Here is a 144,179-nt window from a genome sequence, read left to right as displayed (position 1 = left end):
ATTCCTTTTGTTTGTTTTAAGTTTATTTTATACAAAAGCTTAGGTCTTTTATTTATCGATTGAGGCACTACGAAGTCTGCCGGGTCAGCTAGTTAATAATATAAATAGTATATTGGAATGTATCTAGGAATTTGACTTCACACTAAATATTTTACAAGTATGTAATATTATGTACATTAAAATGAATATTATTATTAAATCAGAATTTGGTCAACATTGTACATTAATATAAACAACAAGTTAGTAATATTATTTATTTCTTATTGGTGCATAAAAATATCAGCTTTTTTACTTTTTCTACCGAAAGCCTGTTACATCGGTCAGAAATAAGTTTAGAAATTTTGAAAATTTTTTTTGAAAAATTTTTGAAAAAGTCCTCTCACATGGTACTGAGGTGGCTAGTGGGTACACAACATCTATAATATTATAATCCACGAACCGTTTGTTTAGAAAGTCATTTCGATTCAAATCAAACTTAATAAACAAAAATCAAAAAAATCAAACTTTTATTTAAATTTTGAGAAGTCCGTAGAAGATAATTAAATACCACCGCAAAAATATATTGTCATCATAATTTATTACATAAAAACACTTAATTTAGTTGTGGCAGTATTACATTTTGTGTAAAAAAAAATTAATTTATGAAATTGGTAAACAATGTCAACTACCGTACCTACTTTCGTTTTTCAAATCATCGTTTTAAAACCAACTAATTCAAAGGAAACAGAAAATAAAATTAAAATAATGAAAATAAAGCTCACCGATTTTATTCCAATAAATGTAAAAATGCACTATTTTGCCTTGAGTAGAATCTTTAGTTGAATCAAGAAATGAAGGTTCAAACAATAAAAAGTAATGCATTTAAAAATTCCCACTAGCATCTTTGACATGTAAAAAGTTGAATTAAAAAATAGTCCTTATACTCATAATGATCATAGACCTATATAGTAGGGACACGACCAATGAAGTAGGAAACCTATGGAAATGAAACGTCAACCAAAATTTCGTGCCGCTGTGACGTCATCTGGCCACAAAACATGGCGGCTTTAGTGCTGTACAAAAGATTTCAATGTTATCAGGTTTTATCGATAAACGTTCTTGGCTCATTTTATTTTAAATATTGTTGAGTATTATTTATTTGTAGAATTTATACTTTAATGGGAAGTAAGTAGGTATATTGTTATGTGCAAATATGATATGATTTAGATGGGTGAAATCTAAGACAAGTTCGTCCTTCGAATTTGCCAAGTAAACGATATGATGATTTTTAAAAGTTGCTACACTGATTTTATAAAGTTGTCGTTTGTCGCAAAACATAAAGATATGGCGTAGTTCAAAGCCATCAGCCCATTTCTAGCATGCTAAATGTTATCGTATTTTGAGTACGTGTTTTTCTTAGACTATTACAATCTATTTTAATTGTTTTGCTGACTCTAAAGTCCGTAACATACTACCGCAGCGCACCCCAAGGAAGGTGCGCCGCACCATTTGAATCACTTTCGCTTGAGAGTGATTCAAATTTAAAACTTATCAAGGGACCGCGTGAAAAAAAAAACACCTACAGAACATTTATTCATTAATTACAAACGTCATTCCTTGTGACTTCCTCACTAAAATCACTTAATTATTAAATATTTAACAAATTTACAATAGTGTTTTACTCACTGCGGAATAAAACTATTTTATTTAAATAGTTCCGAAGAGATTTTGTCGGTAGCCTTTTTCCCGAAATATCTAAACAGAATGTCTAAATATGTTTTGATGACATATTTTAAAGTGGTATTTATGATTAGTGTCATGATCAATAGATTCCGACCGAAAAATGGATTTTTCGGTCGGAATCCCTACTATATAGGTCTATGGACACGACATATTGTTCTATACGTACAATTGCTTATATAAATAGCACCCATTTTGAAGGCACATACATAAACATATATCTATCTCGTTCTTACTCAGCACTTTAACTCGCAGGAAAACAATATAACAGTATTTCAGTGCGTACATAAAATGAAACATGAATATACGTAAATGTCTCCGTCTCCGTCTAATGAGGCCGAAAATCCGCCATGTTTAGCGCGCCAAATGTCATTGTCACGTCAGTTCGGCCGTCTGTTTTGGGTTGTACATTATTTATTGACTTTGATATCGATTTAATATGATTGATTATATAAAATTTCATAATTTATCATGCTTAAAACATACAAAAATAATAATTAAAACGTATTTTATAGGATCTCAAGAAAGTCGATGCCCTAAAACTATTATCTATATGTATTTAAATTCATTATGGAGCCCTCATCCGAAAAATCCATTTTTTGGTCGGAATCTATTGATCATGACACTAATCATAAATACCACTTTAAAATATGTCATCAAAACATATTTAGACATTCTGTTTAGATATTTCGGGAAAAAGGCTACCGACAAAATCTCTTCGGAACTATTTAAATAAAATAGTTTTATTCCGCAGTGAGTAAAACACTATTGTAAATTTGTTAAATATTTAATAATTAAGTGATTTTAGAGAGGAAGTCACAAGGAATGACGTTTGTAATTAATGAATAAATGTTCTGTAGGTGTTTTTTTTTTCACGCGGTCCCTTGATAAGTTTAAAATTTGAACACTCTCAAGCGAAAGTGATTCAAATGGTGCGGCGCACCTTCCTTGGGGTGCGCTACAGTAGTATGTTACGGACTTTAGAGTCAGGAAAACAATTAAAATAGATTGTAATAGTCTAAGAAAAACACGTACTCAAAATACGATAACATTTAGCATGCTAGAAATGGGCTGATGGCTTTGAACTACGCCATATCTTTATGTTTTGCGACAAACGACAACTTTATAAAATCAGTGTAGCAACTTTTAAAAATCATCATATCGTTTACTTGGCAAATTCGAAGGACGAACTTGTCTTAGATTTCACCCATCTAAATCATATCATACTTGCACATAACAATATACCTACTTACTTCCCATTAAAGTATAAATTCTACAAATAAATAATACTCAACAATATTTAAAATAAAATGAGCCAAGAACGTTTATCGATAAAACCTGATAACATTGAAATCTTTTGTACAGCACTAAAGCCGCCATGTTTTGTGGCCAGATGACGTCACACTGGCACGAAATTTTGGTTGACGTTTCATTTCCATAGGTTTCCTACTTCATTGATAATGATATGTACTTATTTTCATTGCTCAATATGTAAACATGTAGTTTATCTCACTTACTCTTAGCGCATGCAGTATTGTTATGAATGTGATAGACAGATATCCGCGGGACACGTACAGCGTATGCCAGTATATTTTCGAGTGATAGATACAACCCGACCGATGTGAGTTGGCTAATATTATGAATAGAGTAATACGGAATATTAGCATATCAGAATTCGACGGATTACCGATACACGAATACAAGCTGTATTACGAATATCATAATGAATACTAATATAACGGTCTCACCCTTAGTCAATTTAGTGTTTCTTCGGGTTTAAATGTGTAATAACGGTGATTTATTAATTGTTTAATATCTGTGAAAGTGCACAAATGGGGGAAAATGAAACAAAGCCGCTGGATGTAACTTCTCGGGATCCTTCAAAAAGTCCACTGAAAAAATCTCAATAAATGACTGTTGTGTATTACAAATGAAAGTCGGAATTCCAAAGCAGACTGATTTATTTTTGAACTACCTGCCCTTTTATAATGTGACTTAATATCTATACATAACATTGTCCTCCTCTTAAATTAATGAATACAAATTCCCGAATGCTGAATAAATGAGAGAACATGGTTGAAACAACGCGTTATATGATATTGCTTACACATGACAGTAAAAACAGGCAATTTCAAAAGTGAGTGTTCACAAGAAACAAATATCGTATGATTATAACTAACATAAAAATACATATAAATGATATGCGAACAATAACCCTATAAGGCTCTAAACACAATTTTCACGTTGTTCTTATTCTCAACATTTAGATTACTAGTTAGATTACTAGTATACCTGTCATAAATACATGTATATACTCTTATACACACATATGTAAATATATTTAGTAATTTTGGTCCTTAATTCTCTGAATACACGTTAAAGCAGCTTTACGGCGCTGACGCGATGGTTGCAAGACATTCGGCGCGGCGTCGGCGAGTGACTAGGAGTCACAGGTTGTGGACTTTCCGGTCCCGTGTCATAGCTGGAGTTGAGCTCCTTTTCTCCGATCATACCCGGACTTTCCCGAACTTCACCCACACTATCATTTACTAATTTTGTCTCGAAATCAGTGTTTAATTTGGATAAAGAATAACGTGATTTTCGACTATTATTACTTATTAAAATCTGGTCGATGTGACGTTTGTGTACCCGCCCGTCATCTGCTGTTACCCTGTATGTCACCGGACCTGAGCGGTTTTTTATTGTTCCTGTGGTCCATTTCTTTTTTCCCTGTGTGAAATCTTGCAATAGGACCGAGTCTCCTTCTGCAGCCTCCCTATATCCGGCTGTGCCTGCATTATAGCTTTCGCTTGCCAGCTGTGCTTCTCGTACTATGGAGCTAGTATTGGGACGCAACAGATCCAGTCTTCCACGCAGGCGACGTCCGAACAAAGCAACTGCTGGTTCGCGCCCTGTAGTGCTATGCTCAGAATTTCTGTACATAAAGAGAAATTTTGTCAAGGCGGTATTGTCGTCTTCCTTTTCAATTAAAGCCTTTTTCAACACTCTTTTTATGGTTTTTACGGCGTTTTCCGCTGCACCATTGCTAGATGGATGATACGGAGCCACCGGTAAATGTTTTATACCGTTTTTACTTAAATATGATCTAAATTCGACCGACGAGAAAGGTGGTCCGTTATCAGTTACTACCTTTTTTGCTAAGCCAAATCGAGCAAACAATCGTCTGAGACATGCGATTACTGCCGTGGCTGATGTACAGCTCAATTTTTCCACCTCGATCCATTTTGAATGAGCGTCCACTATAATTAAGTAATATTTGTTATTAAACGGTCCCAAGAAATCAAGATTAAGGCGCGCCCACGGCTCTTCCGGCCATGGCCACGAGTGCAGCGGCACCGATGGTGGTGCAGCGCGCTGAGATCGACAGGCCTGGCACTGAGCACATACACGTTCAATGTCCGCATCGACTGTCTCCCACCATACGTAGTTCCGGCTTAATTGTTTCATCTTAACAATACCCGGATGTCCCTCATGTAACTCCTGTAACACAGTCTCTCGCAATGAAGTTGGAATTATTATTCTGTAACCCCATACAAGACAACCGTGATCAATATGTATGGATTCTCTTCTGTTAAAATAGGGTTTTTCTGCTTGTTCTTTACTGACAGAGGGCCAGCCAAACATGACGTAACCGTAAATTTTGTTTAGTAAAGGATCCTTCGTAACTTCCTTTTTAATTTCTTTAAAACTGAGTGGAAAGCTTTCTTGAACGAAGTTTAGGTAATTATACTCCTTAATATTATTCTTAAAATTAGTATCCAGTGGAAGTCGTGATAGCGCGTCAGCCTGGCAATTATCTGTAGAACTAATAAATTCGATCTCAAAATCATACGCAGCTAGCTTTACAGCAAATCGTTGCAGACGACTCGCGGCGGTTAGAGGTATACCTTTATTCTTTCCAAGAATATAACTCAAAGCCTTATGATCACTTCGTAAAACAAAACGTCTCCCGTACAAATACTGATGGTGTTTAGTAACCCCAAACATTAGCCAAAGCTTCTTTGTCCAGCTGAGAATAGTTAAGTTCGGCTGGCGCGAGAGTCCGTGAGGCACAGCTGACGAGCCGCTCAGTGCCGTCGATGTGCTTCTGAGTGAGGACGGCGCCCAGTCCGTACTGGCTGCTGTCAACGGAAAGCACTAATGGCGAATTTGGGTTATAATGTGCCAGTACCGGAGAGCTGTTTAACACTTTTTTAATTCGTATAAATGCTTGATGACATTTATTTGTCCAACACCATTCTACATTTTTTTTTTAACAAATTATACAAAGGTTTCAAAATATCACTCATATTAACAATGAAGTTCGAATAAAAATTAACAAGACCCATAAAACTTCTCAATTGAGTTAAATTCGTAGGTGCGGGGGCGGCTACTATAGCATCAACTTTCTTTTTGTCAGTGTGTAAGCCCTGTTTGTCTATTTTATAGCCTAAATACGTAACAGAACTTTGAAAGAATTTACATTTGTCATAATTAATTCTTAATCCGTTTTCTTTGAGTCTCCTCAACACTGCTCGTAGATTTGATAAATGTTCAAACCTGTTTTTTCCGGTTACACATATATCGTCCGCAAAAATAACGGTTGACGGCAGACCACTTAGAATCTCTTCCATAATCTTCTGAAAGTTTTCCGGAATGCATTTAATTCCAAACGGAACGCGCTTATAGACAAAAGTACCAATGTGTGTCGTGATCGCTGTCATCGGCTGAGATTCTTCGTCTAAGAGGCATTGCTGGAATGCATTAGATAAATCCAATTTTGTGTAATATTCACCACCACCTAAAGTGGCAAACAAATCTTTAATGTGCGGCAAAGGATAGTGATAATCCTTCAGACGTGGGTTTATTGTGATTTTATAGTCGCCGCAAATACGAATATCGCCATTTGCCTTAACGACTGGTACGATAGGCGTGCCGTAATCAGACCTATCTACTTTGTAAATGACTCCATCACTTTGTAAACGATCAAGTTCTCGCTCAACGCGCTCGCGCAACGCCAGTGGCAGCGCCCGCGCCTTTACAAATATTGGCGTCTTTTCTTTTAGATGTAATTTTATGCGTGATTTACATGTTCCTAAACCTCCAGTAAACACTTCTGGAAATTCGTTTCGTAAAGCCTCCACCGTCGAGGTCGTCTCAGAAATCGAATGACATTTTAGAAAACTTAATTTTAATATTTTAATCCAAATTCGGCCTAGCAGTGGCGCGCCGCCGTTTTTAATTACATATAGTTTTAATTTGGCGGACTCACGACCACAAGATACGTTTACCATTATATAACCGATAGTCTCAATTACATCGCCTGTATATGAACTAAAATTCAAGATTTCGCTTTGTATAGGAATACACATAAAATGCTTTTCATAAAAAGCTTTAGATATGGCCGAAATTTTACAACCCGTATCAATCTCAAATTTACATGGAATATTTTGAACAAAAATTTTCACGTAATATGGTCCTTCACCCTCGCTACTGATCAGGTCCTTTAAGTTATAAAAACTATTATCACTAGAATCACAGTCACTATGGTTTAAATAGTACTGACCTCGGTTTTTTTCAATCTTTTGGTTACCTTTACGGTTCCGACACATTGATTTTAGGTGTCCCTTCTCGCAACATGAGTCACAGGTGTAGTGCTTGTACCGACACCGACCCTCCGCATGGCCCAGCTTGCCGCAGCGTCTGCAGGCGCAGCGAGCCTCCACGCGCGCTCCGCCGCCCCGATGCATGCCTTCGCTCTCGGACGCAGCCTGTGAGCTGCCCCCAGTGCCCCCAGCCGCCATCGCATGTCGATCCGCTGCTTCCAGTGCTGATGCCAACTCAACAGCGCGCTTGTAATCTATATCTTTTTCAGCAAACAACCTTGATCGCATCTCCTCACTATATAATCCTGATACGAATTGATCGCGTAGATTAATTTCTAATGTGATGCCGAAATTGCAAGTTTTAGCCAAATGTTTCAAACTTTGTAGGTAGGAACGAATGCTTTCGTTATTTTGCTGCTTTCTTTGCCTGAAGATATGACGTTCTGCTATTTCCGATCTTTCAGGTTCTAGATGATCTTTGACTAATTTTACGAGTATGTCGAAATCCTTTTCTTCTGGTAAGTCCGGAGCACACAAGTCACACATTAAGTCATAGCACTCAGACCCAACTAAGGTCACGAGCGTTGCAACGTGAAGTCTCTGTTCAATGTCGTTGAGTTCCATGAATTGTTTTACACGACGAATGTATGTGTCCCAATTTTGAGATCCCATATCAAAACTTTCAACTTTCCCAATCGGCATTATTACAATTTAAGAGAAAACACGCGTCGAAAATGTTTTTAAATGATTATCCTCGTCGCCAGTTGTTGTGTATTACAAATAAAAGTCGGAATTCCAAAGCAGACTGATTTATTTTTGCAACTACCTGCCCTTTTATAATGTGACTTAATATCTATACATAACAATGACCACCATTTTACCTATTGAGATTAATTTTCAACCCATATCATCTCATCGCATCTCATTTAATTTCATCCCAGTTGATTAATGTCACAAATTAATTGTCTTCGTTTCATTTCATTTCACTCTATATCATCATTTTTCATAAAAATATGAACACAAATTAAAATAAGACATGACTTCAAGGTCTTAGTTACCAGGTCATAATATCTCTTAAAAAAAGCCACGTAGTGATTAGTGATTACTAATATCATTACATGCTACTTGCTCAGTCTCTGGCAATGCCATGCCAGCGAAATGAGATAAAATTCCGTATTCAATTGGGATGAAATTAAATGAACAAAAAAGAATGGGGTGAAATATAGACGCAGTACATAAATGCTACCACCCACCTTGAGATATGAGTTCTAAGGTCTCAAGTACAGTACAACGGATGCCCCACCGTTCAAACTGAATAGACAGGGTGGTGATACCTAAACGTGCGAACTCACAAGACGTCCTACCGCCAATAACTACGCAAATTATAATTTTTAAAGTTTAATTTTTATTTTGTGGAAAGATTTTAAAAACAGTCCTATAAACTATAGTAATCGGCACGAGTCCTGATTTCTTACCTTGACATGCGCAAAAGTCCATTTTTTGGGTCTGTTTGGGGAACGAGGCAAGAACGTTTATTACTGGTGGTAGGACATCTTGTGAGTCCGCGCGGGTAGGTACCACCGCCCTGCCTATTTCTGACGTGAAGCAGTAATGCGTTTCGGTTTGAAGGGTGGGGTAGCCATTGTAACTATACTTGAGACCTTTGAACTTATATCTCAAGGTGGGTGGCGCATTTACGTTGTAGATGTCTATGTGCTCCAGTAACCACTTAACACCAGGTGGGCTGTGAACTCGACAACCCATCTAACCCATAAAAAAAAAACGGAAGCGGTGCCAGCCATAATGATTACCTACGTAGTTGAATCTTCCCACGTCGAGTCACATGTCGTCACTTGTGGTTAGCTTCCTGCGTTGTGCACGCGCATCATGTTTTGTTCCTGCATATTCTAGAAACCTCGAGGGGTTATTCTAGATCCACCGAGCTTGTAGGTGAGCTCACGGTGTTCAAACCGGGAGTGTTGCTAACACTGGCTCTAGCAAAAGCAGTGCTTCGCAGAATCTGCCACCAGATCGGAAACGCAACCGGCGAGAAAATCAGTGGGCTGTGTCTATGGGTTAATTTACTCGTCGAGCCCTTCGTCGACGGGATCGGGGAGGACGGTGACCGGGAGCACTGCAGTAAACTACACTTTCGTACAATTTTATTAACGACGCCTCAGGTATCAAGTTAACTCATGCGAGTTACAGTAAAAGTCTCGTTTAGAATGAATGTTTAATCTCCACTAATATATCTCGAATATATTAAGTGTATAATCTATGCTAATACATATAGTTCGTAATAATTAATTTAAATTGAAGATATCGTGGTTTTTAAGTAGGTGAAAAAATGGGGGCGCTAAAAATTTATCCTCAAACTGGGCAGTAGACAAAATAGTTCTGTAGATCAATACGCAATAATGTAATGATTTCATAAAAAAAAAGAGTAATAAATCGTCTTCTCGCATTAAAACTGTATAATCTCAGAACTTACTAATTTTACAGAAGTGTTTTAAAGGTTATGTAACATTGTTAATATTAATCATATTTCCAACATTTATTTCTGACTTTTTACCAGTTACATTATCTGACTTTCAAATTAAGATAAAATTGTGTATTAATTTTGTTAATAGTACTCAGAACATAGGTAAAATAAATAAAAAATATTTTTGGAAATTGTACACTTTTAATGCAAAAAGGCGATATGTGTCAAGAAAAAATACATTCTTTTAATCTATATAACTAAAGTAAACTAAATAACATTGTACTTGTTTCAATACATGAACATAAGATTAGGTTGCTATATTTACATATTTATGGATTAATAATTAAACAACAAAAATGAATTCCTAGTCTGAAAGTAAAGTATTTTTGTTTCCAATTCTGTACTACAACATTATTATTATTTGTGCTATTACTCTTGATGTTCCTTATCTGTCGATTTTTTTGGCTCTTTGACTAAATATTCATTTTTCTTTGCATCCACAAACTTTGGAGGTCCACCTAATTGAACAGTTTCAGGTATATTCAGTTCTTCATTAAGTTTTTTAGCTAAGAAATATATTTCTGCTAGTGCTATTACTAATGCACACATAACACCGAGAAGAAGGCGAAATCCAAAATCTAAACTGCCAATCATCCATTCAACACCTTTGAACCCAAAGAGAAATCCAGCAAATATTGAAATAATGAACTGTCCAATAGCAATCAATTGTCGATTTACCTGTTTCACTGAAAGTGTTTTAAATTATCATTAGTATAAACTATAAGCACAGAATCAAAGTATTCACAAAGCATGGTCAAAGACTTACATTGATAGGAAATACTGTCTTCTGGAAATCTCATTCTAACATTATCTACTCCTTTAGTCATTTTTCTGTATTCTCTTGCTTCCTGCTGAGCTCTAAGTTTCACACATCTTGCTTCTAAAACAGGATTTCTCTTAAGTACTTTATTTCCAGGCATTTCCATTGTAGCTCCTTCTAAAAGTTCATGTAGGTATGGAACAGTATCCCCATTAGTTCTCCTTTGTTGAAGATGCTGGTATAACCAATAGACATCTGAAGTTGTTAAATATGTTCCTTTATTTTTATCAGCTTCACTATCATTACCTATTGTATTATTACTTGATTTAGAATTTTCAATACTTTCTTTTTTATCTGTTAGCTTCTCATCATTGTCAGTGACATTTTTTGAAATTGATTTAGTTTTATTTGTTTTTATTTTATTGTGTTCAACAAACTCAGGCTCTATTTCTGTTTTATTTACTTTCATAACAGAATCTCTTGATATTGTTTTCTTTATAGTCCTTAGTAGTTCAATATCTTCATTGGTTAAGTTCACAGTCTTAGCAAAATAATCAAAATCTTTTACATCACATTTTGTTTCATAGTCACTTCCATTTTTTAATTTCAATATGTTTTCTGGTACTTTGTCATCTTTGATTTCTTTAATATATTCCAAAAAGCCATTTGTTGGATAAACCCTAACATTTGTATCAACTAATGAACCTTTAAGATCCATAATTTAAATGTCAGCAATATTTAATTTGTGTTTTAGGTCAGCATACAGATCTCTCAATTCTTCTTCTTTTTCCTCAAAAGCGTTATCGATCCTTTGGCACTTAAAGTTCATATCATCAATGAACTTGTCCCATTCTCTTTTTCTCAATTCTTGGTTACTTTTTATTTGCTTCTGGCAAACCTGAAAACGAAATTTAATCAAAACATTTACAGTTTAGCGACTGACAAACATCCATGACCAGGAACTGTTAAATATTGAAAATGTTGGAAATTCGAAAATAATAATACTAAAGTGCAGCCTTCTTTGAGAACCTGTTGCAACTTTTAAATTATAGGCCTGTAATTTTTGCTCTTTGGACAACCAACAAATTGAGTAATCTTTATTATCAGGTAAAAAATACTCAAATCATAGAGGAAGCATCAAGTTGACGTCTACATGACATCAATTTTAGCTTTCTGATATATATTTATTATTAAATCCCTTCAGTATTAGCTTTTACTTGATACTTTACTTGATATATACTTGAGAAGCAACTATGCTTGCATTTAAATCCTATAATCTCTAAGCTTCATATTTTTAAAGTGTATACAAACATTGTTTTCAAGATAGTCCCCCAAAATGAATGATTACCAGGTGTACCAGTAGGAAGTGGGTATCAGGAATACAAATGTTTCAGTTTACAGAATTGAAAAGGAGTAGAAGGAATCCAGTACAGAAAAATAAAAGAATGAGCCAGACAATAGCATATTCTGGTAGTAGTTAGGTTTCATAAATTCTTGGTAGCCACTGATGAATTAGAATCTGGTGCAAATATGGCTGTCTTTAAATACAAGTATTGTGGTAGCATTTTAAAAAATATATTTTATGAACGTACCTTTTGTGTTTCAAGATAATCTTTTTCCAATTCTTCACATAAATTCAAGGCCTGTTCAAGTTTTTCACTCAGTACTGGTAATGCATTATGGCCACTTTTTCTAATACGTTCTGATTCATTATCTTTGATTTCAGTAATTTTTTCTAAGATTTTAAATAGGTTTTCAACTTCTCGATCGCCTCTCTTTTCCTATAAAACTCAAATTGAATAATTATGTGTTGGTTGATTGTTACAAATTATTCATTTTATAAATACTATGGACTACCTCAAACTCTTTCAGCATATACTTTATCTCTCCATTCAGAAATGGACGGTGGTCGAATAATCTTGACCAAATTTCGCCAATTTCTGTAAGAGGACGATTTTAACTTGATTACAACTTGACAACTTATAGGCGTTATAATAAGCTATTTTAAATATTCTCTTTAAAAATAAATAAAACGCCCAACTGCAGATTAACAAAGTTCAACACTTTCCTTACTTATGAACACTACACCTAAATTGCCTATTAAATTTAGTAATATTATCAAAAAATATTACAAAATTGCACAAACCTCGTGACAGCTCAGTCATTGTCATAGACTAAGCCATAGATTATACACTTAAGACTAAGCCCAATTTTTTTCTTTACTCTTTGGATTTTACCATAGAAGTCGAAATGTATCTTGAACTGAGTGATTTGATATTTCATCAAAATCGAAACTGGAAAGAATAAATTTCAATGCTTCTAAGTACGTGACACAAACCTGCTACAACTTACACCATTCTAGAGTAAAGTAAACGGCTGATCCATACAACCTTTATTAGTGACGAGAAGAATTCAGAAGACGAGCTTCGATCAACAATAGTAACTAGTAGTTACTATTGATGATCGAAGAAGACGAGACAAAAAAGAAAAGCCACAGGACCAATCATTTACTAAAATCATTCCCATTCTTTTCGTCACTATGGTTCAATCAAAAACCAACCATATCGTTCTATGCATTCATCAATCAATTTAGTAATTTCATTCAACGTTGTAGAGAATGGGTGTATCGTGAGATTCGGAGCTTTTGTGATTATTGTTTTTATTTGCGTGTTTGTTAGTGACAATGCGGTTGTTAAATCTTTCTCTTGACATTGACTAGTGGTTTAATTTTACCTTCAAAACGGCTGTTAATTGGACTCTGGTGGCAAAATAGTGATATCAGTAACAATGCCGGGTCTTATTGGTATTGGTGAATTCATTGAGGAAACTCGAGAGGATTACAGTTCACCGACTACATCTACGTTCGTGTCACGAATTCCACAATGTCGTCAAACAATCAACGCTCTAGAAGAGGTAATTACAAAATAACTTTACACCTGTTTTCATAAATTTGAATATAAAAAAAAAAACTACTTCCTTCAATGAACATTTTAAAACATTAGATGGAAAAATCTTCTGAATACTGGAAAATAAATGTAACGTAACTGGTTGTAGAGGACATTGGAACTTTCCGGGTTCCTCCTTTTTCTGCAGCAAAGCAATCATGTATTGTGGGTTGAACTGTTGGCCAGCTGCTGTACCACCACAGTAGGCACTTCAATGTTATATTTTAAGCTAAACAGCGGCATTCATGTGTTTTTTAGCAATATTTATCAGTTATATCAGATGGCCTATGAGCCCCAATTCCCATGTACGGTGGTTATAATATGTTGAATCGATCCTGTTTTATTTTGGATCTAAGTTTTGAAATGCATGTTTTTAGCCTGTACTTATTTTTATCACTCTCCTTGTTGGGCAAAGTTTGAATAATCAATACCAACATATTTGGATGATATGTGAGCCTAATGCATAAATCTTTATCCTGCTTATTTGCCAATTACTGATCTGAGTTTATCAGTAAAATAATGGTGATTTTAATCTAATCAATGTATTATAAAATTTTAGTCATTATTATTAATTCTAAATGTCTTTCCTTTTTACTTAACAAGTAGCCCTTGTACAAAATATATTAGCATGTAAAATAGGACATGTGCCTTTAAAACGTTTTAGTTTTAATTGCGATTATAATATAAATAATGAAATAAAACTTATAATAGGGACAAAATATGGAGTAGGGTGAAATAATAGGATACATTTAATTGTTTTATTTAGAATACTATATTTTATTTTATTTTTATTTCATATTATATTTTGCACATTTACTTATTGAAATTTTATATTTTTTTTTGTTCAGTTGCTGAACGTCTTTTAATATAGTCCAGTGGCATATTCACATGAATTTTGGCATTAGATGTGGTTTTTATTGCCCTTGTAGGCACACGAGCATACGGCCCAACAATGACAGGGGCAGAGCCAAGCCGCTGCCTACTGCGAAAGTATTATTTAGTTTAAAAACAATAAAAAATAAGTCCTAATAGGATTGTAGTTGCCCAATATTATAATAACCAAAAATTTTTATATAATTCATTATAAAATTATATTCATCATCAAATATCCAGAGGATGAAATTTAGATTCACTACACTGCATAAATAAAACTGGTTAAAAATCTTGTACATATAAAAAAATATATCAATTTAATCAAAATATTTCCTTTGTAAATATTTAAAGACCCATTTTTTATTTGAAATTCATGATTAGATTACAATAAACATGTATTCAATAGAAAATATTATATTGACGAGGATGCGGACGTATTATGAGGAATCTGGAATAGTGTGGGCGAGTTTCGACCTTGCCAGCGTCCATTACGCCCCCTTGTTGTTAGCAAATAATGATATGATAATTTACAGAGTTGTAATTTAAGTTTTTAAAGGAAAACAAAAACTAAATCAAATCTAAATAATAAGGTGATCATATTTACATTTTTGTGCTTACGAAAATGGCGTTGTTGCGGCAATGTTTAGTGAGTGTTGGCTTCTGAAGTCTTGCCTTTCAGCCTTGCCGTCGTAGGCGTAGACCCGTAGTCAGCAGTGGAATGAAAAGTAGCATATGTTCTTTCCTAGGACTATTTCCGTATAGAATTCCGTAAAATTGTTTCACTGAATTGAGTGTGAAAACTTAACTAACAAATAGGGTTGCTATCGTTTTCATAAAATTAGAATTTTGGTTGACAGCGTTATTGGCATAGCCGTATAAATCGACGTGCTAATTTGATCAAAATAAGCTTCATTAATTTTTAGTAGCGACGCATTGTTTAAAACATATGAATATAAATAGCAATTAAAAAGGTTAGGAAACATTATTAAATTAGCTGCTTAATCTCGCATTTATTATATTCAAAGTATTGAATACTCTACAGTTTTCGTGTTCACCAATGGCTACAATGTTATTGTTATTTTAAAGTGTGACGTACGTTGATGAAAGTACAAAATTTCAACTCAATCTGAAAAATTTGACGAGAACACAAACAACACGAACAAGCCTAACCCCTGATATATGATTCTTTTGTATTTAGTAGTACAATTCGCAAATATAGTATGAAGTTAATAGATCTGTAGTAAGACCTTGTTGATGTTAACAAATGACTGAGGTAGTTTATCTGAGGCTTTACCGAGAGTAAAGGTTGTCCATACTACCTAGGACTACTGCGTTTATCCACAGAGTTTTTTTTTTCGCGTTTCCTGAGATGTTTTCTGCCACGTAGCATCCGGCTCTGGAATAAGCTCCCCACTACGGTACTTCCCGAACGTATGACATGTCCTTATCCAAACGAAGCTCGCGGAGAGTACTTAACAGTAGGCAGCGGCTTGGCTCTGCTCCTGGCATCGGTGACGTCCATGAGCGATGGTAACTACTCACCATCGGCTGGACTGTATGCTCTTCTGCCTTTCAACAACAAGGGCATTTCATTGTATAACGAATATGGTAAAGTATTCGCACCTTTCTTTTCCTAACTCTCTTATTTCCTATCTCGAGTAATATCCAAAACATTATTTCAAATGTAATCAAGAGAATACATTAGGCTTTAATTATTTATGCGTATTAAAATCTATAACGTGTAACAGAGAATAACGCTATGAAAATTGATAAATCAATACTATTCTTTCGATTGTGAATACGTAATAAGGCGGCGGCTGTCTGCGTGCGCTAAAGTCATTTTCTTGAACGCGAAGTATGGGCTAGATCTAGGTTAGCCTTGCTACATAAATTACCATACATTATAATTACATTTGTACATAAAGTATTTTTACTGAAAAAAAGTTATGAAAATAATTTTAGAATCATCATAATAGTGATGGTTTTGTATTTCATAAAAAAAATTACTAAAATCTAACATAAAGATGTTTAATAGTGTTCAAAATATTTCGTTTAGCCTTAGAGTATTGTAAATCCGAAAATTCTCGTCTGTATTAGAAATGGAAGCTCGCGCACTGGCTGGTGTTCAATGAAGTTCATAGCCTACGTAATACATTATAAAGCGAATGCAGCCACCAACCTTGATACGTGAGGCCGAAGTCTCAATTGTATTTTATAACGCCTATCCCACCCCTTAAACTGGATCGCATAACATTTCACTGCCAACATAAAAAATATAGCAGTACTCGTGCACTCACTCGTGCGACCCTACAATACACCAGTATAAGAATCATCAAGCCGAGAGGTATTTAGTACAAATTGCATGCGTCGTATGACTTATCAAAACAAATACAGCCATACTATGTAAGAAAACTTTCAAATCTTTTACGTACTTGTCAAAAATAAAGGGGAGAGATTGTGAGCCGTATCTACTATGCAGTTTTATGCACTCACTCTTATTAACTCTTTTTATATTATATTGATACTGGTTAAAGGAAATTTTATTGATATTTTCATATAATTTGCAGGCTATGATTGAAAGGAAATAATCCTATCTATTTTTATACCTTATTAACTGAAATTTTTATTTCAAACTTTATTTTTTTATTCAAATACACTGTAATAAACTACTTCAATGTTTTATTTTAAAATATGACTTAATTATAAGAAAGTATGGTATAGAAATGTTTTTAACAAATTAGATACGTTCGTATCGTGTTTCAATTTCCTGTGTGAGAGTTGATCACGGTAGGTACATCAAAACGAGGTTCGTAGCGAAGCTTGTATCCGCTAACGAATAAAACAAAGTGATAGAAAGGTACCTAGTATGGGCATGCGCAGGTTACTAGGTCACTAAAGCGATTCACCATTAAATGGAAATTGTAGATTCAAATCCTGAATGGAAAATGGGAAAGTTAAATTGAAACGAGAATGTTAATTGGGAAATGAACACTCTCTTCGCGGATATTATTTATATAATCTTCAGAAACTGTCATTTGATAATCAAGTTCAATAAGAAGTAAGTTGAAAACTTGAAGACATTTAATCGTTATGGTTGTATAATAATGGATTTTTTTCGGTCACTGTGAAATCACCGCACTTCCGCGTATGCGTTGAGGGCGGTGAGTCGGGCATCGGAGTTGAACCGACTAAACCCACATTCGATCAACAAACCGTGTCCAAATCTCAGACAGAAATCTAAGATAACTCAACTGAAACAGGCGAGAGACAAGATGTCTTTGCTAGTGGCAGGTCGGCAGATTAATCGGCAAGTCTTCCAACGCGGGGATACATTCCCGATCCTGCGGATAGAATGGTAGAATGGAAAGCAGGCGACGTCGCCCCAAACACGTCATTTCGGATCCTCCCGATCCACTAGCGGTGCTTTTAGGTACCTAAAGCACCGGTAACCGTTCTCGTCGAACCCGTCGCTGGCGACGAAGGGCTCGACGAGTAAATTAACCCTCAGACACAGCCCACTGACTTTCTCGCCGGATCTTCTCAGTGGGTCGCGTTTTCGATCCGGTGGTAGATTCTGCGAAGCACGGCTCTTGGTAGGGTTCATGTTAGCAACGTCGTCAGGTTTAAGCCCCGTGAGCTCACCTACTAGTTAAGGTTACGCTGATATAGCTTCTCAAGGCTCTCAGCTTAGGTAGGAAAAAAAACCCAACTCGGGTTGCTATCTTTGGACTTTTTACACCCGGTTAACACGAGAGTGGGGATACACCACACACGAATCATGGTGCTCGGCTTACCACTAATAATCGGCAAAGAAACCCTCCAGGGCAGCGTCTCCCCGCTAACACGAATGCTATTACAAAGGAGATGGTGCGGTAATCTCGACTAGCCCTGACCTTAATGACGCGCTGCATCCAATTTGACTTAATTAAGTTTATGTCAATCTCAATATAAATATGTTCTAGAACATGCGACCAAATATTGATTCGCTGTCTTAAAGCAACATATTATTATTGCGATTTATAAAATTATATTTTGTAATGACTTCGAAAATGTTTAGGACAATCCTAAACATAAAATTTTATATGATTGTTTTTAAATGTAGAAACACACTAATAAGTATGGCAACACACTTAGCGGCAGTTAAAAATACAATCTAGTTATTGATGGTAGCACTAAGATACAGTCCACGCTCTAAACCAGCGGTCGGGGAACCGGGGTAAATTACTGGGGTAAAATGAAATTTTGGGGGGTAAAAATGAAACTTTTGTGAGTAAAAGGTATATATTGAAGTGAAACTTCTTTAGAATCGTTGTGATTTCAAACTCGATGAAACGAAATGAAACAACAAGGAAAAATTATTTTTTTTTTTTTTTCAAAATTTTCTTGGGAGCTATATTAATATGAAAGATGCTAAAAACAAGTGATTTCCTTTTTTTTTTCTTCGCCATGGTGTATATCAACTTACATAAAAATATTTTGGGGTAATAATTAAAAAAGTTCGCCGACCGCTGTTCTAAACAGAAACTAGGGATCTTAAGAGTAAATTATGGTCTTTATTTAAATTTCACGATGTGAACACTTCCGTGCGTGTGACAGTTTACCGTATTCGTAAACGAACTCGGACACGACGAAAGTGAATTATCATGGTTCAAGAAACCACCCGGACGCTTAGTGAATGCTGATGTCGTTTAGACGACAGCCATCTAAGTAGATTTTCTATTATAGTTTCTCCCATTTTTTCCGGTTGAATCGTTTTCTCTGGTATTTGGTTATTATCTATATAATTAATACGTGAAGCGAAAAGTTTGTATCCCTTTTTACGAAAATTGTGCGGACGGAGGAGTATGAAATTTCCCTCACTTATAGAGAATATAGAGAAGGAGTGCAGAATGTTAATATTTTTGTAAATTATGCATAAAAAATACATTAAATCAATAAAAAAAACATTACACACACTACCATGTATATGATACATACACGCATGTATACTATTTGTTTATTGTCAAACTTTTCTTATTGCTTATAGTCTGTGGTCAAATTGAGAATAGATTAAATATCGTTTGTCTTTGTTATTATTTGTCTAATTAGCGAAATCTGTGAAGAAGTAGAATAGTCTTTGACCATAAAATCATAATAGTGTTTATATAAACTTTCTAATTTCAATTAATTATAGTCGAATTTCGACTACCGGGGATCCACTAGTAATATGAATATAACATGGCGTTAATTGTTTGAAAATAAAGTAGTTAGACCCGTTTGCCTTTGACTAACTGTACATTAAAAGAAAAATTATTATAAGTTCCGAAACCTAATGATTTTTCAATTAAGCTTAAGTGAATCCTCGATTTAAATATTGGCAGAGTTCCAAGAAAAACACAGCTCGAGAATTGAACGAACGAATCGGATACTTTGTCACTGTCAGATACCCAGGTAGTTCGGAGAAAATGCACAGTCGCATTGGAAATGCATACATTGCGAATGCGTGTAAATCAAGAACGAATATCGACAAACCAATAAAATTGTATTATTGTGGTGTTTGTTTTCGTAAACGCCTGCTATCCTGCGGTCATTTCATTGTGTAATCTAAATAAATAAACTGTATGGGGCATTAAAATTATTCCTATGCGACAATTTAAAGGTCAACAACCAATGAGTCATATTCAATGCGTCTCTAAATGAACATTGAAAATTTGGGGCCATCGTAGATGCAGCAAGATAAAGCCTCATCCGATGAATCATTCCTTACGAATGCCTATTGAAGTTAATAAACATCTAAAAGTCATGATTAATATATAATAGAATACAAAATCATCTCCATTTACTTCAACGACAACAAATATCGTGTCGAAATTAAGTTTTCACACTATAATTTGATATTAACGTCAAAATCGTCATAAGACATGTTATTTTATGATGAAAACGATCATCCATTCAACAATTTGTAACACTCTGTATAACATATTTTCCGCATACTGAAAATCTGAATTGTTCTTTTACCTAATTGTTTTATAACATAAACAACAAGTAACACAAATGCAGAAATAATCTGATTTTGTGATATTTTTGGAAGTTTAATTAGCAGATTTATAATTACTAGCCTTTATACGCGGCTTCGCCCGCGTGTTCAAAGAAAAGGGTAGATTATTCTTTCGAGTGACACATAATTTTTCTAAAGTTAATGAAGCCTTATCTCGTGCGATTAAGATAATTTTTTTTCGGAATAAAAGTTTATTTCTGTAACTCTCCTGACCCAAAACTATTACTTAAAAAAAATCATGTCAATCCGTTTGTTTCGTTTCGACGTGAAATACGGACAAACAAACACAATCTATCTTCTATCTTCTTCTTCTTTATATATAAAAATGAATTGCTGTTCGTTAGTCTCGCTAAAACTCGAGAACGGCTGGACCGATTTGGCTGATTTTGGTCTTGAATTATTTGTCGTAGTCCAGAGAAGGTTTAAAAGGATAAATTAGATAAATATGAAAATGCTTGAAATTGAATAAAAATAACAATTTTGCGGACGGATTCCTTTTGTTTGTTTTAAGTTTATTTTATACAAAAGCTTAGGTCTTTTATTTATCGATTGAAGCACTACGAAGTCTGCCGGGTCAGCTAGTTTACAATATTAAAACGTGGATAATATTAGTATGGATTTTCCTTCTTTTGGGCCGTCGGTTAAAAAGACGGCTTCCCATAAATCGGGCGCGTTGCCTGCATGCAGCTCGTTTCAGTCCCTAGCGTTTAACAGGGCGTGCTCAAGTGGCCGTAATCTTATCGTCAAGTGAGCGGAACTGAGGGTACAGTCCCGAGCTAACGTACTGCACGACCTGAAGCATACACTTTTAGAATTTAACATTATAACTATAGAACCTATTGCCTATTTTTGCCGTGAAGCAGTAATGCGTTTCGGTTTGAAGGGTGGGTAGCCGTTGTAACTATACTGAGATCTTAGAACTTATATCTCAAGGTGGGTGGCGCATTTACGTTGTAGATGTCCATGGGCTCCAGTAACCACTTAACACCAGGTGGGCTGTGAGCTCGTCCACCCAACTAAGCAATAAAAAAAAGAACCATATCAGTTCTGAACTTTTTCCTTTACGATCAATAATCACCGTTTTATCTATCTTAAATCATATATGTATAACTGTGTGCGATGATACTCGATTCTTATTTGAAATTACGTACACATGTTAGTAAACATGATTAGATAAGCATAAGATCGAATGTTGATGAATTTGAAAGTACGCACACACTTACGTCTATAAATAATTAGTAAATGACTTTCTAATAATTGGCAGCATAAACGATCTATCTCACAGGCTCAGTCTTAGTATCATAATTGAGTTCGTATTCGGTTATTTTTCTATGTTAAATGTCAGTTTATTACTGGTGGTAGGATCTCTTGTGAGTCCGAACGGGTAGGTACCACCATCCTGCCTATTTCTGCCGTGAAGCAGTTATGCGTTTCGGTTTGAAGGGTGGGCAGCCGTTATAACTATATTGAGACCTTAGAATTCATATCTTAAGGGGGGTGGCGGCATTTACGTTGTGGATGTCTATGGGTTCCGGTGACCACTTAACAGCAGGTGGGTCTTGAGCCATCTAAGCAATAAAAAAAACAGTAACTGTCGGATCTCTCACAGAAACTTGAATGTCCGGCGTTAATTCTAGATGGTTGTTGCCAGGGCGCTGCATCGCGCTGTTGTTGTTTTAAGGACGATATTTTTATTACTTTTTGAGACTGCCACGATTAAGACATAATGCTGTCATAAAGATGATATATAATATTAGTTAAATTAATGGTGGCAAAGCATATTGTAAGCCGGTATGGGTAGATCGGTATGTGAATCTTGCCTATTTCTGTGGAGAGGGTGAGACAGTACAATACAGTTGAGATTTCGACCTCAATTTTTAAGATGGGCTAATTGGGCTCCGATTATCCTGTACTTGGTGGACTGTGAGATCATTTAACCATTAATTTAAAAAAATAATCGTACATAGTCCTAACCGAGATCTACCCGCTTAGCTGCGACTGATGTGCAAACTAAAGGGTTCAGGAGGTAGACCACATAGCGCCTTAACAAAACCATCCCGGCTTTAATGACCATCATTATTTTCAAACGTTCAGAAAATGTCTCTGTTCTCGTTTCGATTTCGTCGAATTCCCATTCGCAATGCTTTGAAGACCGCTGGCGGTCTAACCGTACAAGGTCAGTCATTCCATTTACGGTCTTCGAAGCCTGAACACACACAAAATCGTTAGATAGCACAATAAACAAAACACAAACCTCTTTTTTTATTTATCGGAATTTCAAAAAATTCTCGTTTCAAATTCAAAAATCGGACGTAACGACTTTATGTTATTACCGCGACCGTCTTCTTTCTGACATTTTGGTACAACTGTATTCCAAATTTAAATTAAACAAAGTTTTGATACAACTTCTCACCTCACGTCATATCCAATATTTACAAATCCCATGTTCTGACTAGCAATTACATCAACGCCCATACAAAATTACTAGGCCTAGAAAATTACAGATGAAAGTTTGATAGTGTATTTCATAACTTGACCTAAGCGACCGTTGAGAATATTTTTTTGTTATGCTGTTTGCAATTTGGATGACTTTTTTCTGTTATTACAATACTTACTGGCTTGTCTATACTAATATTATAAAGAGGAAAGATTTGTTTGTTTGTTTGTTTCGAATAGGCTCCGAAACTACTGGACCGATTTGAAAAATTATTTTTCCATTAGAAGCCGACATTGTCCCTGATGAACATAGGCTACTTTTTTTTATTTTTTATTTTTTTATTTTTTTGGTTTCATGTGTGTTTTAATGTTTCCCAAGCGAAGCGAGGGCGGGTCGCTAGTGTTTAAATACATATATCCAGTAACGCTAGTCTGATTTAAAAAAAAAACTTATTGCGTTAGATAGCCCTGACAGAATGGTTCGAAGCTAAATAAATTACCTTATGTATATGTATAATGCAGTTGAAACAGCCAGCTCAATAAATTATAATCGAGTAAATTAATATCTACATAAGATGCCTAAATTTATAATGGGTGATTTGTATTTGATAAATCACAGCTTCCTGTTATTATAGTTACAGGTTACAACAGGATTATAGTTACAGGTTACAACAGGATTATAGTTACAGGTTACAACAGGATTATAGTTACAGGTTACAACATTTACTTATGTGCTAAAAAAAATACACACTTATGTTTTTATATCCAACGAAACAACACAATGGCTTGTTTGTGCTAAACAGCACGTGGCATAACCGCAATGTATTTCTATGCAGACACGAGCATAAGAGAAAGTCCGTATTTCGGAACAAAGCTTTAGCGTCTTTCAGAGACTTCTTTTTGATGTCGTCGTGTTGAGATTAAGTTACGTCGTAAAGTGAGCCATCGTTCCTTTTATTACGTAGTTTTGCTTAAGTATGGAATTGAAGATACTTTAATGGCCGTAGTTGCAGATTAGTTTGGGACGCCATATTGGTTAATAATACAGTGGCTCTCAAGCATTTTTTTTATCGCGGCACACTTTTAACGTTTACGAAATTTGACGGCACACAGAGAAAAAAAAATAGTTTACAAATTTGTTTACTTACCTTTTAATATGCTTTACCACTGTGTAGAATAATTTGATAACAATTTTGAATGCCAAAGTTCGTGGTACACAAAAGTGACGGAGCACAGAGGTTGAGAATCGCTGAAAATCACACTATCAATCAATCATGTTGATGGTTTAATTTTGTTGCATAGATACCCATCGACCCAATCGAGCTCATGGCCCACTCGATGATAAGTAATTACCGGATCCCATAGACATCGTAACGTGAATGCCACCATACATGAAGTCGAAATTTCAATGGTATTATAATAGCCATCCGACTCTTCGGCTCATGGCTGCTATACGCCGCAGAAATACAATTACGATTGGTGTCTTATTCAATAGGCCACGTATAGCTGTTGCATTGTGCATCGTTTATCCGTTTGAGCTGATTATGAATAGTTTTAGCACTTTAGGGTGGGTTTCTGTTATATTATCTATTACTGGTGGTAGGACCTCTTGAGAGTCCGCGCGGGTAGGCACCACCACTCTGCCTATTTCTGCCGTGAAGCAATGCGTTTCGGCTTGAAGCGTGGGCAGCCGTTGTGACTATACTTGAGACCTTAGAACTTATATCTCAAGATGGGTGGCGCATTTACGTAGTAGATGTCTATGGGCACCAGTAACCACTTAACATCAGGTGGGCTGTGAGCTCGTCCACCCATATAAGCAATAAAAAAAAAATTACAATACGTGATATGCGAGATGTTTTAATAAATGAGAGCATCAAGTATATTTGGGATAATAGCGTGAACGCGTAACCGACATTTATTAGCACACATTATATTGTCATGAGTAAATGTGCCCGCTGAATAGTTCTTGGTAAAATTTCTACAGAACTTCAATACAAGTTACATATTTATTTTGTTATTCACAATAAAGGTGGCTAAAATAATGCTTAGAAAGTAAACGCGGGCTGTTAATAACGATTGTTTGAAGTTGAAGGCATATATTCATTTAGTTGCAGTAGGCAAAGCAGTAGGCAGCGGCTTGGCTCTGTTCCTGGCATTGCTGAAGTCCATGGGCGACGGTAACCACTTACCATCAGGTGGGCCGTACGCTCGTCTGCCTACAAAGGCAATAAAAAAAAAATTTGTTGATACAATATTTCGCAACACGAAGCGTGTTAAAACACTTAACACTTATACATTTAAGATGGCATTAAGTTTTAATGTCGATAGAATAAAACATCTGTTGACACTAATCGCTTGGCCTATATTCAACAGCTGTTTTTTTTATATCGCTTACAAACTTGTACTTTCGTTTTCTGAGTAGAGGTTGTTCATTGTACGAAAATGCTTTAACCCATAGACACAGCCCACTGACTTTCTCGCCGGATCTTCTCAGTCGATCGCGTTTCCGATCCGGTGGTAGATTCTGCGAAGCATTGCTCTTGCTAGTCAGTGTTAGCATCACTCCGGTTTGAGCCCCGTGAGCTCACCTACTAGCTAAGGTTACGCTAAAATAGCTCCTCAAGCATCTATCAGCTTAAATAGGTAGGAAAAAAAAGTACGAAAATTTAGGAGAAAAAAGCATCGATATTACCATATCCATACTTCCATTCTTATAAATATATTTACATGTGAAAGTATGCCTGTTTGTTGGTTTTTGTGTTTCTTTGTCCTCCTTTTACGTCGAAGCGATGCAATAGTTGACATGATTTCTTTTAAAGGGATAGTATTAAATCAGGAGCGCGACACAGGCTACCGTTTATCCCGAAAAGAAAATCTAATTCCCACATGAAACTAGAATAACACTTTTCGTTGATCACACGGGCGAAGCCGCGGGTGGCTGATATTTAATTTCATTGTTAACTAGCTGACCCGGCAGACTTCGTAGTGCCTCAATCGATAAATAAAAGACACATCAAAGGAAAAACAAAATTGTTTGTTTTTTTATAATTCCGAGCTTTTTTATATTTTTTCACCTTTTAAACCTTCCCTGGACTTCCACGAATAATTCAAGACCAAAATTAGCCAAATCGGTCCAGCCGTTCTCGAGTTTTAGCGAGACTAACGAACAGCAATTCATTTTTATATATAGAGATTATAAATAATAATTTTAACATCGCGAAATTTCATCCTGACTACATAACTTTACAATGCTTTTTATCGAGACACACTTGCACGGTTTTGGATTTATGAATATAATTAATTGCTCAGTTTCATCTCGTTTACATGCGTAGTTGGCCACAAGCAAGAAAGCGAATCTGTTCGTATTGTATTCTATCTTGTCTTATCTTTAGTGCAGATTGTGTCAATTTAGATAAAGCTATTCACTGCACAATATTTCAAGGTTCAGTTACAAGTGAATTATGCAGGTTTAAATGTACTTATTCGACTATTTTTATCGTGTACCGCTTATCTGAAACAATTATTTCATGTTTGTTTTTCTGTCAAACACAATTGAAGTTGGAATTAGTTGATAAAGGAAACGGTTTTTTTTGCGTGATAATACGAGTAATATGTATTTATTATATTTCGTGATAGATACATATTACTTCATCTGTTTTTTTTATAAGTCAATTATTTGACTTGCTAATCAAATTTTTTTGACGAGACTTGATATGATTTTTTTTATGACGATCTCACAGTCCACCCGATGTTACCGAAGCCCATAAACATCTACAACGTGAGTACAAGTTAACCGTGAACATTTGTTAAGTTAGTTTTTCATTGGAATAAATTGGTACCTTGCCGGCTTCGATCAATAATAGTACTATTGATCGAAGCTTGCCGGCGGGATTCGAACATCAGTGCATCGCTGCATACGAATGCACCGGACGTCTTATCCTTTAGGCCACGACGACTTAAAATACGACGAGAATAGAGACTTGATTTGAGAATCCAATTAAAAATGCTTAAAAGAGCGTCGATGAATTGTCTCGTAAATTCGTATAACAATAATTGAGTGAACGAACGAACACCTTGACCGAAACCCATACACATTTTGCAGACATTGAATGCTACGTATATGGTACTGCGGTCACTACATCGACCACGTAATAAAACGGGCTTTACATACGCAAACTACCGACTTCCACACATCACATTAAACACTCTAGCGATGTAGTATATCGTAAGATTTATACAGTAATAAATCTTATCGTTTACCTATGCTTAGACTTGTATGGTTAGTTCCAGCCGTAATGTCTATAGCATCTAATAGAAACGCTTTATTATTTTACCACAAAGATATATTATGTAGCTCATAAATATTAGATGGGTTGCTGATTCGTACGTCAGCTCTAAATTTTATTAACAATTTCAAAGATATACTAACAAGATAATCCATTTAATTAAACATCATGTTAGGTTTTATTTTCAGGCCACTTAAATGATGAGTTTCACAAATCAAGTGACTTAAAATTTTCACCAGAATAGCAGAAAATTACTTTTAAAGATTTTGGTGTGAATTTCCCAAATATACACAAAAAATCATCAAGGGGCAGCCCACTGAGTTTCTCGCCGGATCTTCTCAGTGGGTCGCGTTTCCGATCCGGTGGTAGATTCTGCGAAGCACGGCTCTTGCTAGGGTTCGTGTTAGCAACGTCATCGGGTTTGAGCCCCGTGAGCTCACCTACTAGTTAAGGCGACGGTGATATAGCCTCTCAAGGCTATCAGCTTAGGTAGGAAAAAAAAACAATTTGAAAGATAAATTGACAAAATAAATCTGTTTGAAATAAACAACATGTTAGGTTTATTTTCAGGCCACTTAAATGACGAGTTTTACAAATCAAGTGACTTAAAATTTTCACTAGAATAGCAGAACATTACTTTTAAAGTTTTAAATGTGAATTTCTCGAATACACACGCAAAATTATCAAGAAGAATTTATAGTTTGGTATACATACAAGCATCGGTATTGTATCAAGCAAACGTGCTCGGAACTGGATCTTTTACGCCTCAATCGCACGGGAGCTTTTTTTAGCGCGCGTTAAAAAATCGTTCAAATAGAACAGATACATTTCCTAGTATATGTTCATACGTCAGCGTTTTTAAAACGCGACACTTTTTTATTGGGCAGTGTTGCATTTTGAGCGCTAAGCGTTGGACGCTACAGATTACGTTACAGCGAGAACGTTATAAAAGCGCCAACGCCGAGTTTTAACGCAACGTTTTTAAAACGCCCGTGCGAATGAGGGCTTACGAGATTTATTTCGGACGGTTGCATAACGAGGGTGCATTGATTATTAACCAGCTGAAGCGACAGATGTTGAATGCGCCTTAGTGGCTCGTGCCCGCTATTGTGCTCGCTGCTTTGTGATCACCCGACGACCTTCGAGTGAAGCGCGACGCGTTCCCCTACCAATGAACGAATTTTGACAATAACATAAATAGTTAACGTTTTTAATACGCTTTTATTAGCTTCAGACGCATCTTCAGACGTATGTATGTTTGTAACGGAATCTTTGAACATGATTTTGACCCCCTTCAAAACGTCGGATTAACTCGAAATTTGGTATACTTATTAAGGACCGATGACAATTCAATATTTAAAAAAAATAGAAGAAATATATTGAAAAAATTGAAATTCAACTAAAAAATGAAAAATAAATAATAGTTTCAAAAGACTAACAAAATACGCTTTTATAGAAAATCCAACTAAAAAACAGAAAATAAATTTTAATAAATTTGAATTAAAAATAGTGTAAAAAAAAATTATATTAAGTATTGTAAAAAAAGCGCGATGATGATCGATATGAGGAGAAGGGTTATTTTGATAACGCTTACGCCCCACGCTTTTTTTACAATAAAATCATTTTTTCTTTCACTATTTTTTTAAAAGCGTATTTTGTTAGTTTTTTTAAACTATTATTTATTACTTGATAAAAACGTTCAAGGAAAACCACTAATCTGTCACTAAATTAAAGGCAAATTTGTATGCAATTAAGTTTTTTTTGTTGTTGTTACAGACACTGGATTACGACCGCGATGGCCTAACGAAACTGAAGAAGGCGATAAAAGCCATACACAATTCCGGAAATGGTATGTAACATTCGAAATACACCTACGTAGTATTTCTAATAAAATCATTACCAATTGGTAGGATGCTAAATGTCAACTCTGTCGTAAACATAGCTTAAAGTGATTCTGTAATCAGCGACCAATTCAATAATATTTTATGTTAGTGTAACAAAGAATTTACTTACGTATCGTGAATGGGAATTATATACGATTATCACTTACTAAACCTAGGAGTATAGATTTTTTTATTTTTTTTTATTGCTTAGATGAGTGGACGAGCTCACAGCCCACCTGGTGTTAAGTGGTTACTGGAGCCCATAGACATCTACAACGTAAATGCGCCACCCACCTTGAGATATAAGTTCTAAGGTCTCAATTATAGTTACAACGGCTGCCCCGCCCTTCAAACCGAAACGCATTACTGCTTCACGGCAGAAAATAGGCAGGGTGGTGGTACCTACGTGCGTGCGGACTCACAAGAGGTCCTACCACCAGTAAAAAATCTAAATGTTATAATGACCATGATCTAAATGTTATAGATCTATATATCTCAATATACCATTGAGACTTTTGCATTCTTTTAACAATTGAACATATGTAATTTAATATTCGTAATCGCGTAGTTGGTACTCGGGATGATAATAAAATAATTTTAACGGCGTTTTGACGACATGACTGTGGCCCTAAAACTGTTTCAATTGAGTGAAATTCGTTTGAGCAGTGTAGAAGATGAGATAATAACAAAATGCTCGAGTTGTTTTGTATTCCCGTCTCACTAACCGATTTGTCGACCACGCGACTTGGGGCGGGAACGAGCTCCCGACTAAAAATAGTTGCAGAGGAAGTTACCGTATGAATAGATTTTACCGACAGAAATATCCGATGCATTTTTTTGTTTTAAAGTCTTAATTGTGTTTATTTATGGCGACAGAACGTTATTGTTTCTTCACCGTATCATTAATAAGTTAAGTTTATCGTGAAACATTAGTTTATTGGAGTAATTTATTCTGTATTTGAGCTTTCGTGTTTCTCAAATTTTCCATTAAATGTCTAAAATTTGATAAGGAAAAATCAAAAGAATGTATTTAGTGCTCCGGAACATGACTTAATTTCAATGGGTCAGTAGCAATGTATTCAGGATCCATACATATATTTCTTTGAACACTTAATGTTCCACAAAGAGCATAGGTTACCCTGAACAGAAAACCGGCTTCCTAGGACGAAAGGCCGTTCAACCCGATGAACTAGAATGACCTAAATATCGCAACAAATACTGCCCATAAATAGACATAATATACATTATTTGTTAATGCCAATCGTTGTACGTGTATTTATGTATATGACATCGAGTGTCATATGACCATCTCGTTTACGCGATTGAATTTTTTATTAATTTTTATTGCCCTTGTAAGCAGACGAGCATACGGCTCACCTGATGGTGAGTGGTTACCGTCGCCCATGGACTTCAGCAATGCCAGGGGCAGAGCCAAGCCGCTGCCTATCGATCAATACTCTCCACAAACCTCGTTTGAAGAAGGACATGTCATAGCGCTCGGGAAACACCGTGGAGAGGAGCTCATTCCATAGCCGGATGGTACGTGGCAAAAAAGATCTCTGGAAACGCATGTACCTACATTATTTTTCAACGTATAAAGTTACTGTAAATCTACTAAGTTCTGACAAAGTGTAACGCGTCTTGGGCGTTAACTAATATTTTTATTTCCCCAATGAATAGTTAAAAATTGCATATCGATTGAGACTAGGTCTGGCGAGTAGCGACGACCTAACTATAGCTTCTGCGGACCTTTTGATGTTAAAACGATATTACGAGTAATTTTTGGTTTCGTAGTATGGAGTGGCATTATGCTAAAACGGCAAAGTTATACTTCAACCCTATTTATAATTTTAATAATAGAGATGCGTATATCAATGATTTAATCGTATCGTCTTTTATATTTGGAGCGCATAACTTTTTAAAATCATTAATAACAATAATATTATTATTACGTTCACCATAAATTGCGAAATTCAATTTTGAAATCCTATAACGATGCATAATTTATTTTATTTAATTATTGATACACTGGAAAAGAAACTGACGGGAGAATCGTTTAACAAAAAGGAGAAAATGGTACTTACCTGCTTTGACTTTGCCTGTTCATTAATTATCTTGCTCTACCTACTTGTTTTAGAATATAATTATTATGTGAACGTATAATTTAACTAAATTAAAACTCAATATAAGTAGCAGTCGTCTATGGAAGTTGATATGAATTTCCCTTTATGTCTGACTTGTCAAGGAAAGTGGATCGACATTCTGGTTTCGCGTGGAAAGAGATAATGAATAGAGCGTACAGTATTTATTATTATTCTTTTATATAAGTAGTTATTCATTTAGAATTTACTATACACTCGCTGCTTTTTTGCTATATTCAATCTGTAATAATAATAATAAAAAAAACGAAACACTTTATATTTCGTAGATACAGATAGTATAGTTCACATCTGATTTTGAGTTTGAAGTTGAATGTAAGAAACATGCTAACATTAAATACATACATATTACGTACTTCTTTCACATTTTAGAATTTTCGTTTAGGCTCCACGAAACTAACGAGTCTCTGTATGCAAAAACTATTAAGCTATTACATTAATTTTAGAAACAGACCAATTAAAAAAAAAAAATTTTTTTACCGATGTTATTATTTTATTGGAAATTATCATTGTCAATAAATTTGCCTGTGCTCTTAGTAATTTACTATTAAGAGAGTTATTTTAGGTACACTCGTAAACAAAATAAATATTCCAATAAATGTGGAAAATTTTGAAAAAGTTTGAGAATATATGGACAGGCAAGAAAAATATTCCAACTTTTTTCTACTATTTAGGAACTGCTTGTGGTGCAGAGTTCTACGTAGCTTCACTAGGATGGGTAAAAAGGCACGGGCTTACCCAGGAAAAAAAGACAGATTTTCAATAGTCCTTGAAACATGATGCATACGGTAGCTTTCTAAAGCAACATTACATGCCCTCAATACCGTCTTTACCATAAGGGCACACGGGGCCCGTGCCCAGGGCCCCCATTCTCAGGGGGCCCCGAAAGACCGACAATTTCTCTCACACGTTTATTCTCAAAACATTTTTGTCGATCATACTGTATTTGATTACCTATAATAAATGGTCATACTCAGTAAAAATGTTATTATAATTCGCTTTTTTTACTTTCCAAAAGGCCTCAATTCTTGTGTGCCCAAGGGCCCCATCCTAGCTTAAGACGTCCCTGCATGCCCTATCAACGAATGATTTAATATAATTCTTATATATGTGCACTCTGAATTTAATCCGTCAATGTTAAACTCTTGCCACGGGATCGTTTATTCGATCTTATCATTTTACATGTCTACTTTATGATACAAGTAGAATACATATGTTTTAAGATGCACATATTTTATATTTGCCCATAAATCTAGTTCAGAATCTAGTTTAGAATTCGGCTAGACACCGAACGAACTGTAACCATTAAAATAGAAACGTGTGTAAATTATTAGCACTATTTCTTATAAAACTCGATTCTGCTTTGATCAATACGCGATAGCTATAAATATAATATATGAACAGGTTCGCTTAAGCAGTACGTAAGCAAAAAAAATATGTCGGTGTTTATTTTGACTGACTTTCGATATACAGCCACGTTTTTCGTTGATACTTGGTTTTTACTTTTGTTTAAAAATTGTAATTGAAAGAATATACTCACTACATGAACTTAATGCAAATTTTCTATTATCTACTAACATACACATTTGACTTTGAAATATACGGGTGTTACAAATTATAATTTGAAATTCGCCACACACACAAAAACGTGACGCAGAGGCGTCTTTAAATTTAAAAATGAAAGACGTGTAGGAGGTTTGATCGATACTTAAATGCTTTTGACGTGACAACATCTTATAATTCGATGGAGCCGGCTACACGCACGAAAAAACATGACTCATGCGGCGTTACCTCGCTCGGAGGCGTTCCATTTAAGGTTTGAAGTGCAAGGGAGAGCGCGCAACGAGCGACAAAGAGGCACAATCGGCCTCCGCGTTCGGCAGCGTTAGACATCTGTCTCTCTCCTACTTGAGTGAGCGATGCATCCGCGTGGACAGCTGCTATACAATAATACAATTCAAAGCACATTCATAATTGTAAAAAAACTACGTACATAGTAAAAAAAAAAAATTGACATAATTGTATTTATGCGTACAAATAAATGTAACATGATCAATTCAATAGTGATTTCCGTTTACCTCCTCTATATCCATACAAAATATCTATCAAACAAATAAAATTAAAATAATACGTGAAGCAAAAACTGTGTATCCCTTTTTAAGAAAATTGCGCGGACGGAGGAGTATGAAACCACACTTATAGAGAATATTGAGAAGAAGTGCACAATGCTAATTTTTTTTTTAAATAATGCATAAAAGATACATTAATCAATAAAGAAAACATTACACACACTACATACCATGTATTTGACGCAACACGCATGCATACTATTAATTACTATTTATTGTCAAACTTTTGTTCTTGACGTCTGTTGTCAAATTGAGAATAGAATATGGTTTGTCTTTGTTAATATTTTTTATATTGTAGTCTTGGCGAAATTTGTAATTATAGAAGTATAAAATACATAATAGTGTACAAACCTACAATTCCAATTAATTATAGTCGAATTTCGACTGCTGCGGGACCTATAGTAAAATTAGAATTTTCTTTTGAAAAATGAAACCATTCCATCAGTATTTTCTTATGACGTTGTCACGTTCAACTATCGTCAGTAAACCGAGTTTACAGACAACCGATTTTTTATTTTTTTTATTTCGTCGCGTGCTATGTAAGTTTGTTTACAGCGGCTCGAGCTTGGTTTGTGCTCGGAACTGGTCGCGCGGGTTCAGATTGCGCGCCCGTAGTGGGCAAGGTCGCGCGCGCACTTCTCGAACGCAAAAACCAACTCACAAACATTCCTAAATGATGATTTCGTGTTTAACAACATATGAGTAACGAAAATACAGTTAGTTAAATAACTGAACATTGCCGCAGGTACGTTTGTATTGTAGGCACGTTACGTTTACTTGTGGAATTTTCCAAATCGAAAACTTTCAAACAGTACGGAATGAATATATATATTTTTTTATTCATAAGCCTATTTATTTTTAATTTAATATTATTGTATGCCCATAAAAATTTACAACAACGAATCCTTATTATACAGTACATAGTTGGAATATAATTTTTAGCTACATATTATTATTTAAAGAAAAATGTTTTTGATGGAGACCCTACAAGTTGGAGCGTCATTTTTTGTTAACTCATCCTGATGCAAACTTCTTAGAATACAAAATGAAGGCTAGTGTAGAGGAATTGAAAGGCTTCTGTTTTGCCATTTAATATTCAGAAAGCGTCAGCGGGATTGAACTAAGTAAATGTGGGTCGTGACACGGATCCCCCAAAGATTCTTACACCAGTACGTCTTTCAATACACAATAATGTGATAGGTATACCTCCTCAAAAGTATCAAATTCGTAAGCTAAACAAATTTTGGACTAGACAGATTTTTCTAAATTTGATCTTTTGATTACAAATATTATTATATGCACATCATTGTAGATTTACAATTCAACTTTGTGTGTATTTTTTCATGTACCTACTTGATTTTTAATTTCATAATATACTTAATTGCTATATTTGGAATAATCCCACGTCCGGAGAGTTTTTTGCAACGACTCCTGTCGCCTTAAGTTAATCCGCCTAGCTAACTAAATAAATGATCGGCAGCTCAGGTGAAATAAGTTGAAACATGACTTTTAAACTTTGTGTTTAGGACTAAACTTTTTTGAATAAAACAAAAACAGTGGAGGTATTTTACGCGGAATCTCTAATTTTGTTTGTTGGTAAAAGTTACATTACTCTACTTATAAGTTTTTTTTTTGCTTCAAATTACCGTGAGTACACAGATAATTTATCTAGTTCATTGTTTCTAGCCCACGTGGACAACGAGATGTATCTTTCACGAACGCTGGAGCGGCTCGCTGGAAACGCTCTTAGCAAAGATTCTGAGCCAGATATTGGAGCAGCCTTCTTCAAGTTCGCTGTCGTCACAAAGGAACTATCGGCACTTATGAAGACTCTGGTGAGTAAATTACGATATTCCAAACACGGTCACGTTAACCATCTCGTCGCGTTGTAAACAGAGGCACACTTTAATAGTTGGATGAACAACTAGCGTTATAAACGATCTATCTCGCATCCACCTAGTTTGCTTCTGCCGCGAAACATGCGTTCCACTTTGTAGGATAGAAAAACCGGAAAACAAAGATAATTGAAACTTCAACATCATATATCACGTTACGTGGCGATATTAATGTCCATAAACCCTGGAAACCACTTAACAACACGTGAGCCTTGATCTCGTCCACAAACATACAGCAACAACAAAAAAAAAGATAACTGAAGTAATAATACTCACTGTGAACTATTTTCGGAGGTGTTCGAAAACAATATAAAAGGATAAACAATGAGAATTAAAAAAATAATACAAATATATATAAAAAATGAATTGCTGTTCGTTAGTCTCGCTAAAACTCTAGAACGGCTGGACCGATTTGGCTAATTTTGGTCTTGAATTATTTGTGGAAGTCCAGGGAAGGTTTAAAAGGTAGATAAATATGAAAATGCTCGGAATTAAATAAAAATAACAATCTTGTTTTTCCTTTAATGTGTCCCCCGTCGGACGGATTTCTTTTGTTTGTTTTATGTTTATTTTATACAAAAGCTTAGGTCTTTTATTTATAGATTGATAGCAGAGTGATATAGCACTACGAAGTCTGCCGGGTCAGCTATATAGATATATTAATGAAGTTCAGACAGGTGCCGTTTAAAATGTTGACCAGTGAAAACTAGTAGCTTTGGCGATTGTCCTACTTTGGGCCTGTTTGCGCGAAACGGTAACTAAAACGGCCATCGGTCGACACACAAACCTGTAAATTTACGCGCATGTGTGTATCGATACGATAGAATGAATTAATTTAATAACAGTTTACGTATACGTTCAGATATACACGTTGCCACGTTATTTATTAGCCGTTGTAAATTAAAAAGCATCGTCTAATCATTATTGACGATAAGGTCAATCTTATATCGTATGCATTTGCATATATCGGCGCTTGGTACCAGCTGTATGTTATCTTTGAACGAGTCGTATTATTTCCTTTACAACTTTCATTACTTTACTTTTATGATATTTTCCCTAACTTTATTTCTATCTGCGAGTGGATTTAGTTAATGAAAACGCACCATCATCATTAACGACGACCACTCTACCAATTCCTTTTGAATTTCGGAGTGGCAAGGAGTAGGCAATAAAGTACTAATAGAAATTACACTACAGAGAAACTACGATTATCCGAAGCATAGCCAACTATCGAATAGTAATCTCGGTAATTTTTATTTAACAAAAAATTTCGCTTCTCTCTACACATATACTGCATATTTATTGCACACTCTTTAAGTAATTGTATCTTGAGTTGATATTATAGGTTATATTATTTTAGTATAAGTTTTTTTTACTATATCTTTATGTTAGTATAAGTTATAACCGTGTTGTTTCATATACGTATGAAAATACAATTTCATATCATGAAATGAGAAACTACGAAACTACTGCGAAGGTTATTCTTTTATTACGACTCTAGACAGATGACATGTCATTAATTTTTTATTTATTGCTTAAATGAGTGGACGAGCTCACAGCCCACCTGGCGTTAAATGGTTACTAGAGCCCATAGGCATTTACCACGTAAATGCGCCACCCATCTTGAGACATAAAATTTAAGGTCTCAATTATAGTTACAACGGTTGCCCCACCCTTCAAACCGAAACGCATTACTGCTTCACGGCAGAAATAGGCGGGGTGGTGGTACCTACCCGTGCGGACTCACAAGAGGTCCTCCCGCCAGTAGACCTCAATGCAAGTAAATATCTTAATGCAAGTATTTTATCGATACCTGCATATAAAATTTTACTTAGACCAAGGCGATACCGATGATTCATAAACGCCGATAAATTCCTATAAGGAGGATCTTAATGATTTTACAGTTTGTGCGTCCTTCTTAGAAATCGAAGGTATTAAATCTCGTTGTACGGTATGGGCGTTGACTCGCGATTGACGTAGTCGCGTTGCGTGGGCGCAGCCACTGATTTGTTTTGTAAATGGGTCGGGGTGACGCGACGATGTCACGCATCTCCGCTGAAACTACATCAAACAATAGATCCAACATGATACCCTATGAAGAACCGGTTAATAATTAATGAACGTGTAATATCGATATTTACTGTACGTGTTTATACTTTCTTTGAAATTGAAAGTCGCCATGACTGAATCACTAAAACCGGTATGAGGTTCTCGTTGAAACTTGTCTCCTTTGTCGAGCCTGTTTTATGTTTAGGTTCTTTTTTATCCTTAAATATAATCGAACTCACCTCAGTAACATAAAGGGCCTAATAAATTCGATTGTTAAAAACACTTATTGTTTACTGGTGGTAGGACCTCTTGTGAGTCCGCACGGATAGGTACCACCGGGGATAGGTGTGTGGCGCATTTACGTCATAGATGTCTATGGGCTCCAGTAACCACTTAACACCAGGTGGGCTGTGAAGATCATCCACCCATCTAAGTATTAAAAAAAACACATTCAGATTTATTCTTAAAAACAAACAATATCATTTCAAAACTGGCTTAAAGCAAATCAAATATCAAAACACATTGTAAGAAAACAAGCCCCTCAGAATACTATTTATAAACAAGCAAAACATGGAAAAATAATAAAACCCGACTGCGCACGTAATCGATAAATACGTTTTGTTGTAGGTCAACAAAATTTAATTTCGATTTTAAAAATTGTTACGATAGCATGTTTTGTGTACACTGTGTTACTGCTTAACTCTATTAAATTCTCAAAATCCTATAACTATGCAATACTTACTTATATATATATATCTATTATTAGCTTCACAGCGTACAAAAGACAGAAAATATCATGTACCTACAACATAAGCCACTTGTACCCTTTTAACAAAAACTATTTTTGCATTCACTGTTTAGTCATAAAATGAAAGACAAGGTTTATCATATTTAATTATTTTCTAAGATAGTTTATCTGAGTTCAGTTTTATCTAGATAGTGAAGATCTTACATAACTAACTAAATTACATAAATGTGAAAAATTCCAGTAGTTAGAGAAAAAAAAAATTAGACAGAGCAGATTTGGAGAAAATAATATATTGTTGAAAATTAGTACCTACATTAAACTTCAGCGTTTTATAAGCTTCAAATCTTTACTAATGAGAACATATTCTTTTATGAATCGTATTTAAAAATTAAGGGTTTAAGAGTGAAGACGGTTGTTTTATTGAGACTAATTAGATTGTTTCAAAAAAACCCTCATAATTAATATTATGTATACCACTTCAGAAACACCATCAAATATGATATACGTTAAGACTGCTAAACCGGGGCAAAACTAATTTTTAATTGCTCATGAATTTTAACATTTAAATCTATTTCCAAAAACAAGTTCTATAGGTGCCTTAAAAGTAGATAGCCAAGCCTTAGCTGTTGTATTACCCGTAGCGCTCTTGCACAAATATTAATCTACTTAGTTTTCTTCGCATACGTAATTTAACTTGAACGGGGCTAGTTAGGAAAGTTTGACATGTGACAAAACTTTACCTTCAGCTTATTTTAAGTCTATTGAAGCTTATGACGTATTAACAATCCTAACTTCCTCTCCAATTGAAGGTTTCCGCACAAGGGAGTTGTCGGAATTGTGAGGTACTGCGCAGAATCCTTGGCCCGTCCTTGACCTACTCTTGCAATCCTTTGTCCTTGTCCAAAAACCTTAGGCGGCGACCCGTAATTGGATTTAGGTATATGTTGCTTTTGATGAGCTGGTCTGTCGGGTGATATGGGTCTTTACCTATGAAGTTGCCGTTGTATAATACTGGCCTTTTCGAACGTAATTTATTTATGGCTGGCAATAAATTCTAAGTTAAAATGAAATTTCGAAAATATTTTCGAATTCAGTATTTTTTTTATTGATTAGTGTTTTTATCTTTTTGATAATCGTAATAATATCGATAAATTGATTCTTTTTGTTAATCGTAAACGGTCATCAAGTTGATGAAACCCTGGTTCAGCGCTTAAGCGATGCCAGGAACGAGAACTTACCCTTAAACCTACACCTGATTTCTTCTAAAAGGGCATTGAAAAACTACCACTGCGCTGGCAAAGATGCATCAATACCGTGAGTACATGTTTAGATTGGTATAAAGAAATACAGCAATTTCGTAGGTAAAGTCCTAATGACTTTAAATAGAATCGCATAAACAATCTCATGTTATACGCTAAAGAACTTGTTTGTTTTTTACCGCTAGATAATGTGATGAGCATATTTCATAGAATAGTAGTGAAATCCGGTATGACTATCACTGAATGTATTGAGAGTAGAGAAGATCCCTATACCTATAGCCAAATATATAAAAACACCCATTCGTTAAATCATCGTACGTTGATGCTACAATGATAATGAACGCCCCCTTTCGTAACAAAATAATGAAAAAAGTGGCATCAATTGCGCAACGTTAAACCCATAGGAGTTATAACATCAATGTAAGTCAGAAATATTAACTTTGCTTAGATTTAATAAACGCATAATAATATCGTTTTTTGTATCTCGGCCCCTTCTCCGAAGCATCTTTGTCAGACGATTTTTATGTGTAGCGAAAAGCTGCAGTGCTAAGTAGGTATTGTGTTACGTGAGATTACTCATCAGTGAGTCGGCCAAGTTGCTGCGTCTCGCTTGAAGTAACCTGCCGTTTTTACATTTCCCCTTCCAAAAACTTCCGTTGTGTTGTGGCAACAAAGTAAAAATGTAATGCTGGTTATGATTCTAGACGGCGCGACGATTGTTGTTATCTGATGATAATGTATGCAAATTGTATGCTTAATTAAAACTACTTTTACGGTTTCAGTCTCGCGTTTATTATTTTCAAGTTTTTATTTCTGACGTTGCAAATATTTTACATGTTTCGTGGTCACGACTTTGGTGTTATTCGTCGACTTTTCTTTAATTCTCTATAAAATTATAAATTAACATTTACGTTTCTTTGCTTGTAGAAAACATAGTACCTTGAGTTCTATCTAGGCGGGCTCCGGATAGCCTGCCGACCGAGAGGGCTGGTGGTCGTGGCGCCGACGACCGCTGGTCCGGCGTCCCGAGGGGGAGGGTGATGGGAGAGATGTGCTCCGCACTAAACGCTTCACTTTCCCCCCTTTTCCTTTTCATGGGTTCTGTCTCATGCGAGGTTCGGACGCGGGTTGTTGAGCGACAGGAGGTTTTAGTCAGTTCGACTCCGACATGCCCCGCCTTCCATCCCCAGGGGAGGGCGGAAGTCCGGCGATTTCCTACTGACAAAAAAAAAAAAAACCTTGAGTTCTGCTACTATGTTAGACTTGAGTTTTTACCTTATGATGAAATTATCCACAAACTACCAGGAGTTAGATATGCGCCAATAATTTTTTCTCTTAATATTAGGTTATTGCTTTATATAAATAGTCTGAAAATAAAATAATTAAAATAATAAACTCTAGATTAGAAATAGTACAAGTAAATTTAATATGTTAACGGCTCGCGAAAAGCGAAGATAATTTTATACTTCCTAATGTATTGTTTAAAGTAAATCAGATTTCAGTAAGCTTGAGTAACTTAATATAATAGGTTGGGGAAAAAGTCTTTTCGCATTATAGTATGTATGAACTTGTTATAAAATCTCTTTGGCTATACTTAAAGTCAAGGTCACCCTCTTTAGGGCCTACTGTACTAACTTTTACACGTGCAGCTTGTGGGCTGGATATACTCAAAGATCATATAACGCTCTCCGTGTTCAATATAATAACGCGTTTAGGGTGCTGGTGGTGCTGCCCCGCTTTTGTAGCGCATCAGGGATGTTTGCAGACGCGCACATAGATTGTTTTTACGCTACCATGCGTAAGAGGTGTGCATCTCGGGTAAGGTAAGAGTGAGGGCCAGCTCCAACAGTATCCTGAGCATGATCGCAAGCAGGCTGGACTGTGTATACATGGGTCGCTGTGGTGCCATCTCCCATGGGATGTTACGACAGTAATTCATTGTGATGTAAATATAACTACTAACATAGGTCTAAGTCTTATTAACAATTTATATGAGTCATGGTTACTTGCAATAAAAATATTATTATTATTATACTATTTGTATCTGGCTGGTTTTGGTATCATTAAAAGTTTAAATTTTAAAGAAGATAATTCCAAATTTAAATTAGGAAAAAAGTGGGATTTTTATTTATTTTTCATACTGTCACGATGAGTGAATCTAATGAAGAAATTCGATACATCTTAGAGTTTTACTACAAAAAAGGTAAAAATGCGAATCAAGCCACGAAAAAAAAATTGCGATGGACCTAGTGCAGTGTCTGTGAGAGTAGCACAAATTTGGTTTAAGCGTTTTCAATCCGGAATTTTGATGTCAAAGAAGCAAGTCGCTCTGGTTACCCTATTACGGATAAAATGGATGCCATTTTTTAAAAAGTGGAGCAAGATCGGCATATCAGTAGTTACGACGTAGCTGAAGAACTGGGAATTGACCACAAAACAGCTTTGGCGCATTTGAAAAAATCTGGGTACACAAAAATGCTCGATATTTGGGTACCTCACGAGCTCACTGAAAGAAACCTAATGAACCGTGTACTCATTTGTGATTCTTTATTAAGACGTAATGAAATCGAACCATTTTTGAAGAAGCTAGTAACTGGTGATGAAAAGTGGATTACGTACGACAAGAACGTGCGAAAAAGGTCGTAGTCAAAGGCCGGTCAGGCTTCACAGACTGTGGCGAAACCCGGGAACAAGGTGATGCTGTGTGTGTGGTGGGATTGGAAGGGCATTATTCAACAACCGATGAGATTGAAGCAAAAAGTTGAGAGAAAGCGGCCCGAATTAATCAACAGAAGGGATGTGGTTTTTCATCATGATAACGCTAGACCTCACACATCTTTACCCACTCACCAAAAATTAAGAGAGCTTGGCTGGGAGGTGTTAATGCATCCGCATAGTCCTGACCTTGCACCTTCAGATTTCCACCTGTTTCGGTCTCTTCAGAATTCTTTAGGCAGTGTCAGGTTCACATCACGAGAGGACTGCCGAAACCAATTGTCGCGGTATTTTGATCAGAAGCCCCAAAATGTCAATAGCAATAGGATCATGACCCTACCTACAAGATGGCAAAAAGCTATCGAACAAAATGATACCTACATACTTTAGTTAAATGTAAATAAACTTTATTAAAAAATGATGTGAATTTTCTTAAAAAATGCGAAGAAACTTTTTCCCCAACCTATTAGATTAACATGCTTAGCGTACCTATGTTAAGATTAACTAAAGTTCTAATTGTTTTAATGTTGCTGTCAATTTGCAAACTTTCATATTAACATGTACATTCAAACATGTACATTGTAACATTCAAAAGTAACATGATGAAAATGCTATCAGTAATTATTGTCTTTAATAACACGTATCATAAAACGTATCGTCTTACTGACAATTTACAATCATCTAATCAGATTTAAGTGTAAAGTATGCCAGTACTTTAGCGTGCGACTGAAAATTTACATACAATAGTTGCATGTAAAGATCGCACGTGCTCTTGATTAAAACAATGATCATTGTTACATCAACATTACTCAGAAACATTCACTTAGCACAGAGATCGTTTTAACACATGAGCGGTGTTTACGAATTATTTCTTTGTATTATATTATTTACCGCGTTTTTATTAGTAATCGCGGTAGAACTGCATCATAATAATATTTTGATTATTTTGTCATTTTGTTGTTTGCATCATATTGATATTCGTGGTGCTACACCATGTTTGTTATTGAGGCTTATGCATTAAGTATTCTCATTTTAGTCGTCAAATGATTTTGATAAAGTTTTATTGGGATAATGGATTGGATAATGCGCCACCCACCTTAAGATATAAGTTCTAAGGTCTCAAGTATAGTTACATACATTACAATTAGCGTTGATTCAGAAAATCATTTTTCGTGGTAAATGCTCGGTCCTCTGATCGGTTTTACGGTTAGTTGATTGTACTACGGAACATGTTCGATGATAGTAACATCAAAACTGTATTATTGTGTAACATTTATTGCATTATCGTTATGCTTCTAAACCGTTGCATTGTCTTCACGAAGAGTGATTTAATTTGTTTTGTAATATAGCGAGCGGGCCAAAGTTATCAGTGAGCTCTTCAGATGTATTCGTTGTCTACAACTTACTTGTGGTAGGACCTCTTGTGAGTCCGCACGGGTAGGTACCACCACCCCGAATATTTCTGCCGTGAAGCAGTAATGCGTTTCGGTTTGAAGGGTGGACAGTCGTTGTAACTATACTGAGACAGAACTTAGGTGGGTGGCGCATTTACGTTGTAGATGTCTTTGGGCTCCAGTACCCACTTAACACCAGGTGGGCCGTGAGCTCGTCCAGCCATTTAAGCAATAAAAAAATTGCGTCACGCGTTTCAACTGAATACAAAATTACCAAAAATACCTCTAATTTGTTAATAGTCGTGGAGTAATAAGTATTACAATATACTTTTGAAGTCACTTAAAGTTTAACAACAATGTACCGAAAATTAACCCTTGCGTAATTAGTGAAGTGCCTAACGAACGTTTAGGAAAGGTTTCATTATGTTTTCGAACCCTTTTTATTTGCCCCGTTCGTATTCACTCCATTGAATCACTAATCGTGTCTCCGTGAATGGGTATTGGATACCGGTGTGTAGCATGTTGACTTTTTGTGCTCCCCCGTGTCTACTAATTACTTTATCTAGCTGAACGACCAATGATCGGTTAATTACGAGGACGCGCGTTCGTCGATCAATTAATTGAAATATGACTTACTGGCTAGCATTGTTGCCAACCCTACATTTTTATCTGTAGATCTACAGTTTTTCGTAAATTCTCTTAGTTTTCAGTTTAGACCTCGAAATCTACAGTTCTTATGTAAGATGCTAGCGTCATTTATTTTATTAGAAAACGAAACTAAGAAATTAACTTTCTACGACCACAATTAAAGATACCTTGCACACAAAAATCAAAAATTGTTTCGAGTTCAATGTGACAAATGACCATTCCAAAAAATTCAATAAAAATATGTACGATTTCAACAAAAGTAAAGATGAAAATCTAATACGTAATACTATATATTTTAACATGCAGGCACTGGAATAATTGCAACTTTAAAACTTTTGAATTTGACATTTAATTAGATTAAAACTTTGATAATTACACGATTTTTCTTGTTTCTAATGCCCTCCCTGTTCTGTTTTTTAATTTGATATTTACATTTAATTTTCTACAGTTTTTTTGAAGCATGTCTACAGTTTTGCTCTATGCTGGGGTTGGCAACCCCTGCTGGTTAGTATGAGTAAGATACGTAGTGATGTTCATTGATCACTCAATTTTGTAGTATACGAAAAAATGTTGTACGACGAAAGATATGAGAGATCATTATTCAATGCACGTAAATGTTGCAACAATGTCTGATGTCTGTGTCTGTGTGGTGTTTTCATTGCACAGTTGAGTCTGCCACTCAAAATGACGGTATTATATTTGAAACAACAACCTCGGCGAAAACGAATTAGTGCATTCAGTATGCAAATGTTTTGCAATGCTAGAGCGATTTGGGAGATAACAAAATGACAAACCATAACAAAATGGAACGATGTTATTGGAATCTAAAAACGTATCTCCGATAAAATCTCGTTGTACCGTTAAATTAAAAAAATCGTCTTTACTATAACTTTACTTTAATATAAACGTAATTTTTAATATAATTTCGGAATTTTTAAGTTTGCTTTTTGTTCACAGATGCAAAACATTAACAACATAGTGATGTTTCCGGTCGATAGCCTTCTAAAAGGAGACCTGCGTGGTGTCAAAGGTGATCTAAAAAGGCCTTTCGACAAAGCTTCCAAAGATTACGAGTCTAAATATTTGAAAATCGAGAAAGAGAAGAAATCGCAGGCAAAAGAGGCTGGCCTCATACGTAGCGAAGTTACGTCCGCTGAAATAGCCGATGAAATGGAAAAAGAAAGGAGACTTTTTCAACTGCAGATGTGCGAGGTAAATTTACAATCGATATTTTCAAAAACCAAAGAAAAATAATATTGTGTAGGAATATTACAAACTAGCGACCCGCCCTCGCTTCGCTTCGGAAACTGTAACTTATTATTGATTTCTCCACTATTTAATGGATGTTATTATACATATAAATCTTCCTCTTTAATCACTATCTATTAAAAAAAAACCGCATCAAAATCCGTTCTGTAGTTTTAAAGATTTAACCATACATATGGACAGAGAAAGCGACTTTGTTTTATACCATGTAGTGATGATGGCAGGAGAAAACGTTGTAAATGATTTATACTTATTTACTACTTTTACTGCCTGCAGGGTCCACAGGGTTGGGTGTCAGTATGCTGCCTATTTCATGCCGTTCGATTTGAAGTTGGGACAGCTTACGCCCCTCCATTGAAACTTTTACCTCTTGTTTTAACTGGGGTGACATTCGCGATTATACGAGCTTCGTTGGCCACGACGGTTTAAACGAACTGAGCCGTTAGCTCGTTCATTTCGTTGGTCACGACGGCTTAAACGAACTGAGCCGTGAGCTCGTTCAACCATTTACGCAATAAGTAAATAAAAAATAAACCTACGACCTCGCGTGTCAAGATCGGTGATGATATTCACTTGGGCCAAGAGTTCATCTGCCCGACTTGGCAATGAAAAACGTAATGAAACTGCTTACATACTATATTTACTGAGTTACTTTTACTGGTGGTAGGACCTCTTGTGAGGCCGCACGGCCAGGTACCACCACCCCGCCTATTTCTGCCGTGAAGTAGTAATGCGTTTCGGTTTGAAGGGTGGGGCAGCCGTTGTAACTATACTGAGACCTTAGAACTTATATCTCAAGGTGTGTGGCGCATTTACGTTGTAGATGTCTATGGGCTCCAGTAACTACTTAACACCAGGTGGGCTGTGAGCTCGTCCACACATCTAAGCAGTAAAAAATAAATAAATAAATGAAGTTATAAAATATTATGAGTACTCACTTGAATCCTTGAGACAACAATGTGCAACGGAATGTGTCTATCACATCGTAATCACCATTTACGACTCGTTCTAAGAAACAAACATATTTAAAGTATTCAACACCGATGCGTGTTTTTCTAAATAAATATAGTACGTTTGTTTACGTGTTTAAAGTTAAACGACTGCCGTTCACCCTCAATGTGGCAGTTTTATTACTTTTTACTAACATCACGTTACTCAAATACCTACTGGTAACGTTTTTATTTCAATTCAATTAGTTTTGTTTAGGCATCTGACGAAATACATCATTAATTAATGTGCTACAATAAAATTTAGAAAGGAAATAATAATTTAATTTACAATAATATTATCTTATACCTTTAAACGAGCAATTATTGTATATTAATATATATCGGAATATATCTCGGAAACGGCTCCAACGATTTTCATAAAATTTAGTGTACAGGGGATTTCGGGGGCGATAAATCAATCTAGCTACGATTTCTTTTCAGAAAATGTTGTTATATTCGTGTTTTCAATAATCAATGCTTCCCGACATCTATTGGCGAATAATAATACTATTTTTCTTAATTGAGGGCAACTAACCGCTTTAAAGACACAACAAGAAGGCGTTATAAAAAAAACCGTACAAAGCTCGGCCATCATCTAGTTATGTATAATATGTCTACTAATGTGCTTTAAAAATTAATACAGAATAAGGACATTTTTAACGCGACGGTGTCTATTGCCCATGTAGGCAGACGAGCATACGGCCCATCTGATGGTGAGTGGTTACCGTCGCCCATGGACTTCAGCAAGGCCAGGGGCAGAGCCAAGCCGCTGCCTACCGCTTAATACTCCCCATAAGCCTCGTTTGAAGAAGGACATGTCATAGCGCTCGGAAAACACCATGGAGGGGAGCTCATTCCATAGCCGGATGGTACGTGGCAAAAAAGATCTCTGGGAACGCACTGTGGATGACCGCAGTGGCTCCAGGTAGTATGAATGAACTCTACTCCGGTGGCGGGCGGAGCGATGGTAAAAACGAGATGCCGGTATCATCTCGAACAATTCCTCAGAGCACTCCCCATGGAACATACGGTACAAAATACAGTCCCTCCGCAGACCCAGAGGTTCCAAACGATCCGTGAGAATGGGATTATCGACAATCCGAACGGCCCTCCTCTCTGTGGAGTTAAATGGAAGAAGCTGGTATTTGGGAGCCCCGGCCCAGAGATGGGAGCAGTACTCCACGCGAGGCCGGACTTGTGCTTTATAAAGCAAAAGTCTTTGTCCAGGCGTGAAGTACCGCTTCGCTCTGTTGAGGACTCCCAGCATTTTGGACGCCAACTTGGCTTTGCCTTCCAAATGACTCCGAAACTGGACATCGCTCGAAATATCGACCCCGAGTATCCCGATACTCTCGGAAGATTGCAAGGATACTCCTTGGAATTGCGGCGCCATGACAAAGGGTGTGTCTTTATATCGACCGATCGTGTGTAGAAGTTTTCGACTCAAAAGGCTTTTGGTGTTCACGCGTTCACTATTAAGCCTTGTGTGCATTACAAAGATTTGAGGAAAATTTTACCGTTGTAATACAGATGCCTCTTATGGAATTGTTTAAAGAAGTAGTAGGTATAATATGTTGTATTCATCTATTTATGTTGCAAAAACGATGTATGTATAATTATATTTGACATTAAGTTCGTATATTTTGACAGTACGATGAAAAGTTTGTTATGTGTGTTCGAATAGTCAATTTTTACAACAGCTAATACCGTTGCTTAGTGCACGAAAGGACACGATAGCGCCGTGACCAATCTATAACTATATGTCATGATTTTTTAAATGCGGCGAGGTCTTCTAATTTTAACTGTTTATCATAGATTCAATATTTCTCAATATCACTACGCACATGGCCGCTATTTCGGAATCGTCGGTTCGGATTTAAACAGTTGCATTATCAACGGGTGCGGTGTCGGTCAAAGCTTGCACTTCTACATTGATGTCTCGATACAGTTCAGAAAGCGCCTGTGTGATAATGGTTTAATGGAAAACCGTAACGTAATAAAAGTGAATAGAAAAAAGCCGGTTAGAGCTAGTCGCTAATAACCAACTAAGAACTAGGTACGGGACCTATTTACGTTGCGGCATACTGAGCTAAATTCATACAATATTGCTACATGCCAATTGATTACCACTGATTGTGTTTAAAACGTTCCAAATATTTGTTAGTAAGTTGTAAATAACATAATGCCGGTCAGTATCTAGGTTAAATTACGATTACAACTTTGGATTATGATGAGCTGTGATAGTTGGCCATTCATTAGAAGCGATGCGATTATGACGACTTTCAACAAATTACGACATATATTTCTATACAGACACATACCCAACATGTGTGCATAAGAGCTATTTGCACGTTGAAGGCATTACATATTATGTCATTGAATAAAAATAAAGCGAGTAAAATTTTTAATTTCGTTAATTATTCGTAGTAATGGTAGAGCGTGTTGCAGGCCCGCATACGTTAGTAATGTCATCATTGAGTCTGCTTCTGCTGCCAAGGAAACGTGTGTTCTGGTAATGGGACACTCGTTCTAAAATACAATTAAAACTTAAATCTTATGGGTCAAAGTGGGTGGAGGCATTCACACTATATCTGAGTGAGGGTAACGACATAATATTAGCTTGAGCTGCGATACGTAAATATAACATTTTTTTGACGTAAATATAACATTTGATAGAGGAGCGTTCGTGTAATGAAGAATAATTAGTGTGCTGTTGTGTTGGCTAAATGAACTTAGTCTAAAAACTAATTTAGTTACACAATTCAATCAGGTTTATTTAATTACTTTTAATGAAATAAACCTGATGTAGTTTTGAACGAAGTAGCCCGCACGGGTAGGTACCATCGCCCTGCCTATGTCATTTCGGTTTGAAGGGTGGAACAGCCGTTGTACTTTTAAAACAGAGTTAGAACTCATGTTTCAAGGTGGGTGGCGGCATTTACGTTGTAGATACTATGGACTCCGGCAATCACTTGACACCATATGGACCGTGAGTTCATACACCCAACTAAGCTTTAAAAAAAACGAATTTACACTCTTAAAGGAAGTAGCGCAGCTATGCTTCTATATAGTCTTATTGCTTGTTCATGAGCATCGATGACTACTCATCAGGTGTGACACATAAGAATAAGGCGATAAAAAAAGATAACCTTCGTGATCACAAATTACAAACGCAGATTGACGTGGACATAATTCCCCAACAGTCACATTTATTTAATATAAAAACAGCAGTTAAATGCTATTACCAATGGACGACCTGTTATAAATCTATACTTGACTTTCGAACGAGGGCGACTGAGCCGAAAGGTGGATAATTAATAATTGTCATTGGGCTTTGTGGGGGATTTGTGGCTTCGTTCGCACCCCTGCCCCGTGGTCACCTGTTGGTTAGTGTACGTTTTAATAAGTCTCCATTATCGGAGCACTTGTTTGGTAATTTCACTTCGGAAATTGAATAAATGATTTGTATCGGCAAGTTGCTTTTCATTTATATATTCGGTAAATATTATTTGAGATGTGAATGTTGTCGCCCGTCTTGAAGTATTACGTGGAAGTATCAATTATATTTTGACGTCCGTGCTATCTATTAAATTAGATTCATGCATGCCTCGCATTAGAGATAAAGATGGAAATACTTCGTTGTGTGAGCACACAATATCACTAGTAACTAAAAAATATGTGTTTGTGTTGAATTATTTAAAAGACGTTAATACTAATAGTACAGGATCCCTGGTACGCTTTTCATCATTTATTATTAACAAGCTGATTTTTCGTGAGTAGCTTCCTTTTGACCTGACGCCCAACTTTTTTCCTTAGAGTAACGTTGGTAAATGGTAGCTTACTAGGGGTAGCAAGGATAAAATATGTTGATATCACGAATTTTAAAAATTTATTACCATTCGATTTTTTCTTTTTACGAATAAATCAAAATCAGCTTGTTAGTAATAAATTATGAAAAGTGTACCAGGGATCCTGTACTATTAACAATTTTATCATTCAAAGAAATGAGATAGTCACATTATATTACTATTAACAATTTTATCATTCAAAGAAATGAGATAGTCACATTATATTGGCTGCTCGATTAATCCACAAGTAAAACTACACAACTCGGAAAGTTCTAGTGGATTCACTGGTGTTAACTTTTATTAGTGCCAGTGAAAGCTTTTCTTTTTTCATTTCGATGCGAAGTAAAACTAATTTCTCTCTCATTCGAAAGTTATATTCGCTCACATAGTATTGCACATGCACTTGGCTTCTGAGTCTTCTCTATATGGTCAAAATACGTAGCAATAATATTATATTATAGTTAACTAGATGATGACCGAGCTTTGCTCGGCTTATTTTTTTTTTATAACGCCGTCTTGTTGTGTCTTTAAAGCAGTAAAAATAGTATTATTATTCGCCAATAGATATCGGGAAGAGTCATAAAGTTGATTATCGATAAAGACGATAATTGAAAACACGAATAAAACAACATTTTCTGAAAATAAATCGTAGCTAGATCGATTTATCGTCCCCGAAATCCGGTGTTGTATACTAAATTTTATGAAAATCGTTGGAGCCGTTTCCGAGATTCAGATAATATATATATATATATATTTATATACAAGAATTTCTCGTTTAAAGGTATAAGATATACGCGAGGAAAACTATACTGAATCGAAAACGTTACGAACATTTGTTAAAATATTGATTTAAAATTAACTAATGCTTCCTAGCACTGTCAGCAGTGTAATAAACAATTTACCACGTTGATTAACTGTAGTCGTAATTCAATTAAAGTTACATGATTAAAGTAAGAGTGGTTGCGTTTAATTGATGAATTATTGTGGTACTGTTTAGCGGCTTGTTACATAGGAACAAATTTCGTACGATCGCATGTGCATGAAATTTTGAATGCCGTAAATAAAAAGTTCGTTGCTTTTTCCCCCTACCTATTCTTTGGTAGCCTAAGGAGTTATTCCAGATACGCCCGGACGGGGATTTCCTTGCTATGAACGTTTACGGTTGGTAAATAAGATTGATAAGAGGAATTTGTTTGATAAAGATAATTATATGTAATAACTCAAGAGTCGTTCGCATTGTTTGACTTATCGATCGCCCCTATAAGTAGTATGAGTATGCTTTAAATCCGAGTCACTGACTATGTTTAAAACCTTTGCTATAATTCGCTAGTTTGTCATTTGTGAAAACCAATCAATAATAAATCCTTAGAAACATACCTGATGAAGTGAAATTGTAATATAATTAGTAACAGCTTGAAGTGTGTATACTTATATATTATAGCATAGCATAGTATTAGCATAGCATTTAGTATATAACATAATTAATAGGTGTATTCTCGTATGTCCCCCTAATAAGGCGGACCAACCAGAAACATAGGCTTCTTCATAATTGTAAACTAAAATTAAGATGATTATTAAACATAGAATACACGCAAGAAGAAGTTTTCCTTTAACACCTCCCAAAGTACAACATTACAAACGAACGACTTAATATTTTTGTGACGGTAACATTTTAGCAATAGCTCTCGTCCGCCAACCTTAGATTTTTTTAAATAGAGATAAAAACCCATCTTTCTGCGCACTTTACAGCATTATCAAGTAATCATTATAATTATCAAAATTTCAAGTATCTAGCTCTGGAGAAGTCCAATCTACAGTCTTTTAAAAAAAATCCGCTGAACTTTTCATTTTAAAATTTCTTGGTTCGGAACAAATCAACAAATATACTTATAAATCAAACGCGTTACATGATCGCTTATAATGAATATATCGATAATACGTCGGGCTCACTTATCGTTATGCATTAACATTACGAGAATGATTCATAGTGAACCAAATGATTACAGACAAAACTAACTGATTGTAAAGTTCGTTGAACCGATCCGTTTTAACGCCACTAATTAACTTTCATTATACTAGTTTTGGGTGTCCTAATGAGGTACAAGGATTCCATTACGGAAGGTCGAACAAAAGGAAACGGGATTGTTAATTTGAGGAAACTCATTTAACTAATTATACATAATATAATATTAATATAAATCTTGAGTCGTCAGTGATTATGGTCGAGTTTGGGCGAAAACTAGCTATTAATATTTAAATTGCATAACAGAGGGTGTGTTGTATACTTTCATCCTAAAATTGTATATTTCAAGTTTGTTTCTTCCTTTAAAAGAGTAAACGTTTTTAAGTATTTATTATATTTTAAGATGAATAGTGACGTGACTGGTTTGTGATTTATTATGAAAATAGAACTATTCTAATATTCTATACATTAAGATTCCCCGTGTAATTGCATTTACATAATATTCTTAAAATATATAAGTTTAATGCGTTCCAGCATTTGCAAAACAAATCGCTTTGATCCCGGTCTGAAATTAATAGTGCATGAATAACATTAATTACATCTGTCGGTGACAGTCGTTTGCACTGTTTCTGTTATCTCTGCAATTTACACAATAGATATAATTGTGGCCGAACATTAATACCGTTATGAGCTGTCGACCTAAACTAAAAAGGTCGCAGTGCATTGGCAATGACAGTTATGTTGTTTGGGTAATGTACTTGAACTGGCAGGATTGTGACCGTTAAGTACTTTACGTAAATTGGATCACGGCGATGAGGGTCAAGTTCCGCGATCTGGCTTTTGTGGATATCTTTATGGATATATAGCCGTACTCGCCCGCTTCGCTGCGCATTTAAAATAACATCATTATTTATTGTCATTATTATTAGGGAGTCCAACATTCATATAAATATGGCCTATCCATTAAGTACATGTATTTTCTACATGGATACCAAGTTTCAAGTCAATCGGATGCATGGTTCAGTAATTATAACGGAACATCCGTAAAAACCACTGTAGATTTATATATTAGTATAGAATTAGTATAGATATACTATAATAATACATTTCAAATATGGCTCCTTTACTAAGGTTTAAATACTTTTGTTGTTGTTGTTGTAGGCCTAGGGTACCCCACTGGTACATAGGGCCCAAGTACTGGTACAAGTTGTCTCCACTTGACCCTGTCTTGCGCTTGCTCGTTGACATCACTCCGGGTCACGTTGGCAGTCCTCATCTTACTCTCCACGGTGCGTCGCCAAGTATGTACAGGGCGACCAGGCCTTCTCCTGCCAAGCGGCTGCCACTCAAACGCGATTGATGCTGCGTTGACTCCGCTGCGGCGTAGAGTGGGTCACATTTAAATACTATGAGTGGTCATGAATTCTGTGTACATATTTTTAAATGAAACGATTGTCGTTATTTTTAAGGATCCAATTTCTTCGTTTCATGTCCATAAAACTATTACTTCTGAGACATCATCATAAATACATCTGCTATACTAATCTTCAACTTTAAGTTACACTTTGCTGAGTGTGGGTCTCATCTATAAGTTCCCAATTTACGGTCTAGGCTAGACGCGTCCAATTCTTTCCCACAATCAAATCATCCATTTCTACGTCCAATTCGAGATTCTGCTAATGACCAAAGTATAATATAAATGTAAATGATCAAATTTCATTGTAAAACATTTATTTTAACTTTAGGCATTGCTTCTTAGTTGTTGGCAAATAAGTCTGCTGTAAATAGATGCGTCTATCTGCAATTCGGGATGCAATGCCAAACGGTTTATTTAATAACGCAATATTTTTGGCCCTAATGGTACATTTGTGCCTGCCAAATGGCAGGGTTTTAGGGTTCAAGGGTATTGCGTAAGTTAGACCGATTAATTGATGATCACGGATACTCTCACTTTTCGAGCAATGCTATGTACAAAACTAAGTGTTTCTGAAGCTTATATTTTTTCAATGAAAATCACAAAAACAGACAGTAATTTGTTTTAATTATAAAACAAAATGGCGTACGCCTGTTAGCGTTAATCTGTAGGTATATAAGTATGACTTAGCGGTAGGCAGTGGCCTAGCTATGCTGCTGCTGTAACTCTCCTCTACCCTTGGTATAATCAATGTCCATGTGCGTTGCTGATCATGTAGATTTAGTGGGTCGTTATTTCGGATACCTTCGACTTCAATAAAAATGAAAATGCTTAGAAAGTTTACATATGTCTAAATTAAACAGCCCTCGTTATTTATTGTCATGTCATAGCATATGACTTGAGAATTGAGATAATAACTATTTAGATAAAACAGAGGTGGGCTCTATTGTATTTCTATTGTTTGAGTATGTCAGAAGAGGTCATGATCTTCCGATGTTAAGTGATTACTGAGGACGCATTACAATCTTAAAAGATGAGGTTAAAGACCCAATATTACAATTATAAAATACATTATCGCAGCCGTCTCGTCCGCCATGCTGGCATGAGCTTGAAGTCTCAACTGAATTGTACAACGATTATCCCCTGCTATTAGAGCAAACCGGAAAACATGATGGCTTCGCGGTAGGAATTGGCAGAATTGTGGTAACTATCCATCCAGACTCCCCATACATACGGCTTGCCAGTAATCACACAAAATTTCATTTGCGCTTTACATTTTAGTAGGTAGTCCTTTCACCCGATAAGAGTACACTGGTCGTCATACTCATTAGGTCATGACGGCCTCTTCACGCAGTGAACAATTTAGCTGGTTTTAGTTACGAGTTAAGTCATCAGTGTGCTGCACAAAAGCGCTTTGTTGAGTGCTAAAAAAGGAAAGCTAGAAGCACTATGGTCGGTGCCGCACCGCAGAGGCGCGCGTCAGGTCGTCGACCGGCCTTGCGCCGCGCAAGCCGGCGACGATGTGACCCTTGCTTTGTTTCACGTCTCACTCAGCACCCGATGCAAATACCTCCGACAAACTATACAGACTGCGGTACCGGTCTCCTATGCTTTTCATTCGACTGTGATAGTAAGGAACCGCTATGATTCAAGTTAGAAATACATTACTTTATATTAATGTATCGGTTGCCAAGCCAAGAAAACGATGCAAGGTCGCGCTGTTCGTTATAATTATTGCACAATTCGGTAACACTAATCTGGATTTACTATAGCGTAGATCTGCTTGCGCGTGCGTCATCAAATACAGTTTTAGCTTGCGGAAGGGCACGGGGTATAATATTGGTCTGCTTCTACAGTACGGGTAGCGCACTCGTTTGTCGCGACGTGTTTCATTTTCCACGGTCGTAACTTGTTGATGAAATAATAAGGAGAGACGTGCCCACGCGACTTCTGGCGACACTCTGTCTACCGCAAAACTGGCGCAATTCCACTTCCCGAATGTTTTTTTTTTTAAATTCTCCGTTATATTGTTGCAGTACCTGATCAAGTTCAATGAGATAAAAACTAAAAAAGGAATCGAGTTGCTTCAGCATTTAGTTGAGTACTATCACGCGCAGACAAATTATTTTCAAGACGGCTTGAAGACAATCGAACATTTCGGTGTTTATGTAGCTGATCTGAGTGTCCAGCTACAGAAAATCAGACAGCAACAAGACGACGAGAGAAGGGGGCTCCTAGAATTGAGGAACATGTTGAGGGCAGCAGCGCCACAGGATCGAGAGGTGACCATTTCTTTTATATAATTTATTTAGTATTTTCTTCGGTTTTGACTGAGCCGTTAAAATATTTAGAACTACTTTTACGGTTTACTATCGCGTTTTTTAATGTCATTACATTATTTCCAACGCTTTGAATACGTCACAAATTTCGTGGACACGAACGTCTACGGTGTTATTCTTCGACATATGAATATTGTGCTAACTACCGTCTATTTTTGTATAAAAAAATTTTTTATACTTTTCATTTCGCACAAAACGTATTGGTTTGATCATTCAATCAACAATTATGTATTGAAGGTTTCAATGTAAATCTTTCTAGGTAGCCTCTTCGGTGGGAGGCTATTCTCTCCACCAACTGCAAGGCGATAAACAACACGGGGTGACCAGAAGTGGTTACCTTTTAAAAAAGTCCGAAGGTAAAGTAAGACGTGTTTGGCAAAAACGTCGCTGTCGGGTCGCCGCTGAAGGTTTTCTGGATATATTCCATGCCGATGAAAACAAGACTCCAGCTAGAGTTAATCTATTGACGTGCCAAATCAAAGTAGCCGCAGACGATAAGAGGGCGTTCGATCTAGTCTCATGTAAGTAAATTGTAGACGTAATAATAAGTTGATAATGTAGAAATTCGCATAAAACTCTAGGACAATTTTTGTACAAGAACTCAGTTTTAAGGTTCATATTGCGATGGCCGGTGGCAACATTACATCCTTCATAAACAAATAAATGTTTTGTGGAATAAGAATGTTTTGCTTGGCAGACAACCGTACCTATCACTTCCAAGCCGAAGACGAGGCCGAGCAAAGGGCTTGGACATCAGTTCTGGTGAACTGCAAGGAGGGGGCCCTCATGAGAGCGTTCCACCAGCAAGTAGGCGAGAGTAGTGACTCCGGTCATTCACTGCTAGATCTACAGAGATCTATCATACGCGCCGTGAGATCAATGCCCGGAAATCAAGTGTGCGCTGATTGCGGTTCGACAAATGGTATAATGACGTTTTCTAATGTGTAAATCCTATGGTCTTTGTTTAGTAACATTTTATTTTTGTATCCTAAATGCTCTCACTGAGCCCGTATACTAAATGAATTAAAAGAAATTAGATATTTATAAGATTATTATTTTTTTAGATCCGACATGGCTATCGACAAATTTCGGTATCATAGTTTGTATCGAATGTTCTGGAAGTCACCGAGAACTGGGCGTCCATATATCGAGGATTCAATCTTTGACTTTAGACAGACTGAGCACTTCGCAGCTATTACTGGCCAGGAACATGGGTAATCAGATGTTCAATGAAGTCATGGAGAACACGCTCGATGATAGAGACAAACTAACGCCCGAGAGTACGATGTAAGTTTATAAGACTGATTCAGTGTTGCATTTTTATATTTATTTTTATTACTTAGATGGGTGGACGAGCTCACGGCCTAACTGTTGTTAAGTGGTTACCGGAGCCCATAGACATCTACAACGTAAATGCCGCCACTCACCTTGAGACATGAGTTTCTAAGTCTCCGTTTTAAGAGTATTTCACACCGAAACGCATTACTGCGATAGGCAGGGCGGTGGTCCTAACCCCAGTAAAAGAAACCAATCCCTACTAATACATAAATGTGGATGTAAGTTTGTTTGTTACGCTTTCACGCGAAAACTGCTCAACCGATCATCATGAAACTTTGTACACATATTCTTGGAGGTATTAGAAGTAACATAGGATACTTTTTATTAAGAAAAAAAAAAAAATTTTTTACGAAAAATTAAAAAAAAATTGTCAAAAAATCTCAAAATCTAGCTTCTTCAACGCCATCTACCGGTTCAGTAATGAAGTTCCAATCCTGAGTGCTGTAAATGAAGTCGCGGGTAAAATTTAGCGTAATGCCAAAGTAACTATTTCACGCGGACGAAGTCGCGGGCAAAAGCTAGTTATTACATACAAAAAACTTATGATGAATGTTCCAGGGAAGAGCGTCTCAGGTTCATACGCGAGAAGTACGTGTACAGAGCGTGGGCGGCGCGCACGTGTCGCGACGCGGCCGAGCGTCTCTCCGAAGTCGAGCACGCAGTCAACAACGGACACTTGCAGAACCTGTTGCAGGCGTACGCTGAAGGCGCCGATCTGGCTGCGACGCTTCCTTGTTCGGTAAGCCTTCTAACGGTACAGCAGCCTTTCCCAAAGTGAGCGATAACGCCCTCTTGTGTTTGCTGCAGGCCTAAAGGGGGGCGGTATGATACCCAGAAAAAAATGGGGGCGTTGTGTAGAGGTTTGGGAGGCGATTTCTAATTTTTATCTAGGAGGACTCTTAGACACCGATTGAGCTTTCGCTAGTGGTTTTTAAGTAGGTGAAAAAAGGGGGGCGCTAAAAATAATTTATTCTCAAAGTGGGCAGTAGACAAAATAAGTTTGGGAACCCCTGCGGTATAGCGAGAGCGAGTACTGACAAGTGACGTCATCAAAACATCAATAGAAAAGGCACATTGCTTCTCTCTTCTGCTGTATTGTCTTGAAGGCACCCCGTCACACACGCGCCCTAGGGAAATAATGATAACATAATTTGAACATGAGTGTGCTTACTTTAGAATTAAAAGTAAATAGGTATTAGGACTTTCTATTAAATATATTCATTCGCAAAAGGCAATACTGACACGCTGATGTCGTGTGTTTTGTTTATATGACCATTAGAGTGAGTATTCGGTCAGATGGAGCGTCAATTATTCACGCTATGTATGAATCGAAATCCACGTGTTTAATATTTAAAAAATTAGTATACATTCCCTCGCTACATTGAAGGGACCCGTTGATAGGAATAACAAAACTCAACCAATGTACTATGAGCTTCCGCTTTAATGATATACATATGTATGTTCGTTTATTTTTCTTGTCTAAATGTTAAACGAGTTCACCCTACCTAAAGTGGTTTACAGGATGGACATCACAACGTGAGTGCCGACACCCACCTTGAGACATGAGGTCAAAGTCGCAGTTACGTCACGTAATGGCTCTCCCGGCCTATAAATGACATGATGATGGTCCCTATCCGCGTGTAAATATCGGTTAGCGATTTCACTCGGAGAATGCTGCTGCCCATTCGCCAGTGAATCAATTGGTCACCGTTTCCAATTTCAATGACATAAAAACGTTAGGCATACGTTTTATTGTTATACATATATTATTATATTAATGATTGAGTAAAAAATTAACCGAAAATTTATTTCAAATCTTTGGACTATATCTCGTGTCAATGTTAGGTGCTTATTGTAGATTACTCTAGAAAACACCTTGATTATTTTTTTGGTTAGATACATGCCAAATAGTTATATTTTAAAATTAACTAATAAAATAAATAAATTATTAATTCGATTAAATTTCGATTGAGAGCTCTATGTCTCTTTAAATAAAGAACATATTCGTTGCTGTTTTTTTTTTTTTTTTTCATATCCCTTTATCTTTCAGTACATTAAATTGGTATTAAATTGAATCGAATCTCGGTATGTCCATTTACAGGACTGCGGCGAGACAGCCCTCCACTTGGCCATATCGCGGGAGCTGGGCGACGGTTCCTGCTTGCACATAGTCGATTTTCTAGTCCAGAACGGTGGTTCTCAACTATTAGACAAGGCGACCTCGACCGGCATGACGGCTCTGCACCTGTGCGCGGCGACCGATCGAACGGAACCGATGAAGTTGCTTCTCAAAGCCGGCGCCGATTCGTCGGTCAGGGACGGCAGCGGTCGGACGCCCTTGCAGATAGCGAGGCAGCTGGGCCATCATGGATGTCAGGAATTGGTGAGTTTTTTTTTTATGTTATAACCACCAGGACGGATCATGAACGATTTGACAGCCCTTCTGATATTGGCTTAAGGCGATCATAGTCTAGTCCCACAGACACAGCCCCCTGAGTTTCTTGCCGGATCTTCTCAGTGGGTCGTGTTTCCGATCCGGTAGTAGATTCTGCGGAACACTGTTCTTGTTAGGGTCAGTGTTAGCATCACTTCGGTTTGAGCCCCGTGAGCTCACCTACTAGCTAAGGTTACGCTGAAATAGCCTCTCAAGGCTATCAGCTTAGGTAGGAAAAAAAATGGTCTTGACAACAGTGATACAGTTGTTCGTATTGAAACACTAGTCTGAGTATAAATCTCTTTAGAATAATGGGTATGCTATTTATTAAATCGGGGCGCGAGCGGCAGAAATTGAAAGGATTTGGTGTATATTTGTGTGAGCTAGCTAATAAGACATACTCAATATTTCTGATATTATGAGTTATTTGGATCTGCTAGCTTAAGAATTTTATTATTTATTTTATATTCCACCGTTCAAACCGGAACATATTACAACTTTGCTGCAGATATCAGCTGACTTTTAGTGTCTACCTGTGAGGTTTTACAATATGCTTCAACGCCAGTCTGATTTACCTGTTATCCTGGTATTACTAATATAGATTAATAACGATGATTACTTCCGATGAGGTGGACCTTAAAAATTTCTATAACTAGCAAACAAACAAGTCTTGTAAACGACGGTCATTTCATTTCAATTAGCCTGGCGATTAAATACCAATTATAGGTAAAAGGCAGGAAAATTTTATCAGATGTAAATAAGGAAATGATAAAAAACCTCAGTGTTAATTTTGTACGAAACATAAAAACTAAATATGTAATATTTTTTGAATAATTTCGAGAATCATATCGAGCAAGATCGAGGGACTGCTGATCAATAACCTTTGCAGTAGGCACTTGGAAGGAGAAAAAAAAATTAAAAAATGTAATGGTATAAAATGTATATAATGATAGTTATGTGGTAGATTTTTTAAGTTGCTAACATAGATTATAAGTAATTATTACTAACAAAATGTTAAGGTTTAAAAAAAAAAAACTGTAATAAAGTATTAATATATATATAAATATTATTGTTACAGTTGGAGAGTGTGGATAAGAGAGATAAAAACATATTCGAGAACATAAATATAGACTGGAACTTATCGCACGACGACGGCTCAACTGACTTCTCGGATGACGACACTGTTATCGACGAAAGAGTGAGTGTCGTTAACTAATAAATAACTTACCCTTTACAAGACAGTTTGCTTAAATATATAAAGATGAAACGTGTGAATGGTGAAAGCATTGATTAAATCGATATCAATAAAAACAAAAAGTATCACCCTGTATATTTCGAATGGTTTTTCTTTTTTTTTTTAAATATTATCGTCATTTATTCCGTGATAACTGAATGACTCGCTCGACAGCCTCTACAGGGCGTCAATATGAATGACTATCCTCTTGACATTTCAAGCACAAAATCGGATACACATTTTGGATAGATCGTTATTACACATCCCTTTATGTCATACCACAATTTTATTTTATGTGCCACGATCCTAATTCCACATAATATGCGATGTTCATTTTTATATTTGTTCAGCAAAACGGTAGCGTTACTCCGGAGAAGAAGTGTCCCCGTTCCCGGCCGCCGTCGTACGCGGGTGGGTCGGTGGGTCCGGGCGCGGCGCCCGCGGGCAGCGCCGGCGGCGACTCCCCCGTGCTGCGGTCCCGCTCGTCGACCTGCGATTCGTTACACCACGCCCCCCCGACGCCAACTACGCTGCCAAGGAAACCTAACGTCTGTGAGTAAAATGCAATAAGTCAAAATTGGCGAGGCAGAGAGAATGCGAAGAATGGAGGCTTTGTTCATATTTTTCTTTTAATGGCTTACATGTGTGGACGAGCTCACAGCCCACCTGGTGTGGTTGCTGGAGCACATAGATATCTACAACTTAAATGCGCCACTCACCTTGAGATATAAGTTCTAAGGTCTAAGGTTCACCAGTAAACAATAATTCAACTTCCTTTATAATTAAACGGCCGTCTGGTGTAGTGGTAAGTGACATGGTCACTACACAAGGAGGTCGCGGGTTCGAATCCCGTCAAGGAAAGATATTTGTATGATAAATATAAAATGTCTTTTCCAGGGTTATGGATGTATATTAAATATATGTATGTGTATAATAAAAAATTTACATTCATTTCCGTTATCTGGTACCTGTAACACAAGTTCTTTACGAACTTAGCTCGGGACCAGTTAACGGGCGTGACCGATTTTAATAAATAAATAAATAATAAAAATTAACTAATTGTTATTGTCAAACCGATATATGCTGTGTGCGCTTTTTGAAGATTAATCGAAGTGGATAAATTAAATGAGATGATGATAAATTCTATATGATTGAACGAAAATACCGTTCTTATCAAATATGGCGAGGCAGGGAGAATATGGAGAATGGAGGCGTAATGTGCATTGGCATTCGTATTTTTTTAATTTTTTTATTGCTGACATGTGTTGAGGAGCTAACAGCCCACCTGGTGTTAAGTGGTTACTGGAGCCCATAGACATCTACAATGTAAATGCCGCCACTCACCTTGAGATATTGGTTCTAAGGTCTCAATATAGTCACGACGGCTGCCCCACCCTTCAAACCGAAACGCATTACTGCTTCACGGCAGATATAGGCGGGGTGGTGGTGCTTCCTACCCGTGCGGACTCACAAGATGTCCTACCACCAGTAATTACGCAAATTGTAATATGGCGGGTTTGATTTTTATTTCACGATGTTATTCCTTCACCGTGGAAGTCAATCGTGAACATTTGTTAAGTACGTATTTCATTAAAAAAATTGGTACCCGCCTGCGGAATTCGAACACCGGTGCATCGCTAGAGACAAATGCACCGGACGTCTTATCCTTTAGGCCACGACGATTTATTATATTATATATAAATTCCTCTGTCAGTAATGCGCTGAATCCAGCACCCGTATGTTAAATCCTCGTTTTCCTAAGAAGTCTCATAACTAATTGAAATAATAATGTAACATAACTAATTTAAATCGATTTTCACAATACTGTCACTATGGGCTGATATTATAATAGCTTACCGTTTTTATGTAGTATCGTTAACCCGGATTGATTGATGCTATCGTTCTGTTTCTTTCTATTAACCTATTTCTATTAATTATAAGAAGAAACAGCATTTTATTTCATAGCATTCAGCGAGAATTTATAGTGGTCAGCACTCACGGTGATTGTATATTGTATGTTAATGTTGATTTCAGATAACATAGGCAGCTTAAAGAAGCGAGCGGCGCCCCTGCCCCCCGCCGTGGCGCTGTCCCACCCCCCGCCGCACCCCCGCTCTACTCCCTCGCCCTCTGCCGACACCACACGCTCACTTCACGGTACGGGAAACACTTAACCTACTAAAGTATGCTAATTAATTCAGAACTGACTTACTTATTTTTTCCTATCTGATGGACTGAGGAGCTACTGACGGACTCGCAGGTAAGCTCACAAGCTCAACCTGAGAGAGTTTACTAACACTATCCCTAGTAAATGCAGTGCTTCGCAGAATCTACCGCCGGATCAGAATCGCGACCCATTTTTATATTTTTTTATATTTATTGCTTTGATGAATACGAACTCACGGTCCATCTGATGTTAAGTGGTTACCGGAGCCCCTAGACATCTACAATGTAAATGCTGCCATCCACCTTGAGACATGACTGTCTCACTTTTAACTAAACATTTTATTTCAGTTATCAGCTCAGCTTCGGGTGTGAAGCATCGTCCCCAGCAGCCTCCCCCCACCCCGCCGCCGACCGTCTCCTCGCTGCAAAACGGCGCGTTTCACCGCGACGAACCGACGCCACCTCCCAGGAAGGTATGACGTGATTCAAATACATACTCAGACAACGTCTAAATTTTATTAAATTAATTCACAACGAATTATCACCGAAATATTTGAAAAAAGAAAAAGGAACTGGGAAGTGTTGCAACTCAAAAAATTTGCCATAGATGTGGCCAAAAGATTAATAGATTAGTATTCGTTTTACACGAGATGTAATTATACATATTTATAATGAGTGTCATGGATATTAAGCCAAAAAAATAATAATCGGATCACTTTAATTTAATTAATATTCCATATTAAAAGCCCATTTTAAAATTAGTTTTTAGATTACACCGATATTTATATAAATCTCAATCGGAGACTGTAAATAAATGTATCAGTATGAATTGTTAGGTCGATAATAGTAACGACACATGAAGAAGTACGAGTTTATGTTTGTTTTTGCTTCAGAAGAAAAATAGATTACACCTGGAAATGGCTGCGAAAGCGAAACTCAAAAGGGTAAAGATTAACAGAAATGAGAAATTAGTGTATTTAAAAAGCTTACCCTTGTTTGTTTTACGCCCCTTATTAATACTGTATTTTTTTTCCAAAGAATCGCACTTATATTATGTCCTATAATAATTTAACTTGAATACGGTACTGCACTGTGAAATAAATTTGTGTATTTTTCCATAATCCTATCGCATTTTCTGGCTTATAGTTTTTTTTTATCTGGAGCTTCTAGAATTGGCCGGCAATATCCTATTGCAGTCACGGATTTTGATTCAATTATTGTATATATGGTGTTCTTATAACCTTTGGACCTGTAATTATAGTATAGTAATTATTACATGAAAAAATCACTTAAAAAATAACAATAAAAAAGAGTTTTATCTATCTATCTACTAAGTTCTGATGATACTGGTCACCCCGAGACGGATTTTTGATTTCATTACAGGCATTATTTTATTTTATATCAACAATAATTTATGAATCGGTTAGAAACATTTAAGTGATGTAACATTTTTTTTAATCCAAGCATAAAGCTCTTGCCTAATAATGCTGACGCATCGCCTCAATGACTCTTTTGTCATATCTACTCTTTCTAGAAATCTTATGATGCTTGTAGTGTACTTATTAGCGTTATTATTTCCTATTGATGATGGGAATTTAATACAGAGGCATTTTTAAATAACAACTTTATCCCCGCGACAAATAATTATATCCTCATTTAGAAGCTTTGATAAGTGAAATACTGCAAATACTATCAATCAAAACGAATTGAAAACACAAATAAAACATGACTTGTAAAAAAAATATTCAAAAATATTCAGTCTTGTTCGTTTTTGTTCTAACAGTTGTGGTTTGTGTGAATATTTTTAATACGCATGATTGAAAGTTAATGTAAAAAACGAAATAGTTATATATTTATGTAAATCACAGACAGAGAATACAATATTTTGTCAGTTTTAATAGTTAAATTCTTACGAAACATTTTCGTTTATATATCAATCTTACTTGCTTTTAGTTAATTTGGAACTCTTCAAATGCCTCAATATAAATTTCGATAAAAAAAATTGTGATTCGTTAACTGATGAAACTCCAATAAATTATTGGGATCATTATTATTGTTAATTTTTAAAATAATACGTTGTCTTTCAGGAATGTTCTAGTCAAGACTCGTCATTAGAGTTGTGCGATATAACGGATTCGTGCTTGGACGAGAGTCGGTTGCATTCGGCCATGTCGTGCGACAGCTCGCGGTCCAGGGACCGATCTAGGCGCAGCGACAGTCGGTCGCTCGACGTCTCCGACACGTCCAGCGTGCACTCCAGATCGCCGTCTGCCTCTATCACTATGGTAGGAGAAACTCCATAAGGCCACTACATGCCATTAAGTATATTGACAAAAATACAGATCGATTTCTACTAAAATATAACGTTGAAGTCGAGATTTAAAGATAAGAAAAAAATTGGTGCGCTGGCAACTTGGTGCAGGTGAAAGAAGTGAAACTTCTTTTGGCGGTCTGTAGTATTGTGGTATTCTTCTTTTAACGAAAGATAGCTAAAGAGATCGGTTTGTACATAAATATAACGTTGAAGTCGAGATTTAAAAATAGAAAAAAAATTGTGCGCTGGCAACTTGGAGCAGGTGAAAGAAGTGAAACTTCTTTTGCGGTGTGTAGTATGAAATTTCTCTTGTAATAGGAATGTTGTGTATAGGAAAAAACGCCCTAGCTCGCTTTGTCCTTTCCCTCTCTTCATAGTCGAGTGGTTCGCGAGACGCCCTGTTTATTTTCTCATTCTCACTCTTCCTAAATTGTATCTTTTCTCTCTAGCCGTAACGAATCTGTCGCGCGTTAAATATTACTCTCAGAGCGCCTAAAGAAGTTTCACTTAAAAAAAAAAAACTTCAAACGAACCCCCTACAAAATAGATATTAACAAAACATTTGTGACGATAAAATGACTGATTAATTTTGAATTTGAATGGCAGATGGGCGGCGTCAGACGGTGTCGGGCTCTGTACGATTGTTCGGCTGACAACGAAGACGAGCTGTCGTTCCGCGAGGGCGAAGTGATCGTGGTCATCAACGAACGCACCGAGGACGACAACTGGATGGAAGGTCAAGTCGAGGGCACGAGCAGGCGAGGGATGTTCCCCGTCTCTTTCGTTCACATGCTACCCGACTAGTGATAGATGAACGCGTCGAGAATGAACAGTTCAGTTTCGGCGGCGTGATCGTGGTACACACACACCGAACATAACATACGCCTCGAATTGAGAAGCTCCCGTTTTTAAAGTCGGTCAAAGCGAATACCACGGTAGTGAGGAGACTGAAGTAACTCAACATTCAACACCTATGATGCTCTGTAACACAAACGTACGGAAATTGCGTTCGTCTAAATGTAATCTTGTATTAATATTCTGCTATAAATGTAAGTGTATTTGAATGTCTAATCTGCTTATCACTAAAAAATAATGAAAACCATAAAAACATTTTACTAAATAGTCCATAAAATTCTATGAACTTTGTAATAAAACTCTCGTAAAGGCCTAAGCATTGGTTTTCAGTTCCAATTGATTCTAATGTCAACATAAACTAAATCATCAATTTTTTTTTAATATATATTAGAATGCTGACTGATATTATTCGGTTTTGCAACTCGTCAAAATAATCGAAATTATTTTTACGATTTAATCTCTCGTGTCTCGTCAGTTGTCGCCACGACAACGAAAAGTATAAAGTATTTATTGAAACGTTAGAAATAATAAAGGCGAGACTGTACCGTGAAAATTGTTTTGTTTATAATACTTACATTTTAAGTATGTCCTTTGCATTTGTACTAAATGCAATTTTGTATGATTCTCCAAGTAAAGCATAAATTCTGCTCAATGAACTCGGCTTTAGCTCTTGCGTCGGATCCAAGTTTGCCCTTGTAATTTGACGTCATTCTTATTTTGCAGGCTTAACTAGGTAATGCCAATCAAAAGTTAAGTCAACGATCAGTATTTGCAACCCCTTAAAATTGTTTTTAAATTAACCATCTATGACTTAGTTAAATTAAAACATTGCATTAATTACGCAAATTAAAACATTGCGACTCATGGTGTGAAAGTAGAATTTAGAAAATAAATATAAACTAATTTATTAAACTGATTTTAAGTAGCTACTGGAACTATTTACTGATTCGTGAGAAGAATAGACGGTAATTCTATACAACATGTGGCGGGTAGCCATCATACAACGCAAGATATTTGCTCGGTAGACCGACGGTCCGAATGTTGTTGTTCGGAACTTGTATATATGTGAGCTTATTTTGAAAATGTCGTAAGCGAGATTCAGGCATCTGTCAAATATCTTGCGTTGTATGATGGCTACCCGCCACAAACATACCACCCTATCTATCACCATTAAAATATAATAAAATAGTTAAAATCTTATCTGCTTAATTCGCCAGCAAAGATTGACAACTGTTATTCCTCAATTAATTGACCAGAGCTAAAGCTGAGACCTCTTTAAAAAAAGCGCTAAAAAAAATTATTTTTACTAAGTATTTACAATTCGTCAATACCTCGACTGCCGATCAATGTCAATAATAAATAAAGTACTATTTTAATCTCAGTAAAGAAATTTCATTATTATTAAAAAAAATGTGACACCAATAATATCATTAAAAGATTGTGCATTGGCCGTCCTAAATGGGATTTTATACTTTTCTTTTTTAAACTTTATACAGTAATTTTATGTAAGAGTACATATTTGAGGTATCATTTATCGATAAAGGACGAACTGTTTTTTTACGTGTGCTATAAAGCCTATAGATTTGCGAACCAATTTTTTGTACTACTTTGTAATGTAATTCATAAGGAGCAAATAAAAGGGCAATAAAAAAAACCCTCAAGAGAACATTTTTGTTTACGGTATACGGTATTCGTTTTTGAATATTTTTTTAAAATTAACGGTTGAGCATTTAAAGTATTAAAATTAAAAGTTTAATGTGTAGAAAGTGTTATGATTGAATCAATACGATTTAGTAAAAGAAAGAAGCGACGTAGTTATGTATACTTATGGTTATGGTAGAACCATTGATTCAGTCGCAGGCGAATAACGCTTATGATGTCATATGTTTCAATTTAATTAATGTTGCACTTCTATCTTATAAAAAACATTATAATTACATTTTGAACAACATCGATTTCATTTGGATTAAACATTGGAAATTTTAAAACTGGCGACATTTTCTTCAAAAATTGAATTGAAACATAGAACATAATTTATTGTACAGTTCAAATTAATAGTGATTTGCCAAAAATAAATATGTGATCTGTAGTTTGGAGATATAGAGGTATAGTATAATATATTCAGCTGTGAACTCTTGTCGGACCAGTGTTTCTTGTATAGTTTGTTCGTGTAGCTTGGTATTGCTGTGTCTTAGACCGTTGGTGCATGCTTTCTAGATTTCGGTAGTCTAGCGGGACTGGTTTTCATTGTATAATCATTTCACTACTCATTTCAAATCGCCATCTTTGTTGTTTTGACATGAGGGATTTAATAAAACTAGCCAATCTGAATATTGGTGATGGGGGAACTGCTCCAGGTTTTAACTGCACGGTTAATATATTTAAAATGCGATGAGGCAATGTAAAGCGCATGAAACATCCTTCAGCCGCCCCGTTAAATGAGTGAATGACATTTGAAGGACAAATTTTGTGCGCTGTATATTGCGGCTTATCAATAAAATATTAACGTTTTGATTCTTAATAGGATATCGGATGTTTTATATTATGGCCGTCACAAATATAAAGTTTAGTAAAGTAAATGAATTTTATACAGTTCAACTATGTTAATATCATTCGGTAGCGGTTCCCTTGCACTCTAGATTTTTAATTAAATTAAAATGTTTTTCGCGGGTCGAAACAAGATTTATGTCACAATTTTGTATCGTATCGTGTGAAATTAATTTCTCGACGTTTCTTTAACTAACCACCTGTATTTGGGTTGTTTTAACTTTTTTTTTTAAACTAGTGTGTGAATTTCGTAATTCGTAAATCTCGTTTTAATAGTAACTAACTATATTACAAATATTGGAATCACACAATTCGGACCAAAGATATTAAAAATATTTGAATGAAGTCTCGCTCATAAATTGAAAATTTATATTATTCTGAAGAGAACATCTGCATAAAGGCAAATAAAACTGTTTTGTATAACGTCATAGCTGAATTAAGATTGTTAATTGTTAAATCAAACTCTAAATCTACACTAAAAAAAGTAACAATATACAATGTAGTCGGCAGGGTAAGTTAATGTCGTACAAATCTGAAAAGCTATGAAAAAAATCGAAAAAAAAACAGTAAACACTGTCCCTTTATATGCTTTCTATTTAATATCGTTCTAGTAATATTTTTAAAATTTTATAAGTAATAGGTATTTATAGTATTAGTATTTATATTTTATTGACTCAATTTCAATTTTGTTCAGTGTTCCTATAATAAATTACCCATTTTATTAAATGATAACGATCAAAATATGTAAACTTTAAAATGATCTTTTATAAACTGTAAATAATAATTTTGTGAATAATTTAATACCTATTTACCGGATATTTTTATACAGTTTCTTAAGTGTTCAGAATATTTGTAGTAGTCGCTTACCCCAGCAGGCGACATTGTATATTTGTTATAAAAATTAATAAAATGTCTAAGAAGCCTGTATTATATTTCACTAATATTAAATGCTACCAAACACATTCCCTGGTATATTGTAATGTTTTTGTATATTTAGTTTCGTAAATATAGTTTGTAATTATAGCGTGTCAGTTATAATGTAACAGTTACCTAGTTTATTGCGCGTGTTGCCATACGAAAAATATTGAATACATATTTTAATATTCCTAATATTATGTGTCTTATTTTTAATATGGTCATAGGCCATTATTATTCCCATTTATTAAAAGTCAACATCTGTTTGGTTTGACACGATGGCTTGAGGGCAAATAATATTACAGCAACCCTTTTCCGCATAAAAGTTAAAACCATACTTTTATTCATTCGAAATATTTTTGCTCAATGAATAGAGGTTAACACGTTTTATTTATTAAATTGTATCCAAAATAAAGTGAAATATATGATGTCTGTGTATATTTGGGGTTATAGCCAAATGACAAGAAAGTCTGTGTATAATTGGGGTTATATCCAAATGACAAGAAAGACTGTGTATAATTGGGGTTATAGCCAAATGACAAGAAATGTTCATAGTGTTCTATGACGCCATGACCGGGCTACCATTAAGATGCGGGTGTCTTAAAGAAATGGCTTCACTAAAATTACTATATACGTTAATTTTGAGACTGTCGCCATGTCGTCACAAAAAGGTTTTTTTAATTGTGTTTACTTTAGTGTTTAAAACACTTCAAGAAAATCCTGTTTCATTAGAAGCATGTATTGCCATAAATAAAAAATACTCCTATTGCAGTTTCTGTGAGACTAATATTATGTATAAATATAATATTGTTTACATTTTGAAATAGGAGAGTACATTAATTTTGTGTTTATAAAAAACACCAGGATCTTTATTCTTTTTAAATAATTTTAACTTATTATTTTAAAGAATAAATGTGATGAAATAATTTTAATGCCATTTTAGCCAGCCTTTACCTATGAAAGTTAAATCATTTTAACCAAACGAAACTATAGCGCATAAGTAATGTTTTAAGAAAGTTATATTTTGTATCTAAACATGTTTTTTTGCTATTCTGTAATTTGTGAAAAAAAATATGTATGAATTTATTAAAACCTCACCATAAATGTCTACATTTTGTAATTTTTTTATACACGTTGTATAAATTTATCCGTAAATGTAAATATACGGATACAGTTAAAAAAAATGATCAGACGCCCGGTTTTCGCATCAAATAATACCCGTATACCGGTAAACACAATGTTATCTTTGGACCCGGTAACTCAATTATCACAAGGTGTGACTACTCGCAAAGGTATTTAAAAGATTCGGTAGGCAGCGGCTTGGCTCTGCCCCTGGCATTGCTGAAGTCCATGGGCGACGGTAACTACTCACCATCAGGTGGGCCGTATGCTCGTCTGCCTACAAAGGCAATAAAAAAATAAAAATAAAAAAAGATTCGGTGAGAAACTCAGTGGGTTGTGTCTATTGGGTAGTCGAACTCGAAACTGGTGGTAGGACCTCTTGTGAGTCCGCGCGGATGGGTACCACCACCCTGCCTATTTCTTCCGTGAAGCTGTAATGCGTTTCGGTTTGGAGGGTGGGGCAGCCGTTGTAACTATACTTGAGAGCTTAGAACTTATATCTCAAGATGGGTGGCGCGTTTACGTTGTGAATGTCTATGGACTCCAGTAACCACTTAACACCAGGTGGGCTCTGAGCTCGTCCACCCATATAAACAATAAAAAAAGGGAACTTCGCCGTAGTCGACGACTTTGACTAGGACGGTGACCGGTGCTTGAAGAGCCTAAAAGTACAGAGAGTGGATCCGGGGGATCTGACAAGACATGCTTAGGGTGACGGTGGCTTTGCTTTGCCCCATCGCCTGGACCGAATATGCAGCTAGCGGTGGCTCTGACACTTCCTTATGATACTCACGTACCAGTTCTAGATATAAGTTGTCGTGAAGATCTACACTCCTCACATACCACGGTGCTCCGACGGCTATCCTGCAGAAACAGCATTGGATGGCCTGGAGAGAGTTAATGTGTGTACGGGTCGCATGAGCGAACACTACACTTGCAGTCATGACGGAACGTATGCTAGTTTTGTAGAGTGTCGACTTGTTAGGAAGGGACAATTTACACTAACACTTGGTATTTAGTGATTCTGGTTCATAATTCTTTGATGCTTCTTACATAATGTGTATGTGATTTTTTGTTGAGAACACGAAGTGTAAAGTTATGGGAATTTTTTATTTATTAATTTAGTATTCCTTCAGGTGTAACTGGTACTGAGCGAGTAACAATGATGGATAATTAATCTTTTAACATCTATTAAGGCCCTAATAAAATTCTTACGGATGTTAGTGGGTCTGTTTTAGCCCTCTTGGCTTTAACACTAAGTTCAGTCATAGGTCCCCGAGTAACCATATGTATCGCTCATGGCATCAGCCCCTTAAGTTTTTGAGCGGGTCACAATTCCGAACTGGTAAGTAGATACATAGGAAAAACAGCTGCCCTTGGGCTGTTTGGTCTTCTGAAGAGGCGCTCGGACAGCTGTTAGCAAATTCCACCTTGTTGGCTGAGCCTACGCTCGCCCAGCCTTTCTGATGAAGCTGCACAGCTTTCTGGGCCATCACCAATTCCTCCATCCCAAATAAAAAGAGTTATAATAAAAAATAATTTATACAGGAACTTCGATTCCTTTGCATTCATAGACTATACTTACCGAATCATCAACACTGTTGCTGTCATCTAAAAAAGTTTTAATTCTAAAAAAGTCCCAAATTTGTTACAAAATAAACAAATAAGTAGGTATCTACGAATAAATAATAAGTCTTAAAATACTTATTATTTATTCGTAGGTAGGTACATACCTGTAACATGATTTTGATTTTACTGATGCTATTAGTGTGGTGTTCAAATTAATTTAAAAAAAACATCAATGGAATTATAGTAACCGGCAAACATCGTGAGCAAATGACCTTGGCTGCGCAGAACCGAATTTTAGATCACTTTGGTGGTGAGGGTGAGGCGCGACGGCAGGGGAAATCGTATCGAGCGCGTTATTGGTAGATCAGTCGAACCTTGCGTAAAGTACGCTTGCGTACAGTGAAAAATCTATCGTTATTAATCGTTAAGTTATATTTTATTATAATTGCTTGTTGACTTTGTTGCCATTGCTATTTGTTGAGTGTTTGTTGATTTTTTATAAAAAATACACTATGCCGCGACAAACTGGTGGAGTATTCAAAAGAAAGGGTAGAAAAATTGTGTACGACGTATATTGCTTCATTATAAAACAGGGGAAGAATGATATTATGGAAAAAGTAAAACAGACTTCGGAAGCAACAAAAACATCAGTGAGTACTGTTAGGTGCATTATTAACGAAGCTAAAGGCTCTGGCTTGCTCATCGTGCTTGGGACTCCGGGTAAGAAAAGATCAGGGAAGAAGAAAGTTACCGGAATGGATAGTTTCGTTCAATCTGTAATAAAAAGGCTTCGAAAATTTTAAAGAAGATATACATTTTAATGGCTCGGAATGAAGTTTACGACGAATTATGAAAGAGCTAGGCTTCAGATGGAAAAAAAAACAGAAAATAATCGGAAGCTGGTAATTGAAAAAAGTAACATTCGATTACTACGAATCGAATATCTTCAAAAAATAATTAATTATAGACAAAAAAGAAGATCGAACCGACCGAGTCGTAAACTACACCGATGAGCCCTATGTCGACTTAACACGATGATGGCGACTCGGGTGATGAAAACAGTGATGATGATAATGGTCAAGATTATGATAACGAAAAAAAAATTACAAATACCAGCTTCGCTTCAACTGAACGAAGACCTGGCAACAGCTCTAGTTTTGACTTAATAGAAGGAATATCTATTTTACCCCAAGATTAAATTATTACAATTATTAACCTATATTTTTTGTTGATGTTCTAATAAATATATAAATAAATACATATGTTGATTTTAATAATTTAATTGCATTATGACGCAGAGTAAATAATATTTTTGCACGTGAGTGTACCATGCGCAAACTTACCCCCACTACGTCAACAAATGCTCAAGAAGTTTGCCGGCTATTATACTGATATTATCTTCTGATTAAAGCATTAATTTTATATGCACAGAAGCATTGCAAAAATGTTGGAAACATTTCAATTACTTATCGATACCATACCTATTTTTGAACAGCGTACGGTATCTTAAGCTGATAAGCTGACTGCTGATGCTGAGTATTGCTGAGATAATTCAATGTTAACAAAATAATGTCAACCTTTGGGTTCAAAAGACGTAAAATACAATGACATCAAGAAAACGAATTTTCGATTTATTGCGAACGATAAATATTGCGTCGTAAGTATTAAAACTGTTTATTTTTATTTATGTTATATGTTGTTGTTATATATGTTATGTTATATATTATTTATATTAATTTACATCTTTTTTTAAGTATAAATCGATAAAATATCTTGAAGCTTTTATCCTAAAAAATAGTTATTTATAAATGACAAGCAATGACTAATTCTATTGGCTAAACTGACTTTAGATTAGTGATCTGATTAAATTAGCTTTAAAATATTAAATCAATGTTTTTAGGAAATATTCTAAAGTAGATCTATTGTAGTACCTTTGTGATGTAAAAGTATCATATTTTCAGTTGCCAATGTCCTGCGCACGGTTACAGAGGAAATATTCAAGTTTCAAATGCAACACCATTAAAGGATTATGCATTTGAGGTACAGTACAGTATTTTTAATTCCATTTAATTGAATATTAGTCAAATTAAAAATAGCAATTCACTTATTTTACTTATAGCTTAACTTTGCTTTTAATGCAAAATGTTGTGTGTGGATTTCAAATTAAGATAAATTAACTGATTTATGACTATATGGTTATATTATATATGATTTAATTGAATATTCTCTTCAGCTTAATGTAAGGTCTTGTTCACTATGTATAGTTAATGTTCAGGATGAATTTCAACAAGTTTTGTTTAAAAATTTGTGTGTATGTTCACTTATATTCTTTATCTTAATAGAAAATACGTTACAGTAGTTTTAATTCAAATATTAAATGACATGCATAGGTTGGCTTGTGTTTTCAAATTAAACTTTCCATACTTCACTGTCGGAAGTCATGATTTCTCCTTTGTTAAGGACAAAGAAAGTGTTTTCTCTACAAATTCTCTTTCTCTCTTTCTCTACAAATACAAGATGAGAACCAGTATGTGCACACCTAGAAACATATATCACTACTGACTAACCAAAAATTTAAATCAGATCCATGGTATAGATTGGGTCATAAATCATGAAATGATGACAAGTTTCATGTATCTTATTAATTATTGCAGATCAAATGCTCAACAGTTCGATATGGGTTAGGTGTAACTCGTGAAGTAGGCCAGGATTTAGTAAATTTAAATGCTAAAAATGTTTGCGTCATGACAGACCCTAATGTTGCATCTTTGAGTCCTATGAAAGCTGTTCTGGATTCACTCACTAGAAATGGAATAAATTATAAAGTTTATGATAAAGTGAGAGTAGAACCTACAGATAGCAGGTAGGTTACTATTGATGATGTTGTAATGAGTGTGCTACTAATGTTTGTTTCTTTTGAAACATTATTTTCTAATAATGGCTGACTAGCTTGTTGCTTATATGCTACTAAACATGAATGAGTACAGTTATCATGGTACTGCTTATTTAAACATCACCATCATTGAATATATTTGGACACCAGTAACTGTAGCTACCAAATCGCACAAAATTATTGTGAATGCCCAAAATTTTATTAATGCATTTTATGAGCCCTATGATGTGCATCATTCTTCTGTCTACAAAAATATGTTTTGTGTACATGTCAATTCAAGTATGAAATATCAGACAATCCCTAAACAATGAAATTGGGACTTTGATCTTATGCATCAAAGTGAGTTAAATGACTTTGTATAGTGATGTCTATGGGTTCTGGTCGTCAACAATTAACATATGGTGCACAGGACAGGTAACAGGAGTTCATTTATCTAGTAAAAATAATAATGTCTTGAATATCCACTTTCAGTTTCAAAGATGCAATTCATTTTGCAAAGGAAGGAAACTTTGACAGTTTTGTTGCTATTGGTGGGGGATCAGTGATGGATACTTGTAAAGCTGCCAATTTGTACTATAGTGACCCTGATGCTGAGTTCTTGGATTATGTGAATGCTCCTGTTGGCAAAGGCAAAGCTGTCAATATACAGGTTAAACCAATGATTGCCAGTAAGATTTTTTTTTTGCTTTTTTTTTTTAATTTGAACTGAGCCTATTTATTTATTAATTCAACATATTAATATTTTTGATTGACTTCAAAGGCAGTATAAGTACGTGGTATATGCATATTACAAGATAACATTAAAAATAAGTTAATATTTAAAAAAAATATTTCAACTATAATGAAATGTTTGTGAATCAGAATATTTCGTCTCTACAAACAAAAGTTTCATGTATAATATTAGAGAAGCGTTTTAGTTATAATTTATTTACAGTACCAACTACGAGCGGCACGGGCAGCGAGACCACCGGCGTCAGCATTTTCGATTACGAAGAAATCCACGCTAAAACCGGTATATCTCATAATGCTCTCCGACCGATACTAGCGTTAATTGATCCGCTTCACACTTTGACAGTGCCCGAGAAAGTATCAAATTATTCTGGTTTCGATATATTTTGCCACGCTTTGGAAAGTTTCACAGCGATACCGTTCACTGAAAGAGGGCCTGCGCCTGCTAATCCGGCTCTCAGACCAGCATATCAAGGCAGCAATCCCATATCTGATGTTTGGGCGCGATTTTGTTTGCAGGTAACCTACAAACCTACTCTTTTACCTAAATTTTTAGCTAACCCTTCTCACCTCCTCCTGTCCTGCTCCTCGTGTCTGAGGGTCGTAAACACCTTCATCCATGATCGCGTTGTGTCATTAGCTAACTGTGTAGGTTGGGAATGATTGCAATTCATATTATTGTTGTATTGCCTTATTATAAATTAGAACAAATTTATGGTGAATGGAACTATTGAAAACAATTAATCAGATCAGAAATATCATGTTATATTCCATTTTTTTATGTTTGTGTGTCGTTAATCTCTGAATTCTGTTGAAGTCTCTAATAAAATGGCGGTTAAGGATAGACTGACTATTTATTGTCAAAGTTATATACAGACAGATGATGACAGATGGCGCTAGTAATCATTTACATTTTGTTACAATATTAACACCTCCGCTTAACAAAATCATAAATACTTCGTAACAGGTAATATACCAAGCTTTTTTGTGAAATATTTATGCTTTAAAGACCCCAAACTTTTTGTAAAAATATCTGCTGGCATTTCAGCAGTTTCTAAATAATCAACTTTAATAAACTTGTTTGCAACTACTTCTCTCAGAAAATGGTATCTTATGTCTATATGTTTAGATCTTCTATGGTATACTGGGTTCAAAATAAGTTTTTGTGCGCTTTGGCAATCATTATATAATGTAATTGTTTCTGAATTTCCTAAAATTTCAAACAATAATCTTTTTAAATAGATAGCCTCTTTACTGGCTTCTGACATGGAAATATACTCTGCTTCTGTTGAGGACAGAGCTACATTTCTCTGTTTCCTACATTCAAAAGAAATAACTGTACCAGACAATTTAAAACAAAAACCAGAAAAAGATTTTCCATCATTTGAATCTGAACCCCAATCTGCATCAACATATCCTTCTATATAAGAATTATCCTTAGAAAAAACAAGACCATAATTTTTAGTACCTTTTAAATACTTTAAAATTCTTTTTAAATGTTTCCAATGAGTTTCATTATATGAATTATTAAACTGGCTCAAATAACATACACTGTAAGCTATGTCTGGTCTGGTTAATACAGCTAAATACATTAAGTTACCTATCAATTGTCTATATGGAATATTTTTATTACATAAACTATTCTCAGATTTTTCCAATCTTAAATTTATCTCCATAGGAGTTTCTATAGTTTTACAATGTGACATGTTAAACTTTTTTAACAAGCTTTCTATATACTGTTCTTGGTCAACAGTTATAACATTTTTATACATATTCACTCTTAAGCCTAAACATTGCTTTATTTGACCCAAATCTTTAATTTTAAATTTACTACTCAAATCTTGTATTAACTGATTAGTTTCAATTTTACAGTTAGAAAAAACAAAAAAATCATCAACAAACAATGCTATTATAACTTTAGCATTTCCTTCAGACTTCGTAAACAAACACGGTTCATACTTAGATTTTAAATATCCTAAAGACTCTAAGTAATCATTAACTCTCTGATACCAAGCACGAGATGATTGCTTAAGTCCATAGATGGCACGTTTAAGCTTTAATACTTTGTCATCATTATCATTACAATCTCTATAAAGGACAGGTTTTTGCATATACACAGATTCATTCAAAAAACCATTTAGAAAGGCTGTAGTGACATCAAGATGACGTATATCTAAACCTAGTTTTACTGCTATAGAAAATAACAATCTTAAAGTAGTATAACGTAGCACAGGTGAAAAAGTTTCATGATAATCTATGCCAGCTTTCTGTGAAAAGCCTTTTGCCACTAATCTAGCACGATAACGCACATTACCGACACTGTCATACTTCTTTTTAAATACCCATTTGCACTGCACTACTGTAGAGTCACGAGGCTTATCCACAAGTTCCCATGCATCATTTTTCTTAAATGATTCTAATTCCTCCTCCATGCTTGATCTCCAAAATTTACTTTCAGGTCCATTTAAAGCTTCCTTGAGTGAAATATCCATTATATTTTGATCATCTGATTCTGCAATACATAAGTGGCTATAGCTAAATCTATCAGGTATTTTTCTCACTCGCTTGTTTGGAATATCCTGATTCAAGTCTAATAATGAAGGTTCTGGTTCTGATGCTGTTTCAGAAAAACTGTCATATGAGTCACTTACTGAAGAAGCTTCTGGAATATATGTGATATCATTATCGTCACAATCAGTGTCTGTACTTTCTGTAGTTCTACTTTCGTCTCCTTCTCTCTGTTCCTCCGCTGGAGCCTTGCACTCAATAGGAATTTCAATTGTATTTTCAGTTTTCTCCATTATTATAATGTCTCTGCTAGTTGTGACAGAGTTATTTTCTGGGTTATAAACCCTATAGCCTTTTACATTGTCTGCATAGCCTACCAAAATAAGTTCTTTAGCCTTCATATCCCATTTTAAGCGCTTTTCTTTTGGTATGTGCATCATAACCTTACTTCCAAAAATACGTACATGACTTAAGTCAGGTTTTTTCTTTGTCCAGGCTTCATATGGAGTCATGTTGTTTAATCCAGTAACAACTGATCGATTCCTTAAGTATACAGAGGTATTTATGGCTTCTGCCCAAAACTTTTTATGTAAACCAGCATCAAAAATTAGACATCTAGCCTTTTCAACTAATGACCTATTCATCCTTTCACACACACCATTTTGCTGTGGTGTGTAAGCATTACTTTTCTGGTGAATTATTCCGTGTTGTTTTAGATATCTTTCAAAGTCTTGACTGCAGTACTCACTGCCATTGTCTGTTCTTAGAATTTTAATTTTCCGATCTGTCTGTTTTTCTACAAGTGACTGGAATTCTTTGAAAAACTTAAATACCTCTGACTTTGTTTTCATGAAGTATACAAAAACCATTCTGCTGTAGTCATCCACAAATAAGACATAGTATCTGGATCCTCCAATAGACACATTTTCCATCGGACCACACACATCTGAGTGTATTAATTCTAAAATATCTTGGGTGTTAGTTGAACTAGGCTGAAAAGGTAGTCTAGCCTGCTTCCCCTTACAGCAAACAGTACACTTAGATTTGTCAACATCAGCTTTATTTGTGTATGAAATACCTGTCGTAGCTCCATTCTTCATTTTGTTCAAGCTGGTACTGTTGATATGCCCTAATCGTCGATGCCAAGTTTCACTCGACACCTTAGCTGTGGCTGCGAATAACTGTTCTGATTTCTTAGTATATAATCTGTACACACCATCTACTAATTCTGCCTTTCCAACTAGAGTTCTCTGTTGATTGTAAATATAGCAAAATTTCTCTTTAAAGATTACCTTATTGCCATTCTCAATTAACTGACTCACTGAAAGCAAGTTTGTTGTTAAACTCGGTATGCACAATACATTCGAAACTGTGATGTCATATTCTACACCATTCACAACTGTGATTATGTTTACATCACCAGAACACACTACCGGGACGGATGTTTTGTTCGCAACAATTATTTCTTTAATTTCATGTTCAAATGATGGACTCTCAACGTATTCTTTCTTTGCTGTCATGTGTTTGCTGGCCCCGCTATCTATGTACCAACTATCGCAGTTGAAATTTCCACTTAAGAAAATAGCACTAAAGGCGTTGGATTGTTTTCTTTTTTCGGCTTCTAAACTCGGACACTGATTTTTATAATGACCATTTTGCTTACATTTATAGCATTTTATAACCTTTTTTTTTACATTTGTCGTATTTGATGTTCGTTTCTCGCCTTTTGTATTGAAATTTTGATCTACCCTCGTTTTTGGTTTCGACCATAGTGCAACTTCCGGATCATGGTCACCGATCTCGGAACTCATATCAAGTAATTTTGTTTTAATTACGTCAGAGTTTATGGCAATCCCGGAATGCTCTATTGCCATGATCATTGGGGCAAACTTTTCTGGCAGCCCTGCCAACAGCAATGATCCCACCCATTCCTCGTTTATTTCAAATCCCGTTCCACTTAATTTCTGCGCTGTATCGATTATCTGCGTCACGTATGACGTCATCGAACTGCAATTATCTCGCCGGATTGAAATTAAATTTCTCAATAGACTAATTCTTCGTGAAAAGCCACTATCATCGAATAATTGCCTTAGTTTATCCCACAATTCTTTCGACGATTTAACGGTTTTGACATGTACGTACAACGACGGGTCGATGGTCATGATCAATTTGGCTTTAGTTTTTTCGTCATCCGCGCTTGCTATTTCTTTCCCCGGTTCTGGCTTGATGCAATGCTTCATGCCTTCGAGTACTAAAAAATTTTCTGCAGCGAAACACCACTCTGAATAATTATCGCGTCCTTTTAGTTTCGGCACATTGATAAGGTAGTTGGTAGCCATTTTGACGAATAGTTTTTACACAAATACACTGCGATAATCAATACGATCAGTCCAGTTCACAACTAAATCTCACTGAATACTGTCTTTTAACACTTGCTTTACTGCAAAATCTTGTTAAAACGACTCAATACTGGGATTTTTTTTGATTTTCTGCGATTTTCTGGGCCCGTAACCTAATAAAATGGCGGTTGAGGATAGACTGACTATTTATTGTCAAAGTTATATACAGACAGATGATGACAGATGGCGCTAGTAATCATTTACATTTTGTTACAATATTAACAGTCTCAACTTTAAAGAGCCGAAAATTAGCGGCACACATATCCTTAAGGCATTAGAAAGAAGTAGAATTCGAACTCAAACGACGAAAGCTCGGATATAACAACTGACGTAATGCCGCTAATTTTGAAAATTTGTAAACTATAAACTAAAGTATAAAAACTGAAATTGATTTTAGACCCTGCAAAAGTATTTCGTTCGTTCAGTGAACAATTCTGGAGACGTGGAAGCGAGATCGAGCATGCATCTGGCGGCGACGATGGCGGGCGTAGGCATCGGAAACGCGGGCGTACATTTATGTCACGGGCTAGCATACCCGATAGCTGGAAACGTTAAGAGTTTTGTTCCCGAGGACTATGGGTAAAATTAAAATAAAATATTAGAATACTAAAAATATAGGTATAGTACACTATTATCGGTCTGTTATCGTGTTACGTTTATCGATAGCTCCATCCCTATCAGTTTCTCCGACTCTGCGTAAGCGTCATAGTTTTATTAAATAATGTGTACATAATGTAAAAAAGACGCTCGTTCAAGTTTCCACAGGAACTGTCATAGAGAAAATAAAGAAATGGAAATAGTATAGCTGTTTGTTACTCGCGGCTCTCAGTGGGAATGAGATGTTTTTCGGGAAAAAAGCCTATCTCAAACTCCTGAACTAATATTTGAACAAAATCACTTGAAAAAATCTGGTCAATAAGTTGCTTCAATTCGACGTGACAGAAGTAAAAAAATAATACAAACAAAGACTTACATTTATAATATTCCGTTGAATTACCACCAATGTATGGTATATTATGAGCTCTTTTTTGTCACTGAAATGCGGATCTTTGAAACTCAGAGGGTTGTGTCGATGGATTAAACTAGTTAAAGGATAGCTACCACTATCTTGCCTATTTTTACTGCAAAGCAGTTATACGTTCCTCACGGCGTCATGTCGTCGCCGAGCCAAGGGCCGGAGGAGGGCGTTCATCTAGTTTCGGTCCCTGTGAGGAGGCAGTCTCTTGATGATGGAGTGACCTGAGGGGTCACGCCGCACATTACGAATTTGGTTGTAGTGTTGACCGCGGGAAACACCCTACACTGCTTGCGTTCCGAGTGCTTAGTGCGAGTTTTTTGACCCAATTTTGTATGCAATTGGAACAGCGCCCCTAGCGGCAAACGTATGCAAACGATTCCATTCCATACAAATATGAGCTAACTTTTACGCTATCGAGAACGTTTAAAAACTCGCACTAAGCACACTGACCCCGGACGGAGAACGGATATCAAGTAAAATAACGCAAGAGGAGTCGTTTAGTTCGTAGGTCTCTAAAATATCCTTGGCGCCGCGGTCCATTCCCAAAATTTACGGACCGTTAATCACATAGCCTGCGAGACCCCTAGGTGCGGAAACACGACATATTAGGTTCGACCCCTGCCGGGTGACCCTAAAGAAAAGGGTGATAGTATTCACGTTGTGATATATATTGGCTCTGGTAATCACTTATCACGAGATGGACCGTGATTTATATTATTCATATTGGCAATAAATAGAAAAAAAAAAGATAGTGACTTAAAATTGCTTCGTGGCATACATAGCCATAAGATGTATTTACCTTTGCGGACTCACATCCATACCGGATGCGGATACCATCTGTCTTCTGGTAAAAAGTCGAAATCATTATTGTCATGTAAGATCCCGTTTCAACACCAATGATTTGTTTAAATGTACTGAGCAAATAATTTCAGTGTCAACATTGTGCAGTCAGTCACGAGATTTATAACGTGTTTAGTAATTCACTAGATGGCGCTAGAAGGATATAATAGAATGGAATAAACATTTTTGTTGTATTTATGTTGGGACAAAACCATTTTACGGCGACTACGTTCTTTACAATATTTAATGTCCGTTACACTGTTGAATTGCAATGCTAGACATGTGGATTTAAAATGATAATACATGTACTCGGTCTGGTATAATCATCATCATCAGATCAAAGTCGTCCACTGCTAGCCATAGCCTCTCCCAATCCATATCACTGAGCCGGGTCTTCGGCTCTGCTTATCCACCTCTTGCTGACCACTGTTCTAGCTAAGGGGCGGTCCCACGTTACGTTTATTTATTTACGTTTAATTTGGTTCGTTATGGAAACTGATATTCTAATGCAACTTAAACTCAGGTCTCAAATTAGCCGGTAATTTTATAGTTTAGTCTATACTAATATTATAAAGAGGAAAGATTTGTTTGTTTGTTTGTATTGAATAGGCTCCGAAACTACAGAACTGATTTAAAAAAATCTTTCACTGTTGGAAAGCTACGCTATCCCCGGGTGACATAGGCTATGTTTATTATATTTTTAAAAAAATTAGGGATCCTTACTGAAACTCCAATAATGTAACCCAGTGTAAAAAAAAAACCTAAAATTATTTACATCACGTGCGCTACTACCCAAGCGAAGCCGGGGCGGGCCGCTAGTTTTTTATAAAGGTCATGCAGATCGTTTAACCAAGCCGAAGGCTTAACCAATTCGTCAGAAGATTTACGCTTGAATTGTATATAAAAGATTTGTCTGTTCAATTTACAGTTCCAATCCGATAATCCCTCACGGCCTGTCGGTTGTAATGACAGCGCCGGCTGTTTTCCGATTCACCGCATCTAGTGACCCTGAGAAACATCTAGAAGCAGCCAGTCTGCTAGGAGCTGACGTCACCAACGCTAAGAGAAAAGACGCCGGTAGAATACTCTCCGACGTCATACTCTTGTACATGGATAAGTTGAAGATTGAAAACGGATTGAAGGCATTAGGATATACTAATGACGACATACCGGACTTGGTCAAGGGTGCTTTACCTCAGGTAGGTTGTTTGGAGTTATAAGAATAACTTTTTGGTAGATTCAAAATCATCGTTCTTTTTAGTTTTACAGGTATATCGATTTGCCTTTGTTTCAATTTGAAAACCCAGCTTTGAATTTATTTATTAAATTTTTAAACTACGAATTTTTTTTATATTTCTTTTTATCATATTGATCCAATCGAAATGTTAAATGTTAAATTAAACTGTGGAAACAGCTTAATCAGATCACCCTGACACTGCTGAATAGTGTACTCATTCAGACGTCTGTTGAAATACTAAAATCGGTACAGGATATTTGATTCTAATCTTTTAAAATAATTACTATACTATTCGAAAGGGCCTACAAATTTTACAGATTCTTGTCCTTGTATTGTTATAGGATCGTTTATTAAAAATCGCTCCAGTGACACAATCTGAAGAGGATTTATCAAAATTGCTGGAGGAATCATTGACCATTTACTAATTGTTTCAATGTAAGTTAATGTAAATTGTATTTGATAGTGATTGCTCAAATGAAACATCATTCTTGTTAATAATATATATTTCGCCATTGTAAAATCGTTACAGAACTAATTAGTTTTAGTAATTAAATATAGTATTTCAAAAATAAATATTTTTATATTGGATATAATCTGTTTTTTTTGGGTAGATGAAACAAAAACCACATTTTAGTATTTAATTTTAATATTTTTAAGTACATAAAATAAACCTATCAACTAATTTGTATAATATATAATAATATGTATAATCTTAAATTAATTAGTAATTTGACTTCGATTTGTTACTTGATAATTCAAAAAAAAAAGCGCTAGATAATTTGGTCGAATTGTTACTCGAGTGTACACATAAAGGCACTAATATGAAATGTGTCAAATATTTATTGTGTGACTAGCGCGTATATTCTATCACTTGTTGCTTGTAAAAGAGTTAACTCAGTTGTTAGTTTCATGATATAACTCTTAAAAATTAAATTTTGTACGTGTGGCTCACACTGCTTCTGGCACGATGTTGTTGTGGTGGAAGGGACTGCTCTCATAGGACATGTTGGATGCATTGACAGTGACGCTGTGAAGTGGAGCATATCGGCTTAGTTTTGGAGTGGCCGGACCTGTGAGGTCTTCGGACAACTGCTGGTATACCAAGCCGCAGTCCTTTTTGGTGCGGCCGGGTTGACTCATCGCTGCAATAATGGCACTGTTGTATCTGAGCTGCCTGGTTCTTGATTTACACGTCATCATGACGACCTTAGCGATAACGATTAGCAACAAAAGCGCTCCGAGGATGGCAATGGATATTGGCCACAAGTAGCTGTAATGGCCGTGTTCTTCCTCGGTCGATGTTCGTACATAGACGTCTGGCTCAGAATTTTCGTATAAGTCTAAGAGCTTGATGTCAATCTTAACTTTCTCTGTGGCCTGTTGTTCAGATTTCTTTGTATTCTCAGATTTCGAGTCCGTTTTGTCGATGAGCTCATATTTAAGATCTATGTCATTATTCTCCTCGTAATCTTCGCCAGAGTCGTCTTCGTCGTCATCATCGTCGCCCTCGTCTTCATCATCATCGGGATCAACGTCATCTGATTCTTCATCAGTGCTATCAATTATTAGTTTGCTGTCAGCAGAAGCGTTGGTATCATCAGGAATTTTACCGTCATCTAAGGTGTTCTTCAAATCGAAATTACCCTCAGTGTCCTTGTCGATTCTTTCCCAAATTTCTTCGTCAGATACAGCCGATAATGGTTCAACAGGATGGGAAATAACTGTAGTTCCACAAGTCTTGATAGTCAGGAAATCCCAGCTGTAAGTGGCATCATCATCTTTTCCATCTCTAGCCATATTGGCGACGTTGGCAGAGTTACCAGTAGGCAACACTGTGTGGTTGTTCAGCCATGTCATGAGGTTTTCAAAGTCTCGGCTGCAGGCCAACGGATTGTTGGTAATGTCTAAAGTACGTAGTTTGTTCAAATTATCTAATTCGTTTTGTTTAATTTCCGTAATTCTATTGTGGGATACATTCAAGAATAGTAAATTGATAAGAACTGTCAGTGGGTGATTTTTATCTACTTTCCACAAAGAGGTTAATTCAGCGTGACTCATGTCTAGCCAAGTCATGGCCGGAGTGTGGACAAAAATTTCCGCAGAAAGTACTTTAAGAGGGTTACCTTGTAAATTAAGCTTTGCAAGTTCATTGTTCTTTGCGAAGAGCTTAGGATCTAAAGTGGTGAGCATATTATTAGCAAGATTGATTTCCATTAATTTAGGGCAGTGCGAGAAAACGGTATTGTTTATGGTAGTTAATTTATTATTCGATAGATGAATTATTGACAGAGCAGAGAATGTTTTCAGAGAATTATCGTAAATCTCTTCTAGACCACAGTCAGATGCGCCAAAGAAGTAAATATTAAACTGATCAGATGAGCATGTGAAACCTTCAACCGGTAAATGTTTTAGCCGTGGGTTGTTTGAAATTTTGAAGATGTCAAGTTCGATGTTTTCTTTGATAAGAATACTGGACATGTAATCCAAATTATTATACGACAAATCTAAATAATTGAGTTCTACTAATTTGTGGAATGCCTGGTTATGGATTTTCTCGATACTATTTCCGCTGAGGTTGAGATTAGCAATAAGACCCATACCGTTGAACATTGATGGCCCAACAAACTTAATGTTCGTTTGTCCCGCATTAAGTGTAAGCAAATCGGATATTTGGAGGCCATACACTGTATCAATAGGATTTTTCAGTAAATGCAGTGTTGCTAGTTCGGTGTTTTCCGAGAAAATGTCGTCGGGGAGCGATTTAATGTGATTGTTGCTGAGATCTAACTCTTCTAGATCGAGTAATTTTTTGAATGTATCTGGATCCATATCGGATAGGTTGTTACCGGCAACACTCAAGTACATCAAACCAGGCATATTTTTGAAAGTATTTGCCGTGATGTACTGCATGTTACAGTATGAAACATCAAGCTCTTGTACAGAGGAAGCGTTCAAGAAGTAATTTTCGGACCCAGCTGCAGGAAATTTGAGGGGATTGTTTGAAAGCGTTAGAAGTAACAGCTTCTTATTGTTCGCAAACGTCTCAGGATGAAGGCTCTTTAGGTTGTTGTTGGATAGGTTGACTGCGTAAAGGTCATGGACACCATAGAAAGCATTGGGGGCGATATAACCAATCGTGCTGTTCACGATTTTTACAGTAGCAACCTGGTGAAGTCCGAGTTTTTTGAACATGAAGTCGTCTAGATTAATCGGGTAGCGGGGATCCGCGTTTTCGACCACGAGATCAAGGATATCATCGCCGAACTTTTGTGTACCGATTTCGAGGAAGCTGCACTTGGCTTGTCTATATCCCTGAGATACAGAGCATATGCAGTCTCTGGGACAGGGCCTGTCCTCGTTGTACAAAACCTCTTGGTATTCCGCGGGTTCGTAATCCTCATATTGATCCAATAAGTTGTCGGCGTCTTTGTCTTTCTTGACGGTTTTATTGATAGATTCGCCGAATACCAGCGCGCATGCTGCCAGGAGCAGTAGTAACTCCCGGGACCTTGCCCCCATGTCGTAGCGAACTCTGAAACGTGACAAAGGGATATTTTAATCAACCGACAAAATATACATACTTATCTTTGACTATTATTAAATTATCCGACAGCAGTCAAGAATAGTGGCGGTGCTGTGATCAATCATTGGACGCGATAACCAAAGCGAATCGAGTGGGCATGTTCTTCTAAAAAAATTCATGACTTCGGTTTCTAAATTTCCAATTACATGAATGGCCTTTAATGTATTTTTTTTTATTGCTTAGATGGATGGACGAGCTCACAGCCCACCTGATGTTAAGTGGTTACTGGAGCCCATAGACATCTACAACGTAAATGCGCCACCCACCTCGAGATATAAGTTCTAAGGTCTCACTCACTATAGTTACAACGGCTACCCCACCCTTCGAACCGAAACGCATTACTGCTTCACGGCGGAAATAGGCGGGGTGGTGGTACCTACCCGTGCGGACTCCCAAGAGGTCCTACCACCAGTGATTACGCAAATTATAATTTATGTATGTTTGGAAATCACTCAACTAATACTATTGGGCTGACGAATTTGTTGGTTCTTAAAAGGCTTGTTTTTGCAGTGTTTATTTTGCTATAAGAACTGCACTAATTAGTTGTTTAACGCATGAAAGCTTAAAAAAATAACATCTAAACAAATTATTTGAAAACGGAATGTATGTATTTATTACGATTTAAAATCAACGCTACAAATGGAAATATCCACAACACGTATAATGACACTGCCTATATTGTATCTTCGTCAATAAAATGTAGACAAAGAGAACAGATGTTCCAGGCATTGTTCTAGTGAAATCTTATCTGAGCATTGTCCATCTGTCCGTTTGTTGACTGCCTCAGTAAACGGATAGCAAGAGTTCTTGGTTTGTTAAAATTGTATTGGAATATTTTTGAATATAGGAAAAAAAAACAATTAATATAATTATGGAATCGATTTAAAAGCAAACCTTACATATCTATGGAACATCGTAAATTCGCGGATAGGTAATTGTTTGTTTGATTTTTTTTTATTGCTGAGGTGGGTGGACTAGCTCACAGCCCACCTGGTGTTAAGCGGTTACTGGAGCCCATAGACATCTACGACGTAAATGCGCCACCCACCTTGAGACATGAGTTCTAAAGTCTCAATGTAGTTACAACGGCTGCCCCACCGTTCGAACCGAAACGCGTTACTGCTGCACGGCAGAAATAGGCAGAGTAGTGGTACCTACCCGTGCAGACTCACAAGAGGTCCTACCACCAGTAATATAACCGTAATAATTTATTAAATGAAACGTTAATATCAAACAAACCAACTAGCTAAAAAATATTTTAATAAACCCACGATTTTTTTTTTCTTTATAATGAAAACCACGCTATCTGATATGAATATTTACTGTCATCCGACCTTACTAAGTGGTTTTTCCTTCTAACTATTTCGCAATAGCGGCGCAGACGCCTTCTTTATTTGCATGGTAATTATGATCGTCAAAGCCCGTATGTCGTTTTACACTTCAATAAATAATAACACAGTAAACAAAATACACACTCACTGAACAGGATTAGACAATAGCTTTGCGTTGATAATTTATTGTAGAAAGTCTTTGCACTTTCACACTACGACAATGGGCACTATGCGATCGCGCTCCACGACCGTGTCGACTTCACGAATGCCGGTAACTGAATGAACTATGAAGGACCGATATTTATGTACCGGCCGATATGCCGAGAGCGCAAAAGGTAATACGGCTTGTTTCAGGTTTATATTGCGTGGTTGTGTTTAGTGCAGCATACACAGAAGTCACGGACGGACACAAAATAAAATTGTGCCTACTGTATATTTTTATCTGTCATGCTCTGGTATAATGATGGATTAAGGGCATTGATATTCACTTTTTTTTATTGCCTAGATATGTGGACGAGCTCACAGCCCACCTGGTGTTATGTAGTTACTGGAACCCATAGACATCTACAACGTAAATGCGCCACACACCTTGAGATATAAGTTCTAAGGTCTCAATATAGTTACAACGGCTGCCCCACCCTTCAAACCGAAACGCATTACTGCTTCACGGCAGAAATAGGCGGGGTGGTGGTACCTACCCGTGCGGACTCACAAGAGGTCTTACCACCAGTAATTACGCAAATTATAATTTTGCGGGTTTGATTTTTATTACACGATGTTATTCCTTCACCGTGGAAGTCAATCGTGAACAATTGTTAAGTACGTATTTCATTATAAAAATTGGTACTCGCCTGCGGTATTCGAACACTGTTGCATCGCTATATACGAATGCACCAGACGTCTTATCTTTTAGGGCACGACGATTTCAACTATTATTTATATATACAGGTATTTATTGACTGAACGATTGTGGAATAGAGATCTAATAATTGACCTTCTGGCGATTGATTGTTTTCGAGGGTCAGACATAAAAAGCTATTCATTTTTACACACACTCTAGCTCTATAGCAACATGCTGTGGTTCCGTCTTAACATTTGGCGTCCTTTACAGACTGGTAAGGTGAAATCATATGTAATAATATGCTGTCTCCTAGTGTATTGCTTACATTGAAGAATCGCCGATAAGATTAGATAAATTTTTCATGTCGTTCTACATAGTTACTTCAAATAAGTAAACAGTCTTTTTTTATAGTTTTATAAACGGATATGTATTTTAATAATACGGTTAGCCATTTTTTTTTTTTGAGTAATAGAATCTTCTAATTTTGAAGGCGTTCTTTTACTATCTGCCAGTAACCTTGAGGGGTTATTCTGGCCACACCTTGCCTGAGTGGTGGGTGAGCTCACGGGGCTAAGCCTGAAATAATTTGTAAACAGCAGGAGCAACGCTTCGTTGAATCTACCATCGGATCGGAATCGGGATCCCTTTAGAAGATCCGACGATAAAGTGGATTGTGTTTATCGGCAAACGCTCCTTTTTAATTACCCACTAAGCCTATTTAAAATTGATTCGAAATTATACGCTTTTATCATAAGGAGATCAACAAAAATTTATATTATTATACCTATGTCTAAATTACCACGAAATGTTTGTAATCAAACGAACACCTGCAATATCTAATATGTTAATGTGGATTGGTGTTCTTATATGGATGATGTCATCTCTTGTTGTTTTAGTCATAGAGGCCAAGGAAATGGATTGACGTGAAAAGTAAAGGTTTTTTTTTTCTTAAAGTATAACAGTTGGACAGATCAAATTCGCGTCCCGTCTGTTATTAAGCGGTTACTTGAATAGACTGTTCAAAGACTTGAGATAATGAGATATCTTGAGGCTTGAGGTTGAAGACTAAATTGTATAGTATAAGGACTATTCCATCATTCAAACCGAGAATGCGTTACTTTTTTATTGCCTTTTATAAGCATATAAGCATACGCCTATCTAATATTGAGTGGTTGCCTCAGAGCAATCCCAGGGGCACAGTCAAGCAGCTGTCTACCGTAATAACATAGCGATAGAAATAGGCAGGCTTGTAGTAACCACTCGTGCAAATTTGACTTACCTCCAGTAATATTTTATGATATTTGAGATACAGTATATAAAGGGGTTGCTTAATATGATTTAAATTTAAATATTAAACATGAACTTTCATTATGACTTTTTTGTGTGTTTAATGTTTTGTCGTCATTTATGTTATAGTCACAATATTTTTAAATTTAAACGCCTTAGTACCGTTATAAAAGATTCTTGCACGTGTTCAAATTGCTAGTTTGAATGTTGTAATTCTCAGAAAACCTCATAAACTGTTGCTTGCCGAGAATTACTTATACAGCAATATGGTCAGCGGTACCTATATTAATTTCGATTTGTTTATAATTGTTTCTGAATATTATTTAGAGTAGTACTTAATTAATATGAAATAATCGTTTATTTCACAACCAACAAAAAAAAAAAAATTATAATCACGGCTATTAATTAAAACTGTGTTGCTATCATAATGTCCACATATAGATTTAGAGGAAAGTAAAAATTGCTCACAGCGTTTTTTTAATTATCTTTTTTTATGTTTCATTATCCTCATTCTCATACTATACAAAGAGTACATGTTTTTTGGGGATTTACCAATAATTTTATGCATCTCATGTTTTGTCTATGTTAGTTGCTTTGTGTTACTTTTTACATCTTCGGTATCTTTGCAGTGAGGTTTTGGTTTTTAAAAAAAAAAAAAAACATTAGTGCACAATTGGTAGTCCTTCCACGAATTGCCGTACATTGTTCAGGTCCAGACAGCTTTACCGACTTTACCGACGATTCCAAAACTAACTTTTTGTGGTTTAAGCTACAAATAAGCTCCAGCGTCAAATCGAATTTCTCTTTGGATGTCACTGAGTGTAGAGTTCCTCAAATTACTGATGCATTACATAGAAGAGTAATATCTACAACGTAAATGCGCCACCCACCATATAAAATCTAAAGTCTCAGTATAGTTACAACGGCTGCCCCACCCTTCATACCGAAACGCATTACTGCTTCACGGCAGAAATAGACAGGGTGGTGTTACGTACTCGCGGACTCACAAGAGATCCAACCACCTTATACAATAGTCGTAAACAATACACTCAAATCTATTAACATGTCCCGATAAGTGAGATAAAAGCCATTAAAAGCCAATAGTAACACGAATATTTACGTGCTCAGACCCGGCTTGTTGGAGGTATAGTTAAGTGTACAACGTGAGTCTAGGGTAAATAGAAAGAAAATATATTTTATACCTTTGACTTCAGTTCAGCCACTCAATAACGGTTACACTTGATTTTTGGAATCTGAAAATAAACAAAGAAATCTATTAGATATACCTACTCGTAGATCATTCTATTTTATATTAATTTCATATCACTTCAAGCTATTTTACGTAAATAGTAATTTTGGAATGGAATGTTTAGTAACAGAAATTGCATTCTTGACAGGAAACCTGCACTGCAGACTGCAATCACGATTAGATAATTTGAAACAACTTAAAATTACGACATACGAAAACTATACTATTATTTCAGTATTTAACTACGAATTTATCAGATAAAAATGAATTTGGCATGCTGAATTTTTTTTATTGCTTAGGTAGGTGGACGATCTCACAGATCACCTGGTATTAAGAGGTTAGTGGAGCCCATAGACATCTATAACTTAAATACGCTACCCACCTTGAGATATAAGTTCTAAGGTCTCAAGTATAGTTACGACGGCTGCCGCCCCTTCAAACCGAAACGCATTACTGCTTCACGGCAGAAATAGGCAGGGTGGAGCAATTATCGTTTATATAACAAAAACGAATTTGTTTCCCATATAAAAGAAAATCGTTTTCTACTTTCTAAGATAAATGTCATTAATCATCGCAAGAATTAGACTTTATTTTTTAGATTTTATCAAAAGACATAGGCACTCAGAATATACGTAAATCTAGTATTTGTTTCGGTTTTCGCGTAAATACTTATACAGCTTTTTCTCGACACTAATTTATCACGGTCTTCCGTGACAACAAAAACTTTAAAGTATTCGAAAAGTCGGAAACGATATGAAAACAATAAAAAAACACAGAGATAAAACCGTAAAAGTTATGTACATGTACAAACAAAGTACTATGTGGGCGAGTGTGCTTTGTGCGAGTTTCTTAACGTTCTCGTTAACGTAAAAGTTAAGCCAATATTGTATGCAATTGGAACAACGCCCCTGACGGCAAACGTACGCAAACGATCTGTTACACACTACTCTACAAAGCAGCTTTGCCCTAATCAGCTCGTTTACGAGCTCACTGTGTTTTTCCATTAGAGTCATCATTTTTAGCTTTCTTGTAAAATCAAATCGTATAGAAAACGAGTTAGAATCTGGAAGCCGTCGCGAGCATACATAAGCTTGAGAAGTCAACAATAGTGTTGTAAAATTGTGAAGTCTAATAAAAGACAGTTTAGTTGTGAAAAGTTTTTGTGTTTTTTTTTAAAAAGAAGTTTGAGAAAGGCCGTGTAACAGATCCCATTCCATACAAATATGAGCTAACTTTTACGCTATCGAGAACGTTACAAAACTCGCACTAAGCACACAGAATCCAGATGGCACGGGTCACTGGCCAAATGATTAATGCGTGTCCGTATGTGCTCGTTGTTCCTTCGGTATAGATTCTGCATGCAACTTATGTAGGTAATCGAGTTTATGTACTCGCAATGTTAGAAAGTGAACTGGTTATTAATAGAAACTGAGATACGACGTTTTGATATTATGAAAAAAAGCTTTCTTAATCGCTAATTCTTTGAACTTAAAAATTAATATCGTATACCCTGCAAAACGTAGCAATGGATTGATTTATTAATCTGCTAAATAGCTGGAAGCTGAGCTTACATATAAACAAAAGCACCGTCGTAATTATGTCAATACACATATTCATTAACTAGACGTACTCGCCCGCTTCGGTGGGCATTTAAAATTAACATTATTTATTGTCATTTTTATTAGGGAGTCGAACACTCATATAAATATTAGCCTATCCATTAATGACATGTATTTTCTACATAGATACTAAGTTTCAAGTCAATCGGATGCCTGGTTCACTAGTTATAACGGAACATCCGTAAAAACCACTGTAGATATATCTATTAAGTCTTAGTATAGATAGTATTCGTGTATTTTAAATAATTATATTTTTCATCTAATATTAATAAATACTTGTTAATAGTAAATTAAGGTAGTGTAAATGAAGTTGAATTACAGAACGTGTTTGCTCCGTCCAATTTATAATCGAGAAATTAACGGTTTTCGCGGTTATGAAACTCGAGAAAATGTATCAAATAAATAATACAATGAAGTATAGGTATTAGGATAATTCGCATTAATTATTTCCGTGAACGACGACCAAAAAGTTAGTTTAAACATAGTTAGCTGCTATTTTAGCTTTTAGTAATGGTTTTAATGTTGGTTGAACATCCCATAGCCTAGGAACCGATTGTGAGGCTCACTAAATAACGAGGCGTATATTCAATGACAGGTTTTAAACTGTAATAGAACAGATATTATTGTGAGCTTGATTATCTAACGCAGAATCACATTCATTGCTCGGTGTTTAAATTTAATATCAAATAACCGAGCCTAAAAGTAATAACAATATATTACCTCAATATAAACGGAAGACTGTAATCATTTCACGTGCAAGAACATATTTGCAAACATACAATCTAAAGGAAAGAAAGCTCGCTGACACTAACTACCCCGAGTCACACGAGACCGTTTACCCTTCGCGGTTATTAATTTTTAATAGTTTGATTGCATGGAACTCTATAAAACTGATTATAAAAAAAATATTCGAGGCAAATTTTTTTTTGCAACTTCTTCCTTATCGCAGGTACCTACCCGCAATTCACTATTCATTGTATATCTGGATGGAGTTGTGTTCAAAAAGCAATCAGAGACAAGTAAATAAAAATCACACAAATAGAGTAAAGTTTTAAGTAATGTCAATTAAACTAGATTACTTTTCTGAAAACTTTACAGATCAATAGATGAGAGAGTCACGCATGATGTCATACGTGGCTAGTCGTTGTGTCGTTAAAATGTATGCTCGCCACATATTTTCTATTCAAATGATGTCACTGAAATCAGCCTCGTTTTGTAAAGTTTGCAACTGCAATTTATAAAAAAAAAACGTATAAATAGTATAGTTTAATGAAACTAATCGATAGTTATTATGGTAATTTTCTTGACTTGTGAATAGATATTGTCATTATTTCAATGTTAAGACAGTTCAAGGTATTCCTCGATTAAGTAAATGAGTAAATTTTTTATTTAAAATTTATTTTATGTTTGCTATTGTATCTTTCGTAGTAGTTTTGATTTGTGGGTTTTAGAAGAAGATTTTAGTTCGGCATCTATTTTGACGTCTCAAGTCCGACCGCACACATCATAAGTATCCGTACTCCTTAGGAATTGGATATTTTTCTTTTTATCATTTCGTTATAGAAACTTTAATATCATATATTTTGAAATATATGTGCTTTCAGGTGCCCCAAGATAGAGAATTTCTGATACGGAACCTAAGCATGAAATCTGATTATTACGCACGTCCGGACAAATAGGTGAATATTTCAATAACCAGAACAGAAAAGATGGCTTTATTTATACATTAAAAACTTAATTTCATTTTGGCACCATTGATATCGTTTTATTCATAAATTTCGGGTACTAAAATGGGTTTGCGACACGGAAGTGTGACCCAGTCTGGAAAACTACAACCGACTTCAAATAAGGCTACTCAACTGGCGTGAGTCATTGAGGCTTTTGATTTCTATTAAAGAGTAGTTAGTTGGGTCCAGTGTTTGAAATGTTGGCCGAAATTTGGCTTTGACCTGTCCTAATAAATTTCCTTTATTTTTCAAATATGACCTGCACTTTTAAGCTGCTAAATAGCAGATACAGTACTGTAATATGTATATCAAAGCTTATTAAATGAGTTAAATTTAAAAAAAATTATGAAACCGGTAATATAGAACAAAGTAAAATATCTTACTTTCTATGAAGTGTAAATAAAATTTTCCTTTTTTATACAAAATTTATCAGCGCTCATCTATTGGAACACCACTGTCAAAATATTAGTTTATTAGGCTAATCATTCTTAACGATTACTAATGTTTGGTTGGCAACAGAAATAGGAAGAATAATGTTTCCTATCAACACTTTGTTACTGGTCGTTTCGTTTTGAAGAACCTACAAAACATCATCAAAATTAGAATCACTAATATAAGGAAAGAATGCATTTTCCTTATATATAAATATATATAAGGAAAATGCAGTGTACCACCGCCTGTGCTCAGTGGTTTCATTGTAGTAGTTAGATTTCGTAGTTTGGAATAAATTTGTCACCGTACTTTATAGACGAAAATCAAACCAGATTGATTTCGTGACGGTCAAATGTTCCGAGTAAAGATTATATTTTAACGGGTTTGATTAGGCGGTTTTATTCCTCCGTCACAAAAGTGAACACGTGTGAGGTAGTACACATTCCCCTAAAACCGGTACTTTCCTGCAGGATTTGAGCATCAGCATCACTCGATACGAGCGCATCGGGCGGCTGGACGATGATGGTTTTAAATAAAATTATTTTTTAATGGTATTACGATTAATTTGCGTGAATTTCCATTAGGTACCAAATTCTTGAACTCATATCAATATCAGAAAAATGTTTTTATGTCCTTTATTGAAATTGTTCAGTGATTGTTGTTCGAAGTTAGTGAATAATTAATTTTAATCGCGTTCAAATAAATGAGCCGATACTTAAATAAAAACTAGTTAGGACAACATGTTGACTTAATAATTGTAATTCATACAGACGACTTCTTTGAAACCACATAATAAACAGCTGTATTTTAGCGAGAGATCAAGCGAGTTTTCGACAATATCATATTACGTTCGGCCACCTGGCCAGGTCAAGTGTATTGTTACAATTAATAATGTAATATGCAAATGTTCCGCCTCGGTCGTTTTTTTCTTTTGTGCAGTGTACATTACAGCATACGGAACGCGAGACTTCTGCTCGTCTGTATGTATGAAACAATGGATTTGAAAGCCAAAGGATGCTTCATGTTGCCTTTTGTTATTTATTTTGAGATCGCAGTTCCAATTTTATAGAACTGATAAAAAGGTTCAATGTTGCTTAGACATGTTATTTCATATTTACGTATTTATTACGCATATGCAGACATATGCATAGATGTAAATTCAAATTATTAAATCTTCATAAAAACGATAATTCGTGATGTTTTTAGGGTTTAGCAATAAAATAGTCGCAGTGTATTTTGTTCTACCCAGTCTGTTTCTGTGCCTAAGCAGTCACGCGTTCCGATTTGAAGGGTCGGTTAGTTGTTTATACAATATGGTGGATTCGCGGGTAGTAGCATGAAGATGGAGGACTTCAACACATTTAGTGTAAATTATAGGAAATTTGTAGCTGTTGTAATATACGTTTTTAGTCATAAAAGTTCTCCATCCCACATTCCAAAGAATCGGGCGACAATTTTTCTAAACTGGATTAAAAAGCTTTAAGGAATTTTCAACGTAAATTTAAAAAAAATAAGGACAAAAATGAATATCCAATTTTATTGTTTTTCTTAAATGTTTTAACAACTACGGGCTGTATGTTTTTCTATATTAGTTTGGTAGTATGTTTATAAAACCGTGTTTTCTTCATTATTAAAATCAGGTAAGCTGAACGCATGTTAGATTTACAAACTATTTTAGAAAGTTTTAATAAAACTTCCTAATCGATAGAATAGATATTGAAATTAGTCTGATTTTAATGCTCAACGAAGACAACAGAGCAGGCACTATACATTTTGAGAACGTAAGCCTTATTGTGTCACTAGCGTTTTTATTTGATTTTATAAATTACAATATTTAAAATCGAAAAGTCCGAAATGTTAGTATGTAAATAATGTACATTAGCTATTTTCGTTTGAAATTAGATTCGGTTAGAAATCTACTATTAATACTGATATTAACACAAATAAATATATTTAAGTTTCTTTTAAAAAAAATTGTCACATCCGCCTTGCCAAACTGTATTACATTTTTTTTTTAATAACCTAAAGGTAAAAGTAACCTAAATGGTATCATAGTGTTTCAATGTTCCTCAAACTAACTTCGATCACAACTGCTACACATAATAACCCATACTAGAATTGCGTAAGCACGAACTCATGAAAACCCTTTTTTAACTATGCTCACAGTTAGTTTACATATAAAATAGTCACGTCGTTCGACCCACATGAAAAGTCCTTGTACCTAATACATGTTAGTACAATACGTGTAGTATAACATGAGAAATGATAAGTGTACGGACACAGGTGATAGGAGCATCTGTATCTACCAGATAAACCTGTTTCAAAGCTGCTTTGGCACAAGACTGGTCGTGTTTGCCGTACTTTAATTACGTACACTTTTTATTTACAACAAACGATGAAGCGATTCAGGTATTGCGTCTAAATTTAAAACCGCGTATTCATTGCAATTTTTCTTGAAGCTATCCCTAGCTAAATGTTCTTACTTTAAAGGTGTTAAGTGATAGATGAGCTATTCATTGTAAAGTTAATTGAATTGAATACGTTTTGTTAATAGCTTGCTTATGTTAGCCACGCTTCGCTGTTTTTGTTAATAAATTTGGTATAATATATATAGCTATATTATACTATACTATAACTATATAAATCGTACCTTGATAATAATACTATGCCAAGAAACCTTCGTGAGGTGACAAAAATAAATATAAGTTATAACACATCGAACACAAATAATCAAATAAGCCTACATATTATGTATATATTGGATTCAGATATCATATTGGATATTTAGAAGAATATCATGGAGTTTACTTAAGAACTCACTATATTTTGGATAACCAATAGTATTTATCGGATAGTACCTAGTATGTATAATACTATCCATTGACGTCAATAGTCTAAAGGAAGTACAATGCTTCGTGAGCAAGCCGCATTATGCAAATAAATATTTGGAACAGTGAATTCAAACGTGGGCAGTGTTAACCGTAATAGCCATATTAGATGCTTTTAGTCAAGAAAATTCTACAGAAAACAGAACGTGCTTCCAACACAAAACTTACAATGAAACATGAGACGCGCTTTGTGCGTTCGTGTACGCAGTTTGAAAACAAACTTAATGTTTTAATAGATCCTGTAAACGGATTGGTTCATCGGTACATTTCGATTGGATCGAGTTTTGTATATACCTATAGCTATAGCACAAGCAAGCCCCCTTTATAATTTCCTGTCTTGTAACTTAGATATGTTCTAGTCGGTTCCAGTTAATAATCGATCTGCAGAACTGGTATATCGAGTGTGGGTTTATTCAAACAGTATCATTCGACGTGTTTGTGACGTATGCGCACGGCGGTAAGGCCAGACACGGAAAATCCGATCTTGTTATAAATAAAAAATAATGATAAATAAAGTAGATGCAACCTGAACATATCCTACATTTTGAAAGGCAACTTTCTAATTAAAGAACTGAGTGTTTTAGGAGGACGCGCCTTTTTTATAGTATCAGTAAAAAGGCCATTGTGTCTAAATGCCGTGGCATCATAAATCTTTAGGGTGACATTTTGTTACCGTGGGTTATGGAGTAAAAGCTAGCAACGATCTATTTAGGTTAACTGTAGCTGTGGGGTGTTCAAATGTTGACAAATTAAACATAGCGATTTGTGTAACGGCGATTCCGGTTAAAGGGTATATTCTGTTCGTGATTGCATTTTCTGTAGTAATCTAATTAGAATTTGTAACAAAGTAACCGACTCTTTTTTTATTGCTTAGATGGGTGGACGAGCTCTCAGCCCACCTGATGTTAAGTGGTTACTGGAGCCCATAGACATCTACAACGTAAATACGCCACACACCTTGAGATATAAGTTCTAAGGTCTCAGTATAGTTACAGCGGCTGCCCCATCCTTCAAACCGAAACGCATTACTGCTTCACGGCAGAAATAGGTAGGGCGGTGGTACCTACCCGTGCGGACTCACAAGAGGTCCTACCACCAGTAATTACGCAACTTATAATTTTGCGGGTTTGATTTTTATTACACGATGTTATTCCTGCACCGTGGAAGTCAATCGTGAACATTTTTTAAGTATGTATTTCATTAAAAAAATTGCGGGATTCGAACACCGTTGCATCGCTACATACGACTGCACCGGACATCTTATTCTTTAGGCCACGACGACTTCGATTTATTTCATTATCTATTTGTAATATTTGACATGGTGTTGTGTTTGTTTTTGTAAAAAAATCGTTATTTGTCCATACTGTGGCAAACCGACAAATCATAATACATATACATAATAACGTTACTAATTGCTAAAACATTACGCATTAAAACTTTCTGGATAGACGTTCTTCTAGAATGGAAACCGGCTACAGATGGGAATTAATTAATACATAAAATATTTTATACAGAGTCATCGGCTAACATTTGTTGTCAAAAAAAAATTGTAGGTATATAATATAATATATGTCTCATAATTTCAGAAAAAAAAACCTATGCAACAAGTAACAATCGAAGGAGCGCTTCTAGTATGAACAAAATACCAAACATAAGGCAATTTCCGTAACTATACTGGATTCGGTAGACGTGAACTGGTTGTTCATCTGTGATTGTCAAACGGGATATTTATTACTATGGGGGCAGTGACGCATTTTTGGACCTCCGTGTAAGAGCTTGTTCAATTCTAAACTTGAATAAGAGCGTAAAGCCAAAGGAGTATAATTTTAAATATGAACGTTAAATCAGTAATTTACGTTATAAAATTATTCGCCTTCTATACTAAGCATTGGTGGTAAAAAATGTTTCGAGCCTATATGATATCGCCGCGGCTATTTCTACCGTGTAGTCCGAAAGGAAGAATAGCAATGGTTTCAATACAATTGTAATTTGAAACTTGTCTAAATTCACTAAATAAACTATTAAATTGTAATGGCTTAAAATTAGATGTGCCGGCGACATCTTCGGATTATCTCAGTTTTAACTTTTTTTTTTAAACATAAGACCAGGTACATACCCGTAACGTTTTCTTCTCGATTCGTTCCACGGCTAAACGACGACCTTAAATGTATTGTTATATTGTGAAACCAACGCAGTAGCAAGTAACAATAAGTTTCTTCGAAACTATACCTACTCGTAATAGGAATGAACATTAAAGCGTAATTAACGGACGTGAGATATCTTCGGTCCAATTCGAATTATTGCTACAAACATTTCGTTTCAAATGGAATAGAAACTGCCGTAAGTTGTTCGGTGTTGCCTCTTCGCTCTCTCTCTCTCTCTCTCCCCCTCTCTCCTTATCTCCCTCCCTCCCTAATTAGTTAATCCTTTGAGATTATTAGAAAATTTTCAACATGAATTTATTCTGTAAAATACTGCATGTACGAACTCAAGGTGATCAATAATGGCAAACGTAGCATCCAATTAATGGGCTGAGTAGTGAGCCCGACCGAAGGTTGTGATAAGGTCCATTTAAGGGAATTTTTCTACGAAACTAGTGTATTTTTGTTTCGGAATTTATACATTTATCTTGAATATGTCATGATTTTAAATTTTTATTTTTATTTCTGTGCATTTTGGATAGCCAATACAATAAAATCAAACAAGCCAACACAAAAAATTAAAATCCCATAATAAAAAATGATCTTTCGAAAAAAAAAGTAGTACGTACATAATTATTTACACTTATTTAAAATACTTATAGTGAGGCATGTAAACTTCAGTGTATCACTATTCAAAATTTAAAACATTAATTGCTTTAAAAATCCACTGTTTGAAACGATTCTGTATTTATCTAAATATGAAATTTATGTAATTCTCGTAAACAAGAATAATATTGTAATTATGTAGTATTAAAATAGTCTGATAAACGATCAGAATCAAAAAAAACTCCTTAATATCATCGCTTATTTTTTTTTTTTTTCCTACCTATGCTGATAGCCTTGAGAGGCTATTTCAGCTTCACCCTAACGTGTGTAGGTGAGCTCACGGGGCTCAAACCGGAGAGTTGCTAACACTGACCCTAGCAAGAGCAGTGCTTCGCAGAATCTACCACCGGATCGGAAACGCGACCCACTGAGAAGATCCGGCGAGAAACTCAGTGGGCTGTGTCTAGGGGTTAATTCGCTCGTCGAGCCCTTCGTCGCAAGCGACGGGTTCGACGACGACGGTGACCGGTGCTTGTGGTGCCTAAAAGCACCGTTAATGGATCGGGAGGATCCGTAATGACGTGCTTTGGGCGACGTCGACTGTTTACCATTCGGTCTACAGGATCGGGTATGTAGTTTCCAGCGGCCACGACAAGAGGGTTCTCATGTCGTGCCGCCTTCTCGAAATGGCGCAATGATGCCGACTGTAGATACTTACTGACAGAGTCGAGCTCCAGGTCATCGTGGAGATCCACGTTCCTCAGGAACCATGGCGCTCCGACAGCTTTCCTGCAGAATCGGGATTGAATAACCTGAAGGGGCTTCAAGTTGGTGCGGGCTGCGTGAGCGAACACTACGCTTGCATACGTCATAACGGGGCGTATGCAAGTTTTGTAGAGAGTTACCTTATTACGGAGGGACAGTTTGCTTCGCTTGCAAAGCATAGGGTAGAGACGTCCTAATATGAAGGCGGCACGGTCGCGTACCGTTTTAATATGGGGACGGAATGTCATCCCTCTGTCGAGGGTGCCGCCTAGGTATTTGACCTGCGAGGCCCACGGTATGGGCTGGCCAAAGAGAGTGACGGGGCTAACGGCGGAGGTGTTTGCGCGCCTATTAGGGAGTGGGATGCTCGAAGTGGTATTCGGAGGGCGACCCCTTTTGAAGAGCACCGCTGTGCTTTTCGTGGGGTTGATGTCGATGCGCCACTTCCGGAACCACTGTCCCATGGTGGCTACTGCGATCTGGAGTCGCCGATGCAGCAACGACATCTTCCTACACGAGTAGTAGATTGCAGTGTCATCGGCGAAGAGCGCTAGATGGGTCTCCGGAGACCGGGGTATATCATTGATATACAAACTAAATAATAACGGGGAGAGCGCGGAGCCTTGCGGGACTCCGGCAGTCAGATGACGGGGGCGAGAGCGAGTTCCCTCTACTCGATATCGAAACAAACGGTTCGACAAGAAGTCTCGTATGATGAGCACGAGTCTGTCTGGCACTCCCATGTTGTACAGTTTGTAGATCAAACCGTTGTGCCAGACTTTGTCGAACGCCTTCGCGATATCGAAGAAGAGGGCGCCGGTCGGGATTTGTTTACGCCTATTTAGCCCTATTAAGATGTGCTCCGTGAGGCGGTGCACTTGTTGTACGCACGAGTGCTTAGCGCGGAATCCAAACTGCTCGTCTATTAGAATTTTATTCGCGGTAACGAAGTCCCAGAGGCGTTTCCGAAGGAGCCGTTCGTAAATTTTGCCTATCGTCGGGAGGAGACTAATCGGACGGTAACTAGCGGTTTCGTTTTTCGGTTTGCCCGGCTTATGTATACCGATAACGTCCGCTTCTTTCCACACCGCGGGAAAGATGCAGTGCGTCATAGCGGCATTTAAAATTGTAGCCAACATTGCTATCAGTTGGACTGGTAAGAGTTTAAGCGCGCGGTTACGGATGCCGTCGGAGCCGGGTGCCTTCTTAGGTTGGAGGTTGTGGATCGCTTCTCTAACTTCGTCAGTGGTAATGGGGGGCAACGCGTCCGAGGGCGGCAGGGAAGCTCTGCGCTCGACCTCCCTGTCGACTAACTCGGTGTGTTCGGGGTCCGCGTATTGAGTGCTGGTGGTGCACTGCTCTTGCAGTGCATCGGCCAGCAGCTCAGCCTTGTCATCGTCATCGAATGCCGGTGGTTGGCCTGAAGGGCGTACGAGGGGAGGCATAGTAGCGGTAGTTTCGGATTTGAGAGTCCTAGCTAGTCGCCAGTATGCTTGGTGGGAGGGCGCGAGTTGTTCTAAATAACTATGCCAATTTTCGTTACGGGCGTCGCTTAGGCGGGAGTGGACTTCGCGTTGTAGACGACGCATCCGAATCCGGTTTGAATGCGTGCATCATCGCCTAAAACAAGCTTTGTTTACATATTTCACGGCGATGGAATGTATTTTATAATCCTATTTACTTACGGTCTTTTGTGGCCTATACCATTGACAAACAATGTCACTTAACCAAACGTAACAGTAAGTAATAAATCAGTCGTTTTGTTCATGTTTTGTTCTTTAATTATGTTGCAAACAACAGGACTCAAGGGCGTTTGTTATTTTGAATACAAATTTTTCCAAAGTAGGTATATCCGACGTCGCCTTACATCAAATGACAATTACATATTATTACAGAAAGTGGTTACAATCCACAAGACCTTTAAAATTTGACAAACGATGGTTGAATTTAATTGTTTCGTGTTGACAGCAAAGTCCGAGCGATTACTGAAGCCCATAGACATCACCAACTCGAGCCATTAAGTCGAAAGCTCAGCCGCATTGAAGCACACACTATTCGTATAGTCACTATATTGAATATAAAAAAAGCATAAGTTTTGCTACAGAAATAGTATGGGCACTGTTAAAATTAAATCGGTACAATTTTTTTTTAATAATTCATTGCATGACATATACAATATAATTTCAATGTATCAGGATGCCCAGTTTGTGTTTTTAAAACAGTGTGTCTAATAAATTACGAGGCGCCAAATTATAATAACATGTACCGCTGATTTGGTCTCCGAACGTAAATCCTTCTGTGACTGTGATTTGAATGTAAAATTTTGTTACTTTAAAAATAAAGGTCTCTCTGATTTATTGTTAGCGCGACGACGTCACCCACTACCGTGTGCTGCTTCATTTAAATAAACTTGTAAATGCTTTTATTATTCTTAATGATGTCAATTTTACCGCCCAGAATTCAGGTTTGATTCTTCGTCAGGTGAGTATCGTTGTTGAAGATGGTCGCATTCGAGATCTGGGTACTTTTTCTTGTTTATTTTGTGTGTGGTTACGGCATCCACAATATGAGTGAGGGCCTTTAAAAGTGTAACTCTTGTGTAAGCATTCGATTTAATTTATAGGCATCGAGATATTATGTATAATACAATATCGATGTTTATAGGATAGTTTTGTTGTCTTCTTTTCGGCAAGACCGAAATAAATACTTTGTTTATATTGTTAATAATTTTAGTTGAAACGATTACTATTTAAAAAGCCATCAATATATTTATTTGGTTCCGTTGTTGTCGTGCGTATTTTTTTATCATAAACTTACTTCTCTTGACATTTCGATTTTGTAATCGTATAGACGGGTTGGCTTCTTAAATTAATATGTCAATGGTTCGCATACCGCTAATAATTTTTGATGGATATTTCCTCCGATTTTGGATGACACATATCGGAAATTAACGTTTGAAAATTGTTTCCTTTACGCATATGCACCTACAGCATTAGAATTTTACATGTCAATTTTTTTTAAGCTATTGCATAGCTTTTATCGCGGGCCTTGAGCGCGGCGACCGAATCATGAAATTCCGTAACGAAAAAAACCTAACACCTCTCACTCCGCCTACCATGTAGCTCGCATTCAACACATTCACACGTTATGCTTGTGTAGTGTTTGTGAATAAACGCGTGGCGTGACGTCACACTACATGCGCATCATGAAAAGTCTGCCCATCCCTCTCTCGCGCGGTCTAGCTTATGAGTCTGAAGGGGACAGTTAATGTTTTGCTGTTATTAATGCTTAATATAGCGTGGTCTTATTTTATTATTGTTTTAATATTAAATTATCATTGTCTAATTATAATTGCTTAAGTTGATAAAAAATGCTATGCAATAGCTTTACCGCGGCAGTTCCCGAGTGACACACGTTTTTTTTCTTTGTTTACATTTGAAATAATTCCGTCGCTGTGATCAGTTTATTTTTGAAAACGTTCTGTATTTAAATAACTCTCTAACGTTGCGGACGATTTATTTAGATTCGAAACGCCCTTGAACCAATGACGATTGAATGAAGATATCTGTCGTTCACCATCAACCACGTCATCGACTAAAATAAATTTTATGGCGGGTTAGCCGCGTACAAGTATTACTCCTAAATAAGACTGCAATTACGTAAGTCAATGCTCGTGACGGCTGTCAGTGTTTGATACATTCAAACAGCTTGTTCGAATTTTATGTTGTTAGTAACCTTTTAGGCTATTTATAATTTTGAAAATAAAGAAAGTCTATATTTGTGTTACTGATTTACAATATTTACATTTTAACATAAATTATTATGAATAACCTAAGCGCATTGGAGATTTTTTTGAATATATTGACCCGCCCTCGCTTCGCTTCCGAAACTGTAATTTATTATTGATTTTTCCACTATTTAATGGATGTTATTATACATATAAAACTTCCTCTTCAATCACTCTATCTATTAAAAAAAATCGCATCAAAATCCGTTGCGTAGTTTTAAATATTTAAGCATATATTATTATAGGGATATAGGGACAGAGAAAGCGACTTTGTTTTATACTATGTAGTGATAACGAGCGTGCCAAACGAAAATAAAACGGAAGTTGCTGAAGGAAATGAACGTAGCCGAAAGTAGATTTATTTGTAATAATAAAATTAGCTACTGATGATACAATTTATTTTTGTAACGCCGTACAAATTGCTTTTTTTGCATGAAACTGACTGGTGGTAGGACCTCTTGTGAGTCAGCGCGGGTAGTTACCACCACCCTGCCTATTTCTGCCGTGAAGCAGTAATGCGTTTCGGCTTGAAGGGTGGGGCAGCCGTTATAACTATACTTGAGACCTTAGAACTTATATCTCAAGGTGGGTGGCGCATTTACGTCGTAGATGTCTATGGGCTCCAGTAACCACTTAACACCAAATGGGCTGTGAGCTCGTCAACCCATCTAAGCAATAAATAAATAAAATGAAAACAATGAGCATAATTCCAATTGCATACCGTATATTATCAATCTAAATACAACAAAAGATTTATATTTATTGCCGTCAGAGACCAGATCGTGATTTGTCATCGGCATTCGTGAACACCAAGGTAAGTCGATGACTAAGACTAGACTGTTTAAAAGGTCTCCTAAGTGCCAGATCATGTGTTATTGTGGTAGTAAGAACACTACATTTTGATAGCGTTCAGGAAATATTGAGGAGATTTCCCATTATAGAGCGATGATTTATGGAAAAAAAAATTGGTATGAACGGCTGATGACTTGGTTTTAAGTAATAGGGACGAAATAGTCGAGATTGTTATTATCCTGCAGAGATCCTGCAAAATACAGGGAGAATTTACTTTTTGTTAGACCCTTCTAGGACTTAGAGATTGCTATCTATCTGCAGCAAAAATATTTTTATTAATGCTTTAAAGATAAAATTTATATAAAATAAAAATTATAGATCCAAGGTTTCTTCTATATTTATTGCAAGTGGAACTAGCTGGTTTAAATAAAACAGTTTCGCGAAAGTCTAATTTTTTTTTTTTAAATACATTTTGCCAATATGTACCAAATGCTCACGGAATATTTTCTTTTTATAACTGTGTGTGGCAATAGTAAATTGAAGATATGTATAAAGTAGAACAGGATTTTGTAAGTTTCTTTTGTGAAATCATATTTTTATGTAATGTCAACTGCGTATTATTTATCTTGTGATTGACCGACAAAAATATAAAAAATCGACTTATAAAACGTCTTGTCAATAGACGCCTCGTCAAAAAAACGGAACTTTGTTACAAGTAATTTTCTTAAAGGAGTTATTATTGTATTATATAATATTTACATACATATATAGCCATTTGTAGTAATAAACAAATTAAAAATAAGTAAAATTATGACAGAATAAAATAAAATCGTTTTCATTAACATCGAAAGGTGACATTTTATTACAGAACCGAGACGAAATAGATAATATAAATGTATGTATGATGCCATATGTAGACAAATAATAACATTATGTGATTACGGAATTTTATAACTACATATTTCTTAAGCGAGTTGGTTGAATCAATTTACACATATCTGTAATGTGAACAATCAATAAAAATAGCAAGGTTTGTTATTTTCTTATACTTACTAACAAAAATTACTTATTCCAGTATGGTTGAATTTCGTCGTATTTCAAGGTTTCATCGAGGTCACGGTCATATCCGAGCGAGGGTGATAATGTGGGGATGAAAACCCCTCAAAGTCTCACCCCATAACGAAATTAAATGGCCTTGGTCCCTTCGCTTTTGCAATATAATAGATAATTTAATAATTTTTCTGCCCCGTTTCATCTTTTTGGCCTTTTACGTAAACCAACTAAAAACAATTTTAATGGCTATGGTAAACTAAATTATTATGGATAACTAAGTTAATGAAATAAAAGGAAGACGCGGAAACGTCTGATTTTCATGCTTGCAATCCCTGAATTACTGCCTTATTGAATATTAAATCTATGATAAAGTTATTGTATGACTGTTTGAAATTAAATTGAATGAGAAAGGTGATTCTCAAATTTTTATTAATGCGAATGCGATTAATTTTATTAGTGAGTGATAGGGAAAAAATGTTAAAACTGTTTTATTGCTATTTCAAAGATACGTTTTTCGTTCGTATTTTGTTATAAAACTTTCCACCGGGTCAGCGATACGGAAAGGATAACTTCCATTACGACTGAACGTTTTAACAATTTATATTGTCCTTGCCAATTTACAATGGATACAAAACGCGTCACTGGCAACCAGATCACAAGAAACGTTAAGTAAACGTCAATTTAAAACGTTTTTATTCTGTTTATTTAGTTAGATAATACATTTTTTTTATGTATTATTATCAAGGTTTCTACCTGTTGTACAGAAGATTAGCAAAGCACGAAAAAACAACATTAGTTATAAAATAAACAACTTCAAAAGCTAAGCTAGCTTCCAAAACTAAAGCATCTTGATAAATTGAAGTAAAAACATATCATATTTTGTTTAAGAAAAAGTAAAGTGCTGCACGATGAAACAAGTTTTATTCAACTACCTACATATAGGTATTACAAAACCCTTCTTACCTAAGTACGCAAACGAAGTAATTGTTAGTTGACGGCCATGGACAACGACAAAGCTAGAAACACACACAGCTAAAGTCTTTGACAACTGTATAAACATTCTCTAAGGAATTTACTTATTTGGTACCTACATTACCTTTCGCCCTGATATTATCAATCTCCACGTGCTACTTCAGGGTTTCAATGTATAATCAGATTTGAACCAAAGGATTTTACACGGTAAGTTTGTCAAGCAGAAGATACTTGTACACCTCCGACCTCGAGCCGCTGATATCTTATTCTATGTACTCTCTGATGCTAGAGTACTTGGAGAAACTTTGTAGGAGAATCACACTCTTATTGTTTACACATTGTTTACATTAACTTGGAAAGTGTTGAAGTGTCAAAAGTTATGTCATACGAGTTAATGAAAACCTAGACAAAAGGGTCTGTCGACAAATATTTGACGCCAAAAAAGGTTAGATCACTAATAAATGGTGTATATTTCAAAAGTCTGATGCATTCTTTAAGCAGTTGCACAAACAATGCGCAACATAAATACAAGTATATACTGCTGTATGAGTTTTATGAGAGCAAAGAGAAAAAAGCAAAGATATAAAACGCACGGTTTCATGGACAATGTATAATATAAAAAGATGTGAAAAGAAAAATTCTAAAGCTATCAAGTTTGCTATTAACAGGGGAGCATAAGCGGAAAATAATTTATTTTTGTGTTATTCCTCAAAACCATAAAAAAGCTCAATTTGAGGTGAAAGAATAGTATTATTAAGTTCACGGTCTTTGTCTTGGAGCTTATCTGAACTATTTTTGGTTGTATAGTGTAATTAACTTAGACGTTAACATTCTAAGAAAAGTCCTTGTAAACACGTTTGACAAATTAACGAGAACAATAGGCTTGTTATGTATATAGAGCGAGTTACCGCCAAACAAAAATACATTGAAATAGGAAGGAAATATTTTTGCTCTTTGAAAAAATCTATTTGGTTATTTATGAGGTTATTTATGACTGATTATGGATATCTGATATATAGCTTACTGTTTTGTGTGAATTTTCAAAGTATAAAGGAAACAACTTGATAACATTATAATTAAGCGTTGATTGTACATAAATTATAATGGTCACGCACTAAGTAATTAATTTTAAATCATTAAATGATACAAAATGTGAGACCTTAAACTTTCTGAAAGTCATGGTTCGATTTAAATTACTTTAAATCAAACTTGATGACGTATTCATACTTAGAACAAGGATAACCGAATAGACGAAAGCAAGTTGATGACGTTGTCTCAAGTTGATGAGAGTAAAGTAGATAATAGCAGACTTGTGAATCTCCTGTACTGTAACTGATTACCGTATTGTATTGTGCATCTAACTCTTCAATGGCTACAGTATTGAAGTACCTGACTAAAGTTATTTATGCTAACAGTAAAATAGTAGTATATAAATATATATAATATAAGGTTGGGGAAAAAGTTTCTTCGCATTTTTTAAGAAAATGCACAACATTTTTTGAAATAGTTTATTTACATTTAACTAAAGCATGTAGGTACCATTTTGTTCGATAATTTTTTGCCATCTTGTAGGGACATGATCCCATTGCTATAGAAAATTTGGGGCTTCTGATCAAAATACCGCGACAAATGATTTTGGCAGTCCTCTCGTGATGTTAACCTGACACTGCCTAAAGAATTCTGAAGAGCCCGAAACAGGTGGAAATCTGAAGGTGCAAGGTTAGGACTATACGGCGGATGCATGAACACCTCCCAGCCAAGCTCTCTTAATTTTTGCTGAGTGGCTAAAGATGTGTGAGGTCTAGTTTTATCATTATAAAAAACACACCTCTTCTGTTTAATTCCGGCCACTTTCTCTCAGCTTCTGGCTTTAATCTCGTCAGTTGTTCGCAGCAGAGTTCAGAATCGACGGTCCTGCCTGGTGGTAACAGCTCATAATGAATTCCCTTCCAATCTCACCACACACACAGCATCACCTTGTTGCGAGCTAACCCGGGCTTCGCCAGTCCGTGAAGCCTGACCGGCCTTTGACCACGGCCGTTTTCGCACGTTCTTGTTGTACGTGATCCACTTTTCATCACCAGTAATCAAATTCTTCAAAAATCGTTCCGTTTCATTACGTCGTAATAAAGAATCACAAATGAGTACACGGTTCATTAGGTTTCTTTCAGTGAGCTCGTGAGGTACCTAAATATCCAGCTTTTTTGTGTACCCAGTTTTTTTTCAAATACGCCAAAACTGTTTTGTGGTCAATTCTCAGTTCTGCAGCTACGTCGTAACTACTGATATGCCGATCTTGCTCCACTTTTTCAAAAATGGCATCCATTTTATCCGTAATAGGGCGACCAGAGCGACTTGCATCTTTGACATCAAAATTTCCGGATTGAAAACGCTTAAGCCAAATTTGTGCTACTCTCACAGACACTGCACTAAGTCCATAACATCGCAAATTTTTTTCGCGGCTTGCGTTGCATTTTTACCTTTTTGGTAGTAAAATTTTAAAACGTATTTCTTCAATAGATTCACTCATCTTGACAGTACGAAAAATAAATAAAAATCACACATTTTCCTAATTTGAATTTGAAGTTATCTTCTTTAAAATTTAAACTTTTAATGATACCAAAACCAGCCATATACCTACATTTAATATAGCCAAAGAGATTTTATTACAAGTTCATACATACTATAATGCTAAACGACTTTTTCCCTAACCTATTATAATATAGTCTTCACAAAATGATTGACGTCCATTCACGCTCACTTGTTTTACTTAGACGACTTGGATGAGAAAAGGGTAAAAATAATTCAGTATATTGAATTATTTAAAATGAAACAAAAAACATAGTGCTTAGCGTCGCGACAACCGACACTCGTCCGATGTTTACCTTATTACTTATTGCCATGGACGCCCACCAGAAATAAAGTACACGTCTCTGAGCTCGACCAACTACAAATACATTTAGTTGAACGAGAAAAGAAATGTGTTTTGGATTTCTAAATTAAACACCCTCGTACAGTGTTGGGGGAAATTGTATACGTGTTTTAATGTTCTCAATGCAATTTAAAACAACGCAGCTTTTGAACGCGACGGTTATTCATTCCATAAATAAAGTGACTAATAAGTAATTGCGTTGCACGTGCCGTTTGCCTTCTGTAATGTATTAACCACTAAGCATTGTATTTACCAATATCCAAGCGGGAGTATACAAATCGCAAATGTTTTTGAAACAAATTGTAAATTTCTGAGAAAGTAGTTGGCACGGTAAAGCGATGAGGAAAATAAATAGATTGAACGATTTAAAAATGTCCGATAACATTTATGAAATACAAGCGGCCCGCTCCGGCTCCGCTCGGATCTTTAACAAAAATTTCAACGATATTTGACGTTGTTTTATTTTTTTAAATAAAAGAACACTCATTGCGGCATACTATAATAGTTAGAAATATGCTGTCGCGACACATTTTCTAAATAATAATGTGTTCTACAAAGTCGTAGTACATTACTTTATTCTATCATCAATAGTTTTCGCAGGGCACGCGATGTAAAGAATATTTTAGGTAACTTTTTTTACACCTTGGGTTACATTATTAGAGTTTTAGTAAGGATCCCTAATTTTGTTCAAAAAAGATTATAGCCTATGTCATTCGGGAATAGTGTAGCTTCCAAACAGTGAAAGAATTTTTCAAATCGGTTCAGTAGTTTCGGAGCCTATTCAATACAAACAAAAAAACAAATCTTTCCTCTTTATAATATAACCTATACCTTGGAAAACGGTGACGCAGTTTACAATGTATTTAAATGTTTCTTCTGCGAAGACGTCACAATTGCATGAGATCGTCAATGCTAAAACTGTTATCCTTACTTAGGCAAATTGAAATCCATTTTAAATACTTATTTGCAATGATTATATTCACGTAACTATGGAAACTGTAAATGAACAAAATTCACGGTCGACCTTTCAACGGAATCAACCAGCATGACGCCGCTATTGTATAGGTTCCTTGTAGTCAAAGCTGAAATGCCTCATTGCTATTCAATTGACCGTCAAATTATGTTTGTTTTACACATACCACGACCATAGAGATTTGGGCGGTTTTCTAGAAAGTTCGAAGCGAATGACCGTTATCTACCAAAAAGGCAAGTACGAAACGTCAACATAATCCGTCTCAATAGCGAGATTATTTGAAGACAAAGATAAACACTTTCACTGATAATTTAAATCATATTCAAAGAATATGACATCATCATCATATTCAAAGAAATTCAAAGAATATACATATTCAAAGAACACAAATCGCTTGGAAAAATGGAATTTATCAATTTTAAAGCATGTATGAAATCGTGTGCGTACCCTCTCTTATTAAAACAACATCTTGGAATATACAGTTGCTATACTTGGATTATATAGCAAGTAGATACTGATATCAAATGCATTTTTTGTCTAAGAGCTGTTTATTGATATCAATTGGAACGATACATTGTCTCGGATATTTGAATAAAGAAGATTAATATCCTCATTTATCTATACACTTTCAGTTTAATAACACCGAGTAAGTCGTTTCTGTGTGTATTACATTGTTTTTAAGCGACGAAATGTTTCTGTAAACCGATTTATAAGCTACTTTCTTTGCATGGATAACTCCTCACCGGATGATCGCCTCATGTTTTACGGCTGCCAACCTTGATATTTACTCGTATATGATGCGGTGGAAGGTTTTTTTCTTTTTTTTTATTGCCCGTATAGGCAGATGAGCATACGGCCCATCTGGTAAGTGGTTACCGTCGCCCATGGACTTCAACAATGTTACCTTGGCCCTCCTCGACTCCCTGTTCCTCTCAAGAGGCGCCGGAGTCCGACATAACCCGGTTCGTTACCCCCCCGAACCGGGTATCCGTAAATGGATTCCCCAGCGTTAAAAAAAAAAAAGGGGCAGAGTCAAGCCGCTACCTTTGAATCATGAAATCCAAAGAAACTGAAAGAAGCTAAAATAGGCAAAGGCAATAGAAGTATCGAGACGTGTTTCAACACGGGCTACACGGCTTTAGTGAAAGTAATTGGACAAATTGTGTTGCAACAAAAAGATGGCGCGACACACAACGGTAAATTCGATCGGTAATTTTTAATAAAATTTTACACTTAATATTTTTATGATTTTAATTTGTGACTGCACTAGATTTTGAAATAATTAGATTCGACAACAGCTCTCCGCTCGCACTCTTTGATTGTAGTTGGCACCGTTCGTATGATAATAATATGGTTTTCTTAAAAAGGTTATCAATTTGTATTATAAAAAAGTAATAATCATACATTTATCAATTCATTTAAGCCGATAAACCTTTTTGAGTAACGTTTTTCAGTAGGTTTTTTCTACATATTTTTTAACAGGAAAACTATAAAAACATTCCTGATGAATATGCTTGTGAAAATTCTAACAATACCCACGACACGGACCGCGTGATATGCACATGCATTTGACCCAGATAACTGATTATAAGCATCACATGTCACAATGAACAAAGAGGTATAAGTCGTCATCAGACTGTACTGTGTTTCGGTCTTGCTTATTCAAGGCTTGACAAGCTAGAGTAGGATAGATAGATAAGATTTCAGTGCGTCTTGTATGAGGTATGGCGTTTCTAAGGACGTCGTCCTCCGTAAATGAATCATATTGAAGAACGTATCTCAAACGAATCATTTTCTTTATGAGCACACTCTGTAACTGCATAGCTAGTAAAAATAAATTCAATTCGTTACAATTTCCTGGACAGAAACGGTGCGGTCAAAGATGTTAATATGATTCAATTGAAGTATATTGCTTTCGGAAATTGCTCATGTAAAGATCATTGATACGTTATGAAATCCGTTTGTTTCTGTCGAAACACTTCTGCAGATTAATCTAGGCTTCAAATATTGTTGTATGTTCGTTCGAATTATCTAATATCAATTACTTTAATACGAATTATGAAAACTTCGTGAACTAAGTTAGTTTTAATGATTTTGTATCAGCTTAGATTCGAAGACGAACCTTTGGCTCGCTTTAGCTTAAGGGATTTTTGGAGTCTATAAGATAAATCCACTCTTGAGATTTTAGCTATCAGCTCGATTAAATGAATCAGGATATTGCCTTTCAGAATGTAATGTGTGATTGCTCTCCGACAGAAAAATACAGATCGTTTATAGCAAAAAGAGATTTACAGTACGTCGATTGCGTACGTAATTGAAATAACAGGGGGAATTTGAGGAAATTAAAGCAGGAAGAGGGGACTCCAATGGCGTTCACTTGGCACAGTCTGCCTCTTATATGTTGAGGACGAATAGCTGCTTTCAAGTTTGGAAAAATGATAATATTTTTCCAAACTAACTCTGCCCCGAATTATTCATTTTATTTGAACTGGCCCGCCTTATCGCTGTAAGGCTGCGAGGATCAGGGAGTCTTGTATTCACAATGCTGCGTTGTTTGAACTAGAAATTCTCTTATGATAAGAACATCCGTAACACATTTCTGTATTCTGTTTTATATATATATATATATATTTAATTTTTAATAAAACTTGGTACAGGTATAAGACGTATTGTGTTGCTAATAAGTTCTGCGCCTTTATATTTTTTTTGTATTGCTTACGGACGGGTGGACGAGCTCACAGCCCACTTGGTGTTAAGTGGTTACTGGATCCCACAGACATTTACAACATAAATGCGCCACCAACCTTGAGATATAAGTTGTAAGGTCTCAGTATAGTTACAACGGCTGCCCCATCCTTCAAGCCGAAACGCATTACTGCTTCACGGCAGAAATTGGCAGGGTGGTGGTACCTACCCGTGCGGACTCACATGAGGTCCTACCACCAGTAAAAATTCTGTACCCTAATTTAATCTTGAGGATTTTATGCCTCTTTCCCGACGATTTGAAAATATATTTTTTTACTATTAAATATAATCGCTACCAGATATATTATATGCCTTTATATATATTATGCTTTAGAAGATCACGAAAAGTTTTTATTATTAATGTGCAGACTTGAAATATCTTAAGTTTCTTTTAATTGGTGCCGATGGACAAGCTTGAGAAGCGAATGACCAGGGCTCCCAGGCGTAAAGTCTATGGTCTACACTATAATTTTTTTTTTCATTACTTTAACCAGGATAGGTCTCAGGCGAGTAAGGGCTCAGGAAGGAGGGGCAATAAATAGGCTTAGGTACTACTGAGAATGGACGGAGCTAAGTTGAAGGAACGCATTGAGGAAGCCTCCACATTCTACGTGTGGTATTTCATTGACTGATACATTGATTGCCTTGCTGAGGTCGAAGATCGACGGTGACCACTAAACTTCAGATGGGATATATACTTGTCTTCCTACAAAAGTGTTAAAAAAGTGCCCATTGAATCGGATAGATTCTTCAATTGTATTCAGTTTTGTTTATAATTGTTTCGAAGTTTTTAATATAATAATTCCGATAATTCAGTATACAGCTTTGAAAATACACAACTAATTAATTTTGTAGTCGTCGTGGCCTAAAGGATAAGACGTCCGGTGCTTTTGTATCTAGCAATGCACCGGTGTTCGAATCCCGCTGGCAAGTACAAAGTTTTTTAATGAAATACGTATTTAATAAATGTTCACGATTGACTTCCACGGTGAAGGAATAACACCGCGAGCTCGTCCATCCATCTATGCAATAAAAAATAAAAATAAAAAAAATTACAGAAATTTGTTCAACGGAATGTAGTTTGAGGCAATTTTCACTCATTGGAGCTCAAAGTTATTCTTTTGTCGCAATAGTCGCGTGGCTACATATAGGTAATATTTTCCAGTAACTAGTATAAACAAAGCTATTGACATTTCGGCTTCAGCGGCTCGCCGTAATCGCCTTTATTTAGGTTATCGTTGTAATTAGTTGATAATGAAACTCTTAATAAGAGGTTATCACCTATCCAGCCATACAATTCCTAGACACGCGATTTAATGTGTTGAATTTTTAATCCTTTCAAATCTTAATATATATAAATCACGTTTCACGTTGTTTGTCCGCAATGGACTCCTAAACTACTTAACCGATTTTAAATTAAATTTGCACACCGTATGCAGTTTGATCCAACTTGAAAGATAGGATAGCTTACATCTTAATTTACAGCCGCAATATTATTTTATTGCAAATTATTTGTCTCATTTTAACTCCAAACGATTTTAATAGATGGCGATATTTGTTGACTGGATCGAGTAAGTAATCAATAGGTGGCGCTGCTATGGTAAACCTACAAATGTGTCATATAAGCTACAATTTAATAGCATAACAACCACGTGTTGTTGAGGCTAAGTATAAGTTTAATTTATTTTGTAGTAAACGAAATGCCATGAAATTCAATTGTTTCTACTTTTAAAATTTTTGGTGTTAGCATAGCCGGCCACGTGTTATTTAGAAACAAAAACCTTAGCCACAGCAACGTGTGGCCGGGTCTGCTAGTAATTTATATAATGCGTAATTTATTTTTAACATTTCGTTTCTTTCACATTCTTTCCATGTATCGCCTTAGATAGTGTATCCCTGCCAGTTTGCTCAGACTTCAAGTACCCTGAGATCTATACTCTAGAACAGGGGCTCCCAAACTATTTTGTATACTGCCCACTTTGAGAATAAATTATTTTTTAGCACCCCCATTTTTTCACCTACATAAAACCACTATAGCGAGAGCTCAGTCGGTGTCTAAGAGTCTAGATGAAATAACAAATCGTCTTCCAAGCCTCTACGCATTTTTTCTAGATCTTTCGCGTCAAATAGTGTGCAAAAGGTAAAAAAACTAAAAGTTTTGTTCTTTGCTAATATTGTTATTATACATTATTCGGTACAACGGCACATGTGATACAAACAAACAAAAAAACAGCCCTAGCATTTATATGCATATTTTGTATGACATAATATAAGTAGCATTGAACAAAACATAATAAATACCTCATTGAAATTATTGCATTCAAACGCAATGTACGTATCAATAAATTACTTTAGCACTAATTTATTTATCGCTTCTTCATTAGCATTTTAACAATAGAACTGTATACTGCTGTCGACTTCAAGGTACTAAGGTCTTGACGTGCAGACCACACAATATACAGAAAAAATAAAACTCTTTTGGAATTTTAATTTTTTAATTCAAATTTGTGTCCTTATATTATGTATCATCTCGAACCAGTCTCGATGTTTTTAGTCATCGTTCTCGTCGAACTCAACTTAATTTAGCCCATAGGCACAACCCGCTGAGTTTCTTGGCGATCCAGACTGGGTCACGATACGGATCGTGTGGTAGATTCAGCGAAGCAATGCTTTTTTTATATGATTGAAGGTTTACTGTTGGCCCGGAGGCCTTCCAGTTTCACTAGGACAGGTGGGCGAGCAAAGGCTCAGAGCCTGGAGGGGTGAGATTTGCCAATAGCTGCCCGAGCGCCCCCAAAGGAGACCTAACAACTCAAGAGCAGCTGCTTCTCGAATGAATCTACTACCGGATCGGAATCGCGACCCGCTAAGAAGATCCGGCGAGAAACTCAGCGAACTGATGCATGGGTTAGGTTGCACGTCGAACTCTTTGTCGAGTTCTACGAGTACGGTTACCGGGGTTCCTAAGCCTGCTCCTAGTGTTAGAGCTGAAGTCGTCTAATGCAAAGGCTATTGGACCGATCCGTAAGGACATGGAGACAATGCTCTTGCTAGGGCAAATGTTAGTCTACACCCAGAAGCTTAGCCCCGTGAGCTCGCTTACCAGTTAATGGCCTCTCGAAGCTACCGGCGGCGGCGCTTAGAAAAGAAAAACATATTTTCATATGTACATATTTATTTATCATTGCGCTGTTAGCGTTCATGTTCATTGTAATGAGTTCACGGCGCGTCGGGTGTCAAGTATTATAGCTATTGAATCCTATAGACGTCACAATATTAATCCAGCCAGGTACCTTGAGCCATGGAGACGAATTTGAAATTCAATTTTCTGTTCTTACTTATAGCACTGATGTACCTACTTATTAAATATTTGTGTGTGTTAATAAATTTAAATTTACAAAATTTGTGTGTTTTGTATGTTTAGTGTTTTTTTTTTGAACTGTCTCAATAATTGTTAGGTATCAGCATCCCTACTATTTCAGTAATGCTTTTGAAATTATTTTTGGCACGAAGTTCCTTACGGCAGGCTTGGAGGAGATAGGAATTTTGCTGCGCGACCGAACTGAAAAAAATGTGATAGTAAAACCGTAAGAAAAAGTGCGTGGAATAAAACCGTTAAATGAGACGTGCGCAGGCGCGACAGTCGTATAAACAAGCGAGTAGTGTGTAATACTTTCTCCTTCTCCTTCTCTCTTTTCGTTCTCTCATCCCTTTTCTCTCTATTAACACTCCCCGCCAATGCATAGTATATATGTACTCATGAATTCATGGACAAGCACGTGGCGAATACTCACATTATAGATACATTTTTTCTTTATGCCTCGATAAGAACTTAAAATTAATATTTGTATAATAAGGAACTTCGTTCCTCTCCGGTGTCCCACGACACCAGACATCTTTTTTATTGCTTAGATCTTATCCTTATCCTTTGGGCCAAGACGACTTCAAAAGTTTGAAATGGGGACAGCCATTGTGCCATACAGGCACATTAGGCCTCATATTTCAAGGTTCTTCGTTTCACATGAGCAATACCAATATACAAACTAATAAACCTCTAAACTTACAGATATTATCCAATATTGAACTACTAAGCAACAAACCTAACAAAAACTACCTAAGCTACCTAACAAAAAATAATCCATAAGTCACTTCCGCATGAGTTGTGAACTGCAATGATCCATAGTATAATCGTGGGATATTATGAAATAAAAAGTTAGGTAGGTTTAAAAAAAACACCTCAGTTTTTATGAGAGGTAACAGACGTTGTCAAGAGGCTGAATGGTAATGATTTAAAAAGAAAAGAAATCCGAAATACGTAACCCGAGAAGTGTGTGATAACAAGGTAAGGCTTCGGCGCCGAGAAAGAAGGTTCCAGAAAAAGTGGTTCTATGTCCTTGTTTCACAGTTGATATTCGTATGCTGATTCATCTGAATTTCTTATTCATTTCGAGGTCACATAAGTAATATGGAGCAACAGATGAGTATATGAAATTGATATTACTCCTTTATAACTAGGTACTGTTTAGCGAAATAACGCCTTCACCAAGAAGATAATTCATAAAGTATAAGTTTGACTTTTAAATTTTAGGATTTTTAGTTATAACAATTACATTGTTTTGGAACATAACAAACCGAAATCGTTATGATTTTGGCTAGTAGTTTTTGTAAATATATCATTGAACTATCTCTGTATGTTTGACTTTTAAATTACTGAATAAAGTCTAACGTCAAGTCCCTCGAAGGGAAGTTATCGTAAAAAGTTCGTAATTAAAAAAAAGGAGAGATAGTTCTAATTTTACGGATCTCAAACTATTTTTCTGTAACTGTAGTTTTTATTTCTGCATAAAAATAAAGTGTGCGAAAACGCTTTGTTTCTAAACTTAGCTGTTATGCGTAAATTGTACAAGTTGTATGGGTAGTACTGAACTATTTATCGATAGTATAAATATAAATAGAACTTGTATATTATAATTAAACTGTTTATTATTATTTTTAAATTACGGAAGAGAATGAAATTGTTGAAAAATATTCTTTCAAATTATTAATTTTTTCTGTTCAAACAATTAGATCGGAAAAACATTGGCAGCCTTAAGTAGAATAGTCACGCTGTAATTTGTTTTTACATTCCTCAGGTAACGACTAATTTGTGGAAAAGATGTGGTCAAGAGCACTCAAAAATATTAAAGTTAGTTAGAAAAGACTTAAATTCCTTATATTTTTAATTGCTTAATTAGTAAATCAAATACAAAAAGTAGATAACCATGATGACACAAAAAAATGTGGACGCTCTCAAAAGCAAGTCAATTGATTTTAGTTTCAATAAATATGGTAAATAGAATGAGCTAATTGCTTAGGAATAAATTTAGGTTATATGTATCTTTAAATTTATATCAAAATCTCTGTTACGATATCAAAGGATAGTCAAGAGCATTGATCAAGAATTCTAGTGGCTAGTGGGATCGAATAGAATCTCGTTTGAGGCTCCGACGAGATTACGTCATCTTGACGTGTTGTTTGAACAAATTGTACTTGTGAAACTTCATTAGATACATACTTAAAGACGCCTCGTTTTGTTGTTTTTTGTTTTCATAGTAGCTCATTTAAAATAAATAGTTTAAGCCGTTATGTATTCAGAAGATGGTGCGATATGATTGTGTCGCTTTACATAAAAGATATTAGTATTTTTTTCGTTTTTAGTCTAGATGCTTGGTAAATAGCTATTTATTCTGTTATCTGTCACAGTTTACCTTGCATTGTGTCTTTAGTCGCAGCTCACGTCACACTGAACGAATTTATCGCTAGACATACATTTACGTACGTATTTATTGAATTGCAACATTATTACGACAAAATACTTATTTAATTGAAGTTTCTGATAAATTGAGATCTGGATTCCATTGCGTCAACCACATATTTAGTTTTTATATTTCTAAATATAAAATTTTAATGATATGTGACCGCTCTCGAGATACTGTTATTACTTACTACGACAACATCTGATTCTATTGCTAGCAGTAGCATCGTCATCGAATCCATTATATTTCTACCTACAACTTGATTTTATATAAAATCTTCCTACGCATTATCTTTTAATTCACTGTGAATTAATTTAAATTTAATTTGTGGAATAATATTACGCTCGGTTTTCTCAGTATCGTGTTTTCTGACTATATAGTATGTAAGAGTGAGTTCAAATGATTCTACATAATATTATGGAAGTAAATACGTGCTTAAGCTATATAAGAATGAGTTGAAAAGAAAATGACTATATTTACGATAGTAGAAAAGTATTCTAATTATTTCTACCGCTACCATTGTGTTCTATTTCGAAGGATAAGATAGCCTAATAAACACAACTACGACTTTGCTTTTATATCCCAAGGTGGGTAGAGGCATATAAATTGGCTTCAATAAATTCCAGACGGACTATGAGAATTAACCTATTTACAATTTTTTTTTTAATGAAAAACTAGGTCTTTTTGTAGTATCAATACGTAAAATGTAAATGTATAGGATGTGTCAAGACTCAAGTCATATGATGATAGATAAAGCTAATTACCCGTAGCTGTAATTTTCGCAATGAGGTATGAATACTATTTTAAATTCGCGGTATGCTTACAACGAACGTGCCATCGTGCGAGAAACTATTACAGGGCTGTAAGTTAGGGAAGATAGAAATTAATATACAATACATTGACTATTGAGTAACATTCTTGGTGGCGATCGCGTAGTAATATATATTACTACATATATAATATTAATACATACATATTATATACAGTCAAACCTGGATAAGCGAAAGTTCAAGGGAGCACAATCTCATTCTCGCTTATAGAGGTTTCTCACTAACCCGAGTTTCTCGCTAATGCACCCTATGAATTTCATTTCGCGATTTTCCGGATTCAAACGCATTCACTATTTTAAGTTTATCACTTAATGACAGTACTTTTCCGTTTTGACATGATGCAGAACAGAACTTTCTTTCGCAATTGATTAACGATAAACTGAGTAAGTCCGACAAACAGGACGGTACACAGGCACACGTGTCCATTCGAAAAGAATGCGATAAAATAACAACGTTATTAATTAGTTCCACGAAATAGAATAGGTTCAATATTGACGAGAAAACAATACAAAAACAATGATAGGAAGTTCCACGAAAGTTAAGAATGAGTCATAAAATAGCAGATGTTCAATTTGTAATTTGTTTTGTCATTTGTTCCTCCTAAATAATATGAATAAATAAAGCTCGACTGTCGCTTATAGAGGTATAGGCAAGTAGCAGTCTCACTTACGGAGGTCCATGAGGGAAAAATGACTCTCTCTTACAGAGGTTTCTGTTTCTCGCTAATAGAGGTTTTGGGAGCTTAAAATGACGGGTCCTGGCTATTACTCTCACTTATAGAGTTTTCTCACTTATCCAGTTCTCACTTAACCAGGTTTGAATGTATATCCAAACATATACACTTGAGCACCATTGTCTCCTTTGTTTGTCAATCGTTCCTTTTATTTGTTCAGTTCATATTGACGAGGTTTAGTGTTATCAATAAAATCGAGAACAAACACAACAGAACAATAAATAAAACAATCGAGATAATGTAATTTTCGAGGTGGGTGGCGCATTTACATTGTAGATGTCTATGGGCTCCAGTAACCACTTAACACCAGGTGGGCTGTGATTTCGTCCATCCATCTTAGCAATAAAAAAAAAATGTAAATCACAAAATATTTCAAAATTCTGAGGTGGTAGCGATTATTATCGAATTTCGAGCACCGGGCGAACACTAGTATTACTTACTTATGACAAAGATTTTTGAAAACTATTTGCATATTTTATGATTAAGATTTTTGGAAACTATTCGCATTTCACTCGATAGTAACTGTGTCATAAACCTTTCCGGAAGTACAAAAAAAAAGAACTAGCGAAGTAGTAACACAAAGAACGCAGTAGAGATGTAGGTATATGCGGGATAAACTAACGAAATATTCATTTATAAATACATATTTATTCGTAGCGTTGACGGGTAGAACACCTCACAGAACACTCATTCTTAAGTGCTTACATTAGTTCATAGACAATTTAAATGGCAATATACTATTTGAGGGATGAGGACGAAATTTACGTTGTATAACAGCTGTCCCACCCTCCAAGCCGGAATGCACGATTGCTTCGTGACAGAAGTAGGCTGGATCATTCATTATTCATGCGGGCTCACAAAACACCTCGCTACCAGTATATGGCCGTTAGCGATTCCGATACACTGGGTTAAACCCGGAAGACGCTGTTGCACATTCTTTCGGAGATTCCCTTAGTTTACGACATCTACGGGAAGAGATGGGATACTAATTCAGCACACTAGCTATTTTTTACTATGTTTATATCGCGATTCTACGTCATTCTTTTGGAAAGAGAAAATGAGTATCTTCTTCGTATTTTAGATCGCAAACCCTGGCCTGTATTCGCGGTCTGACTTCTATTTGATTTTATAACGTACAATGACATCAAAATTAATGAGCTTACGAAAAGTATTCAAGACATCAAGGTATGTAAAGTGAGACGCTGCAATGCTATGGTTTGCAGTTTGTGTTTGTGCCCGGCTTAGCGGAATGATTGAAATGTTCTGTTGCGTTTCTGGGAACACAAACTTTCAAGTGTTGCAAGTTTGTAAATGTAAATATTTTCCAGATTACTTTTATTCATTGCGGCCCGGTTTCCTTTTGTCATTTGATGACGTGTGCTTGGTGCGTAATTCCATCCCAGAGGCCATCTGGCAACATTCGTAATTTTAACTGCATGTTCGATCTATTTACATACTGTTCTTAGATATACTAATCATGTTTATTTCTTATCAAAGACGTGCCGATAAATATTCAATGTAAGCTAATATTTCTCTACGTGTTTTGCAATATCTGTGACAAGATAAAACTCTCACAATCTCGCTAAGAAGCTGTCGCTCTTATTTGAAACACAAATTCTATTAAAACACACCAAATTCTTCACAGTTCTGGATTTTAATGGTTAAGAAAACTTTACAAGCCATATACGTCATATATCTAGTATATATCCGCGATACAAACCAGGGATGACGTATTTAGCTTTTTCTAAAACAATAATCGAGAATGCTCGCTCGTAATCTTGATATATTTCACATAAAAATGTTATAGGCTTGAGATAGCAACAGATTTCAAACAACAAAGGAATGTTAATGGTTTCAGTATTTTTTTTCTTTCCCTACCTATTGGCTGGTAGTCTATGGGACTGTTTCAGCTACGCCCAAACGGGTAGGTGAGCTCACGGGCTTAACCTGAGAGAATTTGCTAACACTAGTCGTAACAAGAGCAGTGCTTCGTAGAAACTACCGCCAGATAAGAATCGCGACCCACTGAGAAGATCGCGCGAGAAACTCAATGGGTTTGTTTCAGTTAAGAAAAAATACATTAAATATTGACCCATCATTGGATCATGTCGGATTGGATGAATTTTTTTTGTAAGTTTTTTTTTTGTAATTCTTTTTGTAAGATAACGTCAGTAGCTGGGAGGAAGAATTGGCATTATATTGTTACTGCAAACTGATTGATAATAAATTAGTTAAAAGGAATAAAAACGAATAAAAAAAAATGGCTGCTTTCCTGACCTTAGTCCATTAAAACCATTTGTAGTCAGTTTCAGTCGTTCATAAAAACTGTTATGTATTCAAAATATTGTCCAAAAATAATAAAAAACGTGATATTAAATCGTAAAACTAGTTTTAAATAAGTCTACGACTCGCAGATCTCAACGATTTTGTAATCGGCTGCGGTTCTATTTCATCACTAATGTGCGAATTAAAATCCTTGTGCCTGCTTGTATGAGCTTAGTGCTTATAATAATATCATAAGCACTAAGCCTGTATGAGCTTAGCACTTATGATAATATCATAAGCACTAAGCTCATTATATTATGTGACATATTTAATTACAACATCCGTGTAACAGGACCTACTTGAAGATGGCCTTAAGGTTAGTCGAATTCCGATTTAATTTCCAAGGATTTCTCTGTTCACGTATCTAGTCAAATCTTTTAAGGCGCATTGAGATAACAGTTTCGAATCTAATAAGAATTACAAAAGTATAACTGAGTGGTTTAGTAGCTTCATTGTTTGATCCAGTGGAGAGTAAAGATCAAACAACAGTATTATATGTTGATCTCCGACCTATTGGTTACAAAGCCGCCATTGTAAAAAAAAAACGGTTAACGTGATGTTGTCTGTGGAAGACTTAGCTTATCGACTGTTAAGCAAAGCATTAGTAAATTTTATAGTACCTAGTAAGAAATATCATCGCAATTAAAACATAGTTGCGGTACAAATTCTGCCTTTATGGAAGATAAAGGTGAAACAGGAAATGAAAACCAGTTCCAGGTATTATGTTTCGAGCGAAACATGTATAGTCGTGATATACCTATAATGCATGTGATCGTCCATTTAAAAAAATAAAAACAAACGTGTGGCACTCGGGAACTGCCGTGATAAAGCTATTGCATAGCATTTTTTATCAACTTATGCAATTATGATTAGACAATGATAATTTAATATTAAAACAATAATAAAACAAGACCACGCTATATTAAACATTAATAAAAGCAAAGCCTTAACTGTCCCCTTCACACTCATAAGCTAGACCGCGCGAGAGAGAGATGGGCAGACTTTTCATGATGCGCATGCAGTTTGACGTCACGCCACGCGCTTATTCATAAACACTACACAAGGGCAACGTGTGAATGTGTTGAACGCAGCTACATGGTAGGCGGAGTGAGGGGTGTAAGGTTTTTTTCGTTACGGAATTTCATGATTACAGTAAGCCGCGCTCAAGGCCCGCGATAAAAGCTATGCAATAGCTTAAAAACAGCCCTCTTTTTTTCTGGTTTTTCTAATTGAATTTATTTAATATTTAGATCACATTTTAGAAAATTATCGACAGAAAGGTGTTAAAGAATCGATGACGTCACAGTTCAACTCTGCCTCGACTTTGCATGCACGCACGTAAACTCAATTCGGGACAATGAACATTTTACGGTTCATATGGAACGTTGAACGTGTAATATAATTGTTCGCTGCAACATCGAATACAACACCGAAACGGAAATTAAAGTTTTCTCCGATGATTCATTTGAAACATGACGCCATTCGAAAAAAAAAAAGAAAGGTTCGATTGACATACGGATTTGATCATGAAATCTTTCAATTTTCTTACCTTGCTGATAGCCTTGAGAGTCTACTTCAGCTTTACCCTAACGTGTAGGTGAGCTCACGGGGCTCAAACCGAAAGTTGGCCACTGGCCCTAGCAAGAGCAGTGCTGCGCAGAATCTACCACCGGATCGGAAACGCGACCCGCTGAGAAGATCCGGCGAGAAACTCAGTAGGCTTCTTTCAATGACGAGTGTTGATCATAAGGGTTTTTTGAGATGCGAGTCTGGTGAGTGAGACAGCAGATTCGTCACGTAACGCGTCCGAATGAAGGTCGACACTTCGGTGGCTTTAACTTTGTAACGATCGACTGTATGTCATCAGATTTGCTAACCTCGTTTTTATGCAAAAGCAATTGTACGTTGTCTTAAAAACAGTGAAAGGGTGAATGATGTGTTTCGCGTTTTCGTTGCGTCAACCGATGCAGTTTATGTATGTGATACATGTTTTTTTTGTTGTTTTTTAATTAAAATAACAATTAATATAATAAACAAATTGTGCATTGAACTGAGTTTCTGTTTGCAGGGTTCAATGAACGAGTTCATTTATTTGTTAAAATCGATTCCGCTCTTTTGTTATTTGCGAATGAAATTGTATAGTTCATGTTGGGTAACATAATAATAGGTATAACAAAAAGCGATATAACGGTACCGTGTCTATCATAGTACGACTTGGCGCCATTCATCGATACCCGATCAAGTATTTTAGTTTATAATTGGTAACCATTAGGGCTAATTGCTGCAGATAAGTTAATATGTTACGTGTTTTGTCGTATTATCCTGTTGCATTCAGACGTGACTCAAAAGTGGTCTTAATATGGGTTTCCTGGTATTCCGAAAAAGGTATTTCGTTTCAATGCGAACGGGGAAAAGTAATATTACATGTATCTAACGATGATAGTCTAGCGCCAAGATAAGGAATTCAAAATCGAACGATAACCTATTCAAGTCGATTCCAAGCGAAAATCAAGTAAAACCGCTCACGGTATTCAAACACACAAAGAAAATTATGTAGTTGTTGCCTACAGAGTGACACAAAAGCTTATAAAACTTGTTACAATACAAAATGCGGGTAAAGAATATAAAGATTACACAGCACTGAATACGAAATGAAAGAAGCACGTGATTTAGTTGAATAGTTACACAATTTAGTTTTAAAACTTATAATTTGTAGGGTGCGAGCTTGCGCAGGCGGCGAAGGTAGCGCCGCGCCTCACCCGCGAGCCTCTTTCGGCTACTTGTACTCTCTGCACACACTGCCCTCAGTAAATTCTTTGCATAAATAAGCGAGAAAGCTTTCCATATCCACGAAACGTATAGTTCCTCGCGTCCGAATTAAACACGATCACTGCTTCCGAAAAACTAAACTAATTCGCTTACCTTGCACTGCGTAGTAGCGATGTTCTAACGCGATCGATGAAAGAAAAACAAATGAAAAGCTGGCACACTGTCACGTTCGTACGAATACTTTGAGAGTAATGGCGCCGCCAGTCGGTCGTTCGTTCGTCGGGTCTCTCGCTGACTAGGAAGGCGAGCCTTGTTTGCTCAGTTACGTAGCCCTGGCAACTTTGCGCTCTGTTCTGTACACGTTTCGACGTAAGAACGAACGAGATAGAACTATTATTATCAATACGTCAGCGGTTTTATACCTGGTGCAGCAACCCACATCAGCGATGCTTCCGACAAATTAAAAATACATATAAATATATAGGTATCTATTATTTTTGTATGCATAAAATGTTTATTATGCACAATGTTTAAAGTTTACATTGGGTAACAAAATCACAAATTCGGAATCGCATAGCCGAAGCCAAGTGAGTTGTAAATACGTGACTCCAGAAGTAAACTGAGGAGTGCTACCAAAAACCACAAGTAATAATATCCTGCCTTTACAGTTTACATTTAATTTTAGCTATAAACTATTGCATATTCATAGTAGTTGGATATTGGTTATATGTAGTATGTAGGTTTAGGAATTATGAACTATATTAGGTCGAATTCATACGTAATTTGTTACTATAGATTATATTATCTTAATATTCAATATTTGGAAGCACACATCGTATCGTACCTAAACGTACGTGGGATTCTTAGGTTTCATTATATGTTAAAAGGACATAATATAAGTAAAATAAAAAAATAAAATTTAAATTATGTAAGAAATTTTATTATTGGTTTCAAATGCCTTCTAAAAAAAACTATGCTGCCATCTAGTTTCTGTTACTTGATGAAAAGTTTTAGTACTAAAAATTACGTAGTACACTATATTGCCAAGAGGTGGCGGTAGCTTATTTTTTAACTAAATGTTCCAGCAGATGGCACTCAAAACTTATAATCACAATTTAAAGCTGATAATAATATGCATAGAAATTGCCTATTTGATAATATGTTTTTAATATAGATATATATACATCTATATATTTTAACGATGGACCAAATGAAGTATTAATGTTATAGGTATAGTATATTTTTAGTAATTTTTTTATTGCCCATTGCATATATTGTGCTAATTATAAGAAGTCTAAATGCATAATCAAATCTAATTGATTATTTTTGACTTATTCACAAATAAAGCATACTATACTATTTAATTCCATTTATAAAATATTCTTATAATTATTTTGAGTAATAGTTATAGAATATTCAATCAAATAAGTAAAAGTAAAGTAAGCCACAAAATTTTATGCCCATTTTAGATTTAGCTTAAGTTCCTTTTGATATGTTAGTGAATATGTGGGTTACAGTTTGGTTAAGTTTAGTGGCGTATATATTTTGCAGATTACAACGATTTGGCTAATGGCGATTTCTGCCCACTGAGTTTCTCGGCGGGTCTTTTCAGTGGGTCGCGTTTCCGATTCGGTGGTAGATTCTGCGAAGCACGGCTCTTGCTAGGGTCCGTGTTAGCAACATCGTCAGGTTTGAGCCCCGTGAGCTCACCTACTATTTAGGCGAATCTAGAATAACCCCTCGAGGCTACTAGAATAGGTAGAAAAAAAGGCGATTTCAAGAAAAACGTATAAGGCAAATCTTATGCTTCGTTTACACGCTTGCCGAGGCTTGGCAAACGTCCATAAGCTCCAAGACTTTACAACCGCTTGGATGTCATTTACACGCTTCCGGGTCGTTAGTGTGGTCCGGACAGGCAAGCTGTGCCGGCAAGCATGGCAGACGTGGACGTCGAAGTCGATCGAAGTTGTGTCGGCCATTGTGTTTGGTTTGACATATTTTCTTCGAAATACATACAGTACAAAGGAAGCGAAAATTTCGGCACAGAAGATGGTGGATTACAAATCCATAGATACCGATATTAAACACGCGCCAACGTGTAATGTACGACACAAGCGCTTGCCGCAAGCTTCCTTTGATTTGTGTTAAAAAACCTTTGTCCGAATTGGCGACTAGCTCAGCCATAAACCCCGTTCACACGCTTGTGTTTTTGTGGACGTTTACCAAGGCTAGCGTGCAAACGTAGTATTATTTGAAACATGTATTATCTATACATTAACATAGTATTATGAGAGATACACAGCCCGGGCAAGACGAAAAGTTTCGAGAGGACCTCATCTTTTCTTACCACAGGGACTCTAGTTAGGCTTGTTCTTTTTATGACAAAATGCTGACCTGTTTGTTGGATGTGGATTGGAAAAATGAATGCTAATAACACTTTTTTTTACTAGTGTACATGCGCGAAAGTTCATCAACTGCGGCTATATTCAGACTCGCCAAGTTACGTCGGCCGTATTGTAATCAGCGATTTAGTGGGTGGGCAACTTCATTCTGTTAATTTTGTGTCACGGTGCGCGCGCATCGTAAAATTCGATTTTATTATGTCAAGGAGGCAACAAAATTTAGCGTTTTTCTTCCTTTTTGATTTGAAGTCGGTTATTGATTAACAGCGTTTGCTTGGCAGTAAATCAATTTGTTTTATGCAAAACCACATTCTGATGAAGGTTATAAATTTATATGTACCTACTATCTAAAATCTTCTATTATTATAATACCATCATAGAAGTGTGTCAGTACATTAAATACGGCTTATATAAATAGTATGGCTTAGAATGGACCCTTAATCAATAATTGTCAAATCGATTGTTGGCTTGGCTTGTCTTTTTTATTTTTTTTATTGCCCTTTTAAGCAGACCCCCCCCTTGATGGTGAGTAGTTACCGTCGCCTATGGACTTCAGTAATGCCAGGGGCAGAGCCAAGCCGCTGCCTAAAAACGGAGTGCGGAGAGCGGATTCAATGGAGTGCTTTTGTTTTTCTTTTTTTTTAAGGTTTGAAGGATTACTGGTGGCCCGGAAGCTTTTCCAGTTACACCAGGACAGATGGGCGAGCAGGGGCTCAGCCAGGAAGGGTGGGATTTGCTAACAACTGCCCGAGCGCCTCCGAAGGAGACCTAACAACTCAAGAGCAGCTGCTTCGCGAATGAATCTACTACCGGATCGGAATCGCGAGCCGCTGAGAAGATCCGGCGAGAAACTCAGCGAGCTGATTCATCGGTTAGGTTGCATGTTGAACTCTTTGTCGAGTTAGACGAGTACGGTTACCAGGGTCCCTAAGTCTGCTCCTAGTGTTAGAGCTGAAGGCGTCAACTCATTCAAGTGTAATTGTAACCAAATTGTTTATGTACATTGGGTTATTCAAGAAAAGAGCATATTCTTACCTGAAGGGTAGGCAACGCACTGGCGTAAACGCTGGTGACCGTGGGCGGCGGTGAATCACTTACCATCAGGTGACCCGTCTTGCTCGTTTGCCTCTCGTTGTTATAAAAAAAAAAAGAAAAAGAAAACGTGATACAGAAGAAGGAAGTCGCTATAAAGACGGATTTAGGAGATTTAACAATAAAATACTTTTTATACATAATACAAACCTGTATAGCATGACCTCTCATTTCTAGTCTATTCCATATTACTTATTCCTAATGCGGGTGGAGCTACAGACACATCCAGTAACCTGTAAATTCATTCTAAAGTAGTGACTTTCTAATCTAGTGACTTATATTATATGTATACGTTTATTCTGTTATAAATCGAAGGAAAACGCCGATTCCATACATCACGAGGTGGTTAGTATAGACAGTGAGACATTAGAACAGTGTTTTCAACTAGGAGCTAAGAAAATATAAAGGTGGCTTATTTACAAGAACATTATACCTAATGGTTCAAGTTGACGATTCAGTCGGAATTGTTCGCTAACGATATGTATGTTAATTTTTTATGTATGGATAAATATCATATTAATTAATTTATGTCACATCACACACATCAATCACAATTGGGTTTGGAAAAGCGTAACTCAAAAAACCAATTTTTGCACTATATGCGTGACCGAGCTCACTTGGTGATAATTATACCTCTATCTATATTGGGACACGGGGTAAATTCTTAATTTTATTTGTGGACCTACCTAAGGTGTGCTCTGAAGAATTGATTGAAATGATCCCATCATCTCGTTTTTACCATCGCACCGTCCACCACTGCAGTAGAGTTCATCCATACTACCTGGAGCCACTGCGTTCTTCCACAGTGCGTTTCCAGAGATTTTTCCCGAGCGCTATGACATGTCCTTCTTCAAACGAGGCTTGAAGAGAGTACTTAACGGCAGGCAGCGGCTTAACTCTGCCCCTGGCATGGCTGAAGTCCATGGGCGACGGTAACCACTCACCATCAGGTGGGCCGCGTTCGCGTTTGCCTGCAAGACCAATAAAAAACAAAACCTTTCAACCCACTTGTAACGGATTCGCGATGACAGCTAGAAACTTAAGCACTGTCCGATTATCATTAATCCGAGCATCTCAAAGGCATCGTATGCTTTCACCGGAGGCTGCAAAATAGTTATTACTGATCTACTGCGGTTAGTGCTCCGAAGAACCTATTTAATTAATAACACAAGTGATTTATATTGTCTGTTTAAATTGAATTACGTCTGTATATTAAGCCGAGTATAATAGAAAACGGCGTTAGTAGCTTTTAGAATTAATCCTTAGTAATTTTCGGATTTATTACAGACGTAAGATACTTAAAGTGGTTAATCTATATTTTTGACTATGAGCATTAAAAAACTGCTTTTTTTTTCAAAAGTAGACTAGCCTAGGACACATTGAAAAAGTATGACCCCCGGTTCTAAAAAAAGACCTACCTGATAGTTAATGATCGCGTGCGGACATTGTCATTGCCAGAGGCAAAGCTAAGCCGCTGCGTAATTACTGTGGACTCTTTTCAAACTCAGTCAATTGTACTTTAGAAACACCATGTTGAAGCTTATTCCAGGGCTTGTATATGCTTGGTAGATTTCAACGATCGCAGTGTTATGAAGACGATAGGATCATCTCAAACAATTCCTCAGAGCACTTAACAAAATTACGCTACAAAACGCAAGTAAAAATAAAAAAATGGACTTCAACCAACATAGGCTAAAGTATGTGTCAGTATTTTTTAGACAGATCATAAAAAATGACAATTAACCTCGTCAATCGAGATAGTGGGATTACCGAACATTTAAATCTAGGTCTAGGTTTGTATAGAGACGGAGCGTCGTGTCAGTTCTTCATTAAAACGACCTTGATTTAGGCCTTGCGACTGATGTTACAAAAGAAACGCTATTAAGATTCTCACATTATGCCTAATTGCTATATTTTTTTACCCTACCTATTCGGTGGTAGCTTAAGGGACTATTCCAGCAACTAAACGCATAAAAATATTCAGAATGAAAAGAATTAAGGAGCGAATAAATCCTAGGGACATACTAGTATTATTTCGGCGCGTATTTTTTTATTATTATTTAAAGGCATCCGAATGTTGTTCGAAACTGGTCGGTCGTCAGCTGGCCAATTATGATACTTGTGTCAGGATAGCTGCCTCGTTCCCGACCGGTTTTAAGACAAACCCAACATCTGCACGGTGGCTCAGGTCAGAAATATCCTACAGATGCTATTTTACTATATCAATAATTTATTTGAAAATAAAGAATTTATGTAGCCGACTTAAGCTAATAGGTGTATGGCTCACCATCTGATATATGAATCACCATCTTCCTTGTAAGCGGCGCATGGACAGGGAGTATAAGTGGGTACTATCCACTGTGCAGTAAATTAACCCATAGATACAGCCCACTAAGTTTTTTGCCGGATCTTCTCAGTGGGTCGCGTTTCCGATCCGGTGGTAGATTCTGCGAAGCACTGCTCTTGCTATGGCCAGTGCTAGCAACACTCTCGGTTTGAGCCCCGTGAGCTCACCTACTAACTCGGTGAATCTAGAATAACCCCTCGAGGTTACTAGAATAGATAGAAAAAAAGGGTACTATAGACTATTATTGTAATAGAGCATTCATGACCAAAAATTGGTAGCGACATATGTATGTCGGAGTCTCTACGTGCTTGAATAATCACTCAATATAATTATTAGACAAAAATATTGTGGGCCATTTTTTCTACCTAATTACCAGTAGCTTCAGTGGATCCGAAATTATATGTCTAGAGCGACAGCTGTTGTTCGTTACATCTAGGAAGTATTGAAATAACATGGGTAAGTGACATGTTGCCTATTTCGCGAAGCAGTTATACTTTTGGGTTCGATAGGTAAGGCAGTCGTTGAATACAATTGAGACTTTAAGTTCATGTTTCAGAGTGGGTGATGGCATTCACGTTGTGATGTTTGTAGGCTGCTGTAAGCATTTGATACCAGGTGCACATGTATTGCAATAAAAAACTACGGTAACAATAAGGACTAAACTTCGAGCAACCATTCAAATGCATTGATTGACCTTATTTTATTGCCGTGGATCGGGATTGAATTATGCGAAAATAGTATCAGATTACGAAAATGGTAGTAGGCACCAGGTAAAGTTGAATCCAATTTAACGCAAATTGTTCCTTTGAAAAAATACCAAGCGAGTTCAACCTCCGATAACCGGTTAAAAACTAGATTTGTTAAAACTATTATTTTTCGCAAATAACAGTACGATAATTACCTATATAAGTATCAAAACATTTTTTACAAACTGACAATTTGCCGCCATTAAAGGTCATCAACATTTTTTGGTACAGATTATCTTCAATTTATGTGTTCATGAATCAAAGACACCGAATCATAAATTATATTGATATGGAAAACCAAGTCTTATATGTAATTATAAGTATTTATGAAGAATGTTTTAGTTTAGTTTAGTTCAAACTTTTTAATGTTCATTTTATTTCTAAGTTCGTAATATTTTCTCCTATTTTACATTTAAAGAATGATTAAAAGCGAGTGTCGCCCTACTGTGATAATCGCTGGTTCAGGCAATTGTGACAAAGCACTTTAGTTCGAGCATCAAGTTTACATCTCTTTAATGGATTTAGTGTCCCATTTCTGAACAAGCATTGTTCTTAAGTTTACGTGCTAAAGAGTCACGTGGTCTCATTTGAACATTAAACTCATAAGCAGGTGTGTGATTTTTTAATATTATTCTGTGCAAGAAGTAATAATTTAATATCGTCGTTATTTCTCATGAAAAATTGCGAAAGAAGAATCCACTAAGAAACACATATATTCTATTAAAGAGTGAATTATTACGGTCCAATTTCAATCACTAGGCGTACACTAGCATTCATTTAATATTATAGATACTTATTTGTGTGCCGAAAATTGAACTACATAGGTACATGAATTTTTTTAATTATAAAATATTTTTTATCTCAGGAATGTGGACAAGATCTTGTCCAATTTTGTCCACATTCCTGAGATACAAAATTTTTTATTAATAATTATGGACTTATTAATATTAATGGAATTATTAATAATTATTTTTATTAATAATTAATAATTTTATTATAAATATTGATAATAGTAATTTTTTAATTATGTTCAATCTGTGTTATATTTTTCTTTTAGCGTATCCATCAGAGTTTACAACGTCCGATATAATCATTATGACACGAACTTGAGAGCCACAAGCTTAAAAATTATTTAGAGAAACATTATTATTATTAATGTTGTAATTTTTTTTTTCAAAACCAATTAGTAACCGCAAACGTAAAAATGTTGTTTTTACGAAGTAGAAACATCGTCACGTACTACGAGTGTATTACAAGCTATGAAATTAAGTAATTACTTCAAGAACCTCGTTCACCATCTTCAAGTAAACTTTTAACTAGACTACACAACTGATCTTAAGAATTTCACAAAGTAGTATTGACGTAGATTGAGACTGACTCATGTTACATTGGTCGTCATTTACTAATTGCATTGCATTGGTTTCTCAAATGTATTTAACTATTTTAAACTTTTTTAATTATGACATCGCATGCCTCTGAAAAAAGCTTTTAGGCTTATAAGCAATGCATTGTACGTCGTGTTAAAAAAATGCACCCGCAAAAAATAAGCATTGACGCTCACGACTTTTCGTATCGAATATTATAGCAATACATATAAAACGTAAATAGGGGTATTAAATAATTTACATTTTTTTATTGCCCTTGTAGGCAGACGAGCAGACGGCCCACTTGATGGTGAGTGGTTACCGTCGCCCATGGACTTCAGCAATGCCAGGGGCAGAGCTAAGCCGCTACCTTCCGAATGTTATACTAATATACTATTGGACAGTTCTATTTATCTTTTATACCGCTGTAAGCCTGGCAATGTCCGTGGTAATACTATCCAATCTCATTTTCGCTACAATGTTACTTTTATTGCAGCCCGGGGCATCGAGAGATTGCATAGCCTATCTTTAGATCTAAATCTCGGTGTACATAATAAGCTCTTGTTTGTAGATCGCTCAATGTAATTAACACTAGGTATTTTTTCTAGCTTCATAGCATTTTGTCTTCCGGCTTTGCTAAAACACACTCTATGTTCATTAGATAAAAACGTATTAGTATGTCTTATGTGATTTGGTGTAGAAAGAAATCTCTTAGGTTGAGCACGTGAACTAACCCACCCGTCCGGTCGCGGGAATAGCTCCTTAGACTACAGGCGAATAGGTAATGAAATATGTAACGATGTATCCACGGTGAAGGAATAACATCGTGTAATAAAAATCAAACCCCCAAAATTATAATTTGGGTAATTACTGGTGGTAGGTTCTCTTGAGAGTCCGCGCGGGTAGGTGCGTTTCGGTTTGAAGGGTGGGGCAGCCGTTGTAGCTAACTATACTGAGACCTACTGAGAGTTCGTCCACCCATCTAAGCAATAAAAAAACAGCCTTGTATGCATATAGATATAGAATATATCATATAGATATAGAATAGAATTTCCATGAAAACTCTGTCCAGCTATTGAGGTACGCATATGCTATCTTGACTTACTCCTATATCTATCATTCTTACAGTGGTTCTATTTCTACTGCCTCCTCATTCCTCTCTCAAGGACTGGTGTAGTGTTATGTGCCCGATGGGAAACATCGATCTATCTATTTTTGCCGCGAACCATTCATTCACGCGTTCCGGTTTTAAGGGCGTTACAATCGATTTCCAAAACAAATTAGATTTCGATCTTATGGCTAGTTTTTTGCTGCACTGGACGGATAGATGATTTAATTCTTAACCGGAACTGTATTAGCAAATTCGTCAGATTAAAGCCCCGTGAGCTCACCTACTCGCTCGGTGAATCTAGTAAGACTCCTCGAGGTCACTATAGCAGGTAGGAAGAAAAAGAGCGGAACTGATTTAAAACTTAACTTGAATTCATCCTATCTTGAGGATCGACGAGGTCTTCAATGAGGATGTCATTCGTGAACACGTGGTATGTGCGTATTTCATTAGAAAGTAGTGCATTCTTCGATAAGGTCACATGCAGTGCCATATAAATACCTTAAGCCACGTAATCTTCTATTAAAATAAAGAGCTTAAAAAAACTAAACCTTTTCTTTTTATTGCTCAGATGTGTGGACGAGCTCACAGCCCACCTGGTGTTAACTGATTACTGGAGTCCATAGACACAACGTAAATGCGCCACCCACCTTGAGATATAAGCTCTAAGGTCTCAGTATAGTTACAACGGCTACCCCACCTTTCAAGCCGAAACGCATTACTGCTTCACAGCAGAAATAGGCAGGGTGGTGGTACCTAGCCATTCGGACTCACTAGAGGTCCTTCCTACCACCAGTAATTACGCAAATAAATAAATCTCTAAGCAATCTCTAAGCAAGGGCATTTATCACTTAACACACGACCCATCATCACGTCAGTTGATTTTTTTAAAATAATTATTGATACCGTTAACCAGCAGAGATCTTACGAACTGCTCCAGGTCACGACGCAGACTACTAAAAGATCTAGAACAATTTAGATTACATCAGATTGTTCCACTTTGTTTTTTTTTTGGGTGACCAATCGATTTCCACGTCGACTGAACAATTTCATGGTCTGACATAACAAGGTTTGTTTTCTTTGTACCCGGTTTTAGATCTGTGGGCTGCAGGATGTAAGAGTGGGCTTGAAGAAGTGATTTGATCTCGATGCAGGGAGAACAGCGTGTGTGGTTGGCGCAATAGCAAAAATAAAATTATGCAGTCGATAATTTTGGTCTTTTTTGACACGGTAACACCAATATTTTTTTTATTGCTTAGATGTGTGGACAAAATATATGGCAAAATCGCAAAGTCTCTAACGTCACGAAAATGAGACTCGTCCGAACCTTAGTTTTCTCAATCTTTCTCTACGGGGCAGAGTCCTGGACAATTAAGGCATCCGAGCGCAAGAAAATAAATGCATTTGAAATGTGGTGCTGGAGACGAATGCTCCGAATTCCGTGGACGGCCAAGAGGACAAATAAATCTATCCTGGATCAGCTTCGCATCCGAGTCAGGCTCTCAACAATCTGTTACCAGAGGATCCTCAGCTACTTCGGTCATATTGCCCGCCGACAGTCAGATAACTTGGACAAAGTGATTGTGACGGGCAAAGTAGAAGGAAAGAGACCCCGCGGCCGATTACCTAGCCGTTGGTGTGATCAAGTAACCGCTCTAACTGGGTTGCCAGTCGCAACCGCCATTCGAGCAGCTGAGGACCGGACGAGATGGAAACAGCTCACGAGACAGGCAACGGTCAAGTTTCAGGGACACGACCTTCAGCAATGAAGAAAGCGACGAAGAAGAAGAAAGTGTGGACGAGCTCACAGCCCACAGACATCTACAACGTAAATGCGCCACCCACCTTGAGATATAAGTTCTAAGGTCTCAGTATTGTTACAACGCCTGCCCCACCCTTCAAACCGAAACGCATTAGTGCTTCACGACAGAAATAGGCATGTGGACTCACAAGAGGTCTTATCACCAGTAATTACGCAAATTATAGTTTTTCGGGTCTGATTATTACTACACTATGTTGTATCTTCACCGTGGAAGTGTTTGTAGTTCGAAACATTGTAACTTCCAATGGTTTTTGGACTTCATGCACAGATAACATGCCTTTGTGAGAGTGTATTGAGTAACTGTATAGAACAACTTTACATTGTCTCACGAAGTTATTGACTAGATCAGCCCCGTAAAATTATTTTGATTTAGTTTACCTCCGATGGTGGTGCCTCATCCTGGCTATTTCTGTCTTGCGTTCTGGATTGAAGACTACCGTTTTATAATACAATTAAGGTTCCGTTCATGTCTTACAACGGGGGGCGGTATTTAGTTGTAATGTCAATGGGCTTCTTTATCACCGGGTAAAACGTGAGATGTTCTACGCAAAAAAAAATATTAAATCGAAAAAAATTGTTACTAATTCGCATGCTTATACCAGTTTACCTTTTAGAAAACTAAGAAGTATCAGCATTTAATACTTTTAAATTTTCAAAACTTATGACACGTCATTTCGTTTTTATGATCACACACTAAACATTCATAGGGCTCGTGCATACAACCGAATGCTAATAAGTTCAGAAAACAATGAATAGTTCATGTACTATCATCTAAAAAAGTCGGACTCACTTTTTTATTTATTTTATTTTTATTTATTGCTTAGATGGGTGGACGAGCTGACAGCCCACCTGATGTTAAGTGGTTACTGGAGCCCATGGACATCTACAACGTAAATGCGCCACCCACCTTGAGATATAAGTTCTAAGATCTCAGTATAGTACACTCATACACTCCACGATTAATGCTTTTTCTATAATTCGTTACTTTTTCTGTACCTACTTTTATTGCTTATTGTTTAGTTTTTGAGTAATGCTACCATAGTTTTGCGTTTGGACTAATCACTATCCTGGTTAGTCAAACCCAAAGAAAACGTCATAATCACCATCGTTTACATTCAGACACGCATGTCTACAGATGTCTACGTGTCCCTGTGCAATTTACCATAGCTCAGAAAAATACTTCATTAAATAATTTAGTGCAGGGTGGTTATTCTGACCTACCATGGTGAAGTGTAAATATTTTTGAATTATTACGTGTCTTTAGTGGAGGTCATACTTTTGATCACGCAACACTGCGTGTTCACGTCTGTTTAATTAACGGGTTCACTAGTGCTCACGATCGAAAGCGTGTTAGCACTGTATGCACATTATTAATAAATGGGATTAGCACTCGTTCATCAAACATTATAAGGTAATCTATAATATATTCATATGTAAAGCTTAACTTTGTGCCCACATTTACGAATATTGCGCCAACGGAGGAGTTTGAAATTTACAACGCTTATAGAGGATATAGAGAAGGGAGTCAGAATGTTAATATTTCTTTGAAATTATGTGTTCACGATTGACTTCCACGGTGAAGGAATAGCATCGTGTAATAAAAATAAAACCCGCAAAATTATAATTTCCGTAATTACTGTTAGTAGGTACTCTTGTGAGTCCGCACGGGTAGGTACCACCACCTCGCCTATTTTCTGCCGTGAACCGTAATGCGTTTCGGTTTGAAGGTTAGGGCAGCCGTTGTAACTATACTGAGACCTTAGAACTAATATCTCAAGGTGGGTGGCGCATTTACGTTGTAGATGTCAATGGGCTCCAGTAACCACTTAGCACCTGGTGGGCCATGAGTTCGGTCACCCATCTAAGCAATAAAAAAAACAATAAAAAAATAAAAACACTTTCTTACAGGACTGTACCGTCGAGCGTGCTTTATGCGCATCCTGCCGAGTGTTTGGTAAATAAATAGACGTGAACTCTACCGACCCTGGCCACCACGTGCGATGCACATTGAACTTTAGCACTCTTAGTAATCATCCTTTGTTTCCTATTTTAATAATAATTAAGAGTTTGTTTATTGTTGTTAAACACAATCGAATGCACGATCTATTTAACACGTTGATACAAGCAATGATTAGAACATATTATATTTAACTAGTGATCCCGCAGTAGTCGAAATTCGACTATAATTAATTGGAATTGTAAGTTTGTACACTATTATGGTTGTATTTTATACTTCTATAATCACAAATTTCGCTAAGGGTACACTATAAAAAATATTAATAAAGACAAACAATATTTAATCTTATCTCAATTTGACCACAGACGTCAAGAACAAAAGTTTGACAATAAATAGTAAGCATGCGTGTGTGCGTCAAATACATGGTATGTAGTGTGTGTAATGTTTTCTTTATTGATTTAATATATTTTTATGCATAATTTAAAAATTATATTAGCATTCTGCACTCCTTCTCTATATTCTCTATAAGTGTAGGAAATTGCATACTCCTCCGTCCACGCAATTTTCGTAAAAAGGGATACAAAGTTTTTGCTTCACGTATTAATATATAGATAAGTACGTACAATATTCCAATTTGTTATACGAATGAAGCTCTCTCTGATGATATGCGTTGTTGAGATGTTTGCATATCTTGTTTTATAAACGATCATTGCCGTTCCATTTACACATTGAATTCGTGTTGAAGTAGCAGTTCTTAAGCCATTACCCGTTACATCAACATTGTCATGGTTTTTGTTCGAGTTTTATTGGTAATATTTAATGTGTTTATTTTAAGTCTCATTTAGTGCAAGAATAAGAAGGCATCAAGTTTTTTCTTCGGTTTTCGTGACATAATTAAAACTACTCATATTGAGCGTCGTATGTGTATATAGTCATAAGTATTTGCAACGTCGTAAAGAGTATGTCACTAAAAAGGCGAAATTAAAAACTAGTTTTTATTATAATAAGGGTTGAGACAGCGGGGTATTCCGTAGGATAGCTCACTCTAACCGGCGCCATCTAGGCGGGCTTCGGATAGCCTGCCGACCGAGAGGGCTGGTGGTGGTGGCGCCGACGACCGCCGGTCCGGCGTCCCGAGGGGAGGGTGATGGGAGAGATGTGTTCCGCACTAAGCGCTTCACTTTCCCCCCTTTGCCTTTTCATGGGTTCTGTTTCATGCGAGGTTTGGACGTTGGTTGTTGAGCGACGGGAGATTTTAGTCAGTTCGACTCTGACGTGCCCCGCCCCCCAGTGGAGGGCGGAAGTCTGGCGATTTCCTCCTGACCAAAAAAAAAGGTTTGAGAAGATACGTCTGTACTGATCTAACTGTGTATAATAAATACACACATATCTATGTATAATAGAAGCATGCATGTAATTTTTACTGACAGTCAACTTTAAGCACGATTGAAAAATATTAAAGTGAAACAATTATTATTATGTACTAGGTGTTTTGTAGTCTATACCTTCTATATAGGCCGTTGAACTTACTGTTAAACCGCAATCGAAAACATAGCAACGTGCATGTCACCAGCCATCTTGAAGCACGGTTCGAAGTCTGTCCTACATTTCAAACCAAGAAACATGTCGACTTCGCGGCTGAAACAAGCACGAGAACAGGCAGTCAGTTTTCAATGCAATTAAGACTCAAGACACATCTCAGAAGGCGGATAGCTGGATTTTATTGTTGCTAAGCACTGAACTAAACAACTCAAATCCACTAACTCTTTCATTAGATGCCTTCGGCTCAAGCACTAGGAGCAGGCTTAAAGACCCTTGTAACCGTACTCGTCGAATTCGGCAAAGAATTCGATATGCAACTTAACCTATACATCAGTCCGCTGAGTTTCTCGCCGGATTTTCTTAGCTTATCGCGAATCTGATACGGTAGGTAGTAGATGTATTCGCGAAGCAGCTACCTTCGAGTTGTTAGGTCTCCTTCGGAGGAGCTCGGGCAGCTGTTAGCAAATCCCATCCCTCCTGGCTGAGCCCGTGCTCGCCTACCTGTCCTGGTGAAACTGGAAAAGCCTCAGAGCCACAAGTAATCCTTCCTACAAAAAAAAAAAAACTAAACGACATGATATACGTTGCAGGCGAAAACAACGTTATAAAAGAAAGGCATTTAACATAGACAAAGAAAGCATAAATAAAATAAAATTACGACGTGTACATACCGATCACGTTCCCAAACATCTTTTATGATATGCGAGAACATTGAATAGAATTTATTATTAATCCGATTATTTTGTTGTTATAAAAACAAACTGTCCCGTGAAATGGGTGGACCGCCCGTAAACATAGCTAATAAAACACAAGAAATTCGAAGAGTCTTAATAAACGTACATAATGGTTTATAGCTTTTTAATTGTTTTTTATAGGCAAAAGGATGTACAGAAAACAAAAGGTACAGGTATTTTATGAAGGTAAGTATCTATATATTAATACGTGAAGCAAAAACTTTGTATCCCTTTTTACGAAAATTGCGCGGACGGAGGAGCATGAAATTTTCCACACTTATAGAGAATATAGAGAAGAAGTGCACAATGCTAATATTTTTTTCAAATAATGCATAAAAGATACATTAAATCAATAAAGAAAACACTACACACACTACATACCATGTATTTGACGCACACACGCATGCATACTATTTATTGTCAAACTTTTATTCTGGGCGTCTGTTGTCAAATTGAGAATAGATTAAATATTGTTTGTCTTTGTTAATATTTTTTATAGTGGCGAAATTTGTAATTATAGAAGTATAAAATACAATCTTATTAGTGTACAAACTTACAATTCCAATTAATTATAGTCGAATTTCGACTACTGCGGGACCTCTAGTTTTCTTTATTCGTCCTGGTTCACGTAAGTGTCTAAATCTCTGTTTTAGGCAAAATGTGCATACGCATAAAGTGTGTTGCAACAAATTATTACGAAACACGATTTGACAATTCAGTACTAATCGATTTCTAGTTTTTTTTTTGTTTCTGGAAACTAATAAGGTTTTAGGAATTTTTAACAAAACTTATTTGCTATCATATGCTCTATAGATTTTAGGAAAGCATTCTGTCAATACAGAGAAAATACAGTTCTCGTTTCTCAGT

The 144,179-nt window shown here is 36.2% G+C and overlaps 7 protein-coding genes and 1 long non-coding RNA gene across 12 annotated transcripts; 3 read left to right on the top strand and 5 right to left on the bottom strand.

The window, feature by feature from the left end:
• Window positions 1-4,095: 4,095 nt before the first annotated feature.
• LOC149502918 (uncharacterized protein K02A2.6) lies at window positions 4,096-5,187 on the bottom strand. Its single transcript, XM_089727490.1, has one exon. It carries the CDS (start codon window positions 5,185-5,187, stop codon window positions 4,096-4,098), a length of 1,092 nt encoding a protein of 363 aa, XP_089583616.1.
• Window positions 5,188-5,710: 523 nt separating this feature from the next.
• Window positions 5,711-8,027, bottom strand: LOC149502917 (uncharacterized). Its single transcript, XM_089727489.1, has 3 exons — window positions 7,286-8,027; window positions 6,419-6,778; window positions 5,711-5,877 (listed from the first exon to the last, which is right to left on the bottom strand). The coding sequence occupies exons 1-3, from the start codon at window positions 8,025-8,027 to the stop codon at window positions 5,711-5,713; spliced, it is 1,269 nt and encodes a 422-aa protein (XP_089583615.1).
• A 1,961-nt stretch (window positions 8,028-9,988) lies between these two features.
• Window positions 9,989-11,345, bottom strand: LOC114244914 (uncharacterized). Its single transcript, XM_028176874.2, has 2 exons — window positions 10,634-11,345; window positions 9,989-10,553 (listed from the first exon to the last, which is right to left on the bottom strand). Exons 1-2 carry the CDS (start codon window positions 11,343-11,345, stop codon window positions 10,237-10,239), a joined length of 1,029 nt encoding a protein of 342 aa, XP_028032675.2. The 3' UTR covers window positions 9,989-10,236.
• On the bottom strand, window positions 10,694-12,812 carry Muted (biogenesis of lysosome-related organelles complex 1 subunit 5). Of its 2 annotated transcripts, none has more exons than XM_089727573.1 (4): window positions 12,774-12,812; window positions 12,485-12,567; window positions 12,220-12,408; window positions 10,694-11,525 (listed from the first exon to the last, which is right to left on the bottom strand). In XM_089727573.1, exons 1-4 carry the CDS (start codon window positions 12,796-12,798, stop codon window positions 11,349-11,351), a joined length of 474 nt encoding a protein of 157 aa, XP_089583699.1. In that variant the 5' UTR covers window positions 12,799-12,812; the 3' UTR covers window positions 10,694-11,348. The 2 variants fall into 2 exon arrangements, with proteins under 2 accessions (XP_089583699.1, XP_089583700.1); XM_089727574.1 differs by lacking the exon at window positions 12,774-12,812 and adding an exon at window positions 12,701-12,771.
• Window positions 12,813-13,137: 325 nt separating this feature from the next.
• Window positions 13,138-69,903, top strand: Asap (ArfGAP domain of ASAP). 2 transcript variants are annotated; one of them, XM_028176866.2, is made up of 17 exons: window positions 13,138-13,540; window positions 28,984-29,056; window positions 35,065-35,213; window positions 45,044-45,298; window positions 55,603-55,848; window positions 56,165-56,426; window positions 56,603-56,827; window positions 56,970-57,192; window positions 57,802-57,982; window positions 59,345-59,626; window positions 60,756-60,875; window positions 61,262-61,463; window positions 62,946-63,068; window positions 63,426-63,550; window positions 63,971-64,021; window positions 65,165-65,362; window positions 65,998-69,903. In XM_028176866.2, the coding sequence occupies exons 1-17, from the start codon at window positions 13,415-13,417 to the stop codon at window positions 66,193-66,195; spliced, it is 3,039 nt and encodes a 1,012-aa protein (XP_028032667.2). In that variant the 5' UTR covers window positions 13,138-13,414; the 3' UTR covers window positions 66,196-69,903. The 2 variants fall into 2 exon arrangements, with proteins under 2 accessions (XP_028032667.2, XP_028032668.2); XM_028176867.2 differs by lacking the exon at window positions 63,971-64,021 and having other exon boundaries at window positions 13,144-13,540.
• On the top strand, window positions 23,395-23,999 carry LOC149502916 (uncharacterized). The gene is made up of 2 exons (XR_016323088.1): window positions 23,395-23,583; window positions 23,632-23,999. It is a non-coding gene; the product is annotated as an uncharacterized LOC149502916 (long non-coding RNA).
• Window positions 69,904-73,748: 3,845 nt separating the features above from the next.
• T3dh (Type III alcohol dehydrogenase) lies at window positions 73,749-84,616 on the top strand. The gene is made up of 8 exons (XM_089727572.1): window positions 73,749-74,056; window positions 74,361-74,439; window positions 75,054-75,262; window positions 75,764-75,960; window positions 76,227-76,540; window positions 81,326-81,507; window positions 83,715-83,985; window positions 84,365-84,616. Exons 1-8 carry the CDS (start codon window positions 74,004-74,006, stop codon window positions 84,446-84,448), a joined length of 1,389 nt encoding a protein of 462 aa, XP_089583698.1. The 5' UTR covers window positions 73,749-74,003; the 3' UTR covers window positions 84,449-84,616.
• A 35-nt stretch (window positions 84,617-84,651) lies between these two features.
• Gp150 (leucine-rich repeat domain-containing glycoprotein 150) lies at window positions 84,652-128,509 on the bottom strand. Of its 3 annotated transcripts, XM_028176869.2 has the most exons (3): window positions 128,352-128,509; window positions 92,268-92,318; window positions 84,652-87,555 (listed from the first exon to the last, which is right to left on the bottom strand). In XM_028176869.2, the coding sequence occupies exon 3, from the start codon at window positions 87,540-87,542 to the stop codon at window positions 84,972-84,974; it is 2,571 nt and encodes an 856-aa protein (XP_028032670.2). In that variant the 5' UTR covers window positions 87,543-87,555; window positions 92,268-92,318; window positions 128,352-128,509; the 3' UTR covers window positions 84,652-84,971. The 3 variants fall into 3 exon arrangements, with proteins under 3 accessions (XP_028032670.2, XP_028032671.2, XP_028032672.2); XM_028176870.2 differs by lacking the exons at window positions 92,268-92,318; window positions 128,352-128,509 and adding an exon at window positions 89,086-89,239; XM_028176871.2 differs by lacking the exons at window positions 92,268-92,318; window positions 128,352-128,509 and adding an exon at window positions 89,082-89,221.
• Window positions 128,510-144,179: the final 15,670 nt, after the last annotated feature.

The sequence above is a fragment of the Bombyx mandarina genome, chromosome 05 (assembly GCF_030267445.1).
Source record: "Bombyx mandarina strain Sakado chromosome 05, ASM3026744v2".
NCBI classification, from domain to species: domain Eukaryota; kingdom Metazoa; phylum Arthropoda; class Insecta; order Lepidoptera; family Bombycidae; genus Bombyx; species Bombyx mandarina.
This window is presented reverse-complemented; position numbering and strand designations above follow the sequence as displayed.

What these genes read in the sequence shown, in the direction of transcription:
- LOC149502918 (XM_089727490.1), bottom strand. Translation starts at nt 5,187, where the DNA reads ATGAAACAATTAAGCCGGAACTACGTATGGTGGGAGACAGTCGATGCG.
- LOC149502917 (XM_089727489.1), bottom strand. Translation starts at nt 8,027, where the DNA reads ATGCCGATTGGGAAAGTTGAAAGTTTTGATATGGGATCTCAAAATTGG. An exon ending in AAAGATTGAAAAAAACCGAG is followed by an intron (nt 6,779 to 7,285) that starts GTCAGTACTATT and finishes TACATCTAAAAG; the next exon opens with AAAAGACGCCAATATTTGTA. An exon ending in AGCGATCACGACACACATTG is followed by an intron (nt 5,878 to 6,418) that starts GTACTTTTGTCT and finishes ATTCGCCATTAG; the next exon opens with TGCTTTCCGTTGACAGCAGC.
- LOC114244914 (XM_028176874.2), bottom strand. Translation starts at nt 11,345, where the DNA reads ATGGATCTTAAAGGTTCATTAGTTGATACAAATGTTAGGGTTTATCCA. An exon ending in AGACAGTATTTCCTATCAAT is followed by an intron (nt 10,554 to 10,633) that starts GTAAGTCTTTGA and finishes AAACACTTTCAG; the next exon opens with TGAAACAGGTAAATCGACAA.
- Muted (XM_089727573.1), bottom strand. Translation starts at nt 12,798, where the DNA reads ATGACAATGACTGAGCTGTCACGAG. An exon ending in AATGACTGAGCTGTCACGAG is followed by an intron (nt 12,568 to 12,773) that starts GTTTGTGCAATT and finishes GTCCTCTTACAG; the next exon opens with AAATTGGCGAAATTTGGTCA. An exon ending in ATATGCTGAAAGAGTTTGAG is followed by an intron (nt 12,409 to 12,484) that starts GTAGTCCATAGT and finishes TGAGTTTTATAG; the next exon opens with GAAAAGAGAGGCGATCGAGA.
- Asap (XM_028176866.2), top strand. Translation starts at nt 13,415, where the DNA reads ATGCCGGGTCTTATTGGTATTGGTGAATTCATTGAGGAAACTCGAGAG. An exon ending in TTCAACTGCAGATGTGCGAG is followed by an intron (nt 45,299 to 55,602) that starts GTAAATTTACAA and finishes ATATTGTTGCAG; the next exon opens with TACCTGATCAAGTTCAATGA. An exon ending in CTGCGACGCTTCCTTGTTCG is followed by an intron (nt 57,983 to 59,344) that starts GTAAGCCTTCTA and finishes GTCCATTTACAG; the next exon opens with GACTGCGGCGAGACAGCCCT.
- T3dh (XM_089727572.1), top strand. Translation starts at nt 74,004, where the DNA reads ATGACATCAAGAAAACGAATTTTCGATTTATTGCGAACGATAAATATT. An exon ending in CGAACGATAAATATTGCGTC is followed by an intron (nt 74,057 to 74,360) that starts GTAAGTATTAAA and finishes TCATATTTTCAG; the next exon opens with TTGCCAATGTCCTGCGCACG. An exon ending in TTTGTTCCCGAGGACTATGG is followed by an intron (nt 81,508 to 83,714) that starts GTAAAATTAAAA and finishes TTCAATTTACAG; the next exon opens with TTCCAATCCGATAATCCCTC.
- Gp150 (XM_028176869.2), bottom strand. Translation starts at nt 87,542, where the DNA reads ATGGGGGCAAGGTCCCGGGAGTTACTACTGCTCCTGGCAGCATGCGCG.